Consider the following 141,775-nt stretch of genomic DNA (forward strand, 5'->3'; position numbering starts at 1 on the left):
TGCAGTCACCATTTTGAGGGCTTGTCAAACTGGCCTGACGACTTAGTGAAATATAAGAATATAATACAAGAATGCACATAGAATACTGTTAGTATTCCTACCCCACGGCCACGTAGTGGACAGTTTTTAAAACTTTGTCACTTTAAAGGTCAAGTTTGGTAGTGTTTTATTCCTTATGATGAATTTGAAGTTTAAATAATGACTAACCTTCATAATTAGCAGTAGAGCACAGTGGACAGTAAATCACATTATAGTTTAATTACCTCACCTTTTTTTTTTCTTCAGGAACTGACCAATTTTCATGAACTCCTTCAGTGCAATAACTCATTAGAGCAGAGATAGCAGGTTCCTTTGTGAACGTTGTGGGTTGGATTTGGTAGACCAAGATGGTTCTCAGTGGGGCGGACGGTTGTCCTCTATTATGGTTGATACTGGGCAGGTGACAATGAGTTTGGATTCAGGAATGTACAGTATTTGAGATGTTCCTTCTGGGTGTGATGCCACAGACTTGGTGTTAGGGTCTGATGGCACTTGGAAGATGCAAAGAGATTATGAAAAAGTGCCTGATTGATTTATTTAGAGAGAGAGAGTCATGAGTGAGAAGAAAAGGGTTTGAATTGTAAGTTGGTCCGGGTGCCTCTATCGGTGCTTTAAGTGAAACGGTCTCAGAATCTCAGCATACTGCCTAAATACTGAGCTGCCCAGATACATGGGTTGGACAGCACAAGGGATCTTTTCGTTGACTCGGTGACCTCGTGATTTGATCGTTGAAGGGAATTACAGATTTGGGACAGTCAATCTGGCTGCGTCGGCCTTGGGTGGGAATCACAGTTTGCACTGTTACAGTCTAAGCTAATATTTTAAAGTTCAGAGTTGTGTCGATTATATTTTTTTTCTGCATTTCTTTTCAGAGGCATTGGGTATCGCTGGCAATCAGAGGTGGCAAAACCAGGTCCAGAAATTATATGTCTGAACCATGTATTTCCTCCATGTACTAAATCAGCTGAATTCATTCCCCTACCTAGCTGAAGAGTGGTCTTGATTAGAATTAACTAGTTTGACTCATGGGTTGAGCAAATACATAGTTAGGACTTCTGCTTTCTGGACCTGGCTTTACCACCTCTGCTGGCAATATTTTGGCACCACTATCAATTCCATTTCTTTTAAATTTGATTCCATTTATAAATAATTTTACCCTAAAATGCCTATGCTGGGTCAAAACGTATTTCAGTATACAGAAGACATGGTCGTTTTCTATATTTAATTTTTACATGCCGTTGGGTTACGGAAATGGAACAAAACAAGGACTTACGTTCTTGATACAAAATACTGGGAAAATAGGCATATCTTTTAACCTGTCATTGTTGTGAAGCTTACTGGTGCCCTTCTGACACCTTTTAAATGGTCATTGGGGCCATATAACCATCTTAATTTTTCAATACCAAGCTCTGGGGAGCACTGTCTTTCATGGCCTTGCAGTAAAATATACCTCAGAGTGACAAGCATTTATTTAATATGTCAAATTTACAGGCATTTTATTGACACAAAAAAGTGAATATGAGAATATATTTAGCTGCACTTGAAAAGAGGCATGCATTTAAGTTAAAACGAGCTCAAGATGTGTATTTTTTAAAGATAGATTAAATACTTAACATGATCAAAAATTACTATAATGCAGACTCTTTTCCTAAGACTCTAGGTTGTAGTGTTAATGCTGAAATTTGGGGTACAGTAATAGGATGTTTAAACACGAGAATATCGGTTCAGTACCAGTCCCCCTTATGTGTTTTGTCAAGTCAAAGCCGAGCAGTTTCTTGATGTTCTTGTCACACATTACCAGCATTTGATTTTACTAGAGCGATAGTTGCGGGCTGTGTAACCCGTGAGGGCTAGCATGCAGCTAGCCATGTCTTTACAACCGTCTCCACAGCCAAGTACAGAAATGAATTTTTTCCACTCATATTGCCACGGACTTAATCTCTTGGGCCTTGGTGGGGCATTTCTTACGAGAAAGAAGACCTTGCCTGCCCTTAAGTGCTGGAAATCGGATGCCTTTTTAACTTTCAACAGCGTTTTTAACGATGAGCGGAGCTATATTTATAAGTGAAGGTATTAATCTAATGCACACATCACTTATTTTTGCTAGCAAAGTCTTATATAGAGAATATAGGTCCATAACGGTTGTGACAATGCTGGTATTGGTCATTAATAACTATCCAAATTTGATGATGCAATAGGCTTAATTGTCTTACGTAAAAGCAAAAATGATGTGTTTGCTTGCATTTTGACCTACTGTGTGGAGATTGTTGGGGGGGTTGTTTTGTCATGTCATGTGGTGAATAGATAAACTTTCACCCCTCCTATTTTTTTTTAATTCACCAAGTAAAGGATCTGTGAAGACCTCCCTCTAATATGAATTTTATTATGTCATCTCTTGAAAGCTTGTCAACGAATAGCTGTATTGGACTTGCTTCTAATGGAGCATATTTCATTTCTCAAGGTCAATGGGATATACTGATGTACAACAAACTTGTCTGTGTTGGTCTGTTGTCTTTTATTACTCATGGGAGGAGGGTTGAAAGTTTATCCTCGGACAAAGTTGTCCTCAACAGACTGTGCCTTTCCTGATGGTGCTGAATAGTAAATCAAAGAAAAAAATCTTAACATTCAAATAATGTCTAGGGCAATGTGCCCATGTCTATATTGATAAGTATATATTGATACATGACAATACTGTAGGGTGTGATTATGTGTTTACATGTATTGTGTGTGTGCGTGTGTGTGCGTACGTGTGCGTGTCAGATATATGCCAAGAACACAAAATATGCAGAACTGATCAATACGGAGCTGGCAGGACCAAAAGGAGTGTGGAGATTGGTTAACTGGACGGCCACTCAAAGCACAACCTCCAAATTGACATTTCCAAAATGGGGCAACACTTGCTTAAACTCCAAAGGTAACGAGTAGCTCAAACATACATGTAGCAATATTTATTATGATTATTTTAGCGACACGACCCCATGGTCAGTAAAACAAGACTTCTTTTTTTTCTTCCGCCATAAAGAGTTCAGCCTTGTCTAAGGAGCTCCCATTTTGGATGGACAGCAATAATACAATGACATCAAGCTTTCATGCAATGTGTGTTGCATCACAGTAGACCCATATTGGCAGGTGGCCTCTTTCGATCTGTATGATTTGAAACCAGCTTTCTCTCAGACACTGATCAGTGTAAGCCTACATACAGTAGGTGTAGCCAGTAGAGGTGTATGTCCTTTTTTTAAACTTCTTAATCCCAATTTGTGCATGTTCCCATCTGCCACACTTTTTTTTCTCCAATTTTTAATGCTCTGTTCACCCAAATTTACAAATGATGACATTTCTGTGGTTGAGTTGAAACCCCATGAGTGCCCATTTCCCATGGAAAGGACTCCCTTACACCTCTACGGCTGGCTGCATATCATGTTTGAAGAGACGTGCAAAGCAATGCTTCAGTTACACAGCATATTAATGTGCTTTTTTTTTGCCTGATAATGAGATATTTTGTGTCACTTTTAGAAGTATAATTGTACGTCAAGACCTTTTTTGTCTTAACACTCATCTGATCCTGGTCCTAAGTTGAGCCTTTTTATGTGTTTGTCATATTTAATTGTTTTGATTAAATACTCTTATGTATGAAATCTTTTGTGAGGTTTTTTTCTTTGGTGTTTGAACAAGCAGTAATCATTGGGAAGATAAGAATGCAAGAATACAAGGGAATGTTTGAACTTTATGATATCTAAATGTAATACACGGGGGGGGGGGTAATTCATATCCGTTTGGCTTAGGTGATGTTACAAGCAAACATCTACTACTACTACTTTTGGCTGCTCCCGTTAGGAGTCGCCACAGTGGATCATCCGTTTCTATCTCTTCCTGTCCTCTGCATCTTCCTCTGTCATGCCAGCCACCTGCATGTCCTCCCTCACCACATCCATAAACCTCCTCTTTGGCCTTCTTCTTTTCCTTTTCCCTTTCCCTGGCAGCTCCATCTTCAGCATCATTCTCCCAATACCTCCAGCATCTCTCCTCCACACATGTCGAAGCCATCTCAAGCTTGCCTCTCTTGCTTTGTCTCCAAACCGTCCAACCTGAGCTGTGTCTCTGATATATTCGTTCCTAATCCTGTTCTTCTCCATCACTCCCAATGAAAATCTTAGCATCTTCAACTCTGCCACCTCCAGCTTCGCCTCCTGTCTTTTCGTCAGTGCCACTGTCTCCAAACCATATAACATAGCTGGTCTCACAACCGTCTTGTAAACTTTCCCTTTAACTCTTGCTGGTACCCTTTTGTCGCAAATCACTTGTGACACTCTTCTCCACCCACTCTATCCTGTATGCACTCTATTCTGCCCTCCCTGTTACTTTGAACAGGTATTTAAACTCTTATGCCTTCGTCACCTCTACTCCTTGCATCCTCACCATTTCACTGTTCTCCCTCTTGTTCACGCATATGTATTCCATCTTACTCCTATTCACTTTCATTCCTCTTCTCTCCAGTGCATACCTCCACCTCTCCAGGCTCTCCTCAACCTGCACCCTACTCTTGTACAGACCACAATATCATCCGTGAACATCATAGTCCACGGAGGCTCCTGCCTGATCTGTCAACCTGTCCATCACCATTGCAAACAAGAAAGGGCTCAGAGCTAACCCTTGATGTAATCCCGCCTCCACCTTGAACCCATCTGTCTTTCCAACCGCAAATCTCACTACTGTCACACTTCCCTCATACATATTCTGCACCACTCCTACATACTTCTCTGCCACTGAGGGGTAAAATGGATCGCTTTCTTGTGCGGAGTAGATCACCACTAACCACCAGCGCAGACGACGCACCACCTACAGAAAAGAGGAAAAAAAAACTTTCAGTAGACCGTATCACGAAAGCTAACCTGCGTTATTATGGCTTCAGCTGGACCAGGGATGTCAACAGCCCTCAGCCCGAGTGCGTCATCTGTCGGGAGAAGTTGGCTAATGCAGCAAATTCGGGGGGACAGCCCGGGAGCCGCCGCAGCCAGGACGCGAATCCGTGTCTCCCGCACCACGGGCGACTACGTTAACCAGTCGACTAAATGGTCCGACCTACCAAGCGCTAGCTAGTCCATTTATCCATGCACGTTACACTAACCCCTCCTTCGGTAAGCGCGTCCCCGCACTTCAGCATATCAGCTCCCTCACGCCTCTTGGCGCACGCGCTTCCAACGGCCTCACGGTCTCACCACCCCACTCCTGGTACCAAAATTGTGTAACCCGTGGAAATGGGTACCACACAGGACATAATCACTACTTTTGGGGTTCTTTTTTGTGTTATCGCTCTAAATTGAATAATTAATCGATTTTTCCAAGCCGCTTATCCTAATTAGGGTCGCGGGAGCCTATCCCAGCGTTCACTGGGCGGAAGGCGGGGAAACACCCTGGACAGGCCGCCAGTCCATCGCAGGAGAGAGACGCTCACACCTAGGAACAATTTAGTATTGTAGCGAATTAGGGGGCAGCCCGGGCACCGTCGTCACAGCCGGGACGCGAACCCGTATCTCCCACGCCGCAAGCGACAACGTTAGCCAGTCGACTAAAGGGCCCGACCCGTTAGTCAAGGACCAACGTGTCTACTTATCCATGCACGTTACAGTATGTCCGATTCACCGGACTTACATGTCTTTGGACTGCGGGAGGAAACCGGAGCACCCGGAGGAAACCCACGATATTTCGACGTGTCTCATATTAATGATTAAGTTCCGCCTTTATGGTTTAGGCAGAAAGATTTAATGAAAAACAAAAAAACTCAAAACTCAAAAAAACACCTCAAAAACTCAAAAACAAATCAAAATACAGCAGTGGGCTTATCAATTCCATTTCCCTTCACAGGGACCCCCAAGTTGAGCTTCTAGCTTTGTACAAAAATCCTGTCTAACATCTTGCTAATCACGTTTGGACTTCTTCAAACAGTCTGGACATTCCACGACATTCGATGTCAAGTGCGTTGACGCTATGGTTGTATTCACGTTTTGCATGCCAATTAGTTTAGTTTTCCTTCTCAGTGCGTCTCGTCTCTTTTTTCTTTACAATTTTAGACTAAAGTTTTGTTTTCAACTCATACTCTGTTATGTATTTACTGTTTATATGCAAATTAGTTTTCGTTCTCAATGCATCTCGCTTAGCTTGATCTGTAAAGAGTGATTCGACCAAGGATACTGCTGTCTTGGGCCAGCTCTCTCTCCTCCTCCTCTCTCCCCCCTCCACACACACACACACACACACACACACACACACACACACACACACACACACACACACACACACACACACACACACTTTCCTGTCTCTCCCCCTTTTCAGTTTTAATTGTGTGACCTGTCTGGTTTGAATAAATGGTTGTGTTGCTGCTCTTTTAGATGAAAATTTACAAAGTTTAAATGGATTATTGTATTATTTTGTTAAAAATATTTTACGAGTAATGTAGTTGTTTGTCAAATTTTATTCGGCAATAGTAAATAAAAATAAACGTTTACAGAGTGATCATTATAGAGGCGGTTTTGCACGGATATGAATACAGGTGTGTAATGTCCGTAGACGCCTTGTCTTACTGACATAAGAATAATTCAAGAACGAGCCGACTTCGTAGGTTCTTAACTGTGTAGCTTTTACTAGCGTTCATCCGAGTTACAACCTTCATAACATGCGCTTCTCACTTCCTGTATACGTCACACGCACTGCACGTACACCCGTGAGTAGGTCAAGTTAAACACGTGACCTTTCATTCATTACATCTCCCCCTCTAAGATGATTTTCTAAACATTTCTCTGAACATTTACTGCCAACAATTTTAACCTGTATATCACCCCCCTTTTCACAAAAAAATAAAAAATCTCCCACAGTACACAAGTCCATACGCCTCACAAATCCAGCCGGATTGCAGGCTTGCTCACCCTGCCAGAGCGAGTAACATATGGTGTGGAAGTTGGCATTTCTGCTGCTCGGGACTCATCCGTGTTTCCACTCTCCCCTGGAGTGACATGGTCAGGATCCCTGCTGACAAAGGTGAGTGTTTTAGGTGTGGCCAACAGGTGGCGCCTGTTCCTTCTGTAATGTTCACCTTGAGCTGTCTCCACTATGTAGGATCTGGGAGTGGAGCTCTGACTGTGAACAACTGCTGGCATTGTCCATGTTTTCTGTCCATCAAGTTTGGTGAGTACTGCGTCACCCGAGTTCAGTGGGCGCAGTGTCCGCACGCCGTTCCTGCGGTTGTAGTAGAAAGCCTGCCTCGATTTGGCTGCGGCGTCAGCAGTTTTGATCAGTTCCTCTTTAGGCCAGGCCGGTTTCAGGTTATGCTGCAATGTGGGTAAGGTGGTTCTGAGTCTCCTACCCATGAGCAATTCTGCTGGACTGGCTCCAGTGGAAGAAGAGGGTGTAGCTCTGTATGTCAACAGGGCGAGGAGAGGGTCTTCCTGCCTTAATATGCTTTTGGCTATCTGAACAGCCCTCTCTGCCTGTCCATTACTCTGGGGGTAGTGTGGGCTTGAAGTCACATGGATGAAATCATAATCCTCACTGAACCTCCTCATCTCTTCTGAAACTAGCTGTGGCCCATTATCGCTAACTACAATTTCAGGGATACCAAAACGTGCAAATGTAGCCTTCAGCCTAGCTACAACCTGACTGCTAGTAGTTGTTGGTAGATTTAGGATCTCCAAAAACCTGGAATAATAGTCAGACACTATCAAGTAGTTTTGCTTTTTGTACTCACACAGGTCTATGCCAACTTTCTGCCATGGTCTGGATGGGAGCTCACTTGACATTAAAGGCTCTTTTCTCTGTGTGTTCTTGTGTTCTCTGCAGAATTGACATTGCTGTATCTTTGTTGTAATGTGCTCTGTCATTTTGGGCCACCACACTGACTGGCTAGCTCTCTCTCTGCACTTAACTATCCCCTGGTGCCCGTCGTGTATTCTGTCTAAGATCACCTCCCTCATCTCTGTGGGAATGACGATACGACTGCCTCTGATGACTAAACCATCTACCGCAGATAACTCCCCTCTCACCTGATAAAAGTCTCTGACTGTCTCCGGCACTTTATCGACATACTCAGGCCAGCCGTGTCTGATGAAGCCCAACACTGTCTGGAGCTGCAGATCCACATCCGTGCTCTGTTTTATCTCCTGCATCCTTTGAGGTGTGGCAGGCACCTGGCACACGATGGCATCAATGTGCGCTGCAACATCATCATGAGAAGCACCATCTCCGTAGCGCTGCTCTGGGCCTCTGGAGAGTGCATCAGCCACAGCTAAAGTTTTGCCTGGTGCGTATTCAGCCACTGCATTGAAACGCATCAGCCTCATTAACAGTCTCTGGCACCTAATGGGCACATTATCCAAGTCTTTGCTGTTCATGAGAGGCACTAGTGGTTTATGATCGGTGACAAGTCTGAAATTGTCAAGCCCAAACAAGTACTTCTCGAACCTTTCACATGCCCAGACGCTGGCTAAGCACTCTTTCTCGATCTGTGCGTACCTTGTCTCTGCGTCACTCAGCCGTCGGGAACAGTAGGCCACGGGCTTCCAGTGTTCCCCGTGCTGCTGGAGCAGAACGCCCTCCAGCCCGTAGCTGCTGGCATCTGCTGACACCACCGTAGCCTTAGTGACGTCATAAAAGGTGAGTACCGGGGCGGTGGCGAGTGCTGCTTTAAGGTCTTGGAATGCTGTGTTCTGTGCAGGTCCCCACAGCCACTCTGTCGTTGCTTTAAGCAGTCCATAAAGCGGCTGACCTACAGTGGACAGCTCTGGGACGTATTTTGCCAAATAGTTCACCATCCCGAGGAACCTCTTGTGTTCCGTCACGTTCTGGGGCTGAGGAAAGTTCTCTATTCCGGCCACTTTGTCCGGGTCAGGTCTGATGCCTGCCTCGTTGATGATATGACCAAGGAAGCGGACTTGTTTCTGTTTGAACTTGCATTTCGCTTGGTTCAGTTTGAGACCTGCTGTTTCAATGACCCCCAGCGCCTCTGCTAGGCGCCGGTCATGGATTTCCTCAGTCTCTCCATGTATAAGGATGTCATCCATGTACACCTCTGTGCCCTCTAGCCCGGTCAGAGTTTCCGCCATCTTTCTCTGGAAAATCTCTGGAGCACTCGTTATACCAAATGGAAGGCGGCAGAAAGCATACCTCCCAAATGGGGTGATGAAAGTGGTGAGCCCCCTGCTGTCTTCATGCAAGGGGATCTGGTAAAACCCACTTGCTGCATCCAACGTTGTGAAGAACTTTGACCCTGCGAGCCTTGGCATTATTTCCTCCATAGTGGGCAGCACGTATTTCTCACGTTTCACCGCTCGATTCAGCCTCCTGAGGTCAGCGCAGTAGCGAACCTCTTTCTTGTTCGGTTTCAGCACCGGCACCATAGCGGCGCACCATTCTGTGGGCTGAGTCACTTTTTCAATAATGCCCTCATTTTCCATGCGCTGCAGTTCTTTCTTAACCAGTGGTACAAGCGGCAGCGGTATCCGTCTGGCTGTATGCACCGCGTATGGCTGGGCACCCTCCACCAGAGCTATTTTCACTGGGTCTGTTTTCAGCAGTCCACTTGAACCGAAAACTCCACTGACCTCATTCATCCGCTTCGCTAGACCCATCTCCACTGCCTCTGGACGACTCAGCAGACAGCTGCCTCTCCCCTTGATCACATACACTGGAAAGGAGTATTGTTTCTCCTTGTAGTTGGTTGTGGCTTGAAACTGTCCTATGCAGCTGATGTTTCCACCTGGGCTTATGAAGCATGTGTCAGGAGGTCCCAGTTTTATGTTTGGCTTCAGCTTTTTAAATGTCCCTTGGTTGATAACAGTAGCGTCAGCCCCCGTGTCAATTTTAAAGGTTATTGGTACATCACTTATTGTTAAACTAACAGTCCAATCTTCCTGACTGCTCTCTTTGCCAACTTCTCCCAGAAAGTACAGCTGTTTAACCTCTTCAGTGACTTCTCTCACCGCTTTAGAGTGACATACACGCTCCCAATGTCCCTTTTTATGACACTTGTTGCACTTACTGTTCGTTGCAGGGCACTTCCGCTCATCGGTGTGCTGCGTCTTGCCGCACCTCCCGCATTCATCTACTTTGTTGGTTGCAGGTCTGCCGCCACCATGACGCTGTCCGCCCTTTTTGTTTTGGCGTTCGTCCCGCCATCGGACAACATTGACGTTAGCCAGCAGGGCCTCTGGTTGGTTAGCTTGGAGGCTGAGCTGCTTTGTTATTGCCTCCGCCTGGCGCACTTGTTCAATGACTTTCACCAGAGTAAGGTCCGCTGTGAGCTGGAACTGACGGGAGAGCACCTTATCTTTTATGCCCACTACCAGACGGTCTCTGATATGTTCATCCCTCTTGTCCCCAAACTCACAGTGTTCAGACAGCTCATACAATGTCCGGATGTACATCTCCGCTGTCTCTCCTGGCTGCTGGCTACGTTGATAGAAGCACGCCCTCTCATGTATGATGTTACGGCGGGGAATAAAGTAGTCGTCGAACTTTTTCAGTACGATATCATAGTCCACTTTATCACCCTCCGCCGCGAAGTCAAACGAGCTGAATATCTTTTCAGCCTCGCCGCCCATTGCATAAATCAGCGAACTCACTTGAATCTCCCCGTCGTCTTTATCCAGCTTTGTCGCGAGCCTGAATCGCGAGAACCGTTGTTTCCACTGCGGCCATTCAACGGGGCAGTCAAACTTGAATTCACTCGGCGGATTAAACTTCGGCATGACCACTCGTGTTCCGATACACAGACTATTCTGACACCATGTAATGTCCGTAGACGCCTTGTCTTACTGACATAAGAATAATTCAAGAACGAGCCGACTTCGTAGGTTCTTAACTGTGTAGCTTTTACTAGCGTTCATCCGAGTTACAACCTTCATAACATGCGCTTCTCACTTCCTGTATACGTCACACGCACTGCACGTACACCCGTGAGTAGGTCAAGTTAAACACGTGACCTTTCATTCATTACACAGGTGTGCCTTGAGACTGTGGCTTGCCCTTTGGTGCCTCGGGCAGAAAAAGTCTGAAAACCACTGGCCCGGGACCCCCTTCATCTAAATCCGGCACTGCTTGCCGGATGCCGGATTTAGATCCGAGCAGAGGGAAAGGAAAGGTGGTGTTGTCAGGCGTTGCTACGGCGTTTTTACTATCAAGTCACTCGGTTGGGTTGTTGCGGTAAAACGGTTGCTCGGCAACGGCCAATTATTTGCTCTGTTTAGTCAAACACGGCGTTACCGGGTGGACAGTCGAAATATTGTGTAGTTCCAGGTAAGTAAAGCTTGAACACTTTGATTCTAATTAAGCAAATTGTCGTTTCGATTCGAATCAATCCTACAAAGTGAGTACACGAAGTACACGCTAAATTCAAAACTGCGAATAACTTACGTAACTATAGAACTTAACGGTGCGCGGCCATGATTAAGAGTGACGTGCGGCGAAGATATATTCGTATCATTCGTCATTTCTTGCGTTGGTTGTGTTCTTAAAAGTCCATTTGCTGACCGACTGTGCAACCACGTTGGTTATTACATTGCCCTCATATCTGTTTCGTATCGCCACTGTTGAATAGATTTTACTCCGGTGTTTTTTTTAAAAAAATTTTTATCGACTTCACTTTTCCCAGAAGCCACAAATAATAAGGGCTGCTTTGCTACCATACAGTCTCTGTATCCCGAGATACTTTTGGATCTGTCTTGTAATCTGCATATCGATGTCAAACACCAACCTTTACACGTTTTCCAGGTCTTATATGAGAAAGGAAGTGTTCAACAACTGACTCCAGCCCTGTTGGGCACAAGTAGATTCACCTGAAATCCTGCTTGTGACTAAAATTGTGCTTCAAAAGACTCGGTGGCAACACAGGTTGAAGACACCTTTTGCTGTGGTCTATTGGACACGTTCCCCAACTCACACATAGCTGCAGGATTTTGTATTTTGTTCATTTAGTGTTCAGGGGTGATATGCATGGTGTATTGTCCATCATGTTTTTACAGTGTCCCTCGTACTGTTTGTGTGGTCATATTCTCCTTGAACCATGGGGGTCAGTAACTAACTATAGAGAAAATGACTCATTATATTGTTTGTCTTTCTTGCATGTTATACTTTGCAACTTGACGTCATTCTCGTTACTGTTGCACTTGTTGTTTACAGGCCTTTGTTTGTTTCTGTCTATGAAACACTAGGCTGTGGGATGTCTGTCTTTGCTGCAAAGCCTGGTCTGCACCACAGTGTGTCAGATTGGCAAAGCAACAACAGGCATCTGTCAGCCACAGCAGAACATGAGAGACGAGTCTCAAATGAGATACGGCAGGTGGGGAGGACCGTACGCAACGAGACCACCAGCAAGGTGGGATTTATTTATTTACAATCTATTCATTTTTGAGACAGTCTACCAGGAAGCCCAAAGCTTAGTGTTATTGCCTACAGTATTGAGAAAGCCCGTCATTTACTTCTATTAGAGTACACACCTATTTGTGTAATAAAAGATTATCTAACACAACATTTGGTAAACCGCTCAAAAGTTATTTCCTGCAAACATTTTTAGTGTCCTGTCATTCGTTTTTTTTTCAGTTGTAATGTTTCCCCCCTCCTCCCTAGACAATCTTGGATGAGAGCGCTACCTGTCGCAGGTTGAGCAACAGGATCTGGGATGTTGCACAGTGGAAAGATGCTTTGGAAATCTGTGCACAGGAAGTGGACAAAGAAATGGAGGCTCTGACACTGGTGATTCCAAATGTCAAATTCTTTGAAAATATATGCAAGTGTCATTGCATTACAGAAGGTTACCACTTGTCTGATGATGAGTCATACCTGCTGCCTTTGTGAAGTGGTGTGTGTGTGTGTGTGTGTGTGTGTGTGTGTGTGTGTGTGTGTGTGTGTGTGTGTGTGTAGGTGCGTGTGACATCAAATCACTCTCAATTCACAATGAATGTAAATCAAAAATGAATGCTCTTCAATAGTTGTCAACATTCATGCAATCATTCAAGATACAATTCATAGAAGAAAAATTAAAATTTTCACATTTTATAGAAAATTTGACTCTTAATTTGGATAATCTTGGCTAATTTCTATTGCCGTAACCTTCACCCTGGTGTATGTGTATCAGTCTAAAGAGCAGACTGAACAGGCCCTGGCAGCCACAGGAGTGCCTCTGGAGGTCAGTGGGGAATGTCTGACCCTGAGGGAGGGTCGACGTGGGTACGAGCTGGTCGGCGACCCTGTGGAGGAGCAGCTGAAGAAAGAAGTAGAACTTATTGAAAAAGTGCAGCAAACTCTCCAGCAGCACATAGACAAGGCCTTTGAGCAGCTGTGGTGAGGGATGCTGTGGCAGTGATGCTAGCGCTAACTAGAAAAGGCTAAATCTCCTGAGGACAATGTGTGTGCTTGCTTTGGCTGAACTGTGAGTTCAGTATAAGTCTATGAAGAACCTGGAGTGAACTGTGACATCATCAGTCTTCACGTCATATTTCAATTCATTTCTACAAAGAAAGTCTTTATACAAAAAGAATTAGATATCTACAAAGTGCAAGTAGAATCAAAACATTTGCACAGAAGCCTGAATAAGTTTAAAATGCTGAATGTTTTAAGGATTTGAACGGCTTTTTTTTGTTGTTGCTTGGATTGCCTGAAATTAGTTTATTATGGTGGCCTAATAGTGTAAAACACAACAAAATTTACAAAGCTGATTTTCTTGACAACATAATCAATGACTCAGTTCACAATCACATGAAGCCACAACAAAATGACATGTCTAAAGCAAAGAAAATTTGACAACAAAACAGCATTTAGCCACTTTGAATTTTTTCTTATGCGTTGTAAATGTTATGGTCAGGCTCAGTGTTGATAAGTGCCAATAATAGTGAGGAAATATGATGAATTACAAATTAGGTAGGAGTGTAAATGTGTTCTTGCTTAAGCAAGCACACTAATAATACAATATCTCCCTTTTTTCCACTTTCTTCCATCCTTTGTGTACATGCATGTATTTTATATATTGTGTGTATATGTATGCATATACATGTTTTCATAAATACATACAGTTAAAGTCAGAATCATGTTACTTTCTATTGCCAACTTGCTACCTTACCTTCAAGAGGCCTTTTTTAATTCAATCTGGTGTAAAGAAAAATGTGTTTTACGTTTACATTTAAGACACATCAAATTAAAACTCAACATCCTGGAAAACATGAAAGATGTTGCACAGACCTCTGAGCATCTCCATTTCTTGTTGTTCTCAGTATCCTGCAGGAGGCTCGTCACCAGCTGACTGCTGACCTGCAAAACAAGGTGGACACCCTGAACATTGACATGGAGTGTTTGTCGCTCACAGTGAAGTCGCCACAGATCTCACTGAAGACCAACCCTGCTCGCATACCCACTGGGTAAGCTGTAGTGTGTATGTGTGGGAAAGATGAAGATGTCGTAATAAAACATACTGTACACTCAGGAGAAAATGTCAACCTGTGTCACAGGAGCCTCTCCTCCTTCTTCTTCTTCTTTTTCTTTTGGCTGCTCCCGTTAGGGCTCGCCACAGTGGATCATCCGTTTCCATCTCTTCCTGTCCTCTACGTCTTCCTCTGTCACACCAACCACTTGCATGGCCTCCCTCACCACATCCATAAACCTCCTCTTTGGCCTTCCTCTTTCCCTATTCCCTGGCAGCTCCATCTTCAGCATCTTTCTCCTAATATACCCAGCGTCTCTCCTCTACACATGTCCAAACCATCTCAATCTTACCTCTCTTGCTTTGTCTCCAAACCGTCCAACCTGAGCTGTCCTTCAAATGTACTTGTTCCTAATCCTGTCCTTTTCCGTCGCTCCCAATGACAATCTTAGCATCTTCAACTCTGCCACCTCCAGCTCTGCATCCTGTCGTTTTGTCAGTGCCACTGTCTCTAAACCATACAACATAGCTGTTCTCAGTATCATCTTGTAAACCTTCCCTTTAACTCTTGCTGGTACTCTTCTGTCGCAAATCACTCCTGACGCTTCTCCACCCACTCCACCCTGCCTGCACTCTCTTCTTCACCTCTATTCTGCACTCCCCGTAACTTTAAACAGTTGACCCCAAGTATTTAAACTCATATGCCTTTGTCACCTCTACTCCTTGCATCCTCACCATTCCGCTGTCCTCCCTCTCGTTCACACATATGTATTCTGTCTTGCTCCTACTGACTTTGATTCCTCTTCTCTCCCGCGCAAACCTTCACCTCTCCAGGCTCTCCTCAACCTGCTCCCTACTCTCACTACAGATCACAATGTCATTCGCGAACATCATAGTCCACTGAGCTTCACAATTTCACTGCGCTTTCTCATAAGGATGAAAAAATATATCATAAAATAGACAGTTGCAATAAAAGGATTGTGTTTTGCATCAACAGGGAAACTTCAAACAATGATTTAAAAAAATGTATGCCCTCAGCAGCTTATATACAGGAATGTCCTCATATAAATGGCACAGGTGATCGTTGTCACTTCTCTGTTGTAGTTCCATCACTCCCCAGGAGTGGGTGCAGTTCAGCCAGTATAATGTGGTTCGTGCACAGGAAGCAGTGCAGGTGTCCCAGCAGATAAGGGAGGACATGAGCCTCACCAGGGCCCAGGTATGTTTGATGAAACTACACCAAGGTGAAATAGTATCTGCAAAACATTAATGGCATTGGATTTGGAACATGCTTGGAGTTTCTCATGGTCTAGAGTTAAGAGAATCCACAGAAATAAGGTAGTGTTGACTTAATACTTTTGTATTCATTGTGTAATCCTGTGAAGCAATGCCCAGCCTTTATGGCAACCAAACTAGTCTAATACAATTCATAACAAATTTGAAAAATACTCTTTGGCCCAGGATAGGATGAAACACACATCCTCAAGCAGAATACGTATCAGAATTTCTTTATTTCATTACAGTGTTAACTTCTTAGACTTTCTTATCTCCATGAGGACCTAAAGCAAAGTATGTGCATCCCTCTGGTTGTGTAAGACTTGGCAGACCAGCGCTGAGCCGATTTCTTATCCCGTCTCCATCAGCTGCAGAATGACTTGGAGACTCAACGCGGTGCCACCGACTTTGCCTTCCGCAAGCGTACTCACCACGAGGAGCAAGCCCGCCATGAGCTGGAGTGGCAGCTAAAGAATGTAAGACACCTGAATTGTTTTTAATGTCTCAAGGAAACTCATGTTTAATGTAGTAAGAGAGTTCAGTCTGTTCCTCCTATGGATGGATGGATTGCATTTATATGGATGCACGGCCTTTTCAATGTAACACCTCTGCCTCCATTATTTGAGCACATACCCCTCACAGTGATCGGAATAAATCCTATATAATGGCAGTGTGTGTATGTATGTAGATAGGTAGCTAGGTGTGTCATGTATGTTGGTAAGTAGGTAGGCACTTTAATAGACTACTTATAATTTCTCTCCGTGTCTTTCCTCTTAGAGAATATTTTCCTTGAGGTCAATGTTAACTTTGGTTGATTAGCCTGATGCTATGTGTGATTGATATGAGTTAAATTTGAACTACCAGGACTCTAATCCATCAAATTACTGTCTCTCCCCATGATCCAAGACAACATGTACATATAATGACCACTCAATTGTTCTTCATGTCATCTGTTCCACATAAGCATGGTTGTATCGATGGTTATGTTGGTGGTTGTATCAGCGGTTGTATTGGTGTTATCATCAGTGGTTGCTTTGGTGTTTGTATTTGTAGTAACAAGGGTGCGATGACTGTCTTCCTGTTTGGTGTTTGAATGTCAGACTGAAGAAGAGATTACAGAGCTGGAGTGTGATATCCGTGGGCTGAATGATGACCTCCAGGTGAAGACAAACTCATTGAAGCTGGCCCACACGAGACTGGAGAACAGAACCAATAGGCCGGGCATGGACCTGTGCAGAGATGAGGTAGACCTGGATATGAGCAAACTTATCCTCATCAAATCCATTATCATGCTCACCGAAATACATGTAATTTCAGTTCAAAGACTTAATCTGTCTCTGTAGGGCAATTTCACTCCCGGGTATAAAGACACGATCGCTTTTCTTAGACTAGATAGATTTTACAAATTAGGACGATTCAAATTGTCACATAGTTTGTCCATAACATGCATACTGAATTCATTTTCAAATACGTATGGGGTGTTCGGCCAGTGGCGGTCTATGCTGTTGCCTTCCAATACGGGGCTCACCGGTTCGAATCCCTGTGTTGCCTCCGACTTGGTCGGGTGTCCCTACAGACACAATTGGCCATGTCTGCGGGTGGAAAGCCGGATGTGGGTATGTGTCCTGGTCGCTGCACTAGGGCCTCCTCTGGTCGGTCAGGGTGCCTGTTCGGGGGGAGGGGGCAATAGCGTGTTCCTCCCACGCGCTACATCCCCCTGGTGAAACTCTTCACTGTCAGGCGAAAAGAAGTGGCTGACGACTCCCCATGTATCGGAGGTAGCATGTCGTCAGCTGCAGCTCTCCCCGGATCGGCAGAGAGAGTGGGGCAGTGACTGGGACGGCTCGGAAGAGTGGGGTAATTGGCCAAATACAATTGGGGAGAAAAAGGGGGAAAATTAAAAAAACAAAAAAACTTTTGTATGACTTTAGTCAAGTTCATATTGGCCTCGAGTAGTTTGTAGTTGAATAGAACACTTTTTTTTTATGTCCCCAAGGTGCTGTGACTTTGACTCTTGCCCTTAATGCTTTTGGTTGCTTGATAGGTTGTTGATCATATCTCACTCTGCGGTTGCTTTCATTCTCACTCCAGGTTCAGCATGGCCTGGTGGAGGAAGTGAACCAGTTGGAGATGACCATCAAGGCTCTGAAACAGAAACTGTCTGAGGCTCAGTGAGTTGGTGCTTTGTGCCTTCTGCCATCAGCCGAGTGGGAAATCTCCTGCTGAACATTGTCCACCCTGCTGCTCACTCTTATGCAATTCTGCCCACTAGCAAAGATTTTCACTGAACCCTTTCCTTCAACACTTTTTGGTCTCTAGGTTCTCTAATGTTTTATATGATATATGTCATTAATCCCATGGAAACTCTCTTTTTGTTTGTTGAGAACCACCCATGTGAGAGCCTCATGACCTCCATAAGGAGGTGAGAATGTTGTGTCAGCTAGTGACACCTCCGCAGGCTGAATGCTTGGGAGGCTGAAACTGTTTTTTTGTTTTTTTTATCAACAGATTTCTACTAATCTCTAAAAAAAACAATTTAAAAAAGTTATTTCATTGAGTTGGAAGTCTCAAAACCTTATTTTTCTCAAGGCAAGTGTATGAATGTGCCACAGCGGTGAGATAATTTCAGTTGTTTGGTGCAATGATGCCTTTTACTGTATTTCAAGAACACGACACGTCCGGGTAGTGTCATGGTCTATCCTGTTGCCTACCAACATGGGGATCGCCGGTTCGAATCCTCATGTTACCTCCAGCTTGGTCGGGCGTCCCTACAGACACAATTGGCTGTGTCTATGGGTGGAAAGCTAGATGTGGGTATGTGTCCTGATCGCCGCACTAGCGCCTCCTCTGGTCAGTCGGGGTGCTTTTTCGGGGGGAAGGGGTACCGGGGGGGAATAGTGTGATCTTCTCACACGCTATGTCCCCCTGGTGAAACTCCTCACTGTCAGGTGAAAAGAAGCAGCTGCTGACTATACATGTATCGGAGGAGGCATGTGGTGGTCTGCAGCCCTCCCCGGATCAAAAGAGGGGGTGGAGCAGTGACCAGGATGGCTCGGAAAATAGGGTAGGTAATTGGCCAGATATAATTGGGGAGAAAAAGGGGGGGGGGCAAAAAAAAATAAGAACATGACAAATTTTCTTTTGTTTTTAATTTTTTTTAATTTTAGATAGTTTCCAAAGCAACCATAACCCAGAGCTGCATTGGAAATGTAAAGACTGTCTTACTCCATGGGTAGGCGTTGTGACTTAGTTTAAGAAAACTAAGATTTTAGTACTGAATGTGGAACCAAGTGTCACCACCTCGTTAAGATGGACGTTTTGGGGAGATCACCCAGCACGCTGCCCATCACATCCACCATGAACCTTTGCACATTTCCAATGCACACATGTGTCACCAGATGTCAAGACAAGATTATAAGAGACCATTCCCTGTCATCGTCATGTCTGGGGCTTTTTTGTTTGTTTGTTTTTTTAATTTATTTCTGATTTATCCCTTTTTTTCTCCCAATTTAGTGGCCAATCGATCCCTATTTTTAGTTCAGACATCCAGCCTCGTACTGCCAACTGCATCTCTCCAGCTGGCAGTCTTGAAGGAGACGCCTCCCCACATTCGTGACAAGGCGAATCCAGGCCAAACCACTGCTTTGTCTGACACACACAGAGACGCATTCATGGGATGAACACAAGCCAACTCTCTGCCCCCCTCCCGAAGACAGCGTTGCCAATTATTGAGACCGGGGCATGAACCCCGGTCCCCAGTGGGCAACTGCATCGACACAAAGCCGATGCTTAGAGCACTACTCATGTCTGTTATTTTTTTTGGGGGGGGGTTTCTACCTAATGCCACCTGAGGGTTTCTGGCTGGGCTTTTGGTCATTTCCTTGTGGCCAGGTTTCAGTACTGTGACTCATTTACTTGGCTGGACTTTGAAAAGGTCTAATTCTCCTTTTCCTTTTCCACCCAGGCACTCTCTGCAGAAGCTGCAGCTTCATCACGCCCGGATGTCCAAGGATCTTAGCAGAAAGCAGGAGGCCTTATCTCTGGAGCAGCGCAGCTTAAATGCCCGTAGCCGCCTCGTTCCAGCTGCGTACACCGTCAGGTCTCCAGTAACACACGTCCCGCTCACCAACTCCAGCGGCAGACATAACCTGCAGCTGCTTGCTCAGTAAGATGCCATCATTTCATAAAAAGGAACGAGGATCTCTCTTAGTAAATGACAAATATTTCAACATTTCCTTTCTTTTCATGTGTTTTTGACTCGCCTCACTCATCGGTGTTTCCTTTAGGCTCAGGTGAGGGCCAGAGTTTTGAAAACCATTCATCTCTAATGAAACTAAATTAGATATGCAAGTGTATATTATTTGCATGGTGATAGAAGGGGATAAACAGAGTGAAAACGGTAAAAAAAATCAATTTGAAAGGGGGGGGGGCATAGACATCCCAAAACACATGGCTGCAAAACAAGAAACCAAAAGAAACAAAAAAAATCGCACCAAGTAAATGAGAAAATCCAAGCTGTCCAGCAAAGACTCGCAGAGATTTGATAACAGAATTCAAATCACATCAGATATGGTACAAAATGGCTGAACAACACGTATAATAACAAAGTACATAAAATGAAATTCAGGACGTTTTTTTTTCCTCCCCAATTGTTTATAAAAATTTATTTCTGATTTTTCCCCTTTTTTCTCCCAATTTAGTGGCCAATTGATCCCTATTTTTAATTCAAACACCCACCCTCGTTTTGCATGCGTTCGCCAACTGCATCTCTCCGGCCGGCAGTCTCGAAGGAAAGCGCCTCCCCACTTTCGTGACAAGGCGAATCCAAGCCGAACCACTGTTTTTCCGACACACACAGAGACGCATTCACATGACGAACACAAGCCGACTCCGCCCCCCTCCCGAAGACAGCGTTGCCAATGATTGCTGCTTCATCGAGTCCGGCCATAGTCGGATCTGACGAGACCGGGGCGCGAACCCCAGTCCCCAGTGGGCAACTGCATCAACACCAAGCCGATGCTTAGACCGCTACGCCACCGCGGACGCTTCCTCCCCAATTGTATCCGGCCAATTACCCCACTCTTCCGCGCCATCCCGGTTGCTGCTCCACCCCCTGTGCAGATCCGGGGAGGGCTGCAGACTACCACATGCATCCTCTGATACATGTGGAGTCACCAGCCGCTTCTTTTCACCTGACAGTGAGGAGTTATGCCAGGGGGATGTAGCACGTGGGAGGATCACACTATTCCCCCCAGTTCCCCCTCCCCCTTGAACAGGCACCCTGAGCAACCAGAGGAGGTACTAATGCAGTGACCAGGACACATACCCACATCTGCCTTCCCACCCACAGACACGGCCAGTTCTATCTCTAGGGACACCCGACCAAGCCGGAGGTAGCATGGGGATTTGAACCGGCGAGCCCCGTGTTGGTAGGCAATGAAATAGACCGCTACACTACCCAGACGCCCCAATTCAAGAAAAGTTTTATGTCTATACATGTGTCAGACATTGCCGATGCGTTGTGATATTGTAAATAATAATAACAATAATAAATTAAACTTATATAGCGCTTTTCTAACACCCAAAGTCGCTTTACAATAAACGGGGTGAAACAAGACAACAGACAAACAGCACAGACATACAGGGGTAGATGAGAAGGGGGGCTATGAGAGGGAGAAGCAGCAGCAGCCACACACGACACCAGCAGTACTCTCCGACAGATACAAAAGGGGAAGAAAAACAAACATCATAAATTACAGATGAAGTCTGAAGAGGTGAGTAAATGCTATAATGCATAACAAAATATAGTCTTTTTTTGGGCCACCCAGTTGTATTACTTCAGAAAGAAGATAAAACTTCCTGTAGCCATGTATGATTTTGCATATTACTACTCAACTGTTTAGTATTAATCCAAATAGATATGTCCTCATTTGGGTTCTACAGCCCACCGAGGCCTGTTCAGACTTTCGTTACAAGTGGTATGCGGTAAAAATAACATTCTTCTTTGTCGTGGTGTATTGCATGAACTGTTATGATGTTTTACCTCCATTTTTGTCGATCATGTTTAAAATGTTTAAGATTGTATGGCATGTTCTCGGCCCCAATAAAGGATTTACTCATGAAGATGTCGACTTTCCTGTCCTTTTGATGCATTTCTCTGTTCGAGGTTGTCTACTACTAACATTCAGGGGCTGGTTAAAGATTGATTTATCCAAAAACAAAAAGGTATATGTGTGTGAAGGTGCTCACGTTCATGCACGGTCGTTGCCATCATTGACCATTAGACCTAATGACTCTGTTTATCCTCCTGGTATTGTTTGATCAGCGGATCGGTGGGTGATTATGACGTGAACTTTGCCTCATAGGGTATCTGTGGTTTACACTGGAAATATGGTTAACATGCACTTCATAGAGGACCTTAGACAGTAAACCCCGTTAACAGCCACCTTCTCAGTAGTAATGCCTTCAAATGGATTTGTTTTGGTCAGCTGCAAGCTTTATGACCACCAAGAGGAGATGAAAAAAAAATCTGTTTTAAAGAAATGTTTTTGTCATAAGTTTAAATATTCTGTGTGGTGTCACAACTATACAATATGAATATGCAGAGACTGACTTGTCTTGTTCCCTCACTGAACAAACTCCTTAATGAAAAAGCCACTTAATTTGTCATTTTACAGTTACAATGAAATTTGTCTTCTGCATTCAACCCATCCTGTTGTATAGGAGCAGTGGGCAGCTGCAGCGCCCGGGGGAAACTCCATTGCCTTGCTCAGGGACACGGACAGGCATATTAACCCTAACATGCATGTCTCTTTGATGGTGAGAGGAAACCCACGCGGACACAGGGAGAACATGCAAACTCCACACAGAAAGGACCTGGGATGGACGGCCTGGGGTTCAAACCCAGCACCTTCTTACTGTGAGACAACAGCACTAACATCTGGGCCACCGTGCCACCCAGTTAATGATCACCATATGAACCACCTGACTGTTGATGTTGCAGGGCTAGTGTGTTGTGTTGTGTTATGTGTATCCGTGTGCTTTTGTGTACTATGCTGTGTCTATTAAGGCTGTGCTGAAGTTCTGTATAAAGAACTTTGTGTAAAACATACTAACCAGAGCAAAGGATGTCCTCCTTGGGGACAATCAATCAATCAGTGAGTCTATCTATCTATCTCTATCTGTCTGTCTGTCTGGATATCTTGCTGTTTGGCTGGCTATCGATGATGATTTTGGGACTTTCCTGGGGGGGGGGGGGTTTCTAAACTCTCAGGTCTTTGCATGTCAACCTGATTTTCCTTCTGTGGTAGCACTTATAATTACTCCAACCTCAAACCAGTCATTGATTAGTTCAATTAGTACAAAGTTCTTTCTTCTTTTTAAAACATTCACCTTAAAACTGTCATCCACATGGCAATAACCAGCAGGTCCTCAGACAACAAAATCCCAATGGCATCAGACCCACGGTGCTGAAATAATTACAACACGTCTTCAAACCTCTTCGATGCTTCAGAAAAAGGAAGTGCTGGCAAAACGCAAGGCATGAAGATCGGTTGCAGCGAAACTAGTTTCCATCAATTCGAATAAAAATAACAGTTCATTCAGCTATTTAAACAAAAACAAATTCTCTGAACTGTCTGACTGAATAAGTGTACCCAGTCAACTGTCCTGTTGTGTGAACTTATAACAAGAAGGAGCACAGTTCTCTTCTGGGAAGGAGTTTATTTTTTCTCATGGCAAGTGTCATTCTGTTGTAGAAAGATTAAAAAAATGCTTTTACAACAACCTTTAAGGATTTTCTGCTCCATTTTCCACCCCAAAAGTACTTTTTTCATGACAAACACACACACACACACACACACACTGAGAGTGAGCAACTTGTTCTCTGTCACTATAAAACAAGTAACTTCATGTCACAAACACGTCCCCCTATTCCCAAGCCCGACCCACCCTCTCCCCCCACATCGACCATCAACTTGAAGGTTTTATGCCTTTACTGCCTGACCCTCCAGTTCATTTAGAGTGGCCTGTCTTTAACAGCATGGCCATGTGCTTCCTGAAAACCTGAATTATTCTGAATCATTTCACTAAAGGGCCCAGATGCTACCTGTCTGTTGCCCTCGATTGCGGGGGCAATTAAGGCAGCCTGGTGCCTCCTAAATGCCACCAACTTCTGCATGAGTGGACATCTCTGCTTATCTGCCAAGCTGCCATGATGTCGTAGGCACCTCGCCCCCTCCATTCCCACGCACATCACCGCCACACCCACTTCCTGGTTTGTTTTGTTTGTTTTTTTGCTCCCACCTGTTTCAGAGATGTGGGCTTTGTCTACCTGTTTCTTCTTCTGCCTCCGTCCTCGGAATACGATGAGTGAGAGATGGTGGGTTCAGCGGCAGCTTCTTCACCACATTGAGAGAAAGTATCTGGCCTTTGTGACAGACCTGCTTTTATGAATGGGAGGAGATGGAGGGAAGAGTGTGCATGACTGCTTTCAAACCTACAGCATTAACTGTGTGTTGATATGGTGAGGACTTTTTTTCTCCCAAGCTATTTAATGTGGTTAGAGTCGGAAGATTTTTAAGTTGTCGTGGCGATCTGAGTGCCATGTCACCAGCGTGCTGAAGCTTTTGTACATCTGAGCTAGACTGCTATCCACGGTCTCAACTTAAGACATGCATGTAGCAGTGGGCGACTGCGTCGCCCTGGCCGTCTACTTGTTCACCTTCATCCTGGGCCTGCCCGCTAATCTGCTGGTCCTCTTTGTGTATGTGCGAAAGGCCCGCAAGCGAGGCGCCACACCCAACGTGGTCTATGCCCTCAACCTGTGCCTGGCAAACCTGGCACTTGTAGCCTGGCTGCCTGTCAAGGCCCTGGAGACACTGCTTCAGGACTGGATGCTGCCGGCGCCACTGTGCCCCATATACAACTTCTTCCTCTTCTCCTCGCTGTACGGCAGCTGTCTCTTCCTGACCATTGTGACAATAGGCCGCTACCTCAGCATCGCCTTCCCCATCAGCTACAAGCGATACCGCCGGGCTCGCATCTCCTGCTTCATCAGTGCTGCCCTGTGGGTTTTGGTGCTCCTCCACCTTGGCCTTGGCATGGTGGCTGAGGGAGGGGCCTATTTTGTCTCACCCGGTGAAGGCGATGCTTCGGCCTGCTACGAACACTTCAATGCTTCCCAGCTGGCCGTGCTCTTGCCCCTGCGGCTGGAGATGGCCATCGTGCTGTTCCTGCTGCCCCTGATGGTGACCGCCTTTTGCACTCTGCGCTGTGTCACCCTGGTGTGGCGCACCTGTTTGCCTGCTGTGGGGAAGAGGAGGGTCTTGTTCGTAGCCCTCTCCACCCTCACCGCGTTTGTGGTGTGCTACGCACCCTATAACATTTCCCACGTCGTGGGCTTCGTGCTGGAGTTAAATGTTAGCTGGAGGAGAGAGGCCATGCTGACCAGCTCCTTCAACGTTTTCCTGGAGCCCGTGGTCATGCTGATCGTGTCGCCGGCGACGTCGCACAGCAGAATCTGTGGACGGCAGAGCAGACTGAGCAGGATGGAGGCGCATCGGCGGCATTGCGACACCCTGACACAGGAGCCCGTGGCGAATGTCAGGGGGGTGCCCACGTTGTCTGAAAGGAGCAAACCTGGGGTTGACCTGACTAGAGTGAGTCAGGACTAAGGTCAAAATGAAGAAAGGACTTTTTTTTCTTCTCCCTTTTTCTCCCTGGTTGTATCTGGCCAATTACCCCACTCTTCCGAGCTGTCCCGGTCGCTGCTCCACCCCCTCTGCCGATCCAGGAAGGGCTGCAGACTACCACATGCCTCCTCTGATACATGTGGAGCAGCCAGCTGCTTAATTCCACCTGACAGTGAGGTGTTTCACCAGGAAGACATAGCGCATGGAAGGATCACGCCATTCCCCTCAGTCCCCCCCCCCCCCCGACCAGAGGAGGTGCTAATGCAGTGACCAGGACAGATACCCACAACCGGCTTCCCACTCGCAGACATGACCAATTGTATCTGTAGGGAGGTCCGACCAAGCCGGAGGTAACACGGGTATTCAAACCAGCGATCCCTGTGTTGGTAGGCAATGGAACAGACCACCATGCTACCCGGATGCCCTCCAAGAAAGGACTTTCATGGAGATACAGTAAAGATTGTTCTGATAAATCCGAAAGGAGATGAGAAGAGTGACGGGAAAAGGAACATTAAAAAGACTTTCCATTAAAAGATGGGGGGATGGAGAGGGGGGTCCAAGATAGTGAAGCCCCCTCAGAGAGACAAATGCTCTTCTCACATTGTTGCTCACCTCACACTGTTTTTGTCTGTGCACTCTTGGCAGGTGTATGTACATGTTATAATGCTGAAGCTCTCTTGACTTCCTTGCTGTGTCGTAACTAAGCATCTCTCTTTGTATTCAGTGATACTGATGGCAGACAAAACACTGTCTGACCACAGGATATGACCTTGTCCATTCCTTTAGATGATGATAGCAAATCCCTCATCTAAAATAACCTTTTTGTCTTTTATATGTGGGACGTAGGTGAATGGCGTGAGAACTGTTGTGGGGGGAGGGGGGCAACATGACTGAGCAGATTCATGTTTCTTGGAAATGGATTGCGTTGTGAATGTCGCTGATCCAACAATAAAACTTTAACGGGTGTCAGAGGTCGTTATCAGTTAAAGAAATGGAAATGGATAATCCGCTGTGGCAACCCCTAACGGGAGCAGCCGAAAGTAGTAGTAGTAGTACAGGTCGTCATCAGTTACCGTTTCAGGTTGCCGCACTTACGGCGTTTAAATGGAGAAATGCTTTCACCATGTGTGCTGCTGTTTTAGGAAACGTAGAGATTTTCACCAGACTGGACGAACCAACTTCATCTTATGTCCTCGTTTTGACGTCTCAGGTCACCTCATAAGGTCATTTTGGGTTTTCAAATAATATAATTGTTTACAGTTTTAAGTGACCAATTGTTCTTTGATTAAAATCATTATTTTCAGAGTTTGCCTTCCTGTTTCTTTGTTCATAATTCTTATTCTGTTTTCATTTTGCTGTGAAATACGAATCTGAATATGAATTTTGCGGTGTGGTGTAGCACAGATAGAGACTGACGAATGATCCCATAATGTCTCGAGAAGTTCAGCGTTTGAAAAGCTAAGGATGCAAAATTTCACACAACCTCTTCCTGTTGCTGAGAAACACTGCCACAGTTGCATTGACAGGACAAAGTTTTCCACCCCAGGTAGCAAAATTGTTGTGGCCCAGACCCGTCCCACACCTGACACTTCATCCAGCCCACATACTGCGTGGAATGATGGCACTTGGGCGGTCCGCTCCTGTTTGCCAGATATGGGCCAGAAGCAAGCCATAGCAATGCTGCATGTGCATATTTGCCAAAGGTGGTCCAATTTTGTTTGATGATATTTGGGCCATGTTCACCATTTACCACACAGGCCACTTCAGAGTCACATCCACATTACATGTTGCCGAGAGCACCGCATCTTTGCCAAAAAAGGCCCACATTTGATTTGGCACATTTGGGCCATATTTGCTATTATACATGTGGGCCACTTCAGGCCCACATCCATTTTGTCAGGGCCAGAAGAAGGCCATCAGTGTCGCATTGTTGCCTGAAGTGTCCCACATCCCATGCTATGTGGGTCAGGTCCTAAGAAAAGGCGAGGAGTGACGAGTAAGATGTGTGCTGCAGCTTCTGGTTTCAGAAGGCAACGATTTCTGCAGCCATTAGCATTCGTATTCTCTTACCTCTCTGTCTTCACTGTTTCTAATAATAATCGATATGGCGTGATGGATATGTTGTATCTCCCAAAAGAAATAAAAAATTTCCACTTTACAAGACTGAAGATGGATTTTGGAAATTATCCAGTAAGTTTTGCATGGGACAAATAAACGCTAAGGCTACGAGTGAACATGAATACTCAGCACAACCTATAAGAAAATGGAAGCGCTAAATCAGAAGTAATCGTTCCCATAAAACACAAACTTGCACAAATGAGCACACAAATAACTTGAAGCATATTTTGTTAGCAACGTGTCTGATAGTCTCCTTCCTTTGACCGCAATAAACCACCTCAGATATCTATCACAGGCTGCCATACACAAATTTAGTCATAACTAAAATGAGAAGCCTGTAATTCTGTTCATTCTTTGACAATTATCAAAGAAAATAATCTCCTAAAATTAAAATTTTAGGAGTTTTTTTCTGGTTTTGTTATGTTTGTGCATTGTCATAACGTCCACTTAACTACACTCTGAAAATCATGCACACTACTTGTGGGCATGCAGTGACCCTATCAGTTTGCCTTTGGTGTATATTTGGCTAAAAAGGTCAAAGGTCGGCATGCGGTATGTTTGTAGCAGGGCCCGACCGGATCAGTTGTCAACAGAAATCCAACACATCCAGCGATGTATTTAATTGGACAGATCTGCACAATTCATGACATCATATGAGGTATTTCAATCGTCCCACATTTAAGTACCCGGGACATTTCTTTTCACCTCACAATGCATGGAGCCCCACACGTGGTGAACAGCCAGTTAGGTAACTGATGTGTTTTTGTCATGCAAAAAGCTCAATATAATTAACCACCAAAAGTTGATAAATGACAAATAAATGATAAAAAGTTGATCGCCGGCTCGAATCCCCGTGTCACATCCGGTTTGGTTGGGCATCCCTACAGACAGACAGGCGCGTGGGAAGCCGGATGTGGGTATGTATCCTGGTCGCTGCACTAGCGCCTCCTCTGGTCAGTCGGGGCGTCTGTTCAGGGGCAACTGGGGGGAAACTCCTCACTGTCAGGTGAAAAGAAGCGGCTGGCGACTCCACATGTATCGGAGGAGGCATGTGGTAGTCTGCAGTCCTCCCGGGATTAGCAGAGTTGTGTAATTGGCCAAGTACAATTGGGGAGAAAAAGGGGGGGAAATCCAAAAGAAAATAACAAGTTGATAAATGATGCTTTAAGGCTGCACCATGCAAATCAGGTACAATGCCTGGTACAATGTGCTGTAATTGACTTCGCCCACCCATGTAGAGAGAACGAGCCAGGACTTGGGATAATAAACCCTTCTGAATCAGTGGTGCTTTATGTTTGTTTGTACACTTTTATGTTGCTTGTCTTTGCTTTATGTAGCTCCTCTTACGTGGCTACAGAGCTTTCAATTATGTATACATAATTTCGCTAATTCATTATAATTCCTTGGAAGACCCTCAGTATTCATTATCCTCTATCCCAGTCCAGAGGAAGCAGGTGAAGTCGTTAAAAAGCACACCATCAGCACAAACCACTTCCCTTTAATAACTCTGTTCCTCTGGATTTTACAATTAGCAAACAAACACTGACATGTAACAAACACTCCAGCAATTAATTTCAACCCTACGGCCCCGTATGGATAGTACATGTTGTGTTGTGACTAGATAACAACACGTAGGCGGCTCATTTTACCCATTTGTTCATATCCAACACAAAATTTGAGCTTTTTAAAGGGCACCTCAGATTGAAGAAGGGGCCCTTGGGGGCTCTAAAATGGGCCAAATTGATTATATTGTGCCCCCTGGTGGCAACACTGAGTAACAGACTCCAAACATGCCTCTCATGTAGTGATAGATAGATACTAGTGATAGATATGTGGTGATAGATACTGCAAATGATGTCACGTCCGTCATTTCTTTTTTGCTTGTCAAGGCCTTTTGTGCAAATACAACAGATGTTACATCACATTTACATTTACATTCGACAGGACATATAAGGGGTTGCTGAGAGACACTGTTTGGACAGCCTAAAGGACACAGATTGTGCCTGAGGTTTATTAAATTTCCTGTCATCTGAGGTGAGATAGGTTATTCAGCATGGCATGCACATGAAGGGGAGTGTTCTGGTTTGATCGAACAAGTGTGTTTCTAAAACACAAGCTATGCCGCCATTCATCTGGAGGATTACACAAGATTGGCCAACACTTGATGGAGCTCCTGGTTTTCTTGTGACCTGCAGAGGTGAGTGGATTGCACCTTTTTCAGTGCGTTTGTTAAGGGACATATCGTACGCATGAATTAATCTGGCAAACTACTCATAAACATCATAATATCGTTTGTGACATGAGTTCGGTCATTCCATATAAAATTGTGCAGTTAGTATTGACATGGATGTTTCTGGGTGATCGGTTACAGTCAGACGGAATCGATAAAGTGAAATGCAAGAATGCAATATAGCTATTAAAGTTAAAATGGTATTTTTACACTTGTACAAAGCTGGGTGCTGGACTTATTGAAGAAATCCTGTTTTGGCCATGAAAATATTATTTGACTGACTGCTAAACTAGATAAAATGTCTGTATATTTAATTTGCCAAAATAGTTTTTTTTTCTTCCCAAATGGCCACCAGTAAAACTGTATTTTGTGATGAGAGAAACATTTTTCAGACAGATATACACCCACTTTTCACTAATCAAAGTTTGCCCTGATCGGATTAAGAAATTGAACGCAGAGATTATGAATTGTTACTTAACAACATGTAAAACTCATTGGGGTTGAAACCATGTTCTTTGAAGAATCCTTTTCAAGTCCTTTATGAAGTCATGTCTGCCTCAGACTGTCTCGTTCTCCTTTTATCTATAGTGCTCGTCTAAACTATTTGAGTGTCCGTAACTGATGGAGTGATCGCCATGCCCAGCAGTCACCTGTTGCTTTGCGTCTACATCGTCACCTTCCTCATGGGGGTGCCTGCCAACATCCTGGCATTTTGCACATTTTGTCGCAAGGTGCGATGCAAGCCCACCCCAATAGACATCCTCCTCCTCAACCTCACCATCTCAGACCTCATCTTCCTGGCCTTCCTGCCGTTCAAGATGAAGGAGGCCTCGGATAACATGACCTGGAGCCTGCCCTACTTCCTCTGCCCGCTCACCGGCTTCCTGTTTTATGCCACCATTTACAACAGCACCCTGCTTCTGACGGCGGTCAGTGTCGAGCGCTACCTGGGGGTGGCCTTCCCGTTCAGGTACTCCCTGTGTCGCAGGCCCCGCTATGCCGTGGTGGCTAGCGTCCTCTTCTGGGTGGTGTCCTTTCTGAACCTCAGCATCGTGTACATTGTGCCCTGCTCCAGGCTAATGGGCGATACTGCCACAGATGCCAACATCACGGCCACCCCTCTTCCCCCGCCAACGACCTGCTACCTGGATTTCACAGAAGACCAGCTCCAAATCCTGCTGCCGGTCCGTCTAGAACTCTTCCTTGTTCTCTTCTGTGTCCCCTTCATCATCTGCTGCTTCTGCTATGTCAACTTCATCCTCATCCTGTCCCGCCTCCCCAAAATCAGCAGGCGGCGGCGACTGCGCGCCATCGGTCTGGCCCTTGGCACCCTGCTGGTGTTTGCCGTCTGCTTCGGCCCATACAACACCTCCCACGTGGTGGGGTTCATCCGCAAAGACAGTGAGAGTTGGAGGGACGTGGCCTTGCTGTCCAGTACCTTCAACGCCTGCCTGGATCCCATCATCTTCTACTTTTCCTCAGCGGCCGTGAGAAACATGCTAAATCACTGTCTCAAGAACCTGATGGCAAAACTGTACATATTTAGGTGTGGAAGGGTCAACTGCTGCATTCAGGATGGGACCCTCCAAGATGGACAAATATAAACAGGCACCCCACCTTCCCCCGAAGGTTTTGAATTTTATGATTTCAGGAAGTGTGTTGATGCATTTGATGTATTATTGGCCAGGAACTAAACACTAGTACGATGAGGAGGTGTTGCTCCATTATAGACCTTTAGTTGGTTGGTAAAAAAGTGACAGTGGCTGGTGAATTTGGAGGTACACCGCTATACAGATGAAATAACAAAATTAAGTTTATTACCTTGTCACGGTGGCAAATAATCTGGGTGTGTAACATCCTCATTGTAACAGCCTGAACACACATGATATGTAATGAATATATCATGCATTAATAATTTTTCAAGGGAAAAGGGTCCCTTTAAAGTCATAACTGTTTGAATTCCCTCAATTCAGCTTGACTTGTCCTCTTTAAATCACCACATTTCCTGGATGATTTGAGTCTGAGATCAATGCACATGATTTATCTGCTGATTCTGATGTTTCATTCAAAGGGACAATTTTCTTCAAAACCATTTTAACAAAGAAATCAAGTGTCGTGTACATATTCAGCCTTGCATGTCCCTCATTTGCTGGTTAGCTAATATGACATTATAGACGACGTCCTCCTAAATGCGTACTATTAAATTCCCGAGTGTTTTAGATGAAATAATTTCCCAGCGAGGTACTATTGTTGTTTTCATTGCATTTATCATTTTAATGTATGCATAGAAACCTGTTGAGGTGGAGGATGTTGATGAGTTTGCTATCCTGAATCCTGCAGTGGCCACAGGAGTGAAGACATAGAAGATGTGGGATGGGCCTTTGCTAAAACCAACAGAGGACGACAGACTTGTCAACATAAATCCAGTCAGCACATACGCAGGGGCTGCAGTCATTCAATAAAAATAAATCTACCACCGAGTTATGAGCCAACACAAATAACAGGTTGGGTAAACAATGACCTCCGGTTTGTGACCAGCTTAAAGTAAACAAGTAGTGCTGATCTTAACATCAATTATCCTCTGGGTTTTATTCCAAAATGAAAAATTCCCCTTTTAAAAGATTGTTACCAAAAACATTCAAACCCCTCCCCCCACCCAAAAAATTGAAATATAATGTTACAAGATGAAATATACAGTATTCGCTATATGCATTTGTAAAATTGTCGCTTTAATGACAACGTATCAATTTAAAAGGACAGCAAAAAAACCCCAAAAGATTTCACTGAAAACATTTTCATTTAGTTCATTAACCCAATGCTAACGTTCAAAGTTCCCCGAAAGAGTTTGATTTCCCTCACCCTTCCGAGTGCGGCTGAAGCCCCCCCCCCTCCTCTCCGCCCCTGGATGTGGCTCAGATTAACATCAGCCACGGTGATTTATCAAAGATGAGTGTTTTACAACCGTCTGGGATCGAGCAATTCAAACCCGGGACAGGCGTAAAGGCCCGTCTGCTACCGAGCTCATCTGGCTTTATGAAAAACGGCAGGCGGAAGTGCAAACACAGAGAAGGGTTATATAACGGTGTGCAAAAGCCCACTTGTAAAAAAAAAAAGTGCCCCTCTTTCCGGTCTGCGGGACTTCAAACAAGGCGAATGCCCAGAGGCGATAACGATGCTTCGGCCATTTCCTGCTGGTAATCATGAGCTGCCAGTAAGCTGCACACATACATATCATGCATGTAAACACAGATAGCGTCACTTTATGGTGTCCTGTGCATACTGGACTGGGTACAGCCAAGTCAGCTACACCGCTTCAACAGACGAATTGGATTAGTTTATTGAAAGGTCCCGTAATCGACAAATTGTAATTGAATTTTGTAAAGTAAAAATACTTAATATGTTTAGTCTATTCCGTTGCCTACCAACACGGGGATCGCTGGTTCGAATCCCCGCGTTACCTCCGGCATGGTCGGGCGTCGCTACAGACACAATCGGCCGTGTCTGCGGGTGGGAAGCCGGATGTGGGTATGTGTCCTGGTCGTTGCAATAGCGCCTCCTGTGGTCGGTCGGGGCGCCTGTTCGGGAGGGAGGGGGAACTGGGGGGAATAGCGTGATCCTCCCACACGCTACACCCCCCTGGTGAAACTCCTCACCGTCAGGTGAAAAGAAGCGGCTGGTGACTCCACATGTATCGGAGGAAGCATGTGGTAGTCTGCAGCCCCCCCCCCCCCCGATCGGCAGAGGGGCTGGAGCGCCGACCGGGGTAATTGGCCAGATACAATTAGGGGGAAAAAGATAGTCAATATGTTTGAGAAAGCCCACTCACGCCACGTCATGAGAGATCAAGTATAAGTTAACCAGCAGAGAAAGTGAAGGGCCCCCAGCATTGGCAATTATATTTTCATTTTAACCAATTTTTTTTCCCAGGTCAGATTTGGTGAAGATGCGTGCCATCCTTGTTCCTCCGTCTCTTTCTTAGAGGTACAAGGGTAGTGTTTTCAAATGTATTCTTGCAGATTCATCTTCAGTAATGAACACTCGGGTATAAAGATTGGTGTTTTATTATAGTTATCAGAACAGATCAGTCATCATGCCAGTGGTTAGAAATGTCATGCTGTGGTCGCTTTCAGTGTAGACAAAAGTTTTTAGTTACAGCCGACATCACTCATTTCTAAAACATGGTAGCGTCCCTGTGACCAACCTGCTCCACAGCCTCCCCTCTTTACATCAGCAAGTGCACTGGTTCCCAAACCTCAAAGTTATCTAAACCAAGAAAACTCTGAATATCTTCAACAGTCGGGAACGATAATTCTACCTGCGGTTTCCACTGACATTCAGTTGGATCAGCGAGTGAAGAAATGTCATTAGATATCTCAACTGAGAAAGTTTTGCATATCCTTTTCATCATGATCAATACTGCCTCACGTCTCTGCTAAAATGCAGCCGATTTAGGCACCAGTAAAAATTGTCGCTCAATTATTTTTAAAGCCTTCATCCTATTTGCATTTTACTATACATTGAGCCTAATGTAAAAAAAGAAAAGAAAAGACAACTATATTTAGACTCCAGTGAGTTTGGGAACCAACACCAGTGTACATCTCAATTACCTGAGCCATGTTGAAACCTAGTTACCAACAAGCTTCTCTTAAGGCTTTGCGCCAAAACTAAAACCGCCTCATCATCAGATACCTCATCACAAGGATCATCACACTTTGATTGCCAGAAGTGTTTTTTAGTGAAGCCACTGCCATTGGAGCATGTTCACAAAACATAAAACACAACCACTCAGTCCTGATGTCTGTAAGGTCCAGGTTTGGATGCAGTGCGACGAGAGGCAGACACTGAACCAGCAACAAGGAGACCCGGAGCTGATGACTACACATGTGCAGCCGACAGACACAAAACACACCAGCCTTAGCAGGAGCAACGACAGTGGATTAAAGTACCTGATTTACCTGTTGTTTGTTCATTGTCTAATAGGGAACAAAGAAAAAAAAAATACCACAGCATAACTCAGCCTCATATGTCTTGCATGGTGATCTCCGCTCCAACTTCTTCTATCTGTATACATGTTTTACTGAGGACTAATAAATTAACAGGACAAACATTTCCATTCATGTAACACTTAGTAGTTTTATACAAAGCAGATGTTAAAAAAAAAAAAGAAAAGAAAAAAGTGGAAGGAAAACACCAGTAAAATAAAAAGGTGAATTCTGAGAGACGTGTTTACATAAATCCTCCGTAATAACAGTTTATTCAGGAGGTTTGGTGGAAACGTGGCGGTGGGAACAGGTTTCCTTTGAGCAGTGGCGGGAGAGTCAAACACCTACAGAGTAACGGATTTCAGCGCTTGAAAAGTTGATGTTGGCTGAGACATTGGTGGACTGAAGTTCTCATTTAGTCTTCTCAAGCCCCCCCCCAGGCATGTTTGTATTGCGATGTCAAGGGGTGCACAGTGGAGGGTGTATGCACACAGTCTTTTTTTTTGTTTTTTTGTTTTGCACTTCTTCCACAGAATTGTTCGGGCGGATGGAGTGTGTGACGTATTTTGTGACGTGTGCGTTGAGTCCATCAGCCCCCTAATCACTGCGGCGTCGCATCCCCATTGACTTCTATGCCGTGCTGCTGTAGCTGTGCCCGAAGCAAGGCGTTGTCATTCTTCAGCTCCTCAATCTATAAAAACAAACAGGGTACACAGAACAATAAAATAAAATAAAAAAAGTTTGAAAAGTTGGGGGAGACAATATGTTTTGCCTTTTAGCTGGTCTGAGGATATGGTCGTCCAAACTGACCCAGGGCTGCAAACTAGTGAACAGGCCAGTTTTGACAACTTTTACACTCCTTTTACACCCAATAAAACGTTTAGATAATAAACCTATTTGAAGCTTAAGTCTTGAATATTTACATGCAAATAAATGTCCTTTCTTGCACTGCCCATTGATGGCGTGTACAAGACAACAGCTAATCAATAAATATCCAGATCATGGATGTTTTAGTTACTGTTCATACCAGCGGATTCTACAACACCAAGAGCCAATACTCTCTCACTTCACGTCTTAATTCTGCAGTGGGGACAAAACAGCCCTAGCGACTGTTGCATTTTGAATGGATCTCTAGCATTTGGATCACCACAGGCATCGGTAAGCTAAACACAAACGATGATCTTCTGGATTGTAGCTTCGAGACAGAGGCCTATCTATTGAGGATAAAGGTAGACGAGGAGTTTACCTGTTGTCTAAGCAGCTCATTGTCCACCTGGAATCTTTCTACTTCTTTGTAGCTCTCTTGTAGTCGCTGGTTACTCTGACGTAGCTCCCGGATGTAGTCACAGGCCTTGGACAGGATGCCGCCTTTACTCTACATAGAACAACAGGTGCAAGCACTGAATTAAAAACAATGCATACATCACTTAGAACGATTATGAATTTTTATTTTACACCTCCTGCTTGCTGTTTTTATCACTCAAAACGTGTTTTTTTTAGCCCCTCTTTTTGATGAATGAGCCTTTGGTGGGAAGGGGGAGGGGAAATCACCCACTGGTTATAAGTTAGGGACAACAACCAACTCCTATTGACTGGGGGGGGGGGGTGCTATGGTTACACTAATCATTTCAATACCATCATCCCATCCTACCGGGACGTGTCGATGGAAAACTAGGACTTTGCTCACATTGCAGTAAAATCTTAATTTAAATGGATATGGAAGTGATCAGGTTTGGGTTGGGGTTCTTTGTAGTGTGAATGTGAGCCATCCAAAGTGGGAAAAATGAAAAAAGTGTAAATACAGCCAATACTGCAATGCTACATCACAACCAATATTTGTAATCACATCTCAAAATGACAAATCTAACCAAATCACTTCTCTTTAATGGATAAACTACTCTTCAGACAGAATTAAATATATAAAGTGGGTAACTTAAAACACCTTTGGAGTCAATACAAAGCAGCTTGACATGCTCGGAGTGATGCTTTTTATGACACCCACCGCTCCAGTTTTACTGCTGTCTATGTTGCAGTCAGGGATGATTTTTGACAAGGTCACGATCCAGTTGTTAATCTTGTCTCGCCTCCGTCTCTCCACTGCAAAAATGAAAAGAGAAACCGTAATTTCACTGTTGGCATGATGGTTTGAATATGCTTTATCATAAAAGAGAAGACTGGCAAAAAGCATAAAACATATGAGAAGATTTCCAAGATTAGTTGTCACTTCATATAGGGGAGACTGAACAAATGCATCTGTAGTCATCGAGTTCCTTTTCAAATCAAATCTTTGCAAGTCAATTTTTTAATCAAAGTGAAAAATAATCAAACATATCAATGAAAATTCAGGTAGAACTGGGGCATAACATAATTAATACATTTATATTTTCAGTCAGACTAATGACAACATGCCTTCATTGTGCTGTGCTCTTCGCCTCTCATCCCTGGGTGCCCGTGGACCATCCATCTTCCTATAAAGGGATAGAAAGAGAAAAGATCTTTGAGGAAGTTGATTTTATCCTTTATGACTGAGACCAAGAGTCAAAATGACACAGCAGAATCAAAATTACAAAAAAAATATCAATATAGTCAGTGTTTGTGTCTGATCTTGAATGCAAAATATTGACACCATATCTGTGACTCTAGAGTCCAACTTAATATGTCATACAGGATGAGCTCTCTAATACTGGCTCTGGGCTTCTGAGGAGTTTCAGACCAAAAAAAAACCCTTTGACTGAAGCTAAGATTTACAGGCTGGTTATTGACCCAACAATAAAACCGCCTTCAAAACATCAAAATTAACACACAGGGACAGTAAACAACACAAGACCTATCACAACTAGTGAGTCACCACAGGTCTGTCTCTAACAAACAAAGATGGAGGCATGTGGGGGGAGGGGGAGGGGGGTATTTCTTAGGAGAGTGTAAAAGATCTCCTCACCAGTTTGTACTGCCTTGCTGCAACATCTCGCTTTCACCAAGGTCTCTGGGGATGGCAGGTAAGTGGGACAGATTTTGTTTTTCAAATTTAAACTGTTTTGACTGCTTTTGACTGTTATTTTTCATTGTACACACAAATCACAAACCGATCCTGCCGACACAGGCAGGCAGAGGTAACGAGTATCCAATTGAATGTTACGTTTGTGGAGGGGTGGGAATATGCGGGGCATCAATGTGGAAGGACACCGGGCATTCTGGTGATATGAAAACAGTGAATGATGTGGGGGAGGGGGAGGGGGAGGTTGGGCAATACTCACGCAGTATAGGTTTGTGTGCGAGGTGCAATAGTGCGAGGGCTACCAGTCTGCAGCACATCCTGTGGGCTCATCATCACGTAAAACTGACCTGGATTTGACAGGAAAAAAAAAAAAAGTACAAACCACATCCACATATTAGTGATATTGCTTTTTTGAAAACTATATCTTTAGATTTCATTCGACCTTTCAATTAGAAATGTAACTGCGAATAGATAAAAAGGGAGGGGGAAAAGTATGTTTGAATAGGACTTGCATATCCATGAAAAAGACTTGGGGGGGGGGGGGGGAATTAACAATGAACACGTTATGTCTAAGATGGACTGTCAATATCTCTATACACTATATGAACAATTCAATAACATCCATGTAAGGTTGCTAAAATACAGAGGATCCTGACCATAAATGTTGTCATTCTGCCAATCAAGGATTTCATTGAGAATGAAATCACAAGACTTGTTCTACTTTGTGCGATCCTTCTTTCTGGAGCAGAATAGGCCATGTTATTATCCCAAATCACATTTTGTTTTAAAGACTCTCGCAGAGTCTCCTCACCTCCGGCCGGTGCGAGCGTCGGGTCTGCGGTGGCCTGCACCGAGACTGCCGTGGCCGTCCCATCGCCGACGGTGGCAGCAGGGAAGTAAGCGAAGCGCGTCTCCCCTCCCACGGTCTCCCCAGCAGGGCTGCCCCCATTGCTGAAGGGGTTCTGGATAACAGCCTGCCAAAGAGCAAGAGGACCGAAGTGTTATCGATGAGTTCAGGGGGAGGCCAGAACTCTGGTTTAAAAAAAATATATCCAAAAACAAAATACATATTCAGGGACTGGTTTAGTTCCAGATCTTTCCATTTTTACTTATCTTTATTGTTGCCAAATAAAAGACATGCATTTATAAAATACACATTTGCCATTTTCTCATCCCGTCATTGCAAAAATCCCAACCAAACCCTGTACACAGTCAAGCTGATATTCAGCCATCAAAACAATATGAAACAGATGTGAAGCATCACATAGATAGGCATCGAAAGAGAGACATGTAAAAACTCCTTACTTGGCCAAAATGAAATGGTATTACATATTCAAAGCTGACCCATTTATGGATGAAAAACTTTGATCTACTATATTGGAAATGTGTTACACTTAGTTGAAAGCTTTTCTAAAGTAGGATTTTTCCTTAGGAACACAGGCCAGCACTGTCATAAAAAATATATATGATGAGATATGTTTACAGTTTACATGTGTTCATACAAAGTGATTTATTGACTGAATTTGACAATTAAGTTTATTGTGTGGAAAAAGACACTAATGCTTTGAGAGAATGACTAGATGTCATGAAAGCGTTGGTGCATAAAATCTATTTATTCAGTGAAAACACAGGAAAAAAAGAGTGTCTACTCTATTTATTTCATGATCTCTAATCAAAGCGTTAAACTCAGTGCAATGGGTCTTTAACAATGTGCAACTGGCATTTTATGTCCATACAAAGCAACTGAGGCTGTGGTCATTTAATAGGCATTGGTGGAAACAATAATGAAGCAGAAAGCACAGCCTCTTATGGATTATTGCTGAAAGGAAGAAAATGGGACCTTTTTCATATTTATCTTGTCATAAGATATTTACACACCTGTGCCACTGCCTGAGGGGCTCCTGCAAACGCGGCGGCAGAGACCACACTGACAGCTCCACCTCCATCTGCTGTTGCCTCGATCTGCTCATCAGTCACCTGCACCACGCGATAGGTCACCTGGAAGTGAGGGCAGGTTCGAGAATGACAATTATTTACATTTCACACGTCATTGCAGCCATTTTGCTGAATGAACATATACCAGATCAAATTGAGATGATTTTTCTCATTTTGCCAACATGGCAAGCAACCAATAGTAAAGACTGCAAGGACCAAAGTAAAAGTCGCCATGTACAGACAAAAGATGCAACAAACAAATAGTGACCTTAAATAATTTAAATTAAATGAAACTTTAATGATCTCTGTGAGATAATTGCACTGTTGGAGGACAAAAAAAAGACAAAAGAATGAAAAAGGTAATAAATGATAATTTAACAAAAGACATGCATGTAGGTACTCCTATCTGTGCCCCTGACTGAGACATGGCAAGAAGAGCTGGAGTTGGCCTCCGGGCACTGCACGGATGGCGGCTGCCCACTGCTTCCAGCATGTGTTGGGATGGGTAAATGTAGAGGATACATTTCGCCATGGGGATTAATAAAGTACATCTTATCTTACCAAATTCTTGGTTTTGAACATAGCATTATCAACAATGGCAACAACAGAACGTAAATTAAATGCAAGAGGGGACAAAATATCAATCTATTTACAGCAGGCATGAAAGGTGTTGCTTGGGAAATAGGGCAGAAAACATTCACAGCAAGCTCTATGCAGTTATGCGCAAGACAGAGCTTCGCATTATCTAATTATACACAAGAGAATAGTCAAATTAGGCGCTGGGTGGAATTATGTTGCAGGGTTAGTTTAGCCTGTGTGCAGCAACATGATATGGTGTCATCCATGTTTTATCAAGCTCAAGGTTGTGTGCGCAACACCCTTTAACCGCTTTAATTATTTCTGGTAGTGGAGAAGGAGAGTGTAGTGGTGGGGGTGCAGGCTGCAGAAAAAACAGCTGAGACCTGAAGAAAGTATTAAATTCTCACGGGCCTATGTAATGTGATACCGAACTCATCAATGTCAGAAAAGGAAGCACTATTACAAACCAACAAAAGACAATAAATGTAATGGGTGCATGGATATAAAGAAAAATAAGAGAAAAGATGGAGAAAAATTTCTTTATGCATGCTCAATAATCCAGGTAAGAAAATCAAAGAAAGCTGAATCAGTTCATCTGGACACGTTTATTGACAGAAATATTTCATCACTCATCTAAGTGACCTCTTCAGTCTCAACTGACTGCAGGTATCCCCACCCTTATAAACAATACAGTTGTATAATGACTGAAAACAACTTTCGGTTTCATATGCAAAAAGGTATGACCATTAACTACAGATTCGATGGCCATGAGTATGGTCCAGGGATGGTCGTTCCCTCTTCACATAGATGCCTCTCTGATTCCCCGTTCAAACCAGCATTCCTCCCATCAAGGATGTGCACATCCTCATCCTTGAAAGAGTGGCCACTGGCCTGTAGATGGGTGTAAACTGCGGAGTCCTGGCCTGACCCATTAGCTCTTCTGTGCTGTGCCATCCTCCCGGCACTTAACAGCTTACACTATATTACTCCGTTTGTGCCAGTGGACCCAATCCTTGGGTGGTGCGGCATGTTTTGGGGTTTGAAAGCAACCGAGACACGATGTTTGGAAAATATGCGTCTTAACTTTTCTGACACTCCCGCCACATATGGAATCACCACTGGTTTATGCTTAGGCAGCTGCTGTCCTTCTCCTCTCTTTGATTGGCTGGTGCACTGTTGGGCGTCTTCCTGGCTTTGGCAAACACTCAGTATCGGAGGGTTTCCGTGCAACGTCATCACAGAGATGCGTGCGCAACTAGGGGGCAGAAAGCAGCTACAGCACAGAGATTTTAACCAAGATAGAGCTCAGATACAGCAGAGATGACGCGCAGTTGTTGTGCAATAAAATGCACAAACCGCCAAAAGGACGGGTGGAAAACGTTCAACATTCCAAAGGGGTCACATGCAAAGGCATGTGACCCCTTCATTGCTGAACTGCTTTGGTAGCTCTCAAAAGATTATGAGACGCATAATCTTTTGAGAGTTACCAAATGTTGAACATTTTCATTGTTGAACCGCTTTGGTAGCTCTCAAAAGATTATGAAATGCATAATTTTTTGAGAGCTACCAAAGCGGTTTTGCCCCCTGGCTGCGCACGCACCCAGTAATGTTTGTAAACAGGAAACCCATCTATAACCATACTTAAACAGGGCCTGTTTAATGTGGGATTTCTCCCCTTCCCTGGCCGCTGTGTCGGTGGGGACACTGTCAGCTTTGCGGTACAATGTCCTGATGACTCCTAGTTTGTGCTCCAGTGGGTGATGACAGTCAAACTTTAAGTACTGATCAGCACGTGTTGGTTTACAGTAAACATCAACAATAAAATGTCCCCCATCACCAATTGCAATTTCACAGTCTAAGAAGGCTAACCTGTCATTTTCACATCCTCCCCGGTGAACTTGATGTGGTTGTCCACAGAGTTAATGTGGTCAGTGAAATGTGGTACATCCTGAGACTTAATTTTAACTCAGGTGTCACCCACAAAGCTGAACCAATGGCTAGGTGGTGTCCCTGGATACGACATCAGAGCCCTCTTTTCCGCTTCCTCCATATTCAAGTTGCCACTATAGGTGAGACTGGGGAACCCACAGCACACCCATGTCTCTGCCTATAGTGCTGCCCCCTGTATGTGTAGTACTTGTTTATAAGGGTGGGGATACCTGCAGTCAGTTGACACTGAGGAGGCCACTTAGATAAGTGATGAAACGTTTCTGTCAATAAACGTTGTGTCCAGATGAACCGATTCAACTTGCTTTGAAAGGATAGAGAAGGATAAAAGGAAAGCAACACAATTGTATTCTGTGTTACATCCTAAGTTGGGATCTGAAAACACAAGCAAAACTTTTTTGAAAGAAGTCGCCAAATAAATGAACCACAAATCACAGCCACTGTGCACCTTTGTTTTTGGGTACTTATTGGCAGGATTGATTGTCTGATTAAGAGCATGTAGCGATCCGCTCAAAACATCACACTTTCTGTGGTGAGGCTGCACAAATGCCACGCAAGAAAGACAAGAAAACACTAGCCGGCTTTTTGAAAGTCTCAGGTCCTACAACTGATTGATTGATTGATCTCTGGCGAGTGACCTCTTCAGTCTCAACTGACTGCAGGTCAGGTGGGGATACCTGCAGTCATACTACCTGCATAATACTACTACCACAATTTTTACCACATCAAATGTTAAAAAGGAACTGTTGTAGAGTATGCATTATTGCCATTGCATGTACAAACAAATATGTATCCGTAAGCTGTTGCCTACCTGTCCCCCGCTGTTCTCTGTACGAAACTGGTACTGAACATTGTGGTCTGCGAACGCAGACTGCTGAACACTGGCGATGGTTATTGCAGTCTGCTCCTCTGCCCCTACAGCTTCTCCTGGAAGCAAAAAAAAAAAAAAAACATGCAACATTAAAATCCTGTGATTTTACATGGATTTTGGGTCTATTAAATACCCTGATGAAGATCAAATATTAGTGACATGTTTAAAGTATACTCAGTGCAGGAATCCAACTGCAACATTACAAGGCAAAAAAAAAAAAGAAAACTTAACATTGCCTTGTTGTGGGACCCCTATCTTACTTTTATTGTAGACTTTATGTTTCAGAAGTGAACCTGATTGTTTCATTCAGGTGGTGGAAATACAGGTCCCTTACCTTCCTGTAACTGAACAACCTCTTCCGTTTCCTGTTTCTCGTGGCTGTCGAAGAGAAGAACAATTACACAGGTGCCAATTTTTACGTTCTTCTCTCGGGAGTCCCAAAGGTTTTTAGTTATAAAACAACGGTGGGCTGTGAACTGTGAACTGTCAAACTAGTGATGGATCCACGGGGCCCCCCTGTGGTGAGATGGAGACTTGGTACAAGTAAAGTAATACGCGCTAACGTGAAAGTGTTGCTTCGTTTGCCAACTGCGGAGAAAAACACTTTCCACTATTTAGGAAGTTATTTCAGTTACATGTGGTTTGTTCGTCTACACTTACAGGAACAACATTCCCGAACAACTAAAAATGAAAATATCCAGTTGCTCAGGAACGCCCATCCTCCTATGTTCAAAAAAATGTATATGTATTATATGTATATATATATATATATATATACAATATATTTTTTGCAATTTGTGGTAGAGATGCTAACGCAAAAGTTAGCGGATTCAATGCATTCAACTACCCAGCTGAAAGGAAAACGTAAGTCACCTCTCCTGCTTCTGTAGTGTTGCAAACAGCCTGCTTAACTCTGTAAAAGGGCGCCCGATTTCTACGACAGCGGACATTTGTTGTAAAAAAAAAAAAAAAAAAAACCTCTCATGAAAACGGAAGAATACAAAATTCTACCGGAAAATGCGGGTTGCGATTTAGTCAAACGCCCCGAAAAAAAAAAAGTTATAAGATCGCCGTGGGGGAAAAAAATTAATTACGTTTATAGTCCACGTTACAATTTGCGATGCAAAGAGAAAATGGTGACTCGGGCTAGGCCGGGGAAGCCATGGCGAGCGGACGGGCCGGGCTCAGGAGGGAGAAGCGGTCTTACCTTGTGGCGCTGTCCAGACTCGGGTCGAGCATATCCATGAAGGTGGCGGTTTGTTTAGACGGGATTTCCAGCGACACTGATATAGGGAGATGGGAGCGCTGATCACGGGGACAAACACACGGGTCATGTGAGGAAGACTGTCCGGGACACGTGAGGCGCCGACCGGCCGACGAGTCAAAATGGATACCGCTGTGCGCGTCGGCGTCTCCTCTGCGGCGACCCCGTTGTGTGTTCTCGGCGATTTCGCTGTGGCGGGGAGGGGTGTGTTTGTTGCAGTGTGTGGAGAGCAGCCTCGCGTGAAAGTTGACTGCTTTGGGGTCAAATGGACGAAAAAATGTGTTATTGTCGTATTCAGAAACCGTTGGTGTGGGTTTTTTTTTCTGTTTTTGGTTATCTCGCTGTCTTGAATCGACGGCCTTTTTTTCTTTTTTTCCCACGGCTTCCTTATTGTTCGTCAACGGCTCCGACGCACAGCTATTTATTCACCGCCGCTGCATGTAATAAGATATGGAGTGGAATATCACGTAGATCGTTTGAGGTAAATAGGCCGTTTTCGTCAAGGTTGGCTACTTTGTGTGCTGTGTACCTCTTATGACATTTGTTTATTAACAAAAAAACCGTTGTTTGCAAACAACCTGCCACGCCTTAATCTTTGTTCATGCTTTTTGAGATTTTTAGATGCTTAATCTATGCCAATGAATGATTGAAAAACAAATTTTCTACGCTAGGCTTGGTTTTGACTGTTACACACACACACACACATACACACACGCACACCAGGCTTCAGTTTTCCACTCCCTCGCCCAGGTGACCCGCAAGATCCAATCCGGGATTTCCCACAAACCACATGACTCAAACCTGCCTTAACGGTGCCATCAACCGTAACACACGTCCAGACTGCCAGTCGCTAACTTATCTAGTGTACCTCGACTGAAATTTTGTATTAAAATACTTTAAAAAACATTTAATGCTACCAGCTGTGGTGATTTGGATACCACAGTAACGGGGAAATTCAAAGAAGAACCGTTTGCGGTTCCTGCACCTGCAACCAAGTGGCAACGCAGGCCTTCAATAAATTGTGTCTCAGACAGCACAGGAAACGTGTGTTTTTATGAATGTGAAAGCCGAAAACTTGAGAAAATAGCCCATGTAAGTGCCGCCTTCCTTCCTCTCTGCTCAGTACGCCATTGCACTGAAACGCTGGTGCGATTTTCCAACGACGGATGAGTCATAATCCCCCCGCCCCCTTCTGTTACACCGTCCACATGTTGAAGCTATACTGGAACAACTTTGTCCATCAAAAAATATACATTAAAGGCATTGCACCCTTATTTGTGTCTTTACTTTTTAAACTCACACCATATGCTAGTATGAACAGAAACTGCAGTTGTAGATAAAGCTCCGACTGGAATGGAATACTTGATAACTTTGTTTTCAGAGATACGTGAGTTATTCTTGGCCTCATCTAGGACCCCGTAAAGATAGAAGTTGGTATAACATCAGAAATACTGCATCGGGGGAAAAAAATCGAACATAATACAGATCAGAACACACCACGTTAAAATCACGTGAACTTACTGGTTATGAATGAGTTGTGTGTCAGATGCAAACAAGTCCTATTCATCATTCAAGGCAATAAATTCAACAAAGAAAGTGAGTATCCTTTGTTATAATCTGGCATTTTCTGAGCAGAAGACCATTCATTTTGAGTGCCTTGCAAAGAGACGGGGATGAAGAGAGAAACGGAGGAGGAGGCAGAGGAGGAGGAAGAGGAGGAGGAGGACAGAAAGAGAGGAACTCCCTCCTAGCAGTGCCAAGTTTGAGGCCGGCCTCTTCTCTCCTGCCATCTCACGTTTTCCTATATGGGCACTCACAAATTAACTCTCAGTCAGTGCAGTGATAGTGTGAGTGGTGGTGGAGCCCCGAGAGTCAAAGAAGTGACGGAAAAAAAGGGATTTTGCCTGGGAAATTCACCAACAACCTTGAACAATACTTCAAACCTCAGATCATCAGGTAAATCTTGCCGTTGAATTGGTATATTTTATAAAAAGCACAAGGTTTTCACTTTGGGTGGAATTAATGACCACTCCCATGCCTTTCCGTTGTTAATGTCTGTTGTTTCTTGTATTCCAAACAAAGGAGTGTTCAGAGCATTTTCAAATACATGCTGCCAGCTCTTATTAGTATATACTATACAGGTACAATTTATTTGACATATCAATCTAATCCTTGAACTTTTCCGTATGACCGAACTCTGCAGGAAAAAAAATGCACTACAAAGAAAATTGTTTTACTTTCCCATGTAAACTTGTCTCTGTCAAGACTGTGTGAGGATTAATATTCATCCTATTGTACACTGTGCCCTCAAAAGCATAAATTTGCTTTTAATAGAAAGGTTTTTCATCATCGTTTCTTTAATTCTTTTTTGATTGTGAAATTTTTTAAACACAGATTTGACTAAAATGTGTGGTGTACCATTTAATGTATGTCTTTCAATGTCATTTTTTACTGTACTTCTGGTCCTATTGTCATTATACTATGTCTGAATATGCATTGCATGACCGTTTTTAATGCTGGTATGTCCCTGCACAAACCAGCACAAATTCCTGTATTTTTTTTTTCTATTCACAGTCATTCTGACTTTGACTCTGGTAACAGAAAGGTGACCATCATGTCTGTGTTTTTATGAAAATAGCCTACAAGCCTACCATGTCAACTCCCATTCAGAAAGGCACTCCTCGAGGTGCAAGCTCACCACTCTCCCCCAACCGCATCACCCGGCTTCAGGAGAAGGAAGACCTCTGCAATCTCAATGATCGCCTGGCCGTCTACATTGACAAGGTTCGATCGCTGGAGGCCGAGAATGCTGGCCTGCGTTTGCGAATCACCGAGTCAGAGACAGAGATCAGCCGTGAGCTGACCGGTTTGAAGGTGGCCTATGAGACTGAGCTGGCTGATGCCCGTCAGACTCTTGACTCTGTGGCCAAGGAGCGGGCACGTCTGCAGCTGGAGCTGGGAAAGCTGAAAGAGGACTATAAGGAACTCAAAGCCAGGTAGATCACAATGTAACTCTCCAATTCAAATTTAAATGGATCTGCTGAAGCGTGTGTGTGTGTAGTGTGAAAATGTTTGTTTGCAGGCATGCATGCCAGTTTATGCATGTTTTGTGGTTTCTTCAGTTTTTGATTCAGAATCTCCGTGGCTTTTTTGGAAGTCTATGATTGACAGTAATCTAAGAGGGCTTTCAGGACCTAACTTTTCCCCCCTGAAGTATTATGTAAGAACGCATCAGGGAACAAAAACTGTGGAACTCAGAGACCATGTCCCTGAAAAAAGAAAAATAACAGGGCAGCATAAACAGTAAAATTACCGAGGACTACATTCTTTTTAAACTAAACATCAGATGCAAGATACCAGCGATCAAGCTATTTTGTGTTTTTGATGATCATGTGAGGAAATTAACAGCTTGGAGGCTCCTGCAACCCCCCTCACTCTGAGCACCAATCTTGTTCATCTAAATTTGAGTGCACGGTGTGTTCAATTTATATTTAGGTGGGAACTCTAACTGCATTATTTATATCCAGTGTAGTCATATCACATAGAAACCACAGTAGCAGAGAGTGGATTCATTTTTTTCTTTTTTTTCTTGGGTATACTTTTCAACTCCTGTGCACTGCCCAGGCCACTCCCTTTGACTGCATACTCTGTCCATTGCTCACGGCAGCACTTTGCTCAGCCTTGAGTCTAACATTTAACTTCCATCCCAGCAAGGCCTTCCCATGCAGCCACATCCAGAGCTTGATGACTAACTCTTTCCTGCCTTTCTCCTCCTTCTCAAAAGTGATCATTACATCCAACAATACGTGGCAGTGTTTGGAGGCTTCCACTCTTGCCTCCATTACTTTTCCATAAATATTGAGACGACGACAGCCGGGTGTTTGGCAACGCCAGGATGTTGCCGTGGCAACGCCTAAGCTAAACACCAACAGTTGTGGCTTGTGGCTACCAGGCGCGTCACATTGGATGTAGATAATTGTGGCCTATGACTCATGCACAGGGCTGGAAACACAGAGACCTTTTCCTCTTTTTTTTCTCTTCTTTTTTTTTAATACTTTGTCTAGGCTTCCATCCTTTTCCCAAAATAGCCCACAGATTTATTTCATCAGACCATGCACAAGAAATGTCAATTTCCACTATCTGCACTTCAAAATGAGTTCTGCATGCAGTACTATTTCAGCATCCGCTTTTCCTTTTTTGCATTGCTATGTTATCATTAAGTGTTGTTATTAAGTGTATTTCTTATGTGTTTTCATCAAGAGTTTTGTTTCTACATTTGTTACTGCACTGTCTAGCTTGCCGGCTCTGCCCTTATTCCACACCTATCCATACTAGAAGATGGATCCATGCCTCTTCTAATGCTCTCCCTGTGGTTTCTCCATTTGATTTGTTAAACGAGTTTTTCCTCATCTGAATCGAGGGTCTAAGCATAGAGGGTGTTGTCCATTATTGTTTACTTTAGCTTCCTATTTCTCACTGTCTGACTGTTAAAGCCCTCAGACTGTAACTGTGATTTAGGGCTTTACAAATAGATTTGACTTCACTTGACAAAAGAAATTCAGTTTTGATTATTATGAAATGAATGCAGTAACCTGCTTTTTCGCCCGATTTTCTGCAATGCTCCCTTTGCAGAAATAGATACCTTGACACATCCGCAGACATGTAACTGAGCTAATCTAAGCCCCTGCCCTTCCTTTTTCCTCAGGAACACAAAGAAGGAGTCTGATTTAGCAGCAGCTTTGCTGAGGCTCAAAGACCTGGAGGCCTTGCTGAACTCCAAAGACGCATCCTTGACAACAGCCTTGGGAGAGAAGCGTAACCTCGAGGTGGAAGGGAGAGACCTGAAGGGCCAGGTTATCAAGGTAAATGCAGCCCGCATGCAAGTTTAAAGCCAGCGGAAACACATCCTGGACAAAGTGCCCCTTCAGTCAGCTCCCAAGAACACCAGCTCTTCTGTGATGCTATTCCAAATAGGCTATCTTACAATGCCCTTTCAGTTTGTGAAATGTATTTGCCTGTTTTAGTTATAATGTGTTGGCAGATGTGAGATTCACAGAGAGAAATTTTCCTTTTTACTTGCACACCTCTACAGCGAGGTCAGAGTGTTAAATTCCGCAGCTAAACAGTGTTACTGGAGTTGGTAGTGGTCCAGACTCTTGCTAAAGGACCTGGGCAGTGTTGATAGAAAGGGTTGTCTCCTCGCTAACTTCATCCCACTGCTGCCCACTTTTGTGCTGCAAACCTGCCAGGAGGATTGTGGATTGCTTTTTACTAACGGCAAACTTCTGTTGTCTTTCACAGCTGGAGACCAGTTTGGGCGATGCCAGGAAGCAGCTACAGGATGAGATGTTGAGGAGGGTAGATGGAGAGAATCGCATCCAGACCCTCAAAGAGGAGCTGGAGTTCCAGAAGAGCCTCTTCTCTGAGGTCAGGCGTCCTGGTGACACTTTTTCTTTTCTTTTTTTTTTTTTTACATCAAAAACATGAACAAACCTGAAAATCTCCCCTTTGTCCCATTTTTATTTCACACCTGTATGTAAATTGAATTAAAATCTAGTTGGTTCTGGTTTTGCATCCCATGGGCGATTCTCCAACAGGAACTGAGAGAGACAAAGCGGCGTCATGAATCTCGTGTGGTTGAGTTGGATAATGGCCACCAGCAAGACTTTGAAAGCAAGCTCTCTGAAGCCCTGATGGAGATACGCTCCCAGCATGAACTGCAGGTTAAAATGTACAAGGACGAGCTTGAGAAGACCTACAATTCCAAGGTATCCCATCAGTCCAACCTAGGTATTTTGTAAAAGGTTTAACAGGAAAACAGATACTCTCTGTCATTGTATTTTTAAAATAAGTTGGAATATAAAAGATTGTCTGAGTGGAGATGTAGATGGCACAACAGACATGGTTTAAAATAGTTTTAATCCATATGGAGCGCTAGACGGGTGGATGGGATGGGACAATAGGAAAATTCAGAGAGTGGCAAGTTGAGTATGTTAAACTGCTGTTGTAGTAATTCATGATTATCGTATTCATTTTCTGACACTCATTTTATTTTTGACACCCATGCATGCGCCACCTACACAGGTTACAATAGATAGTGAAAAGTATGTGCAAATACTATTGGAATCAGATTATCCTCTCTGACTCTAGGTAAGTTCGTCTTTTTTTGTGTGTGTATGTGTGTGTTGCTGTTTCTCTTGTTAGTTGGAGAATGCTCGTCAGTCGGCCGACAGGAACAGTAACTTGGTGGGGGCCGCCCATGAGGAGCTCCAGCAGACACGCACCCGCCTGGAGTCCATGTCCACCCAGCTCAGCCAGCTGCAGAAACAGGTATGCTGCACTTTTAAATGTGCCTGTTATCCATCCATCCATTATCCAAGCTGCTTATCCCAATTGGGATAAGCGGGATGGGGGGGTGCCTGTTATGTGGTTCACATTTGTGTGCTCATCATAGTCTAATCCCTTCAGTATATACTATGTCAATGCAAAGTACCGTGAAAAGCTATTAACGCATACATTTTTAGCATTGGTGGCCTAACATAATAGTAATGATAATAATAATCTTTATTTGTATACTAAGTGTCACACATAAAATATAGTTCGAAGTGCTCAAAGTACAGTACAATAAACAAACAACTGATACAATCAGGCTACTACTGAATAAAAAGTCAATGATGCCTATCCTTATGGAGGCAGTGCCATGCATTACCTACTGACCTTTCACTGACTTTCCCACACATACACATTACATAGAATCCCATTATTCCACATATTCTTTCTCTTTCCCTTCCTTCTCTTTCTGACTCTGATGCTGATTTAGATTCTGCAACTGCACAGGATCACATATCAATTAGTTATAAACACAGAATATGTCCATTTGTCCATGGCTGAAGTCGTTCACTTTGAGCTGCCCTAGAGCAAGTAGTGGGGCCTGAACAGTCCAAGTCCATTTACTCACAAACAATCTTCTTTTGTCTAACGCAGTTGGCAGCCCGTGAGGCAAAGGTGAGGGACCTAGAGGAGGCGTTATCTCGAGAGCGGGACACCTCGCGCCGCCTGCTTGGAGATAAGGACAGGGAGATGGCTGAGATGAGGCAGCGGATGCAACAGCAGCTGGATGAATACCAGGAGCTTCTGGATGTCAAGTTGGCACTTGACATGGAGATATGTGCCTACAGGAAGCTGTTGGAGGGAGAGGAGCAGAGGTGCGGTGTGCCCGTGGTGTGTCCCAGTAGTAAGGGAGACAATCTGCCTTTGAGCAAAACGCTAATTCTCATCCTGAACAAGCTGTTATGGATATGTTAATGCTAAGTAAATATGAAGATTGCAGCAATACTTCTCAAACAGCATGTTTCCAAATAGGCTATCGGTTTGTTTCATGAGCTTCGGTCTGAGGGAAACTGTGAACTTATTCAGTTTGGGTTGAGGGCGGTAAAATTTCTATAATAAAGCCCTGGATGAGAAAATACCCTTAATGTTAAAAGTACTTATATTGTGTCTCATTATTCCTTAAAGAAACCTTGAATGATAATCAACAAATCTGCGCTCATCAGGTAGATAAAGATAATGACAGTAATCCTGCAGCTAGAAAAACATTTTTCTGATACAAAATTTACTCATGCAAAAGCCTGTCTGCTTTCTCTTTGTCAAAGTCCAAAGTCTTCTCATACATTCTCATACATTCATGTGTGTATGTATGACTTCTGACATACATGCATGCATGTATGATGTCTGACTGTGTTACATGCATGTTTGCTTTCTTCTTCATACGCTACCCCTGCCTTCGCTAAATTTACACCTTCCCTCTCTCACGGGTCACATCCATCCCCTCAGGCTGCGTCTGTCCCCCAGCCCTCCACCGACCAGAGTGTCAGGAAGTCGTTCCTCTGGTTCTGATGGACACTCCCGCACCGTCCACTGCACCATTCAGAGTTCCCCCGCCAAGCGCCGCCGCCCCAATGACAATGACAGCGAGGTGTCCAGCTTTACAGGGGGCACTGTCGCCCGGACACGCATCACCCAGCAGGCCTCAGCCAGTGGACGGGTGACCGTGGACGAGGTGGACCAGGATGGGAAATATGTCAGGCTCAGCAACAAAGCTGATGAGGTGAGTAAACACATATGACAGCAAAGTTAATGTAATTGCGATTAAGTTGGATTTTAATTGATTGAGGTAAGGATGGCCAGAACCCACTCAGCATTTTACAAGACATCCTGCCATACTCTCACAAAGTAAGACCTACTAAAACTGAGCACAGCCAGGCCATGCTCAGTTTTAATAGTCTTTATAATCAGTTTTAATAGTCTTCATAATCTTCATGCTCAGTTTTAATAGTCTTCATAATCTTCATAATCTGCAACTGAGTCACTCTGTTGGTGCACATTATGGATGAAACATCACCCATTAAAGACATACTGTAGTTACTGAAGAATGAGAATTACTCGACGTTTCCAGATTTTCTCAGCTAATGGTACAAAAAGTCCAACTCTAATTTATCTAACCATCAAACTACTCCTACAGGACCAGAATTTGGGGAACTGGCAGGTGAAGCGACAAGTGGGATCTGGCACACCCATTTCCTTCAAGTTTCCCTCTAAATTCACCTTAAAAGCAGGCCAGAGAGTCACGGTAAGCGACGCCTGCTTGCAGCTGTATCACAGCTTCACAGCCCCATGATGGAAACAGTTTGATGGATAGTTGAGCTCTGTTTCATGGTTGCCATAGATCTGGGCCTCAGGTGCTGGTGGAAGCCACAATCCTCCCTCTGACCTGATATGGAAGAACCAGGCCTCCTGGGGCACTGGAGACCTCTTCCATACCACTCTGATCAGCGCCAATGGAGAGGTATTTTTATTTATTCTAAAATTTAAATAGCATAGTACTCTAATTATATAACCTAGAAAATGATATATGCTTTTGTCAGGAAAGAATAATCCTAGAAACATTCAGGGTCTGGTGTTAAATCCTTTGTGCTGATAATTAGGGGGCTACACATGAAAGACTAGTTCAACCAAACAGCTTCACCCACTGTTCCACTACATTGAAGGAGAGGACATCAGGCGATGCCATCATAAATCTCCAGAAATCCGGCCTCAAATGGCTTAGTTGGCTGGGAAATTTACTGTGCGAAGAGCGCATACACCTCTTACAGTGTTCATGTAATAATTTATCTTCTGAGCTACGAAGGGTTGCAAATGATTCACAAATGAACCTTATCATGTAATCTTGGATTTCACACAGAGATCGTCCATTAATATTTAAACAGCAATGCAGTGTGTGGTGAAACTTCTGTGTGGGTTTTCCTTCAGGAAATGGCAATGAGGAAGGTCACTCGCACACAGCTGGAAGAGGACGACGATGACATGGTGAGGAAAAAAATGATGTAAAATTGACATCAGGTATCATCAAAAAGTACAGCATAACATAACAATATAACATAACATAACATAACATAACACAAAACAACAGAACAAAAAACAATGTAACATAACAGAGCACAACACAGCAGAACAGCACAGAACATAATATAACGTAACAGAACAGAACACAACAAAACACCACACAACAGAACAGAACATAAAGTAACGTAACATAATGTAACACAACACATCACATCACATTCATAACACAAGATGACACGCCACAACACAACACGACACAACATAATTGATTTAGCAGACAGTTGCAGTATCATGATTGCACATATATTTAGCATAGAGGGAAGGATAACTCTTTGGGGAGGGGAGAGGTTTTATTCCATGCAGTAGGAACAAGAGATCAATTGCTCTCTTCACTATCCTAGGTGGCCCACAGCACATGTGGGGACAGTGAGTACAATCTGCGGAGCCGGACGGTGGTGTGCGGCTCCTGTGGGCTGCCCTCAGACAAGTCCAGCAACTGCTCCGTGTCTTCAGCTTCCCGATCCTTCCGCAGTGGCGGACTTGCCGAGGGGCTTCTCCCACACTCCTATGTCATCAGCACCAGCACACCTCACAAGGTGGGCACTGCAGCAGTATGACCCAACGAGATCAATACATCAATATTTCAGGAAATTGTATCACCATCATCCAAACCACTTATCCTGCTCTCCAGGTCGTGGGGATGCTAGAGCCTATTCCAGCAGTCATTGGGCTGCTGCATGTCTCACCAATTGTATCACTAGATTGGAGAAATTTTGTTTCAGGAAGATATACATCCATTGGGGAAAAAAACATTACTAAGTTAAATTCAACACACAGAAAATCAAAATACCGAGGTTACAGTGGCCTTTAAATCAGCAAACAATCAAATGAGGAGTTTATTTACTGACTGTCCTAGATATATCATAAATTATCTTGACCTTTTTATGTCAGTTATCTTGCAGATGTGCAAATGCTTGATATCTATTTTAATACAAAACTCTCTACATTTTACAAAGAAGTTACAGTAAATGGGATGTAGTGTTTCTATAATTGTTTTTCTGTCCGCTGATTTTATTCTTTCTCTCTCAGAGTGGTGCTAGGATGGAGACCTGTCCAATCATGTGAAGCAGCGGATCTACGTTGGGGCATCCAAACTCAAATATAGTTTAATGATATTCATATACTTTTGATAACAATCAAGATGATGTATACAATGCAAACTTATACTGTTTTGATGATGAATTATGAATGCATACCTATGAAACATTTATTTACTATGAATTGTGTATGGAGAGAACTCCACTGATTTTGATTTCATTGTTTGTTTTATTGAGAATGGGGAAATTACTGCGAGCCACGCTCTAGTGTAACACCATGGTTGGTAAGCTCCCTTAGATATACCAGCCTCTTTCACAAGTCCCAACAATGTTTAGACATTTTTTTTATATTCAGATGGCAAAATTTAAAAAAAAAAAACAAACTCAAAAACCTTTTTGGCTTGGAAAATTATGAAAGTGGTTCAAATCCCAAATCCATAACCTGCATGGACTGAGGACAACAAGTTAGTTTCCTGTATTGCTTGTATTGGAGTTCCATGATTAATTTCATTATCTCCCATTTAAAATCCTCTCAGTAGCATTTACCTTATTCTTTCTGTATCACTTCATTAGCGTTCACAGAACAGTTGGTTCAGATTCACTTAAAATTCACTCAATTTTTAAGTATTGTGAACGCCATACCACATAAATCTCGAGCCCTCGTTCGCAATAAATTCTTTATCGGTGTAGTTTAGTGACTTTTGTTTACTGGAAATTGTTTTCTGATTTTGAATTTAGAAAAAAAACTCTTTTTTACTTAATAAAGTGCTTTGAAACCAGTCTTGTTACTCCTGAAATGTGTATCTGACTGACGTCAATAAACTTGGATCACATTTCAAGAAAGCTGCCCCCTTTGTCTGATGAATATAATATGATGTTTGAGTCACTGATAAATTGATTAATTGGTAGAGTGCCTTTTTTATTACGTGTAGAATAATACTCTTTTTTCAACAAAACGTGCTGTTAAGTCAAGTATGAGAACGTCTGTCTCTCGTTTCTCAGAGGCATGCTTAGTAGTCTGTTGCCCTGTGGCGGCCTGGCGGCCTGTCCAGGGTGTCTCCCCGCTTGCCTGCCGCCCAGTGACAGCTGGGAAAGGCTCCAGCATCCCCGTGACCGCGAGAGCAAGATAAGCGGTTTGGGTAATGGATGAGTTTTCCACGCTGTTTGCGCTCTCGTCGAGAACTTTTATTTTAAAATGGGGATCTTTTATTTTGAAATCTGTATCTATTCCAAACCCGGAAGTATTTTTCGTTGGTCTAGGGGAGATAAACTCTGGAAGCCTGTCCTGCAAAGGTTCCTACGCGTTACTAAAGTACATAATTCAATTTGTGCATAGTGTTTTTGCCTCTCCACATAGGTTAAGGTGCATTCAAAGGCATTTGCCAGGAGAACTAACGTTTGGTGAAAGTTTCCGATCGTTTTTCTAGAAATAGATGTACATGGCATGTGAGTTCTTAACAGTGCTTTTCGGTGCAGTAACGTTGCAGTCTGTTTGCTACTTTCGACCTCAACAGGCTTTATTTTAGGTTTGCTAATAATTGAATGTACACAGCTACCGTTTTTCTCTCAACAAGCCGGTTGTTCTTCAATACCTCTGCCACAGTCTGTCAAGTCAAGGGAGACTTATTTGTACATCCTTGAGTCATAGTTTAGTCTCAGAGGGCTTTACAATCACATTACATTCTGTGCAATGTACGAAGTATGTTGCTCAGACTGTAATGTCACCGTCATTATTAATGATTATGTGTGTTTGGGTGTTTGATCCAGCTGGATGCTGAGTCTTCGGGCTCTGGTTGGGATTGGGCTCTTGGTGACGTCACGGGCCACCAGAGGACTCGCGCAGAGGGGGACTTGTCCCTTGGCCAGTGCGACAAACAACCACAAGGACTGTTTCAGTAGTCGACAAACTTCAACCATGGCCCAGTCGATTAAATACCTTGGGTATGAGATTTACACTTAGTTTATTGTGAAATATTACAGAGGGAAAGAGAAAATGTGACTGAATGTGTATTTTGTATGTGCATGTAAGTAAGGGACTGAGCGAGGGACTATGAACAAGCCAAGAAAAAAAGTTTATAACAAGGGCTGTGCAGTAATTCAAGATGATCTTTTATCGTCATTCAGTTACATTGGGATGAAATTCTGATATCGTCATATCTTGATACATGTTTTTGTTTCTATGATAATGAGAATCTATTATCTTAAATCTCTTATGGAATTAGGTCAAGAATATTTGTGGGGGTATTATTCGAAACTAATTTTGGTTAGACGTTGTACTTTATATTAACAAACAGTTCAATGTGATGCACCTCAGTTGGACCCTTAAACATGGTATTTTTGTATTTGTAAGCATATACAAAGTCAAATTTACTGGTATAGCCCAAAATCACAAGATAGTCTCCAAAGGGCAATACAATCAGTGCAATATACATCAGTATATGATGCCCTCCATATATTGTGATATGCTATATCTATCCATCCATTATCCAAACTGCTTATCCTGCTCATATCCATATCATGTAAAATTACCCATGATTATTATGATGATAATCTTTCTGCTGAGCTAAGACAAGCTAAGTCTTCAGCTTCTTTTAAATCTCGTCTTAAAACTTTTCTTTTTATGAAAGCTTTTACAAACGTTTGATATTTGTTTTTATTTTTACTGTTTTTAATTTTACTCTTATTTGATCTTACTCTTATTCCTGCCTTGTCAGGTTTATCTGTATTTTTTATTTTTTTGTGAAGCACTTTGTAACATTGTTTTAGAAAGGTGCTATATAAATAAAATTATTATTATTATTATTATTATATTTTCCATATCAGCCAGCACTTTGTACAACTATGTCCCCGGTTACAAATGTGGTCGTGTATGCATCATATGTGAGCATAGCTGAATGCATAACTGTTCATGTTAAATCCTGAACTCCAGTTGCTTCTGTTTCACAGGCAGGAGGAGGCCCAGCACATAGATGAGGAGCTCTTTGGTGAATACGGCTTCAGTGTGGACCAGCTGATGGAGCTAGCCGGGCTTAGCTGTGCCACAGCAGTCGCTAGGGTGAGATTCCTGAAGGAACATTAGTTCCCAGAAAATGTAGTTTTCCAGGTGGTGCTGCGGAGAGCATGTGCTAACGCGTGTTACTTTTAACTGGGTGCTCAATTCATAACGTACTCTTAGGCCCGAGTTTTGAACCGGGGGGGGGGGGGGCTAAGAGTACACCTGTTGCCATCTAACAATGCTGTGATTGCAGACATTCCCAAATCCTCTCTGAAGAGTACACATGGCCATTGTAATTCTAGTTAATGGTCACGCCCATATTTGCATATGAAACTGATCGTTGGTTTTGGTCGTTATGCAACTGTATTGTTTATAACGGTTGGGAATACCAGCAGTCAGTTCTGACTGAAGAAGTCACTTAGATGAGTGATGAAACATATCTGACATTAAACGTATCCAGATGAACTGATTCAACTTTCTTTGAATCAGCAGTTGAGACAAACTCCAAGTAACCTGTAATTTTTTGAGTAAATTTGATTTATTAAGTACATTCAATGATGATGAATTGGTGTATATACACCCATGTCTGGACAGCGCACACACAAGCACACCTCTGATTGAATTGTTTAAATCAAAGAAATACTTTAAGTGCTTCGTCTTGAACCATCACTCCGTTGCTGCTGAAATCCCAGACTGTCAAAATGAATAGGAATGTCAATCTGCTCTGTTGATTAATGATTTTAAAATATTTTTGTATTCATTTCAAACTTCTCTTTGTTCCAGGGCTACCCAGTCACTTCTCTGGTCAAGGCCAGACCTACATTGCTCGTGATTTGTGGACCAGGTAACAATGGAGGCGATGGCTTGGTCTGCGCTAGACATCTGAAGCTGTTTGTGAGTGTTTCCACCTCAATTTCCAACTCCTTTGAGACAGCTCTTAATGTCAAAGAAAAAAAAAAAGAACAGTGCTGTGAAAAAGTATTTTCCCCCTTCCTGATTTCCTCCATTTCTGTATATTTGTCACCCCGAATGGTTTTAGATCTTCATTCAAAATGTAATATAAGACAAGGAGAACCCGTGTAAACACAAAATACAATTTTTAAATGATCATTTCACTTATTGAGGGAAACAAGTTATTGAACAACATATCATCCACGTGAAACGTAATTGCCCCGGCGAACTTGATAACGGGTTGTGCCACCTTTAGTAACAACAATTGCAACCAAATGCTTCTTATAATTGGAGATCAGTCTTTCACATCGCTGTGGAGGAATTTGCGCTTGCTCTTCTTTGCAGAATTGCTGTAATTCAGCAACATTGGAGGGTTTTCGTGCGTGAACTGCTTGTTTAAGGTCATGCCACAGCATCTTGATGGGGTTCAAGTCAGGACTTTGACTAGGCCACTCCAAAGCCTTAATTTTGTTTGTTTTGAGCCTTTTTGAGGTGGATTCACTCTTGTGTTTTGGGTCATTGTTGTGCTGCGTAGCACAATTACACTTAAGCTTCAGATCACAGACTGATGAGCGGACATTCTCCTTCTGGATGTTCTGGCAGAGAGCAGAATTCATGGTTCCTGCAATAATGGCAAGTCTTCCAGGCCCTGAGGCAGTAAAGCATCCCCACACCATCACACCACCACCATGTTTGACTGTTGGTATAATGTTCATATTGTGAAATGCTGTGTTTGCTCTATGCCAGACATAACAGGACCTGCCTTCCAAAAAGTTCCACTTTTGACTCGTCTGTCCACAGAACATTATCCCCAAAGGCTTGGGGGTCAGTGTGCTTTTTTTTCAAATGTGAGACGAGCGCCAATGTTTCTCTAAGTTGGCAGTGGTTTGCCTCTTGCAACTTTTCCATGAATTCCATTTTTGCCCAGTCTCTTTCTTATTGTTGAATCATGAACGATGACCTTAGCTGAGGCTAGAGAAGCCTGCAGTTGTTTAAATGTTGTCTTGTTTTTTTATTTTTTTATTGTTATGGCTTTCTGGATTAGCCGTCGCTGCGCCCTTGGAGGAATTTCGGTAGCCTGGCCACTCCTGGGAAGATTCCCCACTATTCCAAGTTTCCTCCATAAGGAGACAATGGCTGTCACTGTGGTTCGCTGGAGTACCAGGGTATTCTAGACCTATATACCTTAACAATTTTTTTCGCATCTCTTCTGGAATTTCTTTTGATGGCAGCAGAGTGTGCTGCTTGTTGAGACCCTGTAGCCTACTTCACATTGATGGTAAGATTTTATGTAAATCCCATTTAGATTCAGCATGGGGCTGGCAGTAATCAGGCCTGGGTGTGTCTGCTCTAATTGAATCCAATGATCAATTAAATTGAAATTAATTTATCAATTTAAATTGATCAGTAAATTCAATGATCAATTAAATTAAATTGGTTGATTTTTTTGTTTTTTAAGTAACTAAGGGGGCAATTACTTTCTCACACAGGGTTAGTTGGTGGTTGGATAAGTTTTCTCCCTTTTAAAAAATAAAAACTGAATTTTGTGTTTAATTAGGTTCTCTACTTCGGTTCTCCACGTCTCATGTTACATTTTGTAATAAAAGATATAACATAATATCTGAAACAATTAAGTGTGACAAATATGCAAAAATAGAGGAAATCAGGAAGGGGGCAAATACTTTTTCACAGCACCGTATATAACATGTTGGATTAGTGCCCCCTCGATGAATTCAGTGATCTTCACTTCAAATGGCCCAGCAGAAAACTATTACCAGCTGTATGGCTCAGTAAATTGCTGAGGCGGCATTTTAATCCAGCGCTTCTTTTTGTTGTGTATCTATGTTTCACTACTTTTTCTATCACATGTAATGCTTGGTCTGGTCGTTTTGCATGGATAGTACACTATCTCCTTGTTAGGTAATTATTTTAACTGTTAGAGGGCAATTCACTTTTATTGATCCAAAGAGGTCAGACAATTTTTTTTGTTATTATTTACAATGACAACTTGACTTTGGAATTGGTACTATGCTTTGATGGTGTTATGATAAACTAATGCGATGGAGACAATTACATTTTAAGGTAATTTCACATCAGGCACGGCGTTATGGGTGGGCCTGACGGTCCTAGGCCCGCCCACTTTTCACCAGGCCCACCCTACAATTTTCCTACCCCAAAAAAATTTTTTTTTCTTTTTTTACAAATTTTCATTTAGTCATAAATGATTCGAAATCAGCCAATAATCGCATGATTTTGTGCTAAGAATAGTTTTTATAAACATAATTTTATATGTTGATGTTCATGCGCAAGCAAGTTCATGAGACACGCATGTCTTTACATGACAGATAACATTATGAGCGAGTTCTAAATACTGGCTCGCTGCTCTGCTCGCATTACGCAGGCGTCCCAATTCAATTCATTTAAACCTCCTTCCCAAAGGGGACTTTGCATGCCCTACGCAACGCTGTAATACCAAACTGCACCACTCTAGGTAGCGCGTAGGGTGGGTATTGGGACAGGGCCTTTGATTGGGCTGTGGTTGCTGGCCACAGACCTGTTGCGCCCTCTATTGGTCGGTCAGTGATTGAATTATAGTTCAAAATGGTCACTCACTGGCTTTCAACATTGGCAAGTGATGGTACTGCTGCTGTTCAAGCAATATATATTTTGCACTGAGTCATTTTTAACATTTTGGCTCATTTTGTCAATGTAGCATGAATTATGAGGGGTTTTTTGTGATTACATTTGTTATTCTATCTAGCTCGATTTTGGTCTCAAAATGCACCAAATTGATGCATTTAAAATATCAATATTGAAAAATTTTCTTCCGGGGGAGCATGCCCCCGGACCCCCCTAGGGAATTCCAGGCCCATCCATAATTGGCCTGGCCCACCCAAAACTGAAATCCTGGAGCCGTGCCTGTTTCACATGTGTTAGTAGCCTGTTTATTTGCTGCTAATCTCTGAACAGTCTCCTGTATTTGCTTACAGGGTTATGAGCCCACCATACTGTACCCCAAACGGCCAAACAAACCACTCTTCCAGGGCCTGACCACCCAGTGTGAGAAGATGGAGATTCCTTTCCTGACTGAGATGCCTGAGGTATGGTAGTTTATCAGATCTTCAGCACCACTTTGCCCTTGCATTTATGTAGTTACTTTAATTGCTGCCCTGTTGGAGCTAAAAGATAAGTCAATGCATGTAAAAAAAAAAAAAAAACCAAACCTCTATGAGCTTTGATTCGTGCAACTTTACTATTTGTTTTTGAACTGTGATAGATAGATGGTATTATTGTTGAGGCGATGTACAGTGGCAAACTTTTTTAAACGTTAATCAGAATCATGTTTATTGGCCATGTAGGTTTGCCAGCCTCATGGCTCTCTCTGTGTACTTAACATAGAATAACAACACGGCAACACAACAATCTTCAGATACATGCACAAGGATTGAATTGCACAGGCGAAATAAGAGGTGATAAGGTGCAATGCTTAAAATGTATGAAAATTAATAAAATGTCTGCATAGGCCGAAGTGATTGATGGAGCTTACAACCTGGTGATAGACGCGATATTTGGCTTCAGCTTCAAGGGGGCTGTGAGAGAGCCTTTTGGTGCCATCCTGGATGTGTTAAAGAAGACCACTGTGCCCATAGCCAGCATTGACATCCCTTCTGGTAGGCTCCAGCAAATAACTTGAACATTTTCAGAGGGAATAAGATGGATTTCCACAACAAGACTATCATTATGGGCAGCACGGTGGTGCAGTGGTTAGCGTGGTTGCCTCACAGCAAGAAGGTCCTGGGTTCAAGCCCCGGGGTAGTCCAAACTTGGGGGTCATCCTCTGTGTGGAGTTTGCATGTTCTCCCCGTGTCTGCACGGGTTTCCTCTGGGGGCTCCGGTTTCCTCCCACAGTCCAAAGACATGTAGGTCAGGTGAATCAGCCATACTAAATTGTCCCCAGGTATGAATGTGTGTGTGTATGTCGGCCCTGTGTGATGGCCTGGCGGCCTGTCCAGGGTGTCTCCCCGCCTGCCGCCCAGTGATTGACTGCTGGGATAGGCTCCAGCATCTCCGCGACCCTGAGAGTAGGTTAAGCGGTTCGGGTTAATGGATGAATGGATGAAATGTCATTACATCTGTTGTTCAGATGCTGAGGTGTTGACCTTTGACTACATTATCACTGATTGTTAATAATGCGGTGCTATTGTCACATATTGTACTTTGTGCTAGTTAAGAAGATTGACTAATCGTCACTTTCAGGTCACATTTAAATATCTACATTTTCATTCTTAGCCAGTCATTTTGAAAGCAAATACATCCACAACCATAATGAGAAGTTTTTTTTCTCTCAACAATATTAGGTATGTTTATTTTAGCAGTTAAGCTTTCCCTATTTTATTTGGGATCACAGTATCGTCTTCTTTCTTTCTTTTTTTTTTGAAAGGTTGGGATGTGGAGCAAGGAAGCACAGGGGGACTCCAGCCCGATATGCTCATCTCCCTCACTGCCCCGAAGAAGTCAGCCTCCCTGTTCAGAGGTCGGTACCACTATCTGGGAGGGCGGTTTGTCCCACCCGCCCTGGAGAAGAAGTACCAGCTTAATCTGCCCGAGTACCCTGACACTGACTGTGTGTTAAAGCTTTAGAGGTGCCGGCTGGTTAAGAGAATGAGTTAGGCAAATTCGGTTAACAGTGTTTTAAGGAGTGAAATTGTATAAATGTTGCCAGATTATCACATTACTGTGAATCAAGTCAAGTTGTCAAATGATTCAGATTCATGATGAGAGGTTACCATTTCTGACCTTGCGGTTGGTTGGGCTAAATATCTCTAATAGCGAACTTCATGTGAGAACGATTTTCTATTTATTTTTTTTTTGATAGGAGTCATCACAACTAACCGACTCCCTTCACAGCGTGGTGGCTTTAGCGATCTTTGCAAAAGTTTCTCATCCATTATGTGTAGTTTGGAATATTTGAGATTTTCTGCGACAATGACCCACCCCACTGTTTTTCCACTTTTTGCTAATCATCTGTTCAACATATTCAGATGCTGACATGCTGCCAAATAAAAGTAAAGTTCTCACAATGGAAAAGCATTATCATTAAAAAAAGACATCTAAACCACTTCTATTCTGTTTTTATTTGCACAGTTTTTATTTGCACATCTTAAGACTTCATTGAATGTACAACTAGCAAGACTTAATTAAACCAGGAAGACAGTCTATTGTAGTCTATCACATTCTATTTCATAATTAACCTTTACTGTGCATGTTTTGTGCATTGTAGTCATACATTACATGGTGTTGCTGAAATAGTAAAAAGCCTTCATTAACAATCAATCACCAAGAGTCAAACAGACTCTTATCATAGTGCCACTTTTATTTTATACAAATGTAGTACTGCAAATACTTTATACATTTACTTTAAACAGTGAGGCTCAATGATGCATAATGGTTAATAACATAAGTGCAGTGCATGCTTTTGGGAGCTATTATATGTACAGTGCTGGTACCATGCTTCCTTTGTATGTCATATCCATCTGTCCTCTGTGCAGACTTGAGAAAGAGTTTTTATAATGATGTCTTCATGCAGTCCAAGAGCTGAAAGACGGTCAGTTCAAGGATTGAGCCTTTACAGAGGGATGAGATGCATTAATGCATTTCATAAGACATTTTCCAAAGAAAAATATCTACCAATAGCCACAGTCTAAAATATGCATATATCGGCAATATGAAAATCATGTGTGGGGGTTAATATACACTATATGTACATGCTGGACACCAAACCAAAATGCCACATATCCCTTCTGGAAAACACTCATGACTTGATGTCCATCATTCAGTGTGTATACAACAGAGATAATAGCTATATTTCTGTGAATATATAGGTACATGACACAATTGAAAATCAATATACTTAAGTAAGACATCCTTGAAAGTTTTGTAAGTTGTCAACCAAGGATTTAGATTACCACCTGTCATTTTAGAAAGTACTATAATAAGTTTGTGCTAGCAAATGTGGAACAAAACTCTTAAGAAACTCTAAAACTCTAAACTCTAATAAAACTCTAATATGGAATAAAACTAACTCTATAACTGTTATAACAAAATGATCTCTACAGTCGTACCTGTATCATTCCCCGACCTGTACACCTGCACAGTTGTCTTTACTCTCCGAAGCTATTGCTAAATATTCAGCATTTCTGGAGGGACAAAAAAAAAAAAGAAATAGTTATCAAAATATCTAGTGATTCGCAAAATAACATGAGACGTGCAGCCATGATAATGATAGTGGAATAATGTAAAAACACATCCATATAGCTAGAAGACAATGAACCAGTCTCTTTTTTTTTCCACTTACAGATGGGAGGTTTTGGTTTTGACTAGGGACGAGGTTGACAGAGCACGGTACGGACAAGATGACAACATGACAAGCAGAGAGAGGGAGCAAGACATGTCAGACAAAGAGACACAAGTGAACACGTGAGATGAGTGGAAACACAGTGACGAGTATGAAACTGAGTAGGGTAAGAGCACAAACTGACAAAATGAAACGGGGAGGGGGCAGTGGGGGGACCCAGGGGAGTTAACACTAATGTTAACACATTGAAGCTATAGTGTCCTTATGCATGCTCAATAATCCAGGTAAGGAAATCGCAGAAAGGTGAATCAGTTCATCTGGACACAGCGTTTATTGACAGATACGTTTCATAACTCAACTAAGTGACCTCTTCAGTCTAAACTGACTGCAGGTATCCCCACTCTTATAAACAATACAGTACAATACAGTGCTAACAACCGCAAACAACGACCAGTTTCATGTGCAAATATGGGTGTGACCATTGATCATGTGTGTTATTCACAGAGGATGAAGGATTGTTGCAATCACAGCATTGTAAGATGGTGACAGATGTATAGACGGATGTATTGGACATCTTCCTGGCTTTGACAAATGCCCAGTTAGAATAACCACATTTAACCAGGGCCTGTTTAATGTGGGATTTTTCCCATGCCTAAACAGTGCACCAGCCAATTGAAGAGAGGACAACAGCTGCCTAAGTGTAAACCAGTGGTTATTCCGTATGTGGCGGGAGTGTCGGAAAAGCTGAGACGTGTATTTTCTAAACACCACATCTCAGTTGCTTTCAAACCCCAAAACACGCTGCGCCAGAAATTGGCCCACCCCACGGATCGGGTCCCCCGGCACAAACAGAGCAATATAGTGCACACTGTTAAGTGCCAGAAGGATTGCAGTGACTTGTACATTGGGGAGACTAAACAGAAGCTGGCCAAAAAAATGGCACAACACAGGAGAGCTAACACATCAGGCCTGGACTCTACAGTCTGCACCCATCTACAGGCCAGTGGCCACTCTTTCAGGGATGAGGATGTGCACATCCTTGATAGGGAAGAACGACGGATTGAACGTTAAGAGGGAACGACCATCCCTGAACCGAGGGGGGGGGGGGGCTAAGAGTACATCTGTTGCCATTTTACAATGCTGTGATTGCAACTATTCCCCAACCCTCTGAATAGTATACATGGCCATCGAAACTCTAGTTAATGGGCACACCCATATTTGATCATGAAACTGGTCGTTGATTTTGGTCATTATACATCTGTCGCCATCTTACAATGCTGTGATTGCAACAAACCCTTATCGTCTGTGAATAGTACACATGATCAATGGTCACACCCATGTTTGCATATGAAACTGGTCGTTGGTTGCAGTTGTTAGGCACTGTATTGTACTGTATTTTTTATAAGGTTGGGGATACTGCAGTCAGTTGAGACTGACGATGTCACTTAGTTGAGTGATGAAACGTATCCGTCAATAAATGTTGTATCCAGATGACCTGATTCAGCCTTCTTTGATATTGGGAGAAACGTTTCATCGCTCATCTAAGTGACCTCTTCAGTCTCAACTGACTGCAAGTATCCCCACCCTTATAACTAATACAGTGGCATAACGACCGAAAACAGTTTTATATGCAAATAGCTGTGACCATATACTGGAATTTCAATGGCCATGTGTACTATTCACAGAGGATTGGGGAATAATTGCAATCACAGCTTTGTAAGATGACGACAGATATACTGCCCCCACCGCCGCAGTTTAGGGATGGTGGTCGTTCCCCGAAGATGTCTTCTTCTAGGGGCGGCATGGCTCAGGAGGTAGGGCGGGTCGTCTAGTAATCGGAAGGTCGCTGGTTTGATCCCTGGCTCCTGCAGCGAGCGTGTCGAAGTGTCCTTGAGCAAGACACTGAACCCTTAACTGCTCCTGATGAGCAGGTTGGCACCTTGCGTGGCAGCCTCCACCATTGGTGTATGAATGTGTGTGTGAATGAGTAAATGTGAGGCGTACACTGTAAAGCACTTTGAGTGGTCGGTAGACTAGAAAAGCGCTACATAAATGCAGCCCATTTACGATTTTCTCCCTGAAGAAGTCACTTAGATGAGTGATGAAACGTTTCTCCCAATACACATTGTGTCCAGATGAACTGATTCACCTTTCTGTGATTGTCATTAGATATGGATAGCATAGGTTGGATATGAGAAGACACTGGACGGAGTTCGGGGGAGAACACGTCTGTGTACGCCCTTGCAAAACGATGTGTCACTTTCGACAAATCTGCGTGTTTGCTTCGGGATGACACACATTTTAAAAGGTAATTTTAAACATCAAATGCTCATAACAACACATGTTGACTGAGTCTATTTTGCGTTGGAACGTAGATGCGTCGAAAGGTGACACATTCTTCAAAAGAGCAGACATGCATGCATGCACAGCTCCGTGTAGATTATTTGGCAAATATTTACGCGGCTTCTCGTAACGCTTCCTCTCCCGCTGCTGATATCTTTCTGTAGCAGTATATCATCTCTATGAGGAGCCAGACCTGGAGGCCAATGATTGACACGTACATCATCACTTCGGAAACAATGGAGGCGGTTCCTCTGGTGGCTGCGCAGGGAGAGCGAGGAAATCAACCCATCAGACAGTCTGACACAGCACTTATCACACGCTTCAAAAAAGGTCGTCAGGAAAAGAAAAAAACAACAAAAAACTGCTGACTGCTGAAAATTCAACTAACAATTTTCTGGAGCCTCTTTTAGAGGATGCTAGCTGTTATCTTTGTAGTCATTTGAAATTGAGTTGTTTTCACTCTAAATGCTACAAATCAATTTTGGATTTCTTTTGTGAAATAAATCTCACTATTTCTAAACGCACTGACGGTTTTATCTTCAAGCGTTTAACTTTGTCTTTCTCTAAGCAACGGATTTAAGGTGATTCAGAAGTTATTTTATCCATAATGTCCTTTCGTCCTCCAGCTAGTAATGGTTTCATAAAAGAGGGCCCATTGTTAAACAGGTGTTAAATTCTTTTTTTTCTTTTTTTTTGCTTTTGCCATTGTTCTAAAATCTCGCTGCAGCTGCAATCCTCAGTAATTAAAACAAACTAAAGAAGCTAGTGTTTTGGGTTTTTTTTTTAAATTTCACCCCCCTTTTTCTCTCCAATTGTATCCAGCCAATTACCCCACACTTCCGAGCCATCCCGGTTGCTACTCCACCCCCTCTGCCGATCCAGGGAGGGCTGCAGACTACCACATGCTTCCTCCGATACATGTGGCATCGCCAGCCGATTCTTTTCACCTGGCAGTGAGGAGTTTCGCCAGGGGGACATTGCGCGTGAGAGGATCACGCTATTCCCCCCAGTTCCCCCTCGCCCCCCCGAACAGGCGCCCTGACCGACCAGAGGAGACGCTAGTGCAGTGATCAGGACACATACCCACATCCGGCTTCCCACCTGCAAACACGGCCAATTGTATCTGTAGGGACGCCTGACCAAGCCGGACGTAACACGGAGATTCGAACTGGTGATCCCCGTGTTGCTAGGCAACGGAATAGACTGCCACGCCACCCGGATGCCCCATAAGCTAGTTATTTCTGTTACAGTGCAGAAAATTACACCATTACCTTTTGCCACTACAGTGAGGTGCACAAATTTCCTGACTCTAGTGTGGTACTCGTAGTTCTGGTAGGTGAGAATGCGGTTGAAGTCACACTGGTAGGTGCCTGTGTCGTTGAAGGTGACATTGAAGACATAGATGGAGGCATCCTGGATGTCGTTGCCCCTCTTGCTGCCGTTCCAGTCCACGCGTTCCTCAAAGTGTTCATCTTTAATGGAGGGGCCGTCCTCGTCGTAACTGTATATCTGAAAGCAGGGTGACACGGGCGTTGATTCAGAGGGCTATCGTTCAAGGCAACACCGGCTTTTCTACTTTTAATTCAAACACAGGCGAGTGAGGTGTGAACCTTATAGTAACTTCTAGCTTGCTAGATGCTGGAGCATGCCATATAGAAGAGACCTGTTATTCACTAAATTTACTTTCTCTGTCTACTTTGTTAAATTGCTTTTATAATCACGATGTTACGTCTTTTGTGCATCATGTGAGAAGCTCATCAATTCAAATCCCTTGAATGTGTAAACTTACCTGGCTACAAAAACAGATTATGATCATTATTGACGGTACAAGTTATACCAGGGCCCACTTGATGTGACTAAATAATTGTGCTTCCTGAGTGAATTTTGCTTATGTTCAAGGTTGGTGGGTGGTTTTTGTTTTCATTGTCCTTTTTTTTAATCAGATAATGACCATCTTTCAGAGAGAAACTTACAATGCTTTTGATGATTTTATATTGGTTGGCGCTGCAAAGTAAACATGGCTGCATTAAGTTCAATCATTGTCACATGGAGCAGGTCAATAGCAGCTGCAGCATCCTGCCTCTGCCATTGACCTCTGCAAAAGGTCAGCACCCCGGTGTGTCACTGTATGTCCCGCCATCCCAGGATCTTTAATGATCTCTAGTTTGATATGTCAGGATTTATTCAATCTTAACCTACCAGCTGACCTCAGCATTGGGCAATATCATGTGATTCCAAACTGCATGTGTGTGTGTGTGTGTGCGTGCGCGCGTGTGTGTTTGAGTAAGACAGAATTACAGAGAGCTGAGCGGTGCATTGCGTAAGTGAGCGATGTGCTAAGAGATGGACTCCAGTTAATGCGGTCTGTGACAGGATTGTTTTGAGACCGCTTGTGTAACTCATATGCACTCTCAACAAATTTTTAGGGGCCTGTTGTGTTATTTAGGCTTTGTGCCAGCATAAGGACTGTCAAGGATGGGCGATGGTGGATTTTTACTCACAAGGTTAAATACTTTCTGTCCTTTAGGCTGGAAGTACCAGTCAATGGTAGCAGAACCTTCCACTTCGCTCCTCATCTTGCAGGAGATACAGCCTAATTTGAACCCTTTGCCAGCCACCGCCTCAGTGTCCGAGTCCACCTCTGCACAGGCTCCATGGCACTGGTACACTGTTTGCAAGAGGGGGAAGGAAAGAAGGAAGCGGCTTTTAAAATGAATATTTCAAGATCTTGGTTCAAATAACTTATACAAAACTGTTCAAGCTTGCAAAGAATGAACTAAACTCACCAAAGAGGGTGCACAGCAGAGAAAGGAACAGTAGATTTAAAGCTTCCATGTCACCAGATGTAAGAGTGGCACCGATTTATGGGATGAGGAGCCTACAAAATGTATATAAATTTGACCCAAAGTCCGGAAAGTAAGATTCCTCACGTCGGGCTCCAAGAGACTTGTGGGGCTTTGAATGAACGGTTTTAAAAATTTGTATCATGGACTGTGCACATAAGATATCAGCAATAGTTTTCTGTTTTCCTTTAGGAAGACTAGATTTTATGCACATTTGATTTTTAAAAAGCCTACATGGATCATTAAAGTGCAAGTTTTAATCATACGTATGGCTAAGTAAACAAGCGGCTTATAAGTGGCTGAGCTAAACATGCATGATACAGTGCAAAACATCAATAGGCCTCCCTTAAACCCCTAAATTATACCTGTATATTCTATCCATATTTATATCTACATGTACAATCCTATGAAACAACCTAAAGTGCCTCAGTTCTTTGGCTCAAGTCAACAACAGATTTATAGTGTTTACAACACTGAGCTGATTATTGCCGCTTTGAGAAGAGGCCTGCAATCTATCTTAACTGTGGATTTTATTTTTGCTCTTGATAGTCAAATAGACAATGGAGTAATCGGGATATCTAGCCCAATAACCCACAATGTTATTGAATCTACACCCAAGATCTAATTATTCTTTCCCTGGGGTTCCTATATGAAATTCACCCGGCAATCATTAGACCCCCCCAGGGAGGCATGCTCTAAAAGAGATCTTTTGTTGACAAATTCCAAACAAACGAGGTTGTTATAGATGCTTAAATGTTTATATAATCGTCGTGTGCATCCTTTCATACCGTGTGCAACATGCCACTACAAGCTTGCAAATCTCTTAAATTGTTTACTGTATTTGTTTTAATCACAAGGCTGCAGAATAAATAATTAAATGCATGCTCTTGGAAAGCTATCGAAGGTCTCCCTCGTACTGGCTACCGATATTTACTGCGTGGTAAATTTGTGGTCTAGAGATGATGAGTCAACAATTTGAATAATCTGAAATTAAAGCATACTGTCCCGGCGCTGCCCCCTCCAAATATGACGGCCTCCTTTTCCCAAGGTGAGTCGTCTCTCCGACCAAAAAAACAAACAAAAACAGTCCGTCCTTCCTCTCCTGATGGAGAAATGATTTACTCGGGATTAATGTGGAAACATTAATACCGGCTATCTGATGACCCCGGGCTCCAGCAGGAGATGCTTTGGTCGTGCGGACATTGCAGATACAACTGCGCGAGCGCCCACGGGCCCATAAAGAATTTGAAGCTGGACCAGGAAAAAAAAACGACAAAAACGTCGAAGCCCTTCTCCAGATATCCCAGAATATCCTTTTTAAATATAGATATGTATAAAGTACGATGACGGTGCCGACGACAGCGCCTCTGCCGCTCAGATCAGAGGACGCTGCAGATGCATTGCGGTAAAACGCTCGTCAGAGAGACAACGCTGGACGTGCGCTGCCATGCAAGGCTTGCCCCCAGGTGTTGGTTTACTGCAAGTGTCAATTTGACCTGGCTGTGTAGAAATTAAATTGGCAAAGTGTCCTCCAGCTAACGACACACGTTATCAATGATCGAGAAATTGCATTTGAAAGTGCACGAGTGTGCGTGATCTCCCTTACATTTTTTGTGGGGGGTGGGGGGGAATGTCCCTTTAAGAGAATGTCAAAGAGGGCGGGGTGATCAATACATTGCTTTTTATGTGGATATAGATGGGTCAGCTAATCAATTAATATTGTCCCCTCTCACTGCGTACGTGTGTGGATACGTAGTTATTTTGTGATACCGTCTATATTTGTATTTAAGAGCACGTTTATGTCGCAGAAACGCTACGGCAAACGCATAAGCAGCTAGCACTCCCCAGCCAACAGTCACACCGACACCCACTCATGTCATGGCATGTGTGAGGATGCTGATGCTGAGAGCTGGTGTCAACTAGCTAGCATTAGCTAAGCAGATCCCTACGGGTAAGCTAACGTGGTTAGCCTTTGCGAATTTGCTTATTTACTGGGGTTGCCGTCTTGGATATCAGTGCTACGAATAGCTAGCGGCAGTGCGCGTTATCAAATATGTTCCATATGTCGATACCGCAAAGAGAGCTACCGTGCTAGCTTAGATGCTAACGTTATGTCTGCTTGTTTTGAGGAAGAGAATGGTAGCTAGGAGCTAATGCTAATCGGATAGCATGAGGAGTATGAACCAATAGTGTTGGATTTTTGGACGGAAATTGTTATAATTGGTGATTAGTTGTTAATAAGACATTAAGGACATTGGCATTAAGAATACGCCTGCTGTTTACGTTCATAGATAGCTGCATCTGTTGCTACATTCATAGCTCATGTTCGATTATACCGCCCATAACGTTATTGTATTGAATATTGGACTGAGATAGGACTGGACCGTAGATGTAAGCCAATACTGACCAACTGGTCATCAGATTGAAATCGCAAGTACAGCGCTGTACATTGCACATACAATCAACGAAAGCTACACAAACTGCACACCTCTCATATTTGTAATGGAAAAATACTTATTACAAATCAGATCAAACAAATCCTGCCCATGGAGGAAATTCTCTAAAAAAAAATCTTTTGTACATGACATTACTAACTTCAGTCTTTCTCATAGAGCTCAATGACCATGGATCAGAACTGCAATGCTCCTTGCGCCCCAGGTGGCTTGATTGTTCAGGTGTGTTTCCCTGGTGCTCGGGCAGCCGTATTGGACAACTTGAATCGCCAGCGAGAAGAGGGCAGGCTGTGTGACCTCTCCATCCAGGTGCAAGGCCAAGTGTTCAGGGCACACCGTTGTGTGCTGGCTGCCTCTTCACCGTACTTTCATGACCAGGTAGGTAAGGTTAGGCTTTATCACCAGTGTCCAATATATGTACAGTGATTAGATGATATGACTGTTCAGGTATTATTCTTTTGTGACCAATTCATATTCTTTGGTTTGTTAAGTTAATGTCTTCATGGTACAGTGTAGTGAATTTTTCTCTCTCATACCTTTTGGATATCAGATCTCGTCTGTGCTACAAAATTCATTGACTTTTCAACTTGCTCACTTAAAGATTCAGAATTTCGTTTATTGTCGTTTTCTTTATGTACCTACTGAAATGTTGTCCCCCCCAACCCACGGCAATGCAACAGAAAAGAGAAAATAATATATCTAAAATTTCACTAAAAGCAATACCAAAAACATAAAAACAGAGAGAAAAACAAAGAAACACAAACACTTAACACAGCCCAAAGTTCAACACTGTCCATTAAAGTGTAGTTTTACTTCAATGTTGACAGCTGGTGTCTGTGAGTGACCAGCACTGATTGGGGGGGTTGCATGACCATGGGGGGACACAGTTTGTTAATGATCCTGACTGCTTGTGAGTAGAAGCTATTTAGCATTCTGCTGGATTTAGCACAGATGCTCCAGTACCTCTTCCCAGACGGCAGGAGGGAAAACAGATTGTGAGAAGGGTGATGGGGGTCCTTAATGATACTGGAGGCTCTGCGAACACGGCATTGATGATAAATCTCCAGCAGGAAGGGGAGAGGGGGCACCAATGATTTTGCTAGTTGATGTTGTTCGGTCTCTTTGCAGTTACTAAACCACGAAGTGAGACCGTAGGTTAGAGGGCTTTCAATGGTACCCCTGTAGAAGGTAGTGAGGGCTCGAATGGGGAGACTTTGCCCTTTTAAGTCTCTGGAGGGGTGGAGCCGCTGTTGGGCCTTTTTAACGATGGCAGAGGTGTTAATGGTTGAGATCAGGTCATCTGCCAGGTGCACTCCCAGGAACTTGGATGTTACTGACCCTTTCCACAGCGGCGCCATTGATAATCAGCTGTGGAAAGGGTCAGCAACATCAAGTTTCTGGGTCAGTAACATCAAGTTCCTTAATATTTTTAAATACAAGACTGTTACTAAATCTAACTTTCATTTTAAATAATTTTATTGCATGCCAAAGTTTCGATTTTTTTTCATTGCTTACAGAAATGAAGAAAAAAAGATAGACAGACATGCAATGCCTATCTGCCTGCATGTATGCATACAATGCCTATATGCATATCTAAGGTGCTGACTGGGCAAGGGATACAATGCGGTAACATATATTTAGGAATAAAACACTTAACAACTACACTTGGTGACTATGAAATAATGCAAAAAGGAAAAGTGGCTGCTGGAGCAGCACTGTGCAGAAGCGAATGAGGCCTCCTCTCCCATAGTCACAACAGAGCAGCACTATCCCATATGTACAGTGAAAATGATTAGCTAGGGCTATCACAAATGGTGAAGAAGCAGCCATGAACAAAAGACATGCAAGGGTCTCCAGAGAGGCCAGGGCTAGGGTCAATGGGAACAGAGGATGCAGGGCAGACAGAGGACTCATCCCCGACACTTCCCAAACCATCAACACACTGCTCCCATTAGCACAAGCTCTATTTCTGAAAAAGAAAGGATAAGAGATCATCATTAAGGAAAAATAATTTTTATGGCTTTGCATTTTATTGCTATCTGTCTGTTTTTTGTATTTGTGGTTTGTAACTCTCTTTTCTTCTGTAAAGCATATTGTAATGCTGGTTTTGAAAAGTGCAATTTACACCCTGGTTTACTTACTCAGTAGATGGTCACTACTCAACTAGATGAAAGATGTTTCCCTCTCTCAACAGGTGCTACTAAAGAACGTTACTAATGTCTCCTTACCCTCAGTTATGGACCCAGTGGCATTTGAAAGTGTCCTAAATTCTGCTTACACGGGCCAGCTTAGCATTGTGCATGAAGACATTGTCAACTATGTCACCGTAGCAAGCTTCCTCCAGATGTGGCACATCGTGGACAAGTGCACTGAGATCCTGAAAAGGCCTCGGCCCTCAGCAGATTGTGCACTCAGCGATGCCTCTATGACTCACCCTGGCACATCCTCTCGACAGCAGTCCCCCAGCAGCACCGACTGCATATACACAGAGAGGGAAGGAAGAAAAAAGGAGAGGAAGCCTGATGCCCTGCCTCCCTTGGCCACATGGAGAAGGCCGCAGCAGTTCCCTAGGTTGGGCCGTCTAAAGCCCTCATCAGGCCATCACTTAGCAGATTCTCAACTGGACACTCTCCCTGGCTGTGGAGAGAGTGATTACTCCAGCTGCGAAGAGGTGTGGCTGTCCAGCCATGCCAAAGCCAGTCCATTTGGTCATGATGGGCATGGTCACAATAGCAGGCATCATGGAGGGTTTCCTGGAGGTGAGGCATTAAGACAGAGAGCCAGATTTCATCAGCGGGGAGCAACTCCAAGTTCAGAGAGACTTCTTGACAGGAATAGAGAGAGTGCAGAGAGTGATGAGACTCAAAACAAGAGGAGAAGTGAGAAGAGAGGGATTGAAGCAGATGAAGGAATAGGAGTAGTGGTGGAGAAAAGGGAAGAATCGCTGCAAACCCTACAGCCCGGTGAGACACATCTGCCTCTTTTCACACTAAATACGTATATCCAATGTCTGTGTTTGCTCCCTGCTTTGTCATCTTCATTTAAATATATTTTTTAAAGTTATGATGACATGCGTGAATGCACCTAAAAGAATTGGTTTATGCATTGCATTTTTTCTCTTGCAGATTTTCACACCAGCATCAATGAGACTGAAGAGTCTGGCCAGGCTGTAGGGAAAGTGATAGCAGAGGAGACGAAGGAAAAACAGCAGAGAGAAATAGGGAGAGGTGATCTTTCCTCCAACACGACGGCACCCCATCCGTGTGAAACCGATGAAGGACTTCCCGGTCCCTCCTACCATGCTCCCCTGTCTTCATCTCGGACACAGTGGCAGACGAGTCTCTGGTCCCAGCAAGAACCAAGGCCACAAGACAGTGAGGAGGACAACAGCTACAGGAAGGAAGAGGATGAAGAAGATAATGAGGGCGATATGGACTTGGGACGCTTCGCAGAGGAGACCTTCAGTGGGGACACCTACGATGAGATCGAAGACGGCACTGGTCAAGTTTCTCAGAGGCCCCTAGTGCCGACATCACCAGATGGTAGTGACCTTGCAATGGCTAGCTCGGAGGTGAACTGGCCCTCCACTGACATTGGACAGGGCAGTGCCCTAACCCCAACCTCCAGTCGTCACTTGTCCCCATCCTCTGCCGTGTTCCTGCCTTCTTCTTCACCCCCTACCCCATCTTCATCATCCTCACACTTGCTTGCAGGGGCCCCCTACACAGGCAAGGTGCATTTCTGCCACTGTGGCAAAGCTTACACCCTTAAGAGCATGCGTGATCGGCATGTGAAGATGCAGCATCTCAACCTCAGGCCTTTCGGCTGCCCTGTGTGTCCAAAGTCCTTCAAAATGAAGCACCATCTAACCAAGCACCTCAAGACCCATGGAGGGCTAAGGCCCTACGAGTGCAACCTGTGTGGGAAGAAGGTCATCTGGAGGGACAGCTTCTTGAGACACCAGGCCCGATGCGAGAGACAGGCTGCCAGCTCCTCTGCCAACAGCAATGCTGCAATTGCAGCGGCGGCAGACATTGAAGACAGCTACAACTATGAGTTTAACGAAGAAGGTGCTTTCCTTGCTACAGGCGGGCAGGTGAAGGTGGAGGAGGTTGATTTCAACGGGGAGATGGGAGACGGGATGGGTGGGCTACTGGGGAGCGTGTCTGGGATTGTGGATGAGCTAAGAAATGAATCGAGAAACCTGGACGGTCAAGTTTTTAAAGAGGAGGCAAATGAGAGTTTCATCTGATACTTGTTTGAGCTTTTCAGCACCTAAATTCTATTAAGAAAGGTATGAATAAGATTATGATCCAAGTAATGATTTTGATAGTCTGCAGGCACAATCAATGCATATTTTGTGAGCAGTCAAACTATTTTTGACAGAGCTTATTTGTATTCCCTTTACCATGTGTTTTGAATGTCATGGGTGTTTAAAAAAAGAAATGTGAATTTGAACATGAAGGTCCCATGCGTCACGTGAAACCAACTTTCGAAAAGCTTTTGCAGTGTCATGGACGTGACCAGATTGATATTTACATGATCTCAAAGACTGTACATCTAAAAGGAGCACTGTTGTGAATGTACCTCCTGAGTCTAATTAAGATTTGCGTTTTGCACATGAATTATTAATTGAACCATCATCATTATCGGCAGTCACTCGGGGTCAAGTATGACTGTCCTGAGGACGCCTGCGCGTGACAGCTTTTTTATGTGGAGTGGCTAATGCACCTGCAGCCACCACACGGTCCTTAGCAGGGGGTGGCCAGAGTCCAATGGCACGGAGAACCAAGACGATTGGGGACCACCCTCTGTTGCAACCTTCATCCACCTTCACTGCTTCTGCCGGTTCCGCCGTTGAGGTCTTTGTTAGATCGCACTTCGTCTGGAACCTCCCCCTTGACCTGTCCGCCTTGGGTGACCCTACCAGGAGCCAAGCTCCGGACGGCATAGCTCTTGGGATCATTGGTACACGCAAGCTTCTCCACCATGGCAAGGTGGCAATCCTGGAGTAGGAACTAATTGAACAGCACATTCATCTGCATAAAGACAAATACACGTGATCCAGCGAGATCTTTTAAGTATTGAACTCTGGTTTACATCACATAAATCCAGAGCATTGAGGTGAAGAAATCTTTAAATTGTAATAAAGGCAGTTGTGACTTCTCTGGGTTTTTTTCTTTCTTTTCTTTTTTTCTTTTTTGCAGGGATTCGTTGTAGAATCACTGGTTGGCAGAACGCCGCTGGAGCACAAGAGGTCTCTCTAGCTCAACATGTAACGCTTTTCATTTTCTTTTATACTAAACAGAAGCTCTTAATCTTATGTTTAAGGGGAGGGAAGCCTTTGGCATATATTCTAAATGTAAACAAGCCCAAAAGAAATGGGAGGATAATAGACTCTATTTGATGCATTCAGGTGTAGTGGGGGCTCAGCCTACGCAGAGTTCTCCTTCAGAAGGACATATTATATGACATAGCCATCACAGAGCAGCTGTACTGGTCAGTAAGATAAAAAGAGCATATTAGTTACAAGAATACAAACTGAGTGGGGGCATTAATTAAAATTACACAATAGATTTGTCAGGGATCAAGCCATAAGATGCAAAGCTCATGGGCTTATATAAGTGCAAGGCGATGGGGCTTGACAGAAAATGCTTCATGAAGGGCATGGTCATTTGGGGGGCGAAGTATTATGTCACGATAGGACATGTTCCTACTAATGTGATTTTTCCTTTAAAGATTCAAACCTACCATCTTTATTTTTCATGTCTGAACTATTTTCTACATGGCAGACATGTTGTATATACTTTGGCTTCGAATTCTTAGAGTCAAGATAAGCTGAATAAAGCCTGGGTGTTGGTTTAAGAAGAAAAAAGAAAAGGCCTTTCACTTCCCTTTTTGATGGTGGATTTTTTTGCCAAAGGAAATTATATCAAGGAACATAGAATGGGATGGAGTAGGGCTGTACTAATTGTGGTTTCAGGGCCTAATCATGTAAGTGCTTTTGTTTCTTATGCTAAGTATTGACAAGGGAAGCTAATGAGGATGACTCTTTATTACTCATTTTGCATTTCGATGGATGCAAAACAGTCGTGGATTAGTGCAACCTATTTTGAAATCGTGATTTTTATTTAGGAACACCTGTACACCTATTCATGCAGTTATCCAATCAGCCAATCATGTGGCATCAGGGCAATGCATAAAATCATGCCGATATGGCTCAGTAGCTTCTGTTAATATTCACATCAGCCATCAGAAATGGGGGGGGGGGGTGACTTTGACTGGCATGATTGTTGATGCCAGACAGGCTGGTTTGAGTATTTCCATAACTGCTGATCTGGGATTTTCACGCACAACAGTCTCCAGAGTTTACTCAGAATGATGTGTGTGTGTGGGGGGGGCATCAAGAGGCAGTTCTGCGAGTAGAAACGCCTTGTTGATGAGAGAGGTCAACGGAGAATGGCCAGGCTGGTTCGAGCTGACAGAAAGGCTCTGGTAACTCAGATAACTACTCGGTACAATTGTGGTGAGTAGAAAAGCATCTCAGAATGTACAACATGTCTAACCTTGAGGCGGAGGGGCTACAAACAGCACAAGACCACGTCGGGTTCCACTTCTGTCACCCAAGAACAGAAAGCTGAGCACAGTCGGTACAGGCTCACCAAAACGGGACAGTTGACTGGAAAAACAGCCTGGTCTGATGAATCTTGATTTCTGATGAGGCACACAGATGGTAGGGTCAGAATTTGGCACCAGCAGCATGAAACCATGGACCAAATCTGCGTTGTGTCAACAGTCCAGGCTGGTGGCAGTGGTGTAATGGTGTGGGGAATGTTTCCTTGGCACACTTTTGGCCCGTTAATACCACTCAGTCATCACTTGAATGCAACGGCCTATTTGCATATTATGTCAGACCATTGGGCATCCCTTCTTGGCCACAATTTATCCATCTTCTTACTCCCAGCATATTAATGCACCATGTCACAAAGAAAAAGTGATCTCAAACTGGTTTCATGAACATAACAATGGTTCGGCGTACTTTGGTGGCCTTCCCAGTCACCAGATTTGAATCCAACGGTACACCGTTGGGATAAAATACAATGAATAGAATACTTTTTATCAGTCATTTTATACACACATACAAATGAAATTTACTCTTGGCATTTAACCCATCTTAGCTGTGTAGCTTGGAACAGTGGGCAGCCGCCGTGCAGCACCCAGGAACCAACTCCAGTTCTTCTTTCCATTACCTTGGTCAGGGGCACAGACAGGAGTATTAACCCTAACATGCATGTCTTTTTTGATGGTGGAAGGAAACACACGCAGACACGGGAGAGCATGCAAACTCCACACAGAAAGGACCTGGGATGGCCTGAGGTTCGAACCCAGGACCTTCTTGCTGTGAGGTAACAGCGTTAACCACTGGACCACCTTGCCACCCATGGTAGAACGGGAGAATGTTCCTTTTCTCAGTAGAACGGGAGATCCGCAGCAGGAATGTGCAGCTGAGAAATTGCAGAAGTTATCGATAGAATCATGTCAACATGGACCAGAATCTCAAAGGAATGTTTCCAACATCTTGTGGAATCCATGCCACAAAGAATTGAGGCTGTTTTGAGAGCAAAGGTAGGCCCTACCCACTATATGTATAGTGTCCCTAATAAAATGCTCAGTGAGTATATGATTAGGGATTTAAAGGATATTGCAGGTGGAATGGGAATATCGAAGCCACACAGCATTTTTTACTTGGAATCGAGATAATGACTTATAAAAACAAGATACTAGATATTTGAAAAATATGCAAAGATTCAGAGAAAGGACAAAATACGTTTATTGCAAGTTAGGCAGAACATTACAAAAGATAGCTTAACAATATGAGGTAACACAACACTCGATTTTCCAAGAATCACTTTCTGGCATCTTAATATTTCTTATACTGACTACACGGTTGCAGGGAACATGCACATAGCCCATGTACAAATGAGATTGGCGACATCATTAACTATACACAAAAGTGAGAAATCACTTGGCAGAAATTTTGCAGGAAACATACTGTCCTTCAGTACCCATGTCATGATACCACCGTACCGCTAACCACTCTGACCTTTTAACAACTTGCCATCTGACCATCGACTGAAACAGACCTTTTGTTTCAAAACTTCTTGAGAGGCTGCGAATGTCATTAAAACTTCAAACTAACACAATTTAGAAAACATAACTGTAGTAAATGCAACAGATTCAGCATCTTTATATATATGTATGGGAGCATATCAATTGTGTTTAGGAGTTTCTTCAGTTTCGTAACAGTGCACTTAACAAGGGCATTCTATTCACTTGACTAACATGAAAAGCACAGAACTACACATGGTTGTTAATGACATTATTGGATTGAGATGCTAAACTAAACAAAGATAATTTGGTAAAACAAGATTAGAGTCCATGCTGCCTGTGTATAGGTTTCCAGTTGTATTTTTCAAATGCATTTCCTTACAACTTATGTTTTATTCATGCACAACTACAACAACAACAAACATTCTCAGTCCAGTTAACACGCCGATGCGGACATACAAAAGAAAACAGAGGTGGGTTTGTCAGTCAGTGGTGTTCCCCAAAGCAGCGAGATACACAGAGCGCCGTGCATGTACAAAAATGCAGACAACAGAACACAAATAGAAAAAAACAAACATCTACTTTGAACAAACTTTTGACAGTAGACAGCAGACATTAGCACCATCAGACCAAGATTTTGGGGTGGGTCACATGAAAATAGCCCACTGACCGTGATTTTACAGTAGAAATACTTCAATATGGCATTACAGAAACCTAGGAAAGCCTCAGGAGGGTAAATACAGTGAGGTGTAGAGAAATAACCTGCAGAATTAAGATTACACAGCAACTATGGCACCGGAGACATCTACTGAAATGCACTTACTCGGGTCTCTTGCTCTGTGACAACCCTCATCCCAGTGTACCAGATGCCGCTCTACCGATGTTGTGTCACCGCCTTGAAATAAAGGAGACGTATGTTAGTGGGTTAATATTTCTTGAGGTTGTGAGTCCTCCAAAGGCAGATCTCCTTTCTCTCCTTGGTCCTGTTCCGTCTCTTGCAAATCCATGGTTTGGTCTTCGGTGGAGAGCTTAGAAGATGGTGCTCCAGCGTTTAGGGGGTGGACGGGACTTGGTTTCTCCCTGGAAGGAGATATGAAATGAAGAGAGGATCAAGGTTACTGTCAAATCAAACACTCACCTTCTACGTGTCTAAAGATGGCATCCACATCCAACAGCAGCTGGGAGTGATGCAGCTTCCAGCAGAAAAACTATGTGGCAAGTTTGATGAGTCTGTTACGGCATTTTGATTGTGATTGTCGAATAATTCACATTTGCTGGGATTCAGAAGAATGATCTGTACTAAGGATATGAACCCTTCAAGCGGGTTGAGGTAGATAATATTCACCGAAATAATAGTATCACAGAAAACTGAGATGAGGAACTGAATGATCAAAATAACTGACGGATTGGGTTTCTGGGTTTACACGTAACATTACGTGCGTGGTCTTGCCCAAATGTCGCCTATATGCTTATTAGTTTATTATGATGATGGGCAGCTGAAAAAGCATGTTGATGAACAATGAATAACAATGAATAATATATATAATATATATATATATATAGCTCTTTTTTTTAAACCGTCAATGGTGTTGATAAAAGTGCTCAACAAATGAGGAGTGGAAAAAAACAAAAACCGCTATTCCTGCTCCTTATCATGTTGAGCACTTTTGAAGCCACCATGGACCCAGTGAATTTTGTATGTATGTATGTATGTTTAAATATATATATATATATATATATATATATATATATATATATATATATCCCCCCCTTTTTCTCCCTATTTGTATCTGGCCAATTACCCCACTCTTTCAAGCCATCCCGGTCGCTGCTCCACCCCCTCTGCCATCCAGGGAGGGCTGCAGACTACCACATGCCTCCTCCAGTACATGTGGAGTCACCAGCCGCTTCTTTTCACCTGAGAGTGAGGAGTTTCGCTAGGGGGACGTACACAGCGCGTGGGAGGATCACGCTTAGTCCCCCCCCCCCCCAGTTCCCCCCTTCCCCCACCCCAACAGGTGCCCCAACCGACCAGAGGAGGCGCTAGTGCAGCGACCAGGGCACATACCGACATCTGGCTTCCCACCCGTAGACACAGCCAATTGTGTCAGTAGGGACCGACCGACCAAACCGGAGGTAACATGGGGCGATTCAAATTGGCGATCCCGTGTTGGTAGGTAATGGAATAGACCGCTACGCTACCTGGATGCCCACGACGAATAATATTCATCAGCAAACATGGATTCAATGGAAACTATACAGTAATGAAAGCAATGGTAAACCATCACACTGATGGCTACTGCACACAACACTACTCACTGATCTCTGGCGATAGCATCACTGTTGCTTTCAGGTAAACACACATAAAAAACCCCGAAAAAACAATAAGGTGGTTGTCAGGTCCATTCCTCACAGGGGATGAGGTTAATTTTGTGGCAACAACAAGGCAAATGTTAGGTGGGCTCACCAGGTTGAAGAGTCTGGACAGCGTGCTTTGGTCTCTGCGGCGTCTGAGGGGGGACTTTGTGCTCTCCGCACGCGGTGACGAAGCCTAGAAAAAGATGCTTTATAAGCGCACGTGAAGCAAGGTGGACAACCCGAAACCCCTGTACAACCTCCAACAAGGAAGGTCAGTCGAAAAACTTTCCTTTTTTGGGGGGGGGGGGGTTCAATGTGATATGCACCGCTTTGGTTCTTGTAAAGCCGGGCGTGACTGACCCGCCAACATCACAGAGTTGTTAAGGCAAAATGACGTTACCGATTTTAAAATGTTTTGTTACAGTGTGTGCAGAGTAGGAGTCAATGAAAGGACACTTTTCTGTTGTCACACAAAAACCACATATCTACAAAATGGAACGGTTTTGGGAATGACGAAAAGAAATATAATTTTCTCAGTAATATAAATAAATGACCATAAGATTAATATATTTCTACTGCAATCACTTTCATTTTAGGTGTAAGCGGTTTGAACAGAAGTATAATTCAACACATCTGCAGCTATGTGGTTTTCCTGCAACAGCGGCAGTGAGAACGGAGGAAAGGTCTCGCCCCACTTCTGTGCTCTGTTACTGTGAGAGAACAACATGAACAAGATGGGGGGGGGGTAGAACAGGAAATTGTGACATGATTCAGATTTGAAAGTCCCCCTACAGCCACCTTTAGGAAGAGAGAAAATAGGTTGCAAAACACACATGCTGTATTTCACAGTGATCTGAACAACATAAAGGCACATAGATGGGGGGGGGGGGGGGTCACAGTCCGACACACACACACACACACAGTTGAACAGCTCACTCTGGATAAATGAGAAGATGTGCAAGAGGTAGGAAATCAACAAAGGGTTGATTAGTAAGTCATGTTGGCCACACATAGGGATGGAGAGTTACAGGAAACCAGAGACTAGAAGGAAGAAGAGGAGGAGGAGGGGAAGTGGTGAATGATGCAGGCCAAGAGTTCCTAAAGAGAGAGTGTTTACCGGCTGTGGTTCAAAAATAGCCGAGCAGTTTCAAAGTCATCCAGAAGCAGCGAGTCGCTCTGGATTGAAGCACAGGGTTGGAGGGGTGGTGGGGATAGAGGTGGGGTAAAATAGGATATAATATATTTGTATGAACCAATAAACTGATGCCAGTCTATTTCAATTATGATTTGGACCACTGAAAACATTAAGAAGGAGAAGTTTGTTTAAATTAACACATGAATGAACCAGTCAGTCAGTCAGCCAGTGAGTCAATCAATCAGTGGAATGACTGAATTAGAGACTGACTCAGCCTCAAATCTCTCATGAATGCGCCCGGTGCCACATGATGAGAATTCACTTTTATCTTTTCAGGTTATAATGAACAAGATGTGTCATAAGGATGTCAGCCAGGACCTCCCGATGAGCAAAGCCTGATAAATACAGGCCCTGCTACTTAGCCCCGGCACACCACTGACATAAATAAAAAGGAATATCTGCTGGTGGTAGGAAAGGAAAGCTGGAGCACCAAAGGACAGATAAGGCAGGTTTGACAAGACAGTATGGGTTAAGGTAAAAGCAGTGGACATTGGACCCAAACATCACAAAGGAGCCCCGAGCTTGATGGGAGGATCATTGTATTCAGGTTACACATATAGCGGTGTTTTTTTCTTTTTCTTTTCAATCTGGGTGTGAGAAGTGAATGACGTACCAAGCCCAAGACTTCCCTCCACTGGTCATGAAAGAGAAACAGACAATGCCATCAATGTCATGATGATGCAGGGATGAGCTTACTTGTACCAGCATCTATGTCTTGGCAAATAGAAAGTGTAGTTACAAAACCTTGAGCACTAAGGATTAGGAAACATAATGATGTGAAAATCTGTATTTGACACTAAAGTGCAGTGACTAAATGCTAAAACAGGTACTTGTCAGCTCTTTGTGTATGTGCAGTATTTCTCAACAGTAGGGCTGACATAGGGGTATGGAAATGTCTATGGACAAATCAGAGAACATCTTGATAGTGTTTGTAGTCCAGACCTGATCACTACAATTCAAAACTAAGGCTCTCTAATGAAAGGCCAACAATACAGACTGAAAGAAATGGGACTTACCCTGGATTTAGGACGAGGAGAGGATACCTGGAAAACAAGAGACCACAGTAACATTGTTAGTTGTACCAGACAGGAAACTGAAAAATACATTAGAAATGTTTTGAAAGATAAACAGTCGAGTTTGTGTTTCTGTCTAAGGATGCCATTACTGTGCAAAATAGGGCATCATGCAGCGTTGTAATCAGTTCTTTCTGAGCAAAAGAATCAGTCCGGTGTGTTTCAAACGCTGTCAGACTAATGAGGTAAGAGATCAAAACAAGACTTCACAGCCTCTAGTCTTTGAAAGTTAAGAATAAATTGAACTCAATATCACGTGTCACATGTCAATATCACATGACATCACACTACTGAGTCAAAACAATGGTTCAGACAGAGCAGTGTGCAATTCACTTTGCTAATTGTAAAGAGGTGCATACACAATATGATTTGGGGCATATGGCTCGTAGGAAGAGGGTCCTGGCTTCAATCCCAGCCCGTGTTGAGTTTGCATGTCCTCCCCCATTTTAATGTTGTTGTCCTCCCTAAGTGATGCGTGTTAGGTAAATAGATATGTTGTGCATTGTGTGTGAATGACAGGTCGCACTGTCCTCAGAGCAATGTGTAGGCAGCATAACGATATGCCTCCATTGTAACAAACGGATCAGTAAAGTATATTTTATAATCTCCTCCGGCTTCAAAATATACCCCCAGGACAGTGTGTTGGTGTTTAATCTGGAAACTTACAAAGCTCCTGAAGAAATGCATGACAGCATTTTCGTTAGCCCGGCGACGAGTGGAGGATTGCTGGGGCGATGAGGCCAGATGACCCCTGAATGACCCCTGAGGAGGTGGACAAAATTCAAAACACATCTGTAATTTCGCATGAAGCAATAGGAAGATGTGCCATTGTGTACCAACAATGTCATAGCCACTTCGTAATCAAATGAATATTTGTGACCTGTATAGGTCACAAAGGCCTTTACACACTGTCCGAACTGTTGTTTTTGTCATAAGTACTTTCACACAGAACGACGCATATGTACGCATTTATATGACGCAGCGAAAAAGGTGACGTAATTTCTTTTTCGCAACGAGGTCGATTTTTCTCAGCTTTCGCGCTGTGAATAAAGGCAACAACCAATCACGTTGCGCGGAATGAACGTCACGTCATGACTCTCAATGACAACGGCGGACCTGTTGATTGTGTGTCATCACCCTGTATGACAAAGGACACAAAAATTCTAAAGACCATGAACTCAACGACAACGTGTGGCGGAGCATCGCCGAACAACTACTAGGCTATTAGGACGGAGAGTAGTTTTTGTAGTTTACGTTTGGATTAAGTAGAGTTGGTAGCAAGGCAACGCGTGCTTGCGAATAAAGGCATCAACCAATCACGTTGCGCAGTTTGACGTCACGTCCGTTCAATGCCGGAGCTGTTGGTTGTTAGTGTTTATCATCAGCCTGTATTGTATGACGAAAGACGCAAAAATTATAAAAGACAATGAAATGAAGAACAACATCTGGAGGAGCATCGCCGAACAACTAGGCTAAAAGAACAGTGAGTAGCTTATGTAGTTTACTTTTGGGTGTGGTAGAGTTGGTAGCAAGGCTACCCTCCCTTGCCCTACCCAGAGCCGTTCGCGGCGTCAACGCGAAACCGAATGGAAGAGGAGAAGCCCAGGCACCGCACCGCCATACCTGACCCCCCCCCCCCGGAATGTGTCCCCCTCGCAAATCGCAAATTCGCGAGACAATTTGTATCGCTGCCGGCATGAATACTTTTGATGCGAAATATTTGCAGACGAGTATTTCGCGTTTTCGTGTCGTTTATTCGTCACGTGTCCGGTGCGTAAAGGCCTTAAGAGTCGTCTTTTTAACCACTCTGACGTCCTGAAAACTCTACATCTTGATCATAACCAGAAGGTTGTTAACTGATTCCCAAGATGCCAGACAGTAATGTAGGCCACCTAACGACTTTATCAAGCCTGCCGGTGATCGCGAGCATCCTTTTTTAATTAATCGTTTTCTCCGATTACAAGGTCGGTCACCAGCTGTCGGAAAAGACAAATTTGCTTCAGGCCATAATATAATGTGTTCAAGGCTATGGCTCATTAAAACGTTGAATTCGGATGAAGGTAGGACAAAAAACCTAAATGGAAATGATAAATGTGTATGTAACGCTTTCAAGGCCCACTTTCAATCATATATTCAAATATTTTTTTTTAAAATTACTGTTGGTGGGTGAGCGATTGCATACCTAGTTAAATAATAGAGTGATTTTAAGATGTTCCTCAAAGAATCAGATTTAAATAATGTATAAAAGGCAGTTAATGCACAGGAAATCTTCACATATATTTGAAAACATTAAATGAATGATGAATTAGGATCTTTGTCAAAAGACTGTCATGTGTAAAGCCATCTAGGATGGTTTACATTCCCACAATGAAAACGGGTAGATGCAGTTTGCCTTTACGTCAGAACATTACTGTTAAATGCCATTATTCAAACTTTTACAACAAGGACTGTGAAATAATTCAATATGATCATTTATCGTCTTTCAGTTGTATTGAATCGGGATGAAATTTGGATATTATCGGATTGTGATACAGAATTTTTTTTTATTACTGATATGGAGACTTTATTACCAAAAATGTCTCATAAAATCTTATATTTGAGGAAGTATTATATGAAAACTAGTTCTGCTTTGATATCATTCTTTACATTACCAAACAGTTCAGTGTGATAAACCTTAGTTAGATTCTTGAATAGGGTATTCCTGCATACGTATGTAAGCAGATACTGTGATATATATTGACTTAGTGTCAAACATCTTAGGATTATTGTGAGAATGACATTTCCATATCACCCAGCACAAATTGCAACTATGTCAGAAAGCATCAGGCATTCATGTTCTTTAGTCTGCTGTTAAATCAGTAAGAAAAAGACTATGGAGACTTAGTTGACTCAATAGTACATGGATGAGGCACTGCAATACACCACAAAGCAGAAACACTGTGAAGCCGAGCACTGTGTGAGAGAAGAAAATCTATAATGTACAAACTTTAAATTCAGCGACACTTCATACAGAATATGAAGGAACTGCTCCTTAGGTTTTGATGGAGTTCCTGTGTGAGGATCTGACTTGGGTGTTAGAGGAAATGAGATTGAGTTAGCGCTGAAACGTCTTTGGTGTTATCAAGGGGGAAACTCCCATCAGACATGTTTTGCTAACAAACTGTCAAAAAAAAAAGTTCTGGGGTTCTGAAAAATGCCTCTATAACCACAGATCTCAGCTCCTAACTCATGTACTGTACACAAACGCTTACTAGCAAACTGACTAAGTGCAAACACCTATTAGATGTAAGACTTCATAAAAAACAGATATGTTTTTCCACCAAGTTTGATGTGTGCAAATACAATGTCATACACTTTTTCTGAAACTGGAAATTCCACCTTAGTTCACATTCAAACAGTTTTGAAAACAATCTAAAGGAGCTAAATTTAGGAGTAATTAATATACAGAGAAATTAAACTCTGAAATTTAGAGACTTTACTATTTGTATATTTAATGTAAGAGTTTGCCACTTCAACACCTCTATGTCACCAAAAACACCTCTTCAACATTCAGTTTTAGCATTTGGGGAAAAAAAAGACAACCACCTAAATTATATCGATGCCCATGTTATAACAAGGCAATGATCGTGCACAAATACATTCCTCGAAAAAGCTCTCCAATTTACATCGAAAATCAAAATTGGCCCATAAATTATGGTTAACAATGAGTCATGGTTGAAACTTAATTTACACCAATGCTCCACTTTAACAATACTCTGCTTGACACTTACACCCACAGGTAGTAATTATAAATGAGCAGGTTTGAAACCTGAAGGTTGCCATCAGGGTATGGGAGACAGCACACCCCAACCTGAAACGGCTGTCCCAAGACATCAACTATAAGGGCGTCTAACCCTCAACAGACAACGGTTCAAAGGTAGTGCAGCACTGAATACCTCTTAGGGATGAGTGTGGTGATCCAAACGTAATTCTCGTTCCTCATATTACCCCCAGGATGTCACTGTAGACTACACAATATGTTATAAGTCAACGTGTCGGATGAAAGGGTTTCTGCATTTTTTTGTATGATTTGTTTTTGCTGCCTAATTTTATCAAAATCAGAATAATCGCAATCCTTCCAGAAAGAACATAGAGAATTCTTCGAAGGATTCTGTCTGCAGAAAGGATCAAAGTTGGCTAGTGAACCTTGTAGAGGTCAAATGGCATGTGTTTGAAAAATCGTATGTAGCACCTTTGTGTTTTACATCCACTGACATCCACTAGTTTTGCAAACAGCTGCTGCTGACAGTATTCGCCTCTGATATCTGAGTGACCAAAACATAAATTTTAAGTGGTTAAAATTACCCCACGTTTGTGATGAAAGATACAAATGTTTTAAAAACCTGCACTATTCTTTTATATGATCTGTGTTTTGGGCGCAGATAAGAAAAAGGCTCACCTTGCTTCTCTTCTTTTTGTCCCCTCCAAAGAACTGGCTAATCTGATCCATGACACTGGGGTTCTTCTTCTTCCTTCCAAGCCCAAAGGTGCTTTGTCCTGAGGTGCTTGCTGTGGCCATCCTAGCTGCTTTTTGTAGGCTGGGTGGGGTTGACTGCTCTTGTCTCTCCTTGTACCGCACTTTGGGGAGTAAACCTTTTCCAAGCCAATCCAAAGCCCACAGCTTCCAATGCCAGGCGGTGCTTCTTCAGGGTCTCTTTCCAGCCCATCTGATGCGGAGGGGCCGTCTTTGAAGGTGTCGTCTCCCTGTCCCAGAGCACCATGGGAGATGAGGAGGGTCAGGTGGGGGTTGGCGGTTGCAGCAGCGTCCGTGGTTCTGGCCCAGCTCCAGGCATTCTTTGGCCTCTCAGCGCCCGTGGAGTCAGTCACTGCCGCCCTCTGCATGGGCCAGTCATTGTTCCTCTCCCCATCTGCCTCACCCAGGCCAAAGGGACAACAAGGGTTATCTGTGAGTCTGAACTTGGGTCTTGATGCAAAGCAGCCCGCTGCACTGTGAGGCCATTGTTGAATGGGCTACCGATCTATCTTATTGATGGGTGGTATTCAATTTGGATTCAGTCATCCAGATTAACATATAGAGAGAACTAGGGGAGAGGAAACACTTACTGTGTTTGAAAGATGTCAAAACCTGCAAACATGGTCCAAGTATTTCTGCTTATGTAAGTAATGAAAACAAAGTGAAACTTAATGGCAAGTGCACCTTAATAATTTCATATACTGCAAACAGCAAAGTACAAGTATGCTTCCAAGCAGCGACAGAAGGTTAATGACACCTTTGGAAATTCAGATGATCTTAAAATGACTAAACTTAAACTGTGACGAATTCCACCAAATATGGCCACCTTTGTAATTCGTTTCAGTTAAATCTAAGATGGACAGTGGGGCTAGTCATGCAAATTGTTCTTACATTACAAAATTGTTTATTAATCCAACATCATAAAAAACAGTGGGATATTCCAAGAGAAGTAGGTGGGATTTCCCGAACCATCTAACTAATTTTTCATGGCAAACATCCAAGAGGTTTCATGTTATCAGTTCTTGTACATTTGGCCGGCGTACATCATAAAGAGAAATTCTGTGCTGTTCATTTTTGTGCTGTAGCTGCAGCAAGCGATGAAAAATCAGTTGCAGGGTAAGTTGTGTTAGAAGACACCCATGTACAAGAATATTAACATGTTGAAACAGAAGCCTTTTGTTGTAGCTGCCTCAATTCAAGTCAGAAAGTAACTCATAAAAGAAAAAAAAATGTTGAATTCAGCTGAACTGTGAGGGTGTTTGGCCAGAGCTGAATCTATTTTCAAAGATGGACACATGTCAAATGAAGACAGGCTAACAGGAGCATTAACCAGTGTCTTTTAAAGGTATATCAACGGTCAGTAGATGTATCATTAGAAAATAAGATAGAATCGTTTTTAATGATCGTCTTTTTGTTTTGCTATAAGGCCAGAGGAACTGACATACTAGCAAGTAAATGAAAACTTTACAGTCTCCCATAATGAGTTCCATTTCATATAGCGCTCTAAGGCTATCGCTAGTGGGTTTATCCCCCGTGCCTCCGTGCAGCACTAAAAAAAACTTTAGTCGATGCTCAGTTAATTGTGGACCCCGCTTACGGCTGCAACTTGACCATATATTGAATCGGGGCTGTATAATCAGCTCCCATTTTACTACAGCTACTGCTGCAAGCATTACGAGAAGATTTTACAAAGAAAAAATGTCTTCAAGCGGTTTGATGGCGGTGTCTGACTGTCCTGCTTGTAAGACAGGATACATTATGGGTTTCAACCTGCATGGGCATTGTGAAGGCTACCTGGGTCCGGAACACACAGGCCTGGCGCTCAGTCCTGACGCGATGTTCCTTTACTGCGATGTCTCCCTCAAGCAGAGAAACAGATGCCTTCCCTGTTACAGCCAAGGATGTGTGGCCTGTGCAAGACACTTTTTCGGTGGACGAAGCCTTGGGCCTGCTGGATCCTATAGACAAACTGGAGTTGGACGATTCTGCCCTCTCCACTCATGAATCACCATGCAGATTGCCCCCGACTTCCCTCCACCAGGTGGAGGAACCGGGGTTCGCTGGCGGCCCACAGGATGAACGCCCAGGGGACCCTGGGGTTTCCTTCTCTGCCTCCATCGCTATGCTGGCAATAGGAGGCCTTGTTCTATTATTTAGGGGCATTATTAAGAGAGTGGTGGCTTACAAGGGCCTTATCGTGCCACTGGAGCAGGAGACCGCACCCCCGGATGACATGGGTGGGGTTTTGCCTCTAGCACAGGCGGCCAGATGGGACCTTGTCTGGCCTCGCTTTCCAGTCATAAAGAGATACCAGAAAGGGGTGGTGGTGGACTCCAGGAACCTGCGGGCCCCCGTCTCCACCTTCGTACCCATCACCAAGGTGGAGGGTTTCTCGGAACATGATTTTCCTCCTGTTCCTGCCCTGGAGCCCAGGTTGACTGGCTTTTTGGGGTCAAGAAACAGGCCAGCTGGGGGTGCCCTGGTAGCTCACCTGGTGGTGCACATACCACATAAAGCTGAGTCCTTACCGCAGCGGCCTGGGTTCAAATCCAGCCTGAGCCCTTTGCTGCATGTCATCCCCTCTCACTCCCATGCCTTTCCTGTCTTGACTGTCGCTAGGAAAATGCAAAAAAACAAACAAAACCAAAACCCCTCTAATAAATAAATACATAAATAAACAGGTCAGCTTAGTCGCCATTTTGGAGGCTGGTACTGCCCTCCTCCCAGGACCAGCTGATGGTTGGTCTGTGGATCGGACGCATCAGTGTGCCTTCCAGGCCTCAGCATTGGTGAACAACATTTCCTTATTGGCCTTTTCATTGACCAAGTTGGCTATCCAGATGCCTGAGCTGCCCCCAAAGAAAGTGACCGAGCTAAGCAAGGCCACCAGCACCATTTTGATGCTGTGTGCTTCTGTTGTGGTCTTCCAGGCCAGAGCTGCAGCGTGACAGACCATGATCCATTGAAATCTATGGCTGCAGCAATCCCTCTTCTCAGAGGCATTGAAGAAGGAGCTGATTTAGGCTCCCATCAGCCCGGACAGACTTTTCGTACCAGGGTTCAGGAACATGGTGGATACCATGAAGTTGGCTTCAGAGGAAGCGGTGACCATCAGATGTCATGTTGTCTGGGTTCATCTGGTTGCATGTCCTAGATACCCCCCAGTCAATGGTGGGGCCGCCATCATCGTCGGGAGCCTCACAAATAGCAGAGATGCCCGTGGCAACTGCTGTGGCTTCTTCCTTTGCCACCACTCTTCCTCCTCCGCAGCCTCCACCGCAGCTACCACCTCCTCAGAAGAGCTCCAAGTCTAGATGGATGGCTCAAAAGACTCAAAAAAAGACTTGCTATGACAGATCCAGCAGGCCCCTTCAGCCATTGGCTGAGGGACATGTAGTAAGGTTGCAGACTCCATAAGGGTATGACCGGATGGGTACAGTACACTCTAAAAAATGCTGGGTTGAAAACAACCCAAATTGGGTTGTTTTTAACCCAGGTGCTGGTTAACTGTTGGACAGAACACACGTTGGGTTAAAAGAACTCAACAAGATGGGTCGTTAATTTAACCCAGAAACTGGGTTTCTCAACCAAACCAAATATTGATTTATTCTGACAAGGATACTGGGTTAAAATGACCTGGAAATTTGGTCTGACCTATCAACCCATTACTGGTTTATATTGACCTCTTGTTGGGATTAGACTGGCAGTGGTGCCCTCATCTAAAAGAAGAAAGTTCTCCTCATCTATCGCTTCATCTGAAACACAGAAAACAAACAGAAAACAAGTTGCATGTTATAGTTCTCGTGATGCCACAAATCATACAGCTAACCCACTCCAACCCTAGTGGTTACACACAGACACACATTACACATTATATTGTGTATAATATTGTATATTACTGTTAATAAGTATAAATATTGTAATATTTAATTGCCAAAACTTTCAAAATGCTTACCTGCAAAACTATCTACAAGCTCCTCAAGTTGCCATTGTATGAGTTTGCCTTTTTTTTTTCAGTTTTCCCCCTTTGTCTCCCCAATTGTATCTGGCCAATTACCCCCAGCCGTCCTGGTCGCTGCTACACCCCCTCTCTGCCGATCCGGGGAGCGCCCCGACCGACCAGAGGAGGCGCTAGTGCAGCGACCAGGACAAATACCCACACCCGACTTCCCACCCGCAGACACGTCCAGTTGTGTCTGTAGGGACGCCCGACCAAGCCGGAGGTAACACGGGGATTCGACCCGGCGATCCCGTGTTGGTAGGAAACGGAATAGACCGCTACGTTACCAGGACGCCCCGTATGAGTTTATCTTTGACAAAGCTGTCCGTGTGTGCGTTCAAAAGCTGCAGGAAAAACATACAAAGATAATAATAATAATACTTAATATGATAATCAATCATGTCTGTCAGTGAAGATAATAATAATAACTTGGAACATCTCATATCCTAAAAAAGGCACTATTTTGACCTCATTCTAACCCTAGGCCCAAGGAATGGGCCCGGTTATTGTGTTGTATTATGGCATGAAGTTAAAGGAAATTAGTATATAATAATAATAATAAGAGATGCTGAAACAACAGATTCAAGCAAAGGCACAGAGACTCAGGAGATTCGACAAGAGGAGCAAGTTCTTTTGGCAAAACAAGATCTTCAAAGAAGATGCCCAAAAAAAAATCTATTGTGAGCTGGGCAAGAAGAAGATAGACGTCAATGAACCACCTACAATCGAAGAAGTCGAGGAGTTCTGGAGTAAGATCTGGGAGAACAACAAAAGACACAACGAGGGAGCTACATGGATCCAGCAACGACAGGATCATTACAAACACATAAAGAACCAAGAATGGTCAGACATCAACACACTGAGACTACTGCTGCCATCAACAAGACCAACAACTGGAAGGCATCAGGGATAGACAGAATTGCCAACTTCTGGATCAAGAACCTGCTCAGCATCCACGAAGACCTCGCATGGGCCAATAATGATATCATCAAGAATCCAAAGAAATGTCCCAAATGGCTCACATGGGGGACCACGTACCTACTTCTGAAGACAGAGGAGACACAGAACCCAAATATTACAGACCCATCGACCTGCCTACCAACAATGTACAAGATCATCACCTCCATCATCACAGAGAGGACCTATAGCTTCCTCGACAAAAACAACTTGTTACCAGTAGAACAGAAGGGATGTAAGATGTAAGAAAGGTAGCTACGGATGCAAGAGCCAGCTACTTATCAATAAAGCTACATTGCAAGAGGTCAAATCGAAGAAAAAGAACTTGTCAACAGCATGGATTGACTACAGGAAGGCATTTGACAGCATGCCACACTCTTGGATAGAGAAGAGCCTCAAGATCTACAGAGTCTGCCCAACAACTGTCAAATTCATCACAGAGAGCATGAAGACCTGGAAGACCCCCCTGAATCTCCATCATGCAGAGGGGTCGTTAAAATCGAGACCTATCAACATCAGAAGCGGAATCTTCAAAGAGGACTCAATGTCACCACTGCTCTTTTGCCTTGCACTAGCGCCACTGGGCAATCTACTGAACAACAGCAGCTATGGGTACAAATGACAGAATGGCAAACTAATCCACTTGTTCTACATTTATGATGTCAAGATGTTTACCAAGGACAACAATCAGCAGAAGGATCTACTCGCCATTATCAAGACCTTCAGTGATGACATCAAGATGGAATTTGGAATCAACAAGTGTGCCAAAGCCACATTCAAGAAAACAAGACTTACCAAGACCGCAGACTTAGACTTTGACACTGACACCGTAGTCAAAGAGCTAGACATTACTGTCATTTACATTAGTCATTTAGCTGATGCTTTTATCCAAAGTGACTTACAATAAGTGCATTTAACGTAGGAAATCCGGTGAACTACTAGACTAGACTAGACTAGACCAGTGTTTCTCAACCCAGTCCTCAAGGACCCCCTATCCTGCAGATTTTCATTGTAACCCTGCATAGGTAGCCCTGCTTGTACTTACTCAACCAGTCATCTCATAGCACTTAATTATGCAAGGTGTGCAAACTCAGACATTCGTTGCTGATTGGTTGAATAACTACAAACAGGTACCTATTCAGGGTTGCAAAGAAAATCTGCAGGATAGGGGGTCCTTGAGGACTGGGTTGAGAAACACTGGACTAGACTACTAGTCTAGACTATTAGACTAGACTACTGGCCTAGACTACTGGTCTAGACTACTAGACCAAGATAGCACATACAAGTACCTAGGAGTGAACGAAGGAGACAGCATACAACACTCAACCATGAAGGAGACGATCCGGAAAGAGTACCACAAGAGAGTGTGTGTGGTACTGAAGAGCAAACTCAATGCGGCTAACAGAATTGAAGCTATCAACACCCTAGTGATACCTGTAGTGACGTACAGCTCCAGCATCATCAATTGGAAACTGAACGACATAAAGAGACTAGACACCAAGACAAGAAAGATGCTGACCACGGAGAAGATGCAGAATCTGTGGAATGTACGAAGAAACCATCGACCACATTGTCTCAGGCTGCTTGGAACTGGCAAAGACCGAGGTACATATACAGGCACAGCAAGGCAGCAGCATACCTGCACTGGAAGATCTGCAGGAGTTACAAGACGAAGACGACTGAGAAGTGGTACGAACATCAGCCAAAAACGGTCACTGAAAACAATGATGTCACCATCCTCTGGGACATGCCCATCTACACTGACAGAGAGATAAAAGCCAACAAGCCCGGCCATCAGTATCAAGGACAGCAAACAAAAGAGGTGTATGCTCATCGACATGGCAAGACCATAGAGAAGCTGACCAAGTACAAAGACCTGGAGATTGAAATCAACAGGATGTGGGGAATGAAGACCGAAACAACACCAGTGGTCATTGGAGCTCTAGGACTCATGAAGAAGGGAATGGAAAAGTTCACCAACCGTATCCCAGGCGACATCAACATCCGTGCAGTTCAGAAGATCGCCCTACTCGGAACAGCCCACATATTACGATGAGTACTGTCAATTAAGTGACATCTGACCTATAGAGCCTCAGGTTCATAGTTTGGACCCGGCTCTACAGGATGTAACACAGGAAACGTGAAAGAAATATTAATAATAATAATAATTATTATTATTATTAGTAGTAGTAGTAGTATTATAGGAGTAGTAGTAGTAGTAGTAATGGGCAGTAGTAAGTTCAACATGCAGTGACCAATTGTAACCATTTAACATTTGCCTCCACCTAGTGGGTAGTTGATAATCCTACAAGACGAGATAAGTAGACTCACTCCACCCATTTAAGAGGCGCCGTCTGTCAACCAACCCTATGTCAAAACCCCAAGTGGGGCTATGTGGTCACCTTATATGGTCTATGGTGGTCACCGGTTACCTGGTAACCTAATTTTGAATAGACCGCTCACAGGAAAGTCTATATAAAGCTGTTACGTTATTCATTTTCCACATTTGCTGCTAAGTGTAAAAAGCCTGAACCATCTGCTGTGTGTCAGGCTAATTCTAAATGTGGAGCTAGCTATGCTAGCTAGTTATGCTAGCTAGCTATGCTAGATATATTTGCATGAAGCCAAAGCAACACATGTGGTAGCTAGCTAGCTGACACTGTGTGAAATACCATATTCCTAAACCAACGAATAAATGGATTATCAGAGCAGAAATTGACTATCTCGCTGGCAGTATTGTTTAATCATGGAGGTTAGGACACCTTACACAGCTAAACAAGAAAAGGTCAGCAGTTTTCTAAGCTTGTTATCAGATATAATGTTAACTATTACTTTGCTAGCATGCCTGCTTCAGCTGAGTGTGTGAGCTTACCTGCTATGTTTCGCTAATGTGGAAAAAAAAGTTAGTCTGTAATACTAGCTAGCCATAGATCGTTCTATTGTTTGGTATAACAACTGATATTTGGGTTTAGCTAAGTGAAAGATGAAAGATAACAGCGTTTATAGTAGGGAGAGTTTGTATAAGCACAACATTAAATTACAAACCTCAATCTTTACAATGGTGATCTGTCCCCTTGCCAGTGGTCGTTTTCGCGGGCAAAAAGACTTCGTTGAAAAAATAGTGCTTTTAAATGTAATATGACCCAAAGGCTGGGTTGTTTCGTCCCAAAAACAACACAGCCTTTGTTTTTACTGCTGGGTTGTTTTTGTCCGGCTTTTTGTTTTTACGGTTGTTTTTACCCAGCCTTTTGTGTTTACCACTGGGTTGTTTTTACCCCGCCTGGGTACAAGTAACCCAGTGGTTGTTTTTACCTAGCTTTTTGTTTTTACTGCTTGCTGGGTTGTTTTTACCCGGCTGGGTTGTTTTTACCCAGCCTTTTGTTTTTACCGCTGAAAAACAACCCAGCTGCATGGTGAGCTAAGAAATCACAGTGGCTTAGCACATTTGCAATTACAAAGTGCTAGCGGTCGTCTTCCCGGGCAAAAAGACATTCGTTGACAAAACAGTGCTTTTAAATGTAGTATGACCCAAAGGCTGGGTTGCTTTTACCCGGCTGGGTGGGTAAAAACAACCCAGCGGTTGTCTTTTGTTTTTTACCCGGCTGGGTAAAAACAACCCAGCGGTTAGGTGAGCTAAGAAATCAGTGGCTTAGCACATTTGCAATTACAAGGTGCTAGCTGTTATAGCTAAACAAAGTTTAACAAAACAGTCATCACAAACAAAGCATTATTTATTTACATTTGATAATCAGAGCATTCACAGTCACTCAAAATCAGCACGCATAGAAGCAGCTGTTTACGCCATCTCATCCAGCACTCTCTCTTTGACTGTCCCTTACTTCCCTGTCGTTTTCCTAATGTGTGGATGGCTACAGTGGGGGGAAGGACAGGGAATTTGGACCGAAATGTGGTATTTAAAAACGAAAAGCAAGCAGTCTGAAACCGATGTGTTCTGTCTGTCTGTCAAGCTCATCCGATTCGTTTCAGTACTATCACAGCGCTGCACCAACAAACAATGCAACTGCCCTGCTTCTGCTATTATGGCCACTCTGTTGATCCGCCGAAACGAGTTTGTTTATTTCACTCCGTTTTCCGATGCATTTTGAAAACTGCTGGCCAGTACGGTCGGAAGGATGACTATTTTTTAAGTTGTTCAGTTCAATGAAACAACTGAGTTAAAGTGACCCGGTCGCTGGGCAGATTACGTAACATTCGGTGGAGGAGCGGAGGGACACTGTCTTCAACCACTAATTCTGGGTTATTTTCTGTAACCCAGCAGCTGGGTTACAGAAAACAACCCAGCATTTTTTTAGAGTGTAAAGAACATCTATCAAGAAGAAGATCTTATATCATACAATCAGAAGGGAAAGAGTACAGAGGAAACAGGAGACATATTTTCTTCCTGTCTTGGAACCACCACCGCCACACGTTGATCTCAATGACCCCAGCATCATTCTCCAACAACCAACTGACCAGCATGGACATGACAATCATCCCGTCTCTCACGAGAGGCACCCTCAGCAAAACTCACAGCGAAACGCCAGTGAACAAGAGACTGTTCAGAAGACTTCCCAGCCCACCCAGAAATCCGTTGATGGCCCATACATCACACGGACAGGCCGCGTTTGTAAGCCAAACAGAAAATACATGCAATGAACAAACAGTATAAGGACATCAGAGGGGCTGTTGTTCACAGCGAACAGCAATAATAGCTCTTTTTAGGTCAAGAGTGGTGACTATGGAAGGTTTTTTTCCTCCTCCTCATAATTCGGATGAGGAAGCCATCTCACATCTCCTCTGCCAGGTGCATGTACTGTCTTGTTACTTTACATGCACAGCTTCCCAACGCCGATCCCAACATTTGTTTGTGCACAGGCTCTGCACTCTAAATGTTTGCATCCTACCTGACAGGTCGTTCCTACCAGGTGACATGGAGGGGATCTGTGTTGGAGCCTCACAGACTGACCATAGGCATTCCACAGGGTTCAGTTCTGGGTCCTCTCCTTTTCTCCCTGTACACGAAATCCCTGGGTTCTGTTATTTGCTCGCATGATTTCTCTTACCATTGTTATGCCGATGACACTCAGCTGATCTTGTCCTTTCCTCCCTCTGACACACAAGTAGAGACACGCATTGCTGCGTGCTTGACGAACATCTCAGAGTGGATGGTGATGCACCACCTGAAGCTCAATCTGGACAAGACAGAGCTGATGTTCCTCTTGGGGAAAGGTTGCCCGCACCGAGACCTGGCCATCACCATTGACAACACCGTGGTGATGCCAACTCGGACTGCGAGGAATCTGGGTGTGATCCAGGACCATCAACTGTCATTTGCTGCAAACGTTGCATCAGTTGCTCGCTCCTGCAGATTTCTCCTCTATAACATCAGGAGGATTCGCCCATTTCTCACCAATGAGACGGCACAGGTGCTCATCCAGGCTCTTGTCATCTCCTGGCTGGACTATGGCAACTCCCTCCTTGCTGTCGCCCCGGCGTCGGCCATCAGACCTCTGGAGCTTGTTCAGAAAGCTGCAGCTCGTCTGGTGTTCAACCGCCCTAAGTTCTCCCACACAACTCCCCTTCTCATGTCCCTACACTGGCTGCCAGTAGCTGCTCGCATCCAGTTTAAGACTCTGGTGCTAGCCTACAGGGCAGTGAAAGGAACAGCTCCTTCCTATCTCCAGGCCATGGTCAAGCCCTGCACCTCCACCCGACCACTTCACTCTGCTGCCTTGGGACACCTGGTTGCCCCGTTGCTCAGAAGCCCCTGCTGCTGATCGACCCGGTCACGGCTCTTTTCTGTCCTGGCGCCACAGTGGTGGAATGAACTCTCCACTGATGTCAGGACAGCGGAGTCGCTGCCCATCTTTCAGCACAGGTTGAAAACTCACCTCTTCAAGAACTACTACCCTGTTACTTGTTCTTAGCACTTATTGTATTCACTCATTTAAAAAAAACCTCTTTCTTGCGATTTTACTTTAGCACTGGTTTTGCTCTTAAATGCTTGTTTAGATGCACTTATGACCTCTGATGACAAGTAGTTCTCCTGATTTCCTATGTTAAATGCACTTATTGTAAGTCGCTTTGGATAAAAGCGTCGGCTAAATGACTGTAATGTAATGCATTAAAGAGAGCAATCTCAATCGATTCCTCTGTCTGCATGGCACCTGTCTCATTGGCTATGTGAGGCGGTGTCACCGGCATAGCTTGCTTCCTTCCAGGTTGGATCCCTCAGAGGGCATCAAAGCGCTCTCCTCCAGGGGTATTATGTCCTCCATGGCTTTACATGGAAGAGTGATGGTGGAAGACATTTGCACTGCTGCTTCGTGGTCTTTCCCTTGCTCTTTCATTTGCGGGATGTCTCCCGATTTTCTATGACTCATTCTGTACTGAGTGTGCTGACTGAATGATCGATTGCAGGGATCTGGCTGTTTGTAGGCATATGGAGAGCGAGTTCGTTCTCCCCTACTCTGCTCCTTGCTGGACTGTTACAGTGCATAATCTCCGTCTCTACTTCCTCACAGCATTAGGCATTATTGTTTCAGCCTTTATCTTCACATGAAGAATGTAGGATATTCTTCCATGTTGTGTCATTGGACACATATGGGGCTCTGTGGGGCGCCATTATGCACAACACAATGGCGAGGCTTGAGGAGTTTCTTTTTTTTTGTATGGTGGTGAAGTAGGTATATGTTGGTGCTTGCGATACTGGATGGACCCAGTGTGGCATAGACCATATCCTGCTTTGCCCTTAATCCACTAGCGATAGCCTTAGAGGGTGAAGCCTATACGAAATGGAATAGTAACGTACTGTAACTCTAGATTCTATTAATATAGGCGCAGCCCTCTAAGATTTGGGCCCCACTGTCACCGTAATAGCTGAAAAAAGCTGTTATGGGAGCTGATAATACGGCCTCGACTCAATATATGGCCGAGTTGCGGCTGTAAGTAGGGCTCACAATTAAGTGGGCGTGGGCTAAAGTTTTTTTCAGTACTGCATGGGGATGTGAGGGATGAAGCCACTAGCGATAGTCTTAGAGGGCTGTGCCTATACTCATAGAATCTAGAGTTACAGTACGTAACTATCAATCAATCTGTCTATCTATCTATCTATCTATCTATCTATCTATCTATCTATCTATCTATCTATCTATCTATCTATCTATCTATCTATCTATCTATCTATCTATCTATCTATCTATCTATCTATCTATCAATTCCACAATTAAGCCAGGCTAAGCTTGAGTAGCAGATGGAGTCTGTGGAAATGAAATTATAAATCATGAGATGGACTTAGAAAAGGGCAAATCTCAAAATACAAACAAAGGGTCAGATTAGAAGCTCCCCAGCATTACTCTTTATTCAGACAGCGCAAAACAAGTGGGTTCTTTTTTAAGGACAGAGAGCAGTCCAGCCCACTATCGTTTGGTTTTTCTGTGCTGAAGGAGCAGGACAACAGAGGACATTGTCAGGGGAGAGACACATTGCAGAGGGATCTGGGAGGGGTCCACAAGGAACCTAAGGATCGCCTCTTAGAATATCAAAAGTCACCTGATATGTTTCGAGTCCTCTGCAGAAAACCAGCATGCCATTGATATGAAACATTACAGTGAGATTTGATGGACACTGTCAATGACAAGACATCATTCTTAAAAAAAAAATCTCAGTGTTTGCAAATTCTTTTTTTATGTTTTGTGCCATAAAATCAATCTGATGATCGTAGCATCTTGAACCAAATAAGATTCAACCACCATTTTACCCAACCTAACCAGATGCTCGCTGGTCCTTAATGTAAATTCTATTATTACACCAGCAATCCTACTTTCGCCACATCCCATTCACTACAGACTGACCTAAAGGGTGAAAAAAAAATCCCCAAAGGAAGACCCTTTCAACTCCACAACATTATATTCTCCCGTAGAAGAAAAAAAAATGCTGAATAGGTGAATGGCTGAGTTTCACCATTTATAGTATGCAACCTCGATGGAGCCAAGATAGCAGCACAGTTTAAACAGTTTACGCTGCTCTATAAATGGAGGAATATGGAGGTGTGTTCGATGGGAGCTGTGTTTGTCGTTGTCTCTGTCTTCCATACACAGTACTTCATCTGTTTTGCCCATAGGGAAAACAGCCCAGCACCCACAGACCTGACAGAGATAGGGAGCAGGAATGCAGAGAGTGGGTCGACCACGCTGCCGTTGCCCTCGTATCCATTAGACGCTTGGCTTTGTTCCTGGGGAGGGAGGGTTGGGAGAGAGCACGCTGAGGACAATGGCGGCCATGGAGGAGAGCTGTGGGACACAAACATGGGAGATATCCTTGAACTCTGAGAGGAATGTTGATCTAAACCAAGACGCCCACCTCGAGTGGCAGCTGAATATCTGCTACTGCACTGGGCATTGTGGAGAGAGGAACCCACTGGGCAGAGAAAGAAAGCTCTCCTCTGTTTCCATCGTATGTGGAGCAAATGAACCTGGAAGATGGGTTGGTTAAAACCTTGAGTCACAACAGGGTTTAGGATATCTGTAAGCTCAAAATGCCATTGCAGGGAAAAGACGAACCAACATCAGCCAGGCTGACCTCAGATGAGGTCCTCAGATTTACATTTGAGGTGAATGCAAAACGAGCAAAGTTGAACTCTTCAGTGCTTTCCCTCCTTATCTTTTTTAATTAAAAATTGTCAGTATCCATTCAGCCTAGAGCCGAAAGTGTATTGCCTCTGAATTAGTGAACAGGGATGCTAAAAAACCAGAAAGAAAGAGTAAACAGCTCTTTAATTTCTTTTTCACTCTCCTTTATTTACAGCAGCATTGCCTTTGAACATATCCCCTGGCTCTGGGTCTGAAACAAGAGAGCATGATATTGTTGTGATTCTAAACAAATGGTAGCATTATGCCCAAACCCAGTAGCATAGCCCTTGCCAAATGTTGATGGAATCATTGGCTTTCTACCACCACAGCATTTGCATTGAATTGTTTACCAGCCTAGAAGATCACTCTTGAGAATTCTCCATGAAAAAAAAAAACCCTCAAGTCCTACAGCTGATCCTATTACTTCAGAGATCTGCAGGGTACGACATTAAACAATAGAGGACTTCACAGACAATCGCTGGGTCTGCATGGAGCCCGATCTACTATTGATAGACTGAATACTAGGACAATCTGAACGAAAATGCATTTTGCAATAACCTCAAACAGAATTGACCACAAGGTTTGAAAATTAATGTTTTGCATGAACGCAGCCTGTGTGAAGGTATAAACATAATGTAAGATGTTCAGCAGGGGATTTTTGCCTGGTAATTTTCTGTGAAAACTTTTAAACTGGTTTCTTGAAATACATTTTCTCTATGCATGTTCTTCCACACAGGTTAAGTGACATTAGGTACCCAGGGCTAGGTGGGAAAGGATGGGGGGAGTGGGCGCCTTTGCTGTCCCAAATCCATCCATCCATCCATCTGAACCGCTTATCCTGCTCTCAGGGTCATGGGGATGCTGGAGCCAATTTCCAACAGTCATTGGGGGGCAGGCAGGAAGACACCCTGGACAGGCTGCCAGGCCATCACAGGGCCGACACACACACATTCATACCTAGGGACAATTTTAGTATGGCCGATTCACTTGACTTACATTTCTTTGGACTGTGGGAGGAAACTGGAGCCCCCGGAGGAAACCCGTGCAGACACGGGGAGAACATGCAAACTCCACACAGAGGACGACCCGGGATTACCCACCAAGGTTGGACTACCCCGAGGCTCGAACCCCAGGACCTTCTTGCTGTGAGGCGACCGCACTAACCACTGCTCCACCGTGCCGCCCTGACCCGAATCATCAAGCTTAGAGTTCATGATAAATTGTTATTGTACTAAATCCCCTCTGACAATTGCTTTTCTTCATATGATTGCAGGAGTAGAGTTTGCTGATACTACTGTTGACTTCAAAGCAACCGCGGTAATTCAGTTGCTGTACCCATCCCTCTTCGTATTCAACAACACTGAATTATTCACGTATGCATATCATAGAAGCTATACCGTATGCTTTCATTAGAAGCTCATTTTGAAAATTTCAGTTGGAAATAATCCATTCAGAATGGTGTACTCATGCAGCTATGGCTGCTGAAAGCAAATCAACAACTTTCAGCATGATATTTTGACCTTAAACGTAATGATTTGTTCATCATCATCGGTCAAATCTAAGTTTACATCAGACACAACTCAAGGATGTTTAATTCAAAGCAAGAAGCAGGCAGCAGGGGTGTTTACTGGATGGTGTCATCCACTATGGGTGATGATGATGATGATGATGGTAGCCGTGCTGTCATCTGTAGGATACAATGACTGGATGCAAGAGGTCACCCGGGGTCAGAAGGACAACGGCGTTATTCAAAAGCTTCACGACAGAGCGTGTTCATTAGCAGTGTATCGTAAGATCTCTGACACAGGATGGATGCCGGCGACATACTGGATACGAGAATTTGACCATGGTTGGGTTTGATAGAAACACGTATTAGTTAAGCAGAGGACGATGCAGTGATATCAAACATCAACTATGGACTCGTGTGATGTAATCTGATGTCATCTACTGAGGGGTGTGCTGTCACTTTACAAGAGGCTTTTATGGGACAAGTGTGCTTGTTCAGGGAGGGGTAGCTTTAAAAAAAAAAACAAAAAAAACTCGGTGTTAAACAGCAACTCAATCTGCAACCTCCCAAAACAGATTGTATTTTTCTTTTTCTTTTTTTTTTCATTAAAAAAGGACAAGTATGACATGTTTCAGCGGGAGATTTTCACAATGATTTGCACTGTCTATGACACCGCTCAGAAACTGCCACCCATCTATCTCCATGTCTTTCTGCACTGTGTGTTTCAGATAGACGTGGGCTCGCATCCTGATGCTGATCACTCAACTCTGCAGAGGAAGACAAAGGAGGGTGCAGCCAAAGATTATTATTCTAACGATGACTCCTGATGAAATGTGTCCTCGGTTGACATGATGAAATCTTGCCTTTCTTCATTTGTAAGAGAAACCATAATGGATTACTAAATAGATTTTTTTTTTGTGTACGCCTGTGACACAAAGCCAGTCAGTCCAATATGTTCACAACAACCCCATCCACCCCCACATTAGTCAGAGATTATTCACTCCAGCTACATTCTAACGTAATGTTTAGAAATTAGTAGTTGGTCATAATTATTTAATGTTTTTTAACTCCACTGATTTTGTCTCAGCTATCCTATTCCTATTCCCATCATTCCTCTGGGTAGCATTGCTCATCTTCACTATCAATTTTTGCATGAGACCAGATGGTCATCTGTTCACATGTCTGTGAGCGTCTGAGAAATAATTTCCTTTCTCTCACCTTCCGCTCAGATGGCCTGGGACGAGATGCTTCATCTCTTGTCATCAGCCAACTGAAGAAGACTGTGGCAACACTGGGCAGCTGTGAGTAGATGTGGAGGTGAGTGTAAATGATTTTGCATTTCCTAACAAGGTTTTTCTCTTTCCTGATAAGATGGGAGTTTTTCCTCAACTAAATCGAGGATCCAGGGATAGGGGGTGTTGAACATTGCACAAAATGTAATTGTGACTGCTAAGCCCTCTGGGACTAAGTTGTGATACAGGGTTACACAAAAAAATCTGACTTGAATGTATTTGAAGCAAGCATACATGAACAGCAAATCTTTCCTTGGAAAATATGTTACAGACATACTATATTCTACTTCCTTCCAAAAGTTCAGCACAGCCTCCATCCTGTGTTTCCACACACCACCAATACAAGACACACTGCCCCCCGGTGCAGCATTCCCATCATCTTTCTCATGCTTGTGTTAAACCAAGTAGCTTTTGTTTTGATATAAAAAGATGACAAGTGGGTCCAAAAGGTGAGGAGAACACGCCAGTGAACTCCTGAGAGTATAGCCAGGTTGGCCTCCTTTACCCCCTCTACTGTTGGCTTTAAGTACTGCACAGTGTGGTGGTGAAGCGATAACAATAACTTCTGACGGTTATTACAACCAGGTGAGCTAGTATGAAAAGCTGTAATAGCTACAGAAATAGTGTTCATCTGCTCTATAATCATAATATCATCTTGGCATCATGTAACTAACGTACCTATGCCCGACAGTAACTACAATGTGTACAGTAATGGTAGGTTAACTCTATCTCACAAAAGTAGGATAAACTGGGATGAACTGAGTTTAGGTGGGTTAAAACCTCCGCCACATCCGACCACTGTAATCAACACAAAAGAGCAAAAAATAATAATAATGATACCACTGATGGCAATAGTAAACCCCCCAGAATGGCACTCTGATGCTATTTAGCAGACAAGAGTTGAGTGTACTTCAGATTCTTGGTGACCTCTTTTTCATATTTTGGTGATGATGAAACAGTAATGAAGGGATATTATTGGCAATACATAAACACTATATAACAACGCTTTAACTTGACCTATAGCCCTCTTCATCATCAGTGAAGAGAACAAGACTACATGACATGGTTACTGAACACTACAATGGCCTCCATCAGTTGATAAATTCATATCTTTTTGACTCCACTTAGAGTTCGGTAAACAACAGTTTATGTTGGTAGAGAGAACTGGGGTGGCTTTTCTTGATAGTTCCTCTACTGCATTTTCTGTATAAAGGGTTTATTCTTTTTTTTGCAGATACTCTTGTTGTTTAGTTGACACGCTTTTAGAAGTGTCCTGTCTTTTCTTTCAAGTGCTCGGAAACCATGAGAATGAAGAGGAGGACACCAAAGGGGTTTATAGTAATTATATCCCATCATCCAAGTCCATCTATCCATTCTATCCATTATCCAAACTGCTTATCTCGGGTTGCGGGATGCTGGAGCCTATCCCAGCAGTCATTGGGCGGCAGGTGGGGAGACACCCTGGACAGGCCGCCAGTCCATCACAGGGCCGACACGTTCACACCTAGGGACAATTTAGTATGGCCGATTCACCTGACCCGCATGTCTTTGGACTGTGGGAGGAAACCGGAGCACCCGGAGAAAACCCACGTGGACACAGGGAGAACATGCAAACTCCACACAGAGGACAACCTGGGATGACCCCCAAGGCTGGACAAACCCAGGACCTTCTTGCTGTGAGGCAACTGCGCCACCATGCCACCAGATTTAGAATTGATTTTAAACAATTGATTGCTCACTTTTAAGGCTTTAAATGGTCTTGCTCCTAGATAGATCTCTGACTTACTGATCTGTGGATCATCCAAGTCATGTTTGGGTAATAGGATCGGATACGGGCTTCTCACATGTACGAGTCCACAAGATTGCCAATGTGTGAAGTGTGAAGCTGAGAGATGAACTGTGAGGGAATAAACTTGCTCTGTGAAGTCGACAAATTAACCGTCGAGCAAAAGACAGACAGGTGGTTTATGGTGAGATTGATGCTAAACGGAGCCAAACAGTTTGGCAGGGGGCCTGTCCAAGGCTCTGAAATAAATGAAAGGTATGGGGGAGTCAAAAAGGAGCTCTAAGGCAAGAAATGTGCATCAAAATGGACACAAGGAGCTGCTTCTCAAAACACAAGTGAGGTTTAACAAAGTAACTGTAATTGCTAACCGTTGCTTGTTCTGCACCATTAATTGAAGTCATGCCACATACGAGTTATTTTCTTTTTGAGCTTCACTGCATCATTAAACTTCACTTACACATTGCAAACCAGTCTCTTTTTCCATTTTATCTGAAATATATAAAACTGAAGTGAAATGACATAATATGATCATTCATGAGCTTGACTAGTGTCATATTCTCAAGTGCGGCATGATTTAATTTTTTTCCCCAGTGGCAAGCTGCAATGGGGACATTTTCCCCCTCATTAGAGTTGCATATTGGAATATTGGATGCCTGTCTGCAGCTTGGTGATCTTGGAGCTTCAGGTGAAACATGTGCTTTTCATCCTCTGAACACAATCACAGGAGGATAACATCTTGGTCAATAGTCTTAAGTTGCCATGGAAACTAAAGGGTGCTTGAGGCCATTGGCGGTGATATGTTTTGCAAAACCAGATGCTACTCCAAAGTATAATCTATCCCAGTGACATAAGTGATATAATAACTATTATTGATTTCAGTAGGGCCAAGTAGCAGCATTGGTCAAAATCATTCCGTTTTGCCATTTTGCTGTTTCATCTTCATCATCATCAAAATAATTATCAGCCTTTTCTTAGGGATTTGAAACTTTTTCTCAGAACAATTTTATCTTGCTACAATAGTCTAATGAACTGGAGTAAAATAGCAATAATTTTCAAAAAGCTTCAAATATCTGCAGCGCTCTGAGGACAACCATCTATGAAAGATAGCATCAGGCCCTGCTCTCAAATTACATAGCGTGTGCATCATCTCTGTCGTCATTCCCAGATGGTTATCCTCCTAGCAAATCTCTCATTATTGTTCTATTTGAAATACACACATGCTTGCATAATGATAGTACATGTGTTCCCAAACCTTAACCATCACCACTTGTTTGTTTGTGGGGACAAGCAATGAGAATGGTCGTGAAGTCAATCATAAAAAAATAAAAAAATTAAAAAAAACTGAAAAGGTGATCATGGAAGTTCAGACCATTTTTCATATAGTTCTGTATAAACTGTATTACTACTTCTTGTTAACCCCCCCCACACACACACAATTATTCAATGCACTCAGACACCGAATGAGGTCAAGATAACCACATAAAATGCAATATGACAATATTCATCGACTGAAACTTTTTGGCCTGGGGATGGCAAACTGACAAATTTCTTTGAAAAGCCTCAGAGAAATACACTCCATTGATCGCAGCCGGGTGGTCCGTTATTATATGGAGCTGGATCAATCAATTAAAGAGGTTTCAGTTTGACCCTGCGTTTATGCTGCTGAGCGCTGAATTTGGATTCTGGTTTTGAATGTCTGCAGAGCACTGCAAAGGTATTGGATGGGATGTGATGTGCACAGCCTGGTGACGTTGCTCGGGAAAGGCAGGGGGGCATCGGCACATTTGTTAGATCCATTCAACCCTTGTCTGACAAGATATTCCCAGAGAGCAGCTTTGCAGGACAGGGCAGCCATCACCAACTAGAGGCTTTTGCGTGTGAGGTGAGCTCATGCATGGCGACATGTAACTTTTTCCTTTATACTTTTGCATTCATTGGTGCATGCCACCTGCAAAGATGGACTTGGTAGTAATAATAGCGGATAACCAAACTCAGTCATACAATGCAAACACAGTGAAGCTGCCTGGCAAACCTTCATTGGGAATGGGCACAGACACCTTGATTTCTCTGCTCATATTCGGACTCATTTTCCTGCTGGGCGTGCTGGGCAACTCGATGGTGATAACCGTCCTGGCGCGCAGCAAACCCGGGCAGCCGAGGAGCACTACCAACATCTTCATCCTCAACCTGAGCGTGGCCGACCTGTCCTACCTCCTCTTCTGCGTCCCGTTCCAGTCCACCATCTACATACTGCCCACCTGGGTCCTCGGGGCTTTCATCTGCAAGTTCATCCACTACTTCTTCACGGTGTCCATGCTGGTCAGTATCTTCACGCTCTCGGCTATGTCGGTTGACCGATACGTGGCCATCGTGCACGCCAGGAGGTCCTCCGCCATCCGCGTGGGCGGGCACGCCGCGGCCGGGGTGCTGCTGATCTGGACGCTGTCCCTGGGGATGGCGGCCCCCGTGGCCCACTATCAGAGCATCGTCAAGGGCGAAGACAACAGCACTTTCTGCTGGGAGGTTTGGCCGGATCAGCAGAGGAAGGTCTACGTGTTGTGCACTTTCGTTTTCGGCTACCTTCTGCCTCTGGCTTTGATATCTGTCTGCTACGCGAAGGTGGGTGCTACGGCAAGGCGTTTATGCGAGGCGCAAGTTAGATAGCTAGTTAGGAACAACGTGGCCGCTTTGTAATGGGGCGACATGTCAGAAGAGTGCGGTTCATCTCCGCAATTTTTTGCAAATCTGCATTGAACACGCTCAAGTTAGTGATCGAGATTTGTTTTGTTTCTTTGAAAGCGCTATACTATAAAATGCAACTTGATTGATTGAAGATAAGAGAATGAACACCCTCCGTTGTATTTCCGTTGCAGGTTTTAATGCATTTGCACAAAAAGCTGAAAAACATTTCCAAAAAATCAGAAATTTCCAAAAAGAAGGTAAGCGTTGACCCTTTCTGTTGTTTATAGATTACAACTCTCTCTCTCTCTCTCTCTCTCTCTCTCTCTCTCTCTCTCTCTCTCTCTCTCTCTCTCTCTCTCTCTCTCTCTCTCTCTCACACACACACACATAGTATATATAAATGTATCTTTCTATCTCGTTTGTCTTTCGCGATCCCTTTGTCTTCCTTTGCCTTTCAGCGTCGTTCTCTCTATTTCTTTCTCTATTTTGTTCTGTAACTCGCTTTCTCTCTCTCTCTCTCTCTCTTACCCTTTCTTCCAATACCACACTTTAAACTACACTATACCTACGTGTGTGTGCACGCGCGCGCGCGTGTATGTGTATACACATTAATATGTCGACCCCTTGTTGACCCGCAGACAGCCCAGACCGTCTTTGTGGTGGTGGTGGTCTTCTGCCTGTCATGGTTGCCCCACCACATAGTCCACCTGTGGGTGGAGTTCGGCTCCTTCCCCATCAACCAGGCGTCCTTTGTGTTTCGGATGGTGGCTCACTGCCTGGCTTACAGCAACTCCTCCGTCAACCCCATCATCTACGCCTTCCTGTCGGAGAACTTCAGGAAATCCTACAAGCAGGTGTTCTGGTGCCGGGCCGCCAGCGAGTGTCCGCTGAATGACACCAGGGACCTCCGCAGTAAGATGGAAGCGGCTCCCTCCACTAACACCTAGGGAGCTCAGTGTACGACACAAGGTTGCGGACAATTAGTTCAATGGGATGCTGCGATATCTTTGCTAACCTTCGGGAGAATTCCCCGTGTTTCGTGGGAACTACTTCACACACACACACACACACACACACACACACACACACACACACACACACACACACACACACACACACACACACACACACACACACACACACCTTTCTCCGGCAGCCTCTGAGTGCTTCTCAGTATCTGCTGTCATTGTATAGTATAGCCTGAGGTCGCATCTAATTCAGAAATGTGTCACGTTGCTATGTACATAATGTAGGCTATATGCTAGGGCATATCGTGTGTATGTAAGGGTGAATAATAGAGCAGAGTTTTACTGGTATTGCAGATAACCATGTGGTTAAAGGATGAATAACCCCCCCCCCCCGCCTGACTCACACCTGAGCTATCAGACAGCGTTCACAAAGTCACCGGAGTTGGTGGTCCTCGAAGTCGATCCCCCTCTGGTTTATTATGACAAGTCACTATCGTTTATTTCCATAGTCCACCAGCTCAATAACACTCCCCCTACACACACACACACACACAAAGACACACACGCTAAGGGTGGAATATTTTTTTCCCTTGTACACATTTTTATGCCCCCCCCTCCCATTTAAGGTGTTATAATACACATTTAGAAAAATTTATAAATAAACAAAAACCTTAAATGTATGTGCGAGTGTACTAAAAATGGAAGGAATAAATAAACTATATCTCATTTGTTTAAAATAACTCATTATATGATGCTTTATGCATACACGCGACGTGATTTCTCTGAGATTTCCATTCGGTGTAATCTGCAGGTACTTGACTGTGCTGTGAGGTAATTGGTTTGACCAGGCCAGCGCTGATCCAGTTTACCTGGCTCTGTGATCTCATGATCTCCGGGACTGGCTCTAATTTCCTGTTTATCCCTCAGGCTGAATGAGATTAATGTGACTTTTGGAAAAAAAGGTGCTGCCCTTCTGCGCTCTGCCGTTCGGCCCTCGCAGTCGCCGTTGAGCTGGAAACACGGACCGGTCTGGCCAGAGAGCCGGCCGGAAACCACCCTGCTTGGCCTTCTGGGTAACTTGCCTGTAGATTAAGATGTGTGGTGTTTTCCATGACAATTCAAGATGACGTTTGCTGCGTTGTCATTTGCATATACTGATTTTGCATTGATTCACCCCTGTGATCGTCTAGGCTGCCTTGCATGTATTTGATATAGCAGCTGCCGGGTTTACCTCAAATCTAGTCCATTGCAGCTGAAGTATTTTGTCACAGCAAAACTGAAATTTTGCAGGTTTGGGGGGGGGGTCATTAATCAACCTGGACTTCAAATGTCCAACTTTGCTATATTTAGATACACATAAACCTAAAAAGACATTCTGGACATTTGTCAGTGTCTTGTCAGTTTCTGCATCAACCATTTTTTAAAATGCAGTAAATGCATGATGCAAAATTCCATTTGCTGGTTTCACCTGTGTAGAAGAACATTGGTATACGGAGCACTTCAGGAATTCAAATATGTTAATTTTCTTTTTAATCTCTCGGTGGCCTGTGAATAAACATGTTGGATATGTACAACTCACAGTCATGGCTGTTTTGTAAAAATAACATATATATATATATATATATATATATATATATATATATATATATATATATATATATTGGTACGATTTTTAGGCTTCTGGTCTTGTCTTCGCTGTTGGGTGTAAAATGGATGCTGATGAAACGCTCCTTTGTTGAGATGAATGGTTTTGCAGCATTAAAATGAACGAACAGCTGGAAGGATGCAGAGGTAGAGGAGGACCGTGGCTTTAATGACCCGAGCCCACACACGAGAGATGGATGACGCCATTTTCCCCAAACACCCTAACACCAAACCATGGAAACACATTGCAAGCAAGACTCTTGAAAATAGTGTACTTTTTTATAGAGGTGCTTCACAGTAATGTGTGAAATCGTAGTTCATTGAATCTGCAATTACAAATGGTCTCTGGTGCGAAATATAACCTAAGCTGCCACACTGTAAGAGCCTCTCATGAAATTACACGTTTTTTAAACCCCAAGCAGGGGCATCTGGGAAGTATAACGGTGTAGAGCCGAAGTAACGGAGAAGACCGTAGGTTCACACTTTAGCCGTGTAGGCAACTTTCTTTAATCCACGGTAAATCAGCGAGACAAACAAAACCCACAGCTCGACTAAGCGGAGGTGGCAAGAATCACCAGAAAACTGGCTGGACAACCATAACTTAACCCTGCGTTAACCTGCCAGGGCAACCATGACTTAACCCTTAGTTCCTGGGTTGAATTCTGTCCCCAATACGTGTCCACCACATGAGCCCCCCCAGAATTCGCCCTAGTAATCGAAGTCAGGCAGGCGCGGGTGGACGACAGGCCGTCCGCGGCGGCTCCGGATAACAGGGGCCGGAGTGTCTGTGGGAGGCATTGACGCGGGCCTGTGGAGGTCGGCCTGAGGAGCAGGAGAGGCAGCTCGGGCCTCCACGGGGGGAGGAGGCGGAGCCGGGGGACGACCGCGACGAGGAGGTTGGGCTAACTCCAACGGCTGCGTCAAGTCCAGGTGTGCGGGTTTAACTCGGTCCACTGAAACATGCTCGGCCGTGCCCCCAAAATCCACCACCAGGTGCTTAGTTCCCCGTTCCAGGACGCGGAAGGGGCCGTCATAAGGGGGTTGCAGAGGGGGGCGGTGTGCGTCGTGACGGATGAACACGTAGTCCGCTGACTGCAGACCTGGGGGCACCTGGGACACCGGAGCGCCGTGTTGGGCGGTAGGGACGGGTGTGAAAGCTCTGACCCCGTCCAGCAAGGAGGCTCGTTGGGCCACAGCTGACCAGGGACGCGTTGCATTGGGCATGAAATCGCCTGGGACTCGCAGCGGCGTGCCGTACACCAGCTCCGCAGAGGAGGCTTGTAGGTCTTCCTTCGGGGCGGTCCGCAGGCCCAGCATGACCCATGGGAGCTTGTCAACCCAGTTGCAGTCCTTGAGAGTAGCCCGAAGCGCAGCCTTCATGGACCGGTGGAAGCGCTCACATAGGCCGTTCGCCTGAGGGTGGTAGGCGGTAGTGCGATGAAGCTTGACGCCCAGAGCCTCACCCACAGCATTCCATAGCTCTGAGGTAAACTGTGGCCCACGGTCAGATGAAAGGTCGGAAGGCGTACCGAAACGTGAGACCCACGACCCAATAAAAGCCCGGGCCACATCAGCAGACGTCGTGGATGCCAGGGGAACAGCTTCAGGCCAGCGCGTAGTCCTGTCCACCACAGTGAAGAGGTAGGTGAACCCATGGGAGGGGGGTAGGGGACCAACCAGGTCGACGTGGACATGGTCAAATCGTCTCTCCGGCACTGCGAAGCGTTCCAGGGGCGCCTTAATGTGGCGGTGTATCTTAGCCCGCTGACAGGCAACACACGAGTCGGCCCACGCTTTCACGTCTCTCTTAAGTCCCTCCCACACAAACTTAGCAGAGGTCAGGCGCACGGATGGCTTACCGCCTGGATGAGAGAGGCCGTGCACAGCTTCAAATACGGGGCGTCTCCAGCTGTGCGGGACGATGGGCCTGGGCTGTCCTGTGGAGACGTCACACAGGAGGGTGACACCTGTGTCGCTGAAAGGAACGTCCTGCAGGCGGAGCCCCGTGTCGGAGGCCCGGAGACGGAGGATGCTCGGGTCCGTGGCCTGGTCAGCAGCCATCTGTGCATAGTCAAGGCCTAGGTGGACCGCTCCAATCACTGCCCTAGACAGGCAGTCAGCTACCTGGTTAGACTTACCAGCGACGTGCTGGATGTCGGTAGTGAATTCCGAAATGTAGGAGAGTTGTCGCTGCTGGCGAGCGGACCATGGCTCGGCCGTCTTGGACATGGCAAACGTGAGGGGCTTGTGGTCCACGTACGCAGTAAACTCGCGGCCCTCTAGCAGGAAACGGAAATGCCGGACGGCGAGCCAGAGACCGAGGAGTTCCCTGTCAAAAGTACTATACTTGCGCTCTCGGGGTGTAAGCTGGCGACTGAAAAAGGCCAAAGGCTGCCAAGCCCCCCCCACCCACTGTTCGTGAACCGCACCAACAGCATAGTCCGATGCATCCGTGGTTATGGAAATAGGCGCTGTAGGTGAAGGATGCGCTAGCAGGGTAGCCTGGGAGAGCGCAGCTTTAGTCTCGGTGAACGCACGGTCCCGCTCTGCTGTCCAGTCGACCGCCTGGTTGGGGGACATGCCTTTCAGCGCCTCGTACAGTGGCCGGATGATAAAGGCGGCTCGAGGAATGAAGCGGTGGTAGAATGTCACCATCCCGATGAACTCCCTGAGCGCACGAGCTGTTTGGGGGCGCGGAAAGGCCGCCACCGCTTCCACCTTTGAGGGCAGGGGGACTGCCCCGTCCCCAGTGATGCGGTGCCCGAGGAAATCAATGGCTGTCAGCCCGAACCGGCACTTCGCCGGGTTGACGATCAGCCCATGCTGGCTGAGGCGTGTGAAGAGGGCATGAAGATGGGACAGGTGTTCTTCCTCGGAGGCGCTGGCGATGAGTATGTCGTCCAAATAGACGAAGATGAAAGGAAGGCCACGGAGCACTGAATCCATCAGCCGCTGAAAGGACTGGGCCGCGTTTTTGAGTCCAAATGGCATACGTAGGAATTCAAATAGGCCGAATGGGGTTGTCACCGCTGTCTTGGGGATGTCTGAGGGGTGCATGGGAACTTGATGATAACCACGGACCAGGTCGACTTTTGAGAAGACGCATTTGCCAGACAGGTTTGCAGAAAAGTCCTGGATATGCGGGACAGGATAGCGGTCAGGCGTGGTGGCGTCATTTAGTCGGCGGTAGTCCCCGCATGGGCGCCAACCTCCATCAGGCTTAGCGACGATGTGGAGTGGGGACGCCCACGGGCTGTCAGAGCGGCGGATGATCCCCATGCGTTCCAGGTGCTCGAACTCAGACTTGGCAATGGCGAGTTTGGCGGGGTCGAGACGCCTGGCTCTGGCGTAGACCGGGGGCCCCTTCGTAGCAATGTGATGCTCCACCCCATGCTTAGCGGTGGGTGCAGAGAAGGTAGGCTGGGTGAGGTCAGGGAACTCAGCGAGGAGGCGGGTGAACTTGTCTGCCTCTGAGAGAGAGTTGGCTAGACCTGCATAGGCCGCTTCCCTCCGCGTACATGCGAAGGAGGAGAAGGTTAAGGCATCGACCAGACGGCTGTTCTGAATGTCCACTAGCAAACCGTAAGCGCACAAAAAATCAGCTCCGAGGAGGGGAAGCGTTACATTGGCCATGACGAACTCCCACGTGAAACGTTGTCCACCAAAACACAGTTCTACAGACCGCACACCGTAGGTGTGGATAGGGCTGCCGTCAGCCGTCGCCAACTGGGGACCCCGCTCCCCGCCCATGATGTCGACGTCAGTAGCAGGGAGCACGCTTCTCTGTGCGCCCGTGTCACAAAGAAATCGCCGACCGGAGATGGTGTCGAGGATGAAGAGTAGCCTGCTCGTATCGCCAACACTCATGGCCACTACTGAGTGTTGGCCCTCTCGTTTCCCGTCGGCCTGTAGTTGCAGGGGGAACGGCACCGTTTAGCTTTCGCACCAAATCGAGCGTGGTACATACAGAGTCCAGAGGCTTGTAGCGGTCTGATGCTGTGGCGCCACCGTCGGGCCACGCCCGCGATGTCGGCGAGGGGCTAGTGAAGGTAGGAGCCAGCACCCCGGCATGGGAGGAACGTTGTGTAGCGACGAAGAATCGGTCAGCCTCCTTTGCCAGCTCACGGGGATCAGTGATGGTGGAGTTAGCGAGCGCAGTCTGGACGTGGGGCGGCATGTTGCGCAGAAACAGCTCCATAAACAGGAAACATGGCTTTTCTTGACCCAGTAGGTTTAACATCCTGCTCATTAGCTCCGATGGTTTGCCATCTCCCAAGCCCTGAATTGCGAAGAGGCGACGTGCTCTCTCCGTTGCTGACAGTTCAAAAGTTTCAAGGGGAGATGTTTAAGTGCGGCGTATTTACCATCGGCCGGTGGGTTGGTTATGAAACCGCTTATCTTGGAAGCCGTAGCGCCCCCCAGCGCCGCCACTACGTAGTAGTACCTGGTCTCGTCTGCTGTTATGTCTCTGAGCGCGAACTGTGCCTCAGCCTGCGCGAACCATGTAGCCGCGGAAGACTCCCAAAACTCCGGCAGTTTGATTGCAACGGCGTTCGTAGCCATAATGTGTGTGGTTTCAGAAAACTTATCCGAAAACCGACGTCGGGGTCACCAGTGTAGAGCCGAAGTAACGGAGAAGACCGTAGGTTCACACTTTAGCCGTGTAGGCAACTTTCTTTAATCCACGGTAAATCAGCGAGACAAACAAAACCCACAGCTCGACTGAGCGGAGGTGGCAAGAATCACCAGAAAACTGGCTGGACAACCATAACTTAACCCTGCGTTAACCTGCCAGGGCAACCCTGACTTAACCCTTAGTTCCTGGGTTGAATTCTGTCCCCAATACGTGTCCACCACAACGGTCCATTACGTTGCCTACCGGGGATCGCCGGTTTGAACCCCCGCGTTACCTCCGGCTTGGTCGGGCGTCCCTACACACACAAGTGTAACCGGTTATTTTCTTGCCCGGTGCGGGATTCGCTACGAGGTGCACTGCACCACAAGGCGACATCACTAACCGCTCGGCTAAAGGGTCAGACCCGTTAGCTAGGGGCTAACGTGTCTTATTAGTAGGTTACAGTCGTCACCCTCTCCCGGAAGCGCGCCCTCGCGCTTTGTTATTCCCGCGCTCCGAAGAGACTTCTGAGGATCTGCACACTTCCGGATCCCACCGCTGCCACCAATGTAACCGGTTATTTTTTCGCCCGGTGCGGGATTCGATACGGGTGTACTGCACCATAAGGCGACATCACTAACCGCTCGGCTAAGGGGTCAGACTCGTTAGTTAGCGGCTAACGTGTCTTATTAGTAGTTTACACAAGTGTCCGTGTCTGCGGGTGGGAAGCCGGATGTGGGTACCCAGCAAACAAAAAACGTCCCCAGCACGTCCCCTAAAGGTCCTCTCCGAACGCCCGGTAAATGTCATTATGTAGGGTTTTCATTACATCACGGGGACGTTACTGTGGGACGTACCTTTAATGTCCTCGGAGCGTTAAAGGGACGTTACGGGGAAGTCCTCTAGACGTCATTGTGACGGACATTAAGGGAAAGTCTTCTAGACGTCTCAGTGAAGTCCCGGGGACTTTATTGCGGAACCGTCCTCGGGACATTAGGGGAAAGTCTTCTAGACATCCCCGGGACGTCACGGGGGGGTGTTGTTAGACATTCTGTGAACGTCTCGCAATACCATCCCGGGACGTAATGAAACCCCTACACAATGACACGTACCGGACGTTCGGAGAGGACCTTTAGGGGACGTGCTAGGGACGTTTTTTTGTTTGCTGGGTATGTGTCCTGGTCGCTGCACTCGCACCTTCTCTGGCCAGTCGGGGGGCCTTATCAGGAGCTGGGGGGGGGATTAGCGTGATCCTCCCACGCGCTACGTTCCCCTGGTGAAACGCCTCACTGTCAGGTGAAAAGAAGCGGCTGGCGACTCCACATGCAGCCCTCCCCGGCCCTTGCAGCCCTCCCCGGATCGGCAGAGGTGGTGGAGCAGCGACCGGGACCGCTTGGAAGAGTGAAGTGATTGGCCAAGTACAATTGGGGAGAAAAAAGGGGTTAACCCCCCCCCTCCCCAAAATGGTTTATTATTCCCATTTAATAAAAATGTTGATTTTAATCAATGTTTGGACAAATAGCTTGTAAGTGGCATATAAACCTTTTTATGTGTTTCCTAAGCATTATCCAAAAAAAAAAATCAGTGTTAAGGAGACAAATACTACCAGTTGAGCTCCGGGGGACCATAAGTTTCTATGTGAAATGTACTCACACGAGGACAAGGTCACTTAAGGTCAAGTAGGAAAACAGGTTATAATTGTCATTTGTTTATTCTTTAAAATTGTGCTTTTTAAAAGTCTTCATGCAAATAACGTTCATTAACTCAAGCTTTAAATCAAATCAATTAAGATTATTTCCCATGCTGAAAATCTTGCAAACGAGAGATTGATTTGATAAATCAATATTAACACTGATGTGACTTAAATATACTTGTAACTCCAGCACCTTGGTAGACTCTCAGCTGTGTTCAAGGTAGAAACTCCACAAACTAGTGGCTTTTTAACATCTAGAAAATTATCTATCTATCTATATTACAAAATTATTATGATTCCCATGGCTGAGGTAAATACATTCACTGAACACTATCAGGAGCTGTCATGGTTGTGTGGCCTGGGTCAGCTAGGTTCACCTCTTTCCCCTTCCCTGGTTTGGCTTGTCATTTCTGTTCCTGTCCTGCCTGGCTCACCTGTTCCCCATTCCCTGATTGGCAAGCCTGTTTCTGCCCTGTTCCCAGTTTCCCTGATTGGCTCTCCAGCAGTTATGTATTCCCCCTGGTTGCCCTGGCGCATTGTCAGGTTGATTTTTGGTAGCCGGAAACTTTACGCCTTGTCTCGAGTCTTCATTGCATCTACGTTATTTTTTTTGTAAGTCTGTTTTGCTTTATTAAAGCCTTGTTCTAGCCTCCGCTGTTTGCACTGGGGTCCTCAATTCCTGCTCCCGCTGTGACAGGAACACCTTTACACCTACTTATTCATGCATTTATCTTAATCAGCCAATTGTGTGGCAGCAGTGCAATGCATGAACTCATGCCGATATGAATCAGGAGCTTCTGTTAATGTCCACACAAACCATTGAAATTGGGGGGGGAAATGTGATCTCGGTGATTTCAACTATGGCATGATTGTTGGTGCCAGGCGGGCTGGTTTGAGTATTTCTGTAACTGCTGGTAACCTGGAATTTTCACACACAACAGTCTTTAGAGCAGGGGTGGGCAATCTTATCCAGAAAGGGCCAGTGTGGGTGAAGGTTTTTGTTCCAACCAAGCAATAACACACGTGTCTCTTAATCAAGTTCCTCAGCAAAGATTATACCGGTTGATTAGTGCAATCAGGTGTGTAACTGCTTGGTTGGAACAAAAACCCTCACCCACACTGGCCCTTTCTGGATAAGATTGCCCACTCCTGCTCTAGAGTTTACTCAGAACGGTGTGGAAAAACAAATAAAATCCAATGAGAGGCATTTCTCCGGACGGAAACGCCTTGTTGATGAGAGAGGTTAACGGAGGGTGGCCAGACTGGTTCGAGCTAAAAGGCCTCTCAGAATGCATAACACGGTGAACCTTGAAGAGGAGGGGCTACAACCGTAGAAGATCATGTCGGGTTCCACTTCTATCAACCAATAACCGAAAGCTGAGGCTGCAGTGGGTACAGGCTCACCAAAACTGTACAGTTGAAGACTAGAAAAACGTAGCCTGGTCTGACGAATCTTGATTTCTGATGAGGCGCACACATGGTAGGGTCAACATTTGGCGCCAACAGCTTGAAACCATGGACCCAACCTGCGTTGTGTCAACAATCCAGGCTGCTGACAGCGGTGTAATGGTGTGGGGAATGTTTCCTTGGCTCACTTTGGGCCCGTTAATACCTATCAATCATTGCTTGAATGCAACAGCCCATTTAAATATTGTGTCTGACCATGTGCATCTCTTCTAGGCCACAATTTACCCATCTTTTAATGGCTACTTCTAGTATGATAATGCACTATGTCACAAAGCAAAAGTCGTCTCAAACTGGTTTCATGAACATGGCAATGTTTCAGTGTTCTGAAGTGGCCCTCCCAGTCACCGGATCTGAATCCAATGGGACCTTTGGGATGTGGTAGCACGGGAGATTTGCAGCATGAATGTACAGAGGAGAAATCTGCAGAAATTACATAATGCAATTATGTCAACATGGACCAGAATCTCAAAGATCTTATGGAATCCATGCCATAAAGATTTGAGGCTGTTTTGAGAGCAAAGGGATCCCTACCCACTATATGTATAGTGTTCCAAATAAACTGCTTATATCTACATAGTATACCTATACCCTAAAAGGAATCAAATCTAGTATTACATTTTGTGAACCTGCACAAATGGGAGTCTATTCTTGACAACAGACAGCTTCAACTTCAATTCAAGCATTATGATGCTGCAAGTTACTTTCCATTAGTCTGTCGATGAATTACTGGCATTTGCACAGCGAGGCAGGGCCATAGTTTAAAAGAAATGACAGTGTCACTGATGGCCCCTTGAATATGATTCTGGAAATGTCATATTCATTATTACGCTGCCCTTTGAAGAAAATTATGTCAGTTTTTCCAAGAAAAGATTATTATTCTATCTGAGGCCTCTCTAACTAATGCAAAGACTAAATGGGAACTCTTTGTTAAGATAATGTGACCAGATCTCAATACACTGAGTCAAAATATTATGACCATCTGCCTAATATGCTGTTGTTCCTCTATGTACTGCCAAAACAGCACCGACCCGCCGAGGCATGGACTCTACAAGACCCCTGAAGGTGTCCTGTGGTATCTGGCACCAGAACATGAGCAGCAGATCCTTCAAGTCCTGTAAGTTACGAGGTGGAGCCACCGCGGATCGGACTCTTCAGTTCAGGACATCCCACAAATGCTCAAACGAATTGAGATCTGGAGAATTTGGACTCCAGGCCAACACTTCATCATGTTCCTCAAACCATTCCCGAACAATATGTGCAGTGTGGCAGGGCGCATTATCCCGCTGAAAGAGGCCACTGCCATCGGGAAATACCATTGCCACGAAGGAGTGTACCTGGTCTGCAACGATCAAATCAAATAATTTTTATATCGCAAATTACAAATTTGCCTCAGTGGGCTTGACAGCAACACAACATCCTGTCCTTAGACCCTCTCATCGGATAAGGAACAACTCCCCAAAAAAAACTTGTAACAGGGAGAAAAAAATAGGAAGAAACCTCAGGGAGAGCAAGGGATCCCTCAACCAAGACGGACAGCGTGCAATAGATGTCTAACCGGTTATTTTCTTGCCCGGTGCGGGATTCGACACGGGGTGTACTGCACCACAAGGCGACATCACTAACCGCTCGGCTAAAGGGTCAGATCCGTTAGTTAGGGACTAACGTGTCTTATTAGTAGTTTACAGATGTTTACGCAATTTACATAATACAACATTGAAAGAGGATAATGGACTTATAAAATGTATGGCGAATATGATGCACAGGATGCCAAGCAGTGGATGGCATCCTGTGCACGGCAACGTGGATGGCAACGTTACGTGGATGGCCACGATGTGGCCACCCATGTAATCCAAAAGAAAATGGGACTCATCAGACCAGGCAACCTTCTTCCATCGCATGGTCCAGTTCCGACACTTGCGTGCCCATTGAATGCGCTTTCGACGGTGGACAGGGTCATCATGGACATTCTGACAAATCTGTGGCTACGCAGCCCCATACGCAGCAGGGTGCAATGCAGTGTTGTGACACATTCTTCCTATATCCATCATTAAAAATTACTGTGACTTGTGCCACACGTCAGTCCAGGGTCGATGCCAGAGCATAAGGAACAGACGGCAATAAACTTTGACAGGGGGCATTTTGTTCACCACACATAGCTTTTAAGTGTATAATTAACGTTATCATGTTTCATGAAAGAAATAAACTGTAACGTGCATGGATAACTAGACACGTTGGCGCTGGCTGACGAATCTGACTCTTTAGTCGAGCGGTTAGCGATGTCTCCTGCGGTGCGGGCGATACGGGTTCGCGTCTCGGCCGCGGCAGTTCCTGTGGTTGCCCCCCGAATTCGCTACAAAACTATGGCAGAGGGGCATACATACATACCGTCACTTAAGTGCATAGGTGCGCACGCTAGTAGTAGTAGTAGTATCAGGCCCGGCCCCAGGGGGCGCTGTAGTGAGGCTTAATTCCCCCCCCCCAGCGTCATTCAATGCCTCCCAACCAAATTATTTCAAGATGTTTAAATCCTCTAAGTAAATAAAAATCGTTATTGCATTATTTCATGTTGGTTCTTCATTATTTACAAAATTATAATTCTTAATTCAATTCAGGAAATTTCTTTTTTTAGGTCAGGCGGCTATCCAATCCAAATCATATCTGTTTTTCACGTTTCGTCACGTGCTGCGTCAGCAGGTGTCTCGCGAGTTTCATCAGTCGGTAAGCTGTTTTTGCTGCACGCGAATTGACCAAAAGTAGAAATGGATATAAGAAGATTTTTCAAAGTTGACAAAAGCAAATTACCAACTCAAAATGATCGAGACGAAGAATGAGGAGAGGGAACCGCACCTGGAGTTACTGAAGCTAGTCCACGGAGCGGGGAGCAACAGGGAACCGCTTCCGCAGTGGAGCGAGGAGCAACAGCCATCATTAGCCACAGCTAACAGTAAGGAAAGTGGGCAACGTTCCCTCAAACAATCCTCACAGTAAGCTCTCCAACTGGCAGCTTTGCACCGGACGATCTGGGGGTGGATATGCCCGCTCAGCCCACCTTTAGCAAATTCCCAGTTCGTTTGTTTATGGGTCAGAAACGGTCTTTCCTAAGCCAGCGGTATAACCGCAGGGAGTGGTTGGAGCATCAGAGCTGACGCAGCAGCTTGTTTCGCTTGCCGGAAGTTCGGATTGACCCTGTGTTCACCAAAAATGGGATTCTCTCACTGGGAGCATGCGATCGTGAGACAGAGGCCTGAACAAACATGCTGCATCAGAAGCACACATGGAGAATATGACAAGATGGAACGAGAGGGAGAGACGAGCAAACACTGGCAAAGAGGTATCGACAATGGTAACACAGAGCAGTTAGCTCTGGTATCGTTGATATGATAGAATTTCTAGCGTCAAACCAGTTAGCTTTTCGGGGGGGGGGGGGGGGGACAAAGATGCGTTTCAGTCACGACAGGAGTACAGTTGTGGCCTGTTGCTTACTTTATTTGAATACACTCTAAGGAAAGATCCAGAATTACAGAAAATATTGGTGATGATACCCGAAAATGCACGATATACTTCACACACCATACAAAACGAGCTGATTCGCATAATGATTATGAATGATATGTTGGCGGAGAAAATTGTTGATGAAATTAGCGAGTCCTGCACTCTAAAAAATGCTGGGTTGAAAACAACCCAACTTGGGTTGTTATTAACCCAGGTGCTGGTTAACTATTGGACAGAACACACGTTGGGTTAAAAGAACCCAACAAGATGGGTTGTTAATTTAACCCAGAAGCTGGGTTTCTCAACCAAACCAAACATTGGTTCATTCTGACAAAGATGCTGGGTTAAAATGACCCGGAAATTTGGTCTGACCTATCAACCCATTACTGGGTTATATTGACCTCTTTGTTGGGATTAGACTGGCAGTGGTGCCCTCATCTAAAAGAAGAAAGCTCTCCTCATCCATCGCTTCATCTGAAATACAGAAAAAAAACAGAAAATAAGCTGTATGTTGTAGTTTTCATGATGCCACAAATCATACGGCTAACCCACTCCCACCCTAGTGATTACACACAGACACACATTACACATTATATTGTGTATAATGTTTTATATTGTATATTACTGTTAATAAGCATAAATGATGTAATATTTAATTGCCAAAACTTTCAAAATGCTTACCTGCAAAACTATCTACAAGCTGCTCAAGTTGCCATTGTATGAGTTTATATTTGACAAAGCTGTCCATATGTGTGCATACAAAAGCTGCAGGAAAAACACATACAAAATCAATCATGTCTGTCAATGAAGATGATGATAATAATAATAATAATTAATTATTATTATTAGTATTATTACTATAGGAGTAGTAGTAGTAGTGGTAATGGGCAGTAGTCAGTTCAACGTGCAGTGAGAAATTGTAACCGTTTAACATTTGCCACCTCCTAGTGGGTAGTTGATAATGAGGTTACCTGGTAACCTCATTTTGAATAGACTGCCCACAGGAAAGTCTATATAAAGCTGCTACATTATTAATTTTCCACATTTCCTGTCAAGTGTAAGAAGCCTGAACCATATGTGGTGTGTCAGGCTAATTCTAAATGTGGAGCTAGCTATTATAAACTACTAATAAGACACGTTAGTCCCTAGCTAACGGGTCTGACCCTTTAGCCGAGCGGTTAGCGATGTCGCCTTGTGGTGCAGTACACCCCGTATCGAATCCTGCACCGGGCAAGAAAATAACCGGTTACACTATGCTATCTACCTATGTTAGTCATATTTGCATGAAGCCAAAGTTACACATGCAAGCTAGCTGACACTGCGAAATACCATATCCCTAAACCAATGAATAAATGGATTATCAGAGGACAAATGGACAATCTGGCTGGCAGTATTGTTTAATCATGGAGGTTAGGACACCTTACACAGCTAAACAAGAAAAGGTCAGCAGTTTTATAAGCGTGTTATCAGCTATAATTTTAACTATTACTTTGCTAGCGTGCCTGCTTGAGCTGAGTGTGTGAGCTTACCTGCTATGTTTCGCTAATGTGAAAAAATGTTAGTCTGTGATGCTAGCTAGCCATAGATTGTTCTATTGTTTGGTACGACAACTGATATTTGGGTTTAGCTAAGTGAAAGATAACAGCGTTTATAGTAGGGAGAGTTTGCATAAGCACAACATTAAATTACAAACCTCAATTTTATGGTGGTCTGTCCCCTGTGATGTTCAGACTTTAATAGAGAATACCTCTTTTAGAGAAGCAAGGGGTTATGGGGCGAGTACGGAAGTAGGAAGGAGAACGAGCATCTATGCGGGACACACCGCATGGATGTATGAACGACAGAACGAGAGTGATAAAATAAAGCCCCAGCTATTCGCTCACACAGTCGTTCTGTGTATTTATGGACATTACAATGGCGACGAGGATTTTGTGGATTAAAAGGACCTACCTTGCCACGGAACGAAAGGATTGTTGAGTAGCCTAATAGTGATCAGCGATAGCTGCTAACTAATGTTTAGCATCCCGGCGCATAAACAGATTAGTTCACAGCTCAGACCAGAACGTAGCCTACACCGCATCTAACCATCGCCAACATGCTCTCTGCTACAGCTGATTCATTCTCCGTTTTTGACGTTCACGGTGGAGCACCTGGACCATTAGGATCAAGATGGGAAAGATGGATGGCTCGTTTTGAAAATTTCCTGCGCGGCATGGTCATCAAGGAGGACACCCAAAAACGTGCCATGTTACTTCACTATGCTGGTGAACAGGTATACATTTTTGTCCCACTTCCTGATAGAGGAGAGGATAAGGACTTTAATAAAGCCAAACAGGCTCTTGCTGCTTATTTCTCACCAAAGAAAAATGTGGACTTCGAAGTTTACAAATTCAGACAATCTACTCAATCCGAAAATGAAACAGCTGGGGAATATTAAGTTTGCCTATGCACACTGGCTGCATCCTGTGAGTTCCCTGCTGTTGATGCAGAAATCAGACATCACATCGTACAAAGCTGCAGATCACACAAGCTGAGAAGGCAAGCTCTCACAGATCCCACAATGACACTGACAAAGCTCCTTGAAGTAGCCAAGCTGAATGAAGCATCTGAACAACAAGCACTTGAAATGGAAAAACAAATTGACACTGGTTTAGATGGTGTTTTAGCATTGCGCCATCAAGAGCAAAAGAGCCAGCAGCGAGCCCGGCAACTGGCATCAACAGCCCGAAATGCACGCACACGCGAGTGTTTCAATTGCGGTGGACCATTCCCTCACCAACGCGAGTGCCCAGCATATGGACATGCATGTCGCAACTATGGTAAAAGAAATCATTTTTTAAATGTGTACTGGTCACAACTGAGACAAAATGTGAACTCTCTCTTGTCGGATGACCCCTCAAACTCTGCCTACTCACCTCATCCCAATGAAGACGGGGCAGGCTGCTCCTCCGTTTACTTCTTCACACTGGGGGACCCAGTTGTCACGGCGCCAAAACAGACCATTCAGGTAAATGGGTCCTGACTTGAAGTGCTAGTGGATACTGGAGCCTTTGTCAATATAATGGGTTTTTGCACTTTTCAGTCACTACCAAACCCTCCCGTATTGCAGAGCATGTCAGTCAGGATTTTTGCATATGGCTCACACACGCCTTTGCCAATGCGTGGGCAATTCCGCTCACAGCTCAGCTTCCGAGACAGGGTGATCTCAGAGACGTTCTATGTGGTTGACAAGTCAGTGATTTCTGTTTTGAGTTGTCAGACTGCTATTGCCCTCGACCTAGTCTGTCTGGTCAACAGTGTAAACATGCCACCAAAGCCTCAGTAGAAGTACTATGAAGTTTTCCAAGGCATTGGGAAACTCAAGAACCACCAGGTAAAGATCAACATGACTGTACAACCAGTAGCTCAGCCACACAGACGCGTCCCGTTCCACATGAGGAAGCTAGTCGAACAAGAGTTGGAGAAACTAGAGGCGATGGACATCATTGTGTTGAGGGCCCGACACCCTGGGTCTCACCTGTGGTAGTAGCCCCTAAGCCTAAACAACCAGGAAAAAATCAGACTGTGTTGACATGAGATGCCCGAACGAGGCCATCAAGCGCGAAAGACACCTCACTCCCACTGTGGATGATATCCTAGCACACCTAAATGGTGCAGAAGTGTTCTCCAAACTCGATCTAATGGCTGGCTACCACCAACTTGAACTCCACCCTGACTTCCGCTACATAAAGACTTTCACTACATGCGTGGCCTGTGACGCTACAAGCAGCTCAACTTCGGGATATTCTCTGCTGCAGAGATTTTCCAAAACAACACATCAGAGAGGCATTATCTGGCATCCCAGGTGTTTTGAATGTCTGTGACGACATGCTGGTGTACGGTGCCAGCCAACAGGAGCACGATGAGAACCTGGAGAAGGTCCTCACACAACAGGAGCACGATGAGAACCTGGAGAAGGTCCTCACACGCCTCAGAGACTGCAACCTGACACTAAATGCTGACAAGTGTGAATTCAACAAAACCAAGCTGGAGTTCTTTGGCTATGTGTTCTCAGACCAAGGCATTTCAGTGGACCCCAAGAAAACTGCAGCAGTCAAGGAGACCACAGCCCCACAGAATCCTGGAGAGGTCTGCAATTTCCTGGGCCTTGTCACATACTGTGGTCGCTTCATTCCAGATCTAGCTACCCTGACGCAGCCCCTCAGAGAGCTCAAAAAGAAGGACCAACTGTGGGACTGGTCCCCTACACACCAGGCCGCATTCGACACACTCAAAAGTACCCTGAGCAGCGACACAGTCATGGCCTACTTTGACCAATCGAAACACACAGAGGTTGTCATGGACGCAAGCCCTATAGGCCTTGGGGCTGTTCTAACACAAACTGACTCTGATGGTAGACTACACACACTCGCCTACACCAGCAAAACGTTGTCACCTGTGGAACAGAGATACTCACAGACTGAGAGGGAGGTGTGTGACTAAGTGGTTGAGAACGCAACCATTTGTCGCATCATCTCAGTTGGTACCAGGTGTTGGCTTTCCTTGCCACAGTGGTGCAGCCTAAACTCAGGTGCTGCTGATCAACTCAAGGAGTATTTAAGCAGTAGCTTTGGAGTTGTTAGGGGGTGGTAGGACGTCAGGGTATAGATGTGTGCACGAGATGTTCCAATTGTTATGAGTTGAGTTTTGTTCATTTATTTGTTAGTTCAAGCTCCAATTATTGGGAGTTGAATTTGGTCAGATTGTATGTAGCTACACCCTGTAAATAAATAATTTTGTTATATAGAAACCATCTTGAGTCTGCCTCCTACATTTTAGCCACTCAGGCCAGGCTTCCCCACACACAGCAATGCCTCTTTCACCTTAGGCGACTGAAGAAGTTCGGCGTGGGACCCAAAATTCTACGGGCCTTCTACAGAGGCACAACTGTACTGCCCACAACCGCAAAACGCTGCAGAGGGTTGTGCGGATGGCCCAGGACATCAGTGGATGTGAGTTTCCCTCCATCCAGGACATTGGACGTTGTCAGCAAAGCCCGTACGATTATCAAAGACCCCAGCCAACCCAACTATGGACTGTTTCAGCTGCTACCATCAGGCAAGCGGTACCGCAGCCACAAAGCTCCAGAACAGCTTTTTCCACCAAGCAACCAGGCTTTTGAACAACGAACATTAAAGACACTAAGCCTATTTATTGCCGGACTGACTGGTACTGACCTATGGTTTTCAGGACTTGCTGTTGCTGCTCCCATTAGGGGTCGCCACTGTGGATCATCAGTTTACACACACACACACACACACACACACACACACAAACACACAAATATGCAAACAACTACACACACATATGCACATTTATTAAGGCAGGGCCTACACACACAGCACCTTACATACACTGCACACTGTTTACTATTATTACTGCTTTTTCATTTTATTGTTTTTTTATTGCTATTGTTGCTGCAATGTTGAGCTGAAACACAAGAATTTTACTCTCTTATACTTGTATAATGGGATGTAACAAGGATCTTGAATCTTGACTCTTGTAAAATAATTGGTGATTGGCTGGTCATACAATGCGGATATGTTGGTTGTTTTTAATTGGCTGGGGAGGGGTTGTACAGTGTTGTCGTCCATGACCACACTGTATGACTTAATTTTACTTACAGCTGTGAAAGTATTTCAGCTTTATTTTTTTTGTCAGGGAGAGAATTCAGCTGAGGGGGCACAGTAACCTTACTGGAAGGGCCTGGACCCCCAAGGCCCGTGCATAATGTCAACAATGCTTCTGTTGGTTTGGACCAGATGGGATAGCCTTCGCTGCCCTTGTGCATCGATGAGCCTTGGGCACCCAACACTCTGTCACCGGTTTGTGGTGTGTCCCTCCTTTGACCACTGTCAGTAGGAACTCACCATTGCTGACCAGGAGCACCCCACAAGCCCTGCCATTTCAGAGATACTCTGACCCAGTCGTCTGGCCATAACAATTTGGCCCTTGTCAAACTCGGTCTTTACCCCTGCCCATTTCTCCTGCATCCAACACATTGACTACGAGAACTGATTGTTGTCTTAACATCTAATCTACCCAGACCTTGACATGTGCACTTGTTTGGAGATGATCAACATTACTCGGTTCACGTCTGAGTGGTCATAATGTTTTGGCTCATCAGTGCATTCAATCGGCTTTACCAGCTCAGACTGGGAGACGCTCTAGCCTTTGTTGAACAGCAGATGTCAGACTTGCACAAGTATAGATGTGATAAATCGCTTCACTTTTCATTATTTTTGCTCCCTTTCTCGCAGTTTGTCTACCTCTACCTCTTTCTCAGTAAATTCATTGATCATTTTGTCAATAATTAAATTTTCTTTGATTATTGGCTTTTTTTAATTCTTCAGTTAATTTTCAATAATTAAATTCTCTTTCTTTCTTTCTCTCTCTCTGTCTGTCTGCCCATCTATCGTTCTTTCTATCTAACGAAATTCGTTTCTAAATATGCATACAGTAAATGGAAAATTCATGCTCATATTTTGTTTATTTTTACTTTTAGTTCATATTCCATCTTTTTCTGTTCATCATTGTCAGTGTACCATGCTATTGTAATTACAAAAACAGCCTTTATTGATTGAAAATGTCACGCTTAGGTCACTGGAACCTTCTTAGGCTATTCAGCATTGTCATCCCCAAAAACGCTTTAAACTGTGTGTGTGTGTGTGTGTGTGTGTGTGTGTGTGTGTGTGTGTGTGTGTGTGTGTGTGTGTGTGTGTGTGTGTGTGTGTGTGTGTGTGTGTGTGTGTGTGTGTGTGTGTGTGTGTGTTAGTAGTTAATATAATGATGTGGCGTTCTTTACATTCAGTACTGTGTACTTTATAAGGCTTAGTGACTGTGTAGTTTTGTAAAAATAGTGTAATGAGTGTCTATGTAACTGCTTGTGTCTTGCGTGTCTCTGTGTGTATGCATATTTGTGTGTTTGTAGCATACAATTTACCAAGTACATTGCATGTGATTTTGACTGTGTGTGTGTTTGTGTGTGTGTGTGTGCGTGCACGCACGCGCAAAGGTTGGCCACAATCAGGATCCGTTGCATTCTCCATTTCAGGGAAATGAATTTCACGACAGGCCATGCTAATCAATACCATCGCCTACACTGCTTTTAAATGCACTCACTTACTGATAAGCCCACCCCCGCATTTCTCATTTCCCTCAGTGGCAGCTGAGCTCTCTATCCCTCCCCTGAGACTCCCACCCCGGCTGTTGTAGATGTCATAAATAATATGGGCTAATTAGATATGAATTGATTGTGTGTAGATGACTGACATTTCCATCCATCACTCTAAAATCTGTTTTACAATAGATTACCACCCAATAATTCCCTGTGGCGCAAGACTGAAAAGGAGCACCTCTGTGTTAGTTTGCTGCGGAGGGATGTCATAAATCTACTGAATAATGAATGTACTGCCGATCTATTTCCACCAGCGCTTGGGGGTTGCTGTTATTAATGCGCAGGTGGATATGAATCATCACAGGACTTTATTTAGGAACTGCTGGTGTGCCTGCTTGCAGCTGCATTTTGTTGAATAATGGTTATTAATTTGGATGATGTTTTTCCTCTGTTTCTCATTTGATTTAATACGCTTTGGAAAGGTGGATTATTCGTGGAGTGGTGCTATATTATGTGGTTGCGGAAGAAATGGATATTACTTGCAGAAATTTGACATTTTTTGTTATAGTTTATCCCACACATGACATATTGTCCAATCAGCTTGGCTGTCATCAGTGTATCTCCCCCCCCCCCTTTCTGTTACGTATTTAGCCATTAATCAGGTTAGGCTAAAGTCAAAAAGGGAAAGTAGAATATAGTTTTAAATGTCTTACTGAATGTCTTTTATAGTCTCATGTTGACTTTTCTATACGTTTTCTTGTGTTTTAATATTTCATATCTAGCATATTAGTATTGTATTGTAAAGCCCTTTGGAACCATGGTTACATAAGGTGCTGTATAAATCAAGTTTCACTTACTTACATTACTTACATACTTATTTATATTACTTACATACTTATGTACTTACTTGTATTACGTATGTACTTACATACTCACATTACTTACTTGCATTAATTACGTATGCACTTATTTACATTACTTACTTACATACTTATTTATATTACTTACTGACATTTATGTACTTAAATGATTTACCTACATACTTATGTAATTACTTATTTACATTACTTACCTACTTATTTACATATGCACTTATTCATATTCCCTATGTACTTATTTACATTACTGATGTACTTACATATTTACATTACTTACTTGCATTACTTATGCACTTATTCATATTACTTACATATTTACAGACGTACTTATTTACATTACTTACGTATTTATTTACATTACTTATGCACTTATTTATTTACATTACATACATATTTATGTACTTACGCACTTAAATTATTTACCTACATACTTACGTACTTAATTCTTTACATTACTTACATACTTATTTACATTACTTACGTACTATTTATTAGCATTACTTCAGTACTTATTTATTTACATTACTTATGTATTTATTTACATTACTTACGTACTTATTTATTTACATTACTGACGTATTTATTTACATTACTTACGTACTTATGCTCTTAAATTGTTTACCTACATACGTACTTACTTATTTACATTATTACTTACGTACTTACTAACTTATTTACATTACTTATGTACTTACTTATTTACATTAATTACATAAATATGTGCTTTCTTACTTACATATTGATTTCCTTCAACAAATATCAAGACAATACTCAGATGTCCTTCACAGACTGCAGATATCCAACCATAATGGAAACATTTCCTTTTTACAAATGTAGCAGTTTGGTGAATGTGACTGGGCCCTCATTTGTGCGTCATTATCAAGCCATCATTGTAATTTCAGTTGGTTTGTATCTTGGAAATATGCCGCATTACAGGAGAGGTCGACACGCAGTGTAAACAGCCACACATAAACAAATAAAGCATGGGGGTACGTACATGGCAAACACACACACACAGCATGCGTGTACACATGGACAAATCAAAAGCGATATCCTTTTGGAGTACTAAAGCTGTTTGGCAACTTGAAATCATTGCACGGGGGATGACTGGCTAGACGCCGGCGGTGTGGCTGATTTTTCTGATAGAAAGAAATGTCCCGGACGTTGTTGCGAGAGAGATGACATAAGAGAGGCCTTGTCTGAGGGGGATGCGCCGTCTGATCTCTATCCACCTGCCGTCGACGTTCACAGTTTTCTGTGCAACCGAATGCCGCTGATGAAAAGGTGCGGTGCTCTTGGCTGCAGACAGCCGGGGATGGTTCTGCTGTCACCCCCTCTGATTAATGGCCCTGTTGAAACATGTCCAGCCACATTAGAGCCCCATGTATCTCCCAGAGTCCACACAGGCCCGGCTCTTTGTTCTGATGGGAAATGGTGTCAGCGGCTCACTGCTGCTCCCCCTGAAACAGATAAAGATTTACTGTCATCAGAGGCCAGATTAAAGCACACAAACGTAGACATTGATTTCTGAGAGAGAGAGAGAGAGAGAGAGAGAGAGAGAGAGAGATAGAGAGAGAGAGAGAGAGAGAGAGCCCACATTTTGGGGAGGAAACTCATTCCAGTGCCGGCGCAGATATGATCAGCTTATTTGGGAAGGTGGATAATACGGAGCCTTCTCCCAGAATGAACTTTGAAAGAAGTAAATTGTAAATATTGATTTCTGAAATGAACTGTCAATCTCACTTGGGCGAGATTATTCCAATCATCTTGTCGAGAAGGGGGGCAATGAATTCAAAACTGCTGACAAAGTGGGGGCGAACAGGATTTCTGTTAGGGAGCAGTCAAGAGAGCTTTATCCGCCGGGGCCCCGCTTAGTAACGGCTGTTCAATTTCATCAGATAACAGCTGAGATCTCATCGACGGTGAAAAATGAAATGAACTGTGACTCCGCCGTCTAGATCGCTGCTCTTATCCAGGCAGAGATCATCACAGAAGGGGCCGGAGGTTCCCCGGCAGCCCGGGCCACTTCATTACCGGCCTGCGCAAGGGGCAAAATTGGTGGGAAACATAGCTATCTTTCCTGTCTCACCCGGGGGTCAGGTCTACGGGGCAGTTTGATGGGCTGTCGACAGGCTGAGAGGTCATCCTATTACAGCTTGAGAGGGATGTGGGAAAGACGCAGATACAAACTCGGACCGCGTGTCCTGACCTGATGTGTGTACGTCCTATTGCTCATCTGCTCCTCCGTTAGAGCAAATACACCTCATCGTTGGGGTAAATGACTATTTGGTGACTGAGAAACGTTTCCTTACTGCTTTACAGTGGCCTCCGAGAGTCATGGTCATGAGGATGAGGTTTCAAGAAGAAGAAAAAAAATGTAAGAGATTATACTCTGCTTTTCATCCTCACTATTCACAAACACTTACAGTGCATACCATACGGGCTTTCTCCTCGCTTGCAACTTGTGTAAGTTCCGGGTGCTCGCCAGTTCAAATCCCCATGTTACCTCCAGCTTGGTCGGGTGTCCCTACAGACACAACTGGCCGTGTCTGCGGGTGGGAGGCCAGATGTGGGTATGTGTCCTGGTCGCTGCACTAGCGCCTCCTCTGGTCGGTCGGGGCGCCTGTTGGGGGGGGGGGTAATTGGAGGAATAGCGGGATCCTCCCACGCACTAAGTCCCCCTGGCGAAACTCCTCACTGTCAGGTGAAAAGAAGCAGCTGGCGACTGCACATGTATTGGAGGAGGCATGTGGTAGTCTACAGCCCCTCCCCGGCTCGGCAGAGCAGGTGGATCAATGAACGGCACAGCTGGGAAGGTGGGGCAATGGGTCAGGTCCAGTTGATGAGAAAAGGGGGGGGGGTTTAAAAAAAAAAGAGAAAATGTTAGTTTGTTTGTTATCAGAGCATATGGTCATGTGACCATCATCATGTAACCATCATTCTTCTCTTTTTGTGAGTGTGAATGGTGTCATGGTGATGGTGGTCATGTGGCTTTGGTCCTCGGCTGTTCCGTTGGTGCATGGACACTGCTTGGCATCCTGCGCATCATATTCTTCATAAATTTCATAATTCCATTATAATTCTGTTATCCTCTATCAATGTTGTATTGTGTAAACATAACATCCATTGCATGTTGTCCATCTTGGGCGAGAGAGATCCCTCCTCTGTTGCCCTCCCTGAGGTTTCTTCCTGTTTTTTCTCCCTGTTAAAGGGTTTTTGTTTTTTTAGGGAGTTGTTCCTTATCCGATGAGAGGGTCTAAGGACAGGATGTTGTGTTGCTGTTAAGCCCACTGAGGCAAATTTGTAATTTGTGATAATGGGCTATACAAATAAAATTGACTTGACTTGACTTAACGTGTCCTTGTGTGATCCTCATCCCCTCATGTTTCCTGCCATTAAACCTTTTATTTCCTTTTTGTTACCTCGTCTGCACTTGGGTCCTTCAGCCCCCGTGACACTCATGGAATTCTCAGACTCAAATATTATAGTAGGAGGGGACTTTAACACCCCTGTGATGGCCTGGCGGCCTGTCCAGGGTGTCTCCCCGCCTGCCGCCCAATGACTGCTGAGATAGGCTCCAGCATCCCCGCGACCCTGAGAGCAGGATAAGCAGTTTGGATAATGGATGGATGGGTGGAAAAAGTACAATGGAACGCCACTTAGAGTCGGAGTTCCTACTTGTAAACTCGGGGCAAATCCGTCTACCCCGACTTCATGAAGAAGCGGCTGTCTGACCTCACACAACAATGGCAGCACCCACGGAGGCGCAAAGTGTAAATGGTAGACCATCAACTAAGGCAACGTAAAGTATATTTGCCTGTAATTAATTACAGTAATACCACTATCATACAGTAAAACCTGTAAACTGATGTCAAAATATATCAACAATGTTGCTAAGTAGCTGGTTATGGTAAACAATCTCCTGAAGTTATCTCTGCACATAAGTTATTCCTCTTTTTTGTTTATATATGCAAGGAGGCTGCACTGCTGGCAATTTAATTGTTTATAAATTTGTCAGTAAAAACACCAGTCTTTCACGGTCAGCCTTTTTATGTTTGGCATCGTGTACCTGGAATGCTTGGAGGTCGGAAATAGGAAATGTCAACTGGGAAATCCCGGCCTCGGACTATGAATGGAACGCAGCATAGTCATTGACCTCCTATGGGGGATCTTGTCCTTGGTGGTATGTTTCTGTCATACTCCTGACAGTCGCTGACAGGCATGATTTAATGCTGACATCTAGTGTTGTGATGAACAGCTTGGCTTTTGTGAGACAGAGAAGCCTCGTGAAACAGTCGGGGGGGGGGGGGGTTGAAATATTACCGAACAAATGAAATTGGTGAGGATGTTTACGGGACGAAAGTGCTGGAAAGGACGTGTTTCTTCGTCTGCATTCAAAGCATATGAATCATAAGCTGGGGATGAATGTGAAATGAAAAGTCATCCCGGTGTGCAGGTCACTACACTGCGGGTTCATCTTTTTCTTTTTTTTGTTTGTCCTGATTTCAGCGGTTTGGCAAATAATCTCTCACTAGATGGCAGTAGGCTCCAATGCAAATCATTTGCAAATAGCTGTACTACTGTATGCTTGGCTGTGATTGGTCCAAGAAATCTGCTTTTCTCATTTGCATTTCTGTGAATTTTGTCGATACTTGTATAAGAGCAAATTACACAGGGTACGAAGACGACATGATCTCCCATTCAAGTCAAGTTAGTCCTTGTGTAGTATATCTGAATATTGTTGTGTTGCAGTGTTGTTGTTCTATGTTAAGTACACCGAGAGAGCCACGAAACCAGAGTCACAGTCCATGTATGTGCAAACCTACATGACCAATGAACATGATTCAGATTCCCGGAGCGCCGACAACAACACAAGGAAACCAAAATGGATGTGAAATCAGCCCTTTGTCCTTTGAGCTGTTGTCATTAGCGTGTTGCCTCTACACTCCAGTCTTCCATCCGTCAACAGCACAGCAAATTCACAGTGGCCTCCTTTCAATTACCCTGAAAGCCCTCTGAGTTAAAGTAAAACTAATGGCGCTCATTTACTGCTCTGCACCACAGCCTTCCTCTGACCGTTTCCTCCATTTATCAGTGTTTTTGTTTAAAATGTGTTGAGTAGGCCCAAAAGTTTCAGTTTAACAAAATAAATGAATGAATAAATACATGATTAAGGCTTACAGGGGGAAAAAAATGTTCAAATCCAGTGACCCGTGGCCATAAGGAGCATGAAGTTGACGTTTCTTCAGCATGTGTGTTGGTCTGTTTGTGGGTTGGTACATGTAAGCCCAAATTCACGTGAGGAAGAGATGTCAGCATCTCATTCATTAGACAAACAAGAGGAATGAGTCTGATCACCTTTCCTAACCTACTTAACAGATCCGGTGTGCTGCGGAGGATTTTTTTCCCCCTCTCTCTCATTTTGACAAATGAATAGAGGTCAGAGGTCAATGGCTCTCGGCAGTTGGGTTGTTCCTATCAAAATCAACAGTAAAATGCAAGGACAATGCCTGCAGCACTTAGTGTCCTTTAATTGCCATTTACATACTAGGCTAATCATTATTTTTTTCACCCCCCCACCCCATTATCTACTATTGCTAGTTATCACAGAGTGGACATCAATGTATGTCTGTCTCTGTCTCTCTCTCCATATCTCCATATCATGACATGGATCTAGGCTAAAACAACTTGCTGCTAGACTAAGTTTTGTTTTAATGGTGCGCAATGAGTTCAGGTCAATGACAATAAATGACATTGAGGATGAGACAACTGTCACTATCAGAGAGCGATGCCCTCACAGAGCTGGCAGTGTTCTGATGTTGAATCAGTTCACTCCACAAAATAGGTGAGCAACATATGTCCTTCTTACAACTGAGGAACTGAGATTAAAATCATAGCGCCCTGTATGATAACTCCCACTTATTGGCTCTCTCTTGCTCACTGTCATGCTCTCTCTCTCACACACACACACTTGTGTGCATGCACACACACACACACCCACACACACACACACACACAAAACATGCACACACACCCACACACAAAAGCCACATACACAAACACACACACAAACATACATCCTCCCTCTCATTACAGGGCCACTCTCATTTCCTCTATGATTTCATTTCCTGCACCAAGGGCAGGGCCATGTCATTTTATGCATATTGCTGTTTTATCATTTTTTCCTCCATTATAGTTTGTGTTTTATTTTAGATTCTGCTATCCAGCCAAATTGTGTCTTAGTCTGCCATTTGCATCCTTTTCGTTTGTTGGTTTCGTTTGTTTTTAATTTTGACTTGTAAGCTTGATATTTACTTTTGAGGTTCGCTGTTTTCTTTTTTTTTGCAAGCGCCTTTACTTTTTTCCCCTCAAAATTGTTTTTTTTTTAATGATTTCGTGGCTCTTTTATTTACTATTACACTTCATGAATCTGCAACTGAGCAAAACATAACTGAGCTAAATGGAAAAAGATTTTAAAAAAAACTTGTCCTCCCGATGGGTTTTTAGTAGCTAATTGCATCCCTCGCTGGCCAGAGTTGAGAAGGTAATACGTTCCGGGGCGGTTAAGTCTCTCTGTACTGGGTTGTGCTGCATGGTAGCTGGGTCAGCGTCTGATATGACCCCAGTTTATCTGCCTTTCCATGCACCACAGAATCGTAGTGACAATATGGGGATGTTTACTAATGATTAGTGGAGATGGTGTCAGTTCGGCTGTGAGAGCCATGTTTAAGAGCTATATTTATTGTTCCATTTACACGTTTTGCGAGTGTGTTCGTGGGAGGACTGATCGTTATTAATTAGGGTCATTGTTGTGGTGAGTGTTGGTTCGCGAGTCTGTGTGTGTGTGTGTGTGTCCGCATCTCTACATGTGTGCAGATCTCTGTGTGAGTGAATTTGCAATGTAAGTGCGTGTGTACAGAGTTTAAGGCCAGGGGGTGGGGGGGGGGGGTTGCAGGGCCTGAAGCCATATTCAGCAAGCTGTGACAAAGGTCCATTACCTTGTCTGATCGCTCCGGCCTGTGATCTATTAGCATCATCTAAAAGCTGCATTAGGATGAAGTGGGAACACTCATAAACAGAACAGTCTGATCAGGCTTTTTTTAATGGGTTCATTGGTTTTACATGTAACCTCTTTGGCTTATTCCCCAGGTTTGTAGGTTAATGCATTTTCAAGTACCCACCAGACAACACTCAAATGACAATGAAGCGCACATACATTACCCATTCAGTCCAAAATGGGTGAGGATCCACCAGTAAATTCAGACAGAAAATGAGTAGTGGCTGCCAGCGTAGTATTTATTTACCATTATTTCATCTCTAAACACGCAAACTGCAGGTGAAAGGTCAGAGAAATTACACAAATATGAGAACATTCACAGACATACACAAATAGACATAAGAAATTACGAATTAATTGCATGGTTAAAAAATGCATGCATGTATGCATCCATGTATGTTTCTATGTATGCATGAATGAGAGATAGATAAAGAGAGTGAGAAAATGATAATCAAAAAATAAAATGAAGATTTTATTAACATCTACTTTTGCAAACCTGTTGATATAACAACAGAAGTGTTAATACTCACCACACAAGATATGTTTGTTTTTTTTGCACACTCTCCAATGGTTTTATCCTCCCATCTTCACAAGACAGCCTGAGGAAGAAACACACCTATTTTATGTAATATGGGTTACAAATCTATTGTTTTTGGGATGCTTTGGATATGCATGCAAATGAGACCGCACAAACTAATGCACGGGGTCCGACGGGTATAAAAGAAATGTTAAGAGCGCGGTGCATTGTGAAATCAATAGCGTGAGCTTGAAACATGGGGGAATACATTGAGTAGCGGCATGGTGATCAGTATAAAGAGCTCAAATCTGCAACATGAAATCCCTTGATTAGTTTTGAATGATTTAGAATGATACAGAGATTTTTTTTCTTTTCTTTCAAAACTATAATGGTCGGTTGAGTCTTCAGATGAGAGAGGCCAAAGGAGACCTTTGCAGCTCAATTCCGTGGTTCTTTAAAAGGTTGTGTTTTTGATATGCAGAGAGGGAGCATTGAGGTCTGGCCATGTTATATAAGGCTCAGAGCATCCTTATTGTCTGTATAATTATCATAACCTCCTGCTACCTTTAGTGTTATGGAAGATCATGCTTTGAGCAGTTGCTAAAAGCTTTATTGTTGCAGGAAATGCAAATGGAGGCGTTTGCAAATTGGATTCTCATAAAGGCCGGTAAAAGGAAGGGCCGTTGGAACACCTGGCAACACCCAGACTTACACTATGTAATGTCAGCCGGGCCGTAATGAAAACAACTACTTTGGCAGCGTGGCAATATCAGTCGACATTTCTGCGACTGCAAGTGTAAAACCTAAATAGCTTATGCATTGATGTGTGTTAGTCATAACGTCTGTGTCACTGGAGAAAAGGCCGGCAAAGGGTCCTGGCGGCCTGTTTGTCGACTGATCTACTACAGTGCGCCATATGGATATCATGTTAATCGAATGAGAGGGACATCTGTGAGATAATTTAAGAATCTGCTCTGATGTGTGAACCGTGGTTTACACCATCAGCAGTATAATTCAGCTTTTCCTGTGATGCCAACGCATTTTCCAATAAGATGGGAGACGTTTCTAAAAGCGTCTGGATGGCGAGAAGACTACAATGGACAAGACACCCCAGTCTTTTTAAAGCTGAAAACATGCTGTCATCTGTACAGCAAAAACAGATAAATTATCCTGACATGCAGTAATATGAGAGTTGTCTTCGTGCGTGCTCGAATAATCCAGGTAAGAAAATCAAAGAAGGTTGAATCGGTTCATCTGGATGCGTTTATTGACATACGTTTCATCACTCATCTAAGTGACCTCTTCAGTCTGAACTGACTGCAGGTGTCCCCACCCTTATAAACAAACTCAGTCGCATAACAACCGAAACCAACGATCGGTTTCATGCAAATATGGCCGTGACCTGAAAGGGGGGGG

General features: G+C 44.1%; 10 protein-coding genes and 1 long non-coding RNA gene across 18 annotated transcripts; 8 read left to right on the plus strand and 3 right to left on the minus strand.

The window, feature by feature from the left end:
• Positions 1 to 11,303: 11,303 nt before the first annotated feature.
• tekt2 (tektin 2 (testicular)) lies at positions 11,304 to 20,083 on the plus strand. Its single transcript, XM_056298855.1, has 11 exons — positions 11,304 to 11,328; positions 12,243 to 12,406; positions 12,658 to 12,783; positions 13,166 to 13,371; positions 14,298 to 14,441; positions 15,548 to 15,662; positions 16,087 to 16,194; positions 16,819 to 16,962; positions 17,810 to 17,889; positions 19,683 to 19,883; positions 20,005 to 20,083. The coding sequence occupies exons 2-11, from the start codon at positions 12,251 to 12,253 to the stop codon at positions 20,012 to 20,014; spliced, it is 1,290 nt and encodes a 429-aa protein (XP_056154830.1). The 5' UTR covers positions 11,304 to 11,328; positions 12,243 to 12,250; the 3' UTR covers positions 20,015 to 20,083.
• Positions 20,084 to 24,390: 4,307 nt separating this feature from the next.
• On the plus strand, positions 24,391 to 25,392 carry si:dkey-211g8.9 (free fatty acid receptor 3). Its single transcript, XM_056298009.1, has one exon. The coding sequence runs from the start codon at positions 24,391 to 24,393 to the stop codon at positions 25,390 to 25,392; it is 1,002 nt and encodes a 333-aa protein (XP_056153984.1).
• A 5,001-nt stretch (positions 25,393 to 30,393) lies between these two features.
• On the plus strand, positions 30,394 to 31,362 carry LOC130128392 (free fatty acid receptor 2-like). The gene has a single exon (XM_056298010.1). It carries the CDS (start codon positions 30,394 to 30,396, stop codon positions 31,360 to 31,362), a length of 969 nt encoding a protein of 322 aa, XP_056153985.1.
• Positions 31,363 to 33,803: 2,441 nt separating this feature from the next.
• On the minus strand, positions 33,804 to 45,984 carry usf2 (upstream transcription factor 2, c-fos interacting). 4 transcript variants are annotated; one of them, XM_056297826.1, is made up of 12 exons: positions 45,853 to 45,984; positions 44,275 to 44,584; positions 43,402 to 43,445; positions 43,008 to 43,123; positions 39,614 to 39,733; positions 38,547 to 38,709; positions 37,995 to 38,082; positions 37,679 to 37,723; positions 37,150 to 37,208; positions 36,743 to 36,837; positions 35,987 to 36,115; positions 33,804 to 35,431 (listed from the first exon to the last, which is right to left on the minus strand). In XM_056297826.1, the coding sequence occupies exons 1-12, from the start codon at positions 45,899 to 45,901 to the stop codon at positions 35,342 to 35,344; spliced, it is 1,308 nt and encodes a 435-aa protein (XP_056153801.1). In that variant the 5' UTR covers positions 45,902 to 45,984; the 3' UTR covers positions 33,804 to 35,341. The 4 variants fall into 4 exon arrangements, with proteins under 4 accessions (XP_056153801.1, XP_056153799.1, XP_056153802.1 ...); XM_056297824.1 differs by having other exon boundaries at positions 36,683 to 36,837; XM_056297827.1 differs by lacking the exon at positions 37,679 to 37,723.
• A 6-nt stretch (positions 45,985 to 45,990) lies between these two features.
• On the plus strand, positions 45,991 to 55,657 carry LOC130128202 (lamin-A-like). The gene is made up of 13 exons (XM_056297823.1): positions 45,991 to 46,287; positions 46,970 to 47,327; positions 49,037 to 49,193; positions 49,633 to 49,758; positions 49,929 to 50,099; positions 50,536 to 50,661; positions 51,316 to 51,536; positions 52,165 to 52,438; positions 52,853 to 52,960; positions 53,057 to 53,176; positions 53,641 to 53,697; positions 54,135 to 54,329; positions 54,823 to 55,657. The coding sequence occupies exons 1-13, from the start codon at positions 46,137 to 46,139 to the stop codon at positions 54,856 to 54,858; spliced, it is 2,100 nt and encodes a 699-aa protein (XP_056153798.1). The 5' UTR covers positions 45,991 to 46,136; the 3' UTR covers positions 54,859 to 55,657.
• A 298-nt stretch (positions 55,658 to 55,955) lies between these two features.
• naxe (NAD(P)HX epimerase) lies at positions 55,956 to 63,906 on the plus strand. Of its 4 annotated transcripts, none has more exons than XM_056298229.1 (7): positions 55,956 to 55,969; positions 56,598 to 56,771; positions 57,777 to 57,885; positions 58,609 to 58,719; positions 61,767 to 61,877; positions 62,300 to 62,447; positions 63,218 to 63,906. In XM_056298229.1, the coding sequence occupies exons 2-7, from the start codon at positions 56,602 to 56,604 to the stop codon at positions 63,415 to 63,417; spliced, it is 849 nt and encodes a 282-aa protein (XP_056154204.1). In that variant the 5' UTR covers positions 55,956 to 55,969; positions 56,598 to 56,601; the 3' UTR covers positions 63,418 to 63,906. The 4 variants fall into 4 exon arrangements, with proteins under 4 accessions (XP_056154204.1, XP_056154201.1, XP_056154202.1 ...); XM_056298226.1 differs by lacking the exon at positions 55,956 to 55,969 and adding an exon at positions 56,095 to 56,142 and having other exon boundaries at positions 63,218 to 63,905; XM_056298227.1 differs by lacking the exon at positions 55,956 to 55,969 and adding an exon at positions 56,101 to 56,123 and having other exon boundaries at positions 63,218 to 63,905.
• Positions 63,907 to 64,090: 184 nt separating this feature from the next.
• Positions 64,091 to 71,341, minus strand: LOC130128587 (sodium channel subunit beta-1-like). Of its 2 annotated transcripts, XM_056298231.1 has the most exons (7): positions 71,319 to 71,341; positions 70,261 to 70,352; positions 69,976 to 70,142; positions 68,746 to 68,983; positions 67,591 to 67,732; positions 64,899 to 64,973; positions 64,091 to 64,400 (listed from the first exon to the last, which is right to left on the minus strand). In XM_056298231.1, the coding sequence occupies exons 2-6, from the start codon at positions 70,307 to 70,309 to the stop codon at positions 64,904 to 64,906; spliced, it is 666 nt and encodes a 221-aa protein (XP_056154206.1). In that variant the 5' UTR covers positions 70,310 to 70,352; positions 71,319 to 71,341; the 3' UTR covers positions 64,091 to 64,400; positions 64,899 to 64,903. The 2 variants fall into 2 exon arrangements, with proteins under 2 accessions (XP_056154206.1, XP_056154205.1); XM_056298230.1 differs by lacking the exon at positions 71,319 to 71,341 and having other exon boundaries at positions 70,261 to 70,479.
• An 864-nt stretch (positions 71,342 to 72,205) lies between these two features.
• On the plus strand, positions 72,206 to 77,981 carry zbtb22a (zinc finger and BTB domain containing 22a). The gene is made up of 4 exons (XM_056298679.1): positions 72,206 to 72,268; positions 72,930 to 73,148; positions 74,965 to 75,733; positions 75,896 to 77,981. The coding sequence occupies exons 2-4, from the start codon at positions 72,936 to 72,938 to the stop codon at positions 77,020 to 77,022; spliced, it is 2,109 nt and encodes a 702-aa protein (XP_056154654.1). The 5' UTR covers positions 72,206 to 72,268; positions 72,930 to 72,935; the 3' UTR covers positions 77,023 to 77,981.
• A 2,602-nt stretch (positions 77,982 to 80,583) lies between these two features.
• On the minus strand, positions 80,584 to 90,198 carry mbpa (myelin basic protein a). Its single transcript, XM_056298374.1, has 6 exons — positions 89,944 to 90,198; positions 86,172 to 86,267; positions 85,449 to 85,475; positions 85,046 to 85,066; positions 83,347 to 83,430; positions 80,584 to 81,959 (listed from the first exon to the last, which is right to left on the minus strand). The coding sequence occupies exons 1-6, from the start codon at positions 90,061 to 90,063 to the stop codon at positions 81,909 to 81,911; spliced, it is 399 nt and encodes a 132-aa protein (XP_056154349.1). The 5' UTR covers positions 90,064 to 90,198; the 3' UTR covers positions 80,584 to 81,908.
• A 15,651-nt stretch (positions 90,199 to 105,849) lies between these two features.
• On the plus strand, positions 105,850 to 107,719 carry LOC130128690 (uncharacterized). Its single transcript, XR_008811928.1, has 3 exons — positions 105,850 to 105,987; positions 106,342 to 106,429; positions 107,695 to 107,719. It is a non-coding gene; the product is annotated as an uncharacterized LOC130128690 (long non-coding RNA).
• A 2,427-nt stretch (positions 107,720 to 110,146) lies between these two features.
• On the plus strand, positions 110,147 to 111,819 carry LOC130128393 (galanin receptor type 1-like). Its single transcript, XM_056298011.1, has 3 exons — positions 110,147 to 110,809; positions 111,064 to 111,129; positions 111,511 to 111,819. The coding sequence occupies exons 1-3, from the start codon at positions 110,147 to 110,149 to the stop codon at positions 111,817 to 111,819; spliced, it is 1,038 nt and encodes a 345-aa protein (XP_056153986.1).
• The last annotated feature ends 29,956 nt before the right edge of the window (positions 111,820 to 141,775 follow it).

This window comes from Lampris incognitus, chromosome 18, assembly GCF_029633865.1.
Source record: "Lampris incognitus isolate fLamInc1 chromosome 18, fLamInc1.hap2, whole genome shotgun sequence".
Lineage (NCBI taxonomy): Eukaryota > Metazoa > Chordata > Actinopteri > Lampriformes > Lampridae > Lampris > Lampris incognitus.

What these genes read in the sequence shown, in the direction of transcription:
- LOC130128393 (XM_056298011.1), top strand. Translation starts at nt 110,147, where the DNA reads ATGGACTTGGTAGTAATAATAGCGGATAACCAAACTCAGTCATACAAT. An exon ending in TATCTGTCTGCTACGCGAAG is followed by an intron (nt 110,810 to 111,063) that starts GTGGGTGCTACG and finishes TTTCCGTTGCAG; the next exon opens with GTTTTAATGCATTTGCACAA. An exon ending in CAGAAATTTCCAAAAAGAAG is followed by an intron (nt 111,130 to 111,510) that starts GTAAGCGTTGAC and finishes GTTGACCCGCAG; the next exon opens with ACAGCCCAGACCGTCTTTGT.
- si:dkey-211g8.9 (XM_056298009.1), top strand. Translation starts at nt 24,391, where the DNA reads ATGCATGTAGCAGTGGGCGACTGCGTCGCCCTGGCCGTCTACTTGTTC.
- mbpa (XM_056298374.1), bottom strand. Translation starts at nt 90,063, where the DNA reads ATGGCCACAGCAAGCACCTCAGGACAAAGCACCTTTGGGCTTGGAAGG. An exon ending in TGCATTTCTTCAGGAGCTTT is followed by an intron (nt 85,476 to 86,171) that starts GTAAGTTTCCAG and finishes CTTGTTTTCCAG; the next exon opens with GTATCCTCTCCTCGTCCTAA. An exon ending in TGTCCAGACTCTTCAACCTG is followed by an intron (nt 81,960 to 83,346) that starts GTGAGCCCACCT and finishes ATCTCCTTCCAG; the next exon opens with GGAGAAACCAAGTCCCGTCC.
- LOC130128392 (XM_056298010.1), top strand. Translation starts at nt 30,394, where the DNA reads ATGCCCAGCAGTCACCTGTTGCTTTGCGTCTACATCGTCACCTTCCTC.
- tekt2 (XM_056298855.1), top strand. Translation starts at nt 12,251, where the DNA reads ATGTCTGTCTTTGCTGCAAAGCCTGGTCTGCACCACAGTGTGTCAGAT. An exon ending in TGGAGTGGCAGCTAAAGAAT is followed by an intron (nt 16,195 to 16,818) that starts GTAAGACACCTG and finishes TTTGAATGTCAG; the next exon opens with ACTGAAGAAGAGATTACAGA. An exon ending in CAGAAACTGTCTGAGGCTCA is followed by an intron (nt 17,890 to 19,682) that starts GTGAGTTGGTGC and finishes TTTTCCACCCAG; the next exon opens with GCACTCTCTGCAGAAGCTGC.
- naxe (XM_056298229.1), top strand. Translation starts at nt 56,602, where the DNA reads ATGCTGAGTCTTCGGGCTCTGGTTGGGATTGGGCTCTTGGTGACGTCA. An exon ending in CAGTCGATTAAATACCTTGG is followed by an intron (nt 56,772 to 57,776) that starts GTATGAGATTTA and finishes TCTGTTTCACAG; the next exon opens with GCAGGAGGAGGCCCAGCACA. An exon ending in CAGCATTGACATCCCTTCTG is followed by an intron (nt 62,448 to 63,217) that starts GTAGGCTCCAGC and finishes TTTTTTTGAAAG; the next exon opens with GTTGGGATGTGGAGCAAGGA.
- zbtb22a (XM_056298679.1), top strand. Translation starts at nt 72,936, where the DNA reads ATGACCATGGATCAGAACTGCAATGCTCCTTGCGCCCCAGGTGGCTTG. An exon ending in CACCGTACTTTCATGACCAG is followed by an intron (nt 73,149 to 74,964) that starts GTAGGTAAGGTT and finishes CTCTCTCAACAG; the next exon opens with GTGCTACTAAAGAACGTTAC. An exon ending in GCTGCAAACCCTACAGCCCG is followed by an intron (nt 75,734 to 75,895) that starts GTGAGACACATC and finishes TTTCTCTTGCAG; the next exon opens with ATTTTCACACCAGCATCAAT.
- usf2 (XM_056297824.1), bottom strand. Translation starts at nt 45,901, where the DNA reads ATGATGAATAGGACTTGTTTGCATCTGACACACAACTCATTCATAACC. An exon ending in GGTTGTTCAGTTACAGGAAG is followed by an intron (nt 43,124 to 43,401) that starts GTAAGGGACCTG and finishes TTTTGCTTCCAG; the next exon opens with GAGAAGCTGTAGGGGCAGAG. An exon ending in ATGAGCTGCTTAGACAACAG is followed by an intron (nt 35,432 to 35,986) that starts GTAAACTCCTCG and finishes TTGTTTTTATAG; the next exon opens with ATTGAGGAGCTGAAGAATGA.
- LOC130128587 (XM_056298231.1), bottom strand. Translation starts at nt 70,309, where the DNA reads ATGGAAGCTTTAAATCTACTGTTCCTTTCTCTGCTGTGCACCCTCTTT. An exon ending in GACAGAAAGTATTTAACCTT is followed by an intron (nt 68,984 to 69,975) that starts GTGAGTAAAAAT and finishes CCCTGCTTTCAG; the next exon opens with ATATACAGTTACGACGAGGA. An exon ending in GAAGCGTTACGAGAAGCCGC is followed by an intron (nt 64,974 to 67,590) that starts GTAAATATTTGC and finishes TTGTCCCTCCAG; the next exon opens with AAATGCTGAATATTTAGCAA.
- LOC130128202 (XM_056297823.1), top strand. Translation starts at nt 46,137, where the DNA reads ATGGGCACTCACAAATTAACTCTCAGTCAGTGCAGTGATAGTGTGAGT. An exon ending in TATAAGGAACTCAAAGCCAG is followed by an intron (nt 47,328 to 49,036) that starts GTAGATCACAAT and finishes CTTTTTCCTCAG; the next exon opens with GAACACAAAGAAGGAGTCTG. An exon ending in AGAAGAGCCTCTTCTCTGAG is followed by an intron (nt 49,759 to 49,928) that starts GTCAGGCGTCCT and finishes ATTCTCCAACAG; the next exon opens with GAACTGAGAGAGACAAAGCG.